The following is a 128598-nucleotide window of genomic DNA, read 5'->3' on the forward strand; positions in this document are numbered from 1 at the left end:
CTTTATGTGATCCCATTTATACAAGGAAATTTCTCCACACATTCAGAGTAATACAATATTGGGCTGAATGAACACTTCTACAGTGTTCATTATTTTGCTAATTTACATAGTAATAACCCTATCTGACGTGCCAGAACAGTACTAAAGATGGTATAGAGTACTAGAGATAATATAGAGACTAGAGCTTAAATATGACATAACTGTATTATGGAAGATTATATGTTATATTGATCTTGGACATTCTGTGAGGCTTTTAATGATTTAGTTATTTAAAATGCAGAACTTTGCAAAAAAAATAGAAGTAAAGAAGGCAGCAAATCATATTCTCTTTGTTTATAATGAGAGACAGAAGTTTAGTGTGTGCTGAAAAATAAGAGAAAAAACAGGTTGTTGAGTCTTATTCAATAACACAACACATGGGATAATAGATTAGTTTTATGCTGAATATATATATAAATACATATGTATATATAAAAATCCTTTTCTTTGGAAATTTTATTTTGGTAACACTATTCCTTTGCATATACCAGAAAAGAAATGTCACTACTCTATGACAAGAACTGTGATGGAAAGCCAAATCAGGTAGAGTGGGTAGACCAAGACCTTTATCTTACACCAAGTGATCAAAAAAAGGATAGCAAATTACTTTCAAATACAGGAAAAGTAGATTTTATTAGCCTTTAAAGTAGAAGACTTGACTTCATGGTGACTAGGTAAGACAGAAAACAAATAAAAAGAGTTCATAAAAGAACTAAGAACTAGTTTTCTCTCTCTGCCCACTGTGCCCTTGCAGGAGAGGTTCTTGTTTCACATGCTGGATTAAGTTCAGTTGGATGAGTAATGTTTTGTTAAGTAAAGAATTGCCCCCTAGTACTCATGAAGCCATTATTGTTTCCATGACCCCTGACAGATAATTCTGTATCCTTCTGATAAACTGTCCTTTAAGCAGAGACTCTCATTTCCTTGCTATGACACTGTGCTTGAACTAGGCAGCTAAAAGGAAAGGGGACTTGTCATGCTGAGCACTTTTTGTTTGTTACTTGGGTATTCAGGTACTTGCAAGATCCAACAGGTATTCGTTGAACTCAGATTCTTTTCATTGATTTGGGTTGTATTTTGATTAATAACATAGAGAAGAACACCATGAAAGCAACGGAAGAAAGGATTTTTCCACATATGTACTCTTTCTGGATCTGACAACTCAGTTTACAGTAGATATCATTTGGGATGGGAATGTGTAGTCAGGAGAGTCCTCTCTTCCACTAGATAAGATAATATTCACAAATATATTGAACTCTAGAAGCTGGCCGTGTGTACACAAAGTTTAATCAGAAATTAATCCTAATATTAGTAAAATGGGATAAAAACCACCAGTAAAGACAAAGAATCTTCATCTTGATGAAATCCAAGGGCTCCGAGGCCACAATAAAAGAGGATATAATATTTCACACACAAGAGACACTAAATCTTTATGAGCTCTACAGCACAGAGACAAGCACTGGGTTCTCAATTATTTATTTTTTAGAAGCCCAAACTAAGCCATAAATCCAGTTAATTGCAGAAAAAGGACCAGGTATAATATTCCAAACTATGGATAAAATGTTGAACCTTAGTGATGATAGAAAACATCTTCCTTTCTATCTATCAGCTTTTCAAAATTCTGAAGTCATCTAGGTTTTTAACTATTTCGATTTGCATATCCTAATCCAAACAATAACCTAAGATTAACTAATTTTGGAGGAATAAGCTATACCTCTTAAACAAACATGAAGCTTATGACATTGTAGACACCAGCTCAAATAAAATCTCTTTGAGACACACAGTACACTGAAGTCAGTTGGATTCTAGACTTATTAGCTATATATATTTTAATGCTATAGAATTATAAGCTGTAAGTCTAAACCTAGTCTACATAAAAGGATCTATGACCAAGATAAAAGAGACATAATGACTTAGTAGAGACCTATGTCTTTCCTAGTTCTTTATGACCTGAAAATTTTGAAGACATTCAGAGTATTACATCCCAACATTAATCATCCTACAGTAAATTAAAACTGGTCTATCAACCTATGAACCCAGAGGCAAATCCACTGCTTTTGTAGAGACCAAACTTATTTCTGATGCTCATGAGTACCACAGTCACTGGGGCTCTCTACAATTCTCCACAGTTCTTCAAACCCTAATTCTAGATTTAGGACCACTTTTAGACTCAAAATGACCAGTACCTTATTACAAAACAGAACACAGTACTTGAATACCGGTCCTTCTTTTACTTCATTCAGCCCTATGTAATACTAATGTCACTTGAGCTCTTAAAACTTCAATTTTGTGATCTCACACCAGCTGTGGGATTAATGGAACCTGGACAACTAATTCAAACTACTCAGAACCAAAGAAGCCAAGTTGTCACTATCTTTTAGCACTACATCATATAAGCACCATCTAGACTCCAACATTTTTAGTTCTGAAAGCCTTAAAGGAGCTGAACATCCAGCTCAAGAAAACAGGAGGTTTAAGAATTAGTGGAGAGCAGATTTCTTTTACTTCTTTTTGTCCTAGTAAGTGCCAAAGTCATGCTGGTTTTGGAACTGCGAGTCTGAAAATCACATTCCTAACTCTAATGTTAAGCCTTGTGCTTGACAAAACCAAAATACCAGCCTACATAGCTTTTAAAAAAGCCGTTATAGCCTAGGCCCTTTTTGACTTTTTCAAACACTGTAATTGTCATATAATTACTTAAATCTAAACTCAATATTTACTCATGTTATAAGCATGAGACTGTGAACCAATGCATTTCTGCCTTGAGCTCTATGGATTTGAACTTGATAGTTCCAAGCAGTCCAAGCACGGTTCAGTAGGAAGATAACAACACCTAATGGAGATGCAGATTTATCCTACCTTGCTGAGCCAGACAACACAAAAATTCCTCCAGAACTCCATCATCATTCCATCCTAGGAAACACTGAAGATAGGTGGAATGTTTCACTTTTGTTTGGGATGCACTAGCATCCATAGCATAACCATTACCCTAACTTCAATCCAAACCTTTAATCAGAATACCAGTACTGTCTGTGAGAAATATCTCTCATTAAAATTTCAGAGATGGCCAAATAAAATGAAACAAAGAACTTTATTAACAGTGTGCTGGGTGCATCGAATTGTGACCAGATTCGGGCACACCTGAATGGGAGGGAGGAGCCTTTTTAAGGTCTCTTGATTTACATAGCTACTCCCTCGCACCTCCCATGCCAGGCCTCACTCTTTTCTTCCTTAAAATGTGATCTTTGCCTTTTGGTGCAGTTCATTTGGTTGTTCCCATCCACCTATCAGGTTGTTTCCCTGCCCCTGGCCACATGGTCCCTTGGCAGGGAGCCCAAATTGGTCTTACTGCCTTACATGCTTTCTGATCCGCCTCCATACTATAACAGTAAGCACAACAGTAAGCAAAACAGTAAGAACAAGGAGAACAGTAAGCAAAACAGTAAGCAGCAGTAGGTAACAACAAGAACAGTAAGCAAAACCGTGAACAGAACAACAAGCAATCCACCAGCTCCTGACCACAAAATGGCTCTTCAATCTCTCCAAACAAAATGACCTCCAGGTATCTCAACACGAGGTAACCATGGAAATCCCTGCTTGTAATAAAACCGCCTTATTTATTTCCCACACAGTCCATAACAGCTCTGTTTCTGTTCCAGGTGTCAGTATGGCAGAGTAGGATAAATGCCATAAAACAAACTTACGTTAAGTGATTTTTTTAATTATTTATGAAGATAGATTGGTAAAGAAAATTGTGATGTGGAAAAGTTTCTTGTTTCTGAAGTGATGTTAAAATGTTTCTCAAAAGTTGACATACACAGAGGTAATCTGTAAGATCAAAATATTGAAAATATGAGGCTGCCTAGCTCACACCTGTTTAGAGAATGTATTTCTCCTCCCTGCTGTTCAAAAAAAAAATATTTAAAAATCACTCTTCTCCAGTTGTCTTTACCAATTTAAAGGCTCAGAAAATAACTGCTCAGATGTTTGGATGTCCTCACTTCATTAGTACCTGAGGAACTAAGACCTAGAAACATAATCTTTTAAGTAAGTTTTAATTTTTTCCTCTCTAGCATTGCTCTAGGTTTTAACTATTGCATACGTGTGTATTTAACACATAACCACAAATAGCTGTAGCTCGTAGGTTTAATGATTCAGTTGCCTCAGTAAACTCCTTTTTAGGTTCACAGGGCACACAATAGATTGTCAAGTAGCTGAGATTGTTTAGCATTTCATTATAAGGAAGCTGATATATGACTATTATTTTGACATTGCTGCCTTGGAAGTCTTGAAAACCACTGTGAAAGAATACCTAAGCAAATAGTCAGTGATATTTTACACAGTAATAACTCTCTAGGGTAAAAGAAAGTGAATAAAAATAATTTTGCCCCCTGTTTCCCAGGGGGAAACCCTGTAAGGGGCAGAGGAGGGAAGGTAGGGGTGAGGGGAGGGAAGTGGACATTTGTGGTTCAACTCAAGCTTGTAGAGAGTAGGCAAGGACAGCCAGAAAAGCAGAATTGTTTTTTACTGCCCAAATCTGCATTTACCAGACAGGAAACAAACTAGAGTGCTAAAGGAATATACACACCTGACTGCAGGACAGGGACAGGATGATTACCAAGTTTTGAGGAGTTGCACTGTTTTGTTTTCCCTTCCAAAGGCTACAACTAATTGAGGTGCTGGGGAGTTCTTCCTAAGACCAGATAAAGAAAAGGAGGATGACCAGAGCAGAGCTGCTACTAAGCAGCCTCCTTTTCTCTGTGTAAATATGATTCAAATAGAGTACAGGTTTTGTGCTAGCTTTTTGTACTGTAGAGAATTTATTTCTTACTGTAAAACCAATGTCAAATCAGTTCATATTTAACTGACGGAGAACTCTCTTGAAATTGTATCTGACCCCATTACTGAGAAGATGTATTTGCCCTCTGCCACAGAGGCTCAATGTTTATAGGCCCTTGATTGCCTGAGTCACAGGCTGCTATTGTGTTCAAAAGTGCTTTTTTTGAAGCTGCACTTGGTGTAGCAATTGCGACTGGTTTACCCTCATAGACACCAAGCCATAATTATCCTCGCCTTTGCCATTTCTGAGCCAGTGCAATTCAAAGGGCTGGTTTTGATCTTTAAAGTTTTATGTAGCTAAGTCACAACAATTTGAAATTACCCTCTCTTTTACTAAATGGGAGCTGAGAAATCTGTCCAAAGTACTTGAGATATCATTCCCCAAGTGCATACCTAGGGCTGGGAGCAGGAAAATATCTCTGGAGGACACTTGACTTTGGTATTTACTTCCGATCTTAACCAGTTAACTATCAGCTCCTGTTTGTTAAATATATAGCAAACAAGTATGGAAATCTATGATGATAGCTTTGGAGGTAGATTAGTGAGAAGAGTGTTAGTGCCATAATGATTTTGTGGAAATATAATTTCCATTTCAATTTCTGGGAAATAATTCCAAAGTTGAAGGACCCATGCTTCTCTTAAAAGAAAACTGTCTAATCCAGATAATTTTTTTTTTTTTTTGGTATTGACAGCTGAGCTAAAACTTGTTTCATCTTAGGTAGTTTGATAAGGACAGAGATATGTCAATAGATGATAGGGAGAACTAAACATATTTTGCTACAATGGTTATAAGACTGGAAGATTTTCAGAGATGTGGATGGTGCCTTAGACACTCAAGTGTGATTACAAGTATTCTCCTTTGTACCTTTCCTGTATAGTAAAAGAATATATGAATTTTCTTTAGGATAACATATCAAAAATACCCTTGGGAGATTAATCTTTAAATGTGAAAGTAAACAATGATTATAACAGCTTTATTGACATTATTTCAAAGAAAAAAATTAAAGGTCAGAGAAAACACGGAACAAAAATGGAATGTTCAGTTACTATCAGAATGACTCTGTCAATATTATTTGTGATGTCAGAAACCTTTTTTAGAAGGTAAACCTATACATATTGAGAAGACTTATGGATACACTTGGCTGGAACTTTTGGCTCCAACACTTTATCTGAAGTGCTAATCACCATTACCCACTGTTGGAGAGTGATGGCATATCCCTTTATTCTTCATCTAAAGTACTTACTGTCCGTATAGCATGGGTGTAGCAGGAGATCCAAATCAGAACCCTCTATTTTTGTTATCTTTACCAGATACTTTTGAGAGATGTTCCTGTCCAACTTAAAAGAGGTTATTGCAATTAACTAGCACTACATTTCTCCAGGCATTAAAAATTAAAGTTTAGACAAAAGTTTAAGCAACCTGCTGCCCTTACCTTTTGTTACTAAACCCAGCAATCAACCACAATATGGTCATGAATCTGAAAGGTAGGAAATTTCGTACTTCAAAAATATCAAATATTTGCAACTGTACAAAGCAGAAGTGTAGTTTATTTTGTTTCTAGCCCTTAACTATAATGCCCTTAAAGTGTTCCCCTTTTAGCCCTATCCAGGAATGCTGTTTTTAATGCAATTTACTTTATGCAGCTCACTTTGAAGCATTTTTCACAGAAGGAAAGTTCATTTGGCCCAGTGGCACTTGGATAAGGACTCAGTATAATTCTATTTGGGGTTCAGAAAGAAGATGAGATGCTAACTAAATCAATCAGCTGTGTCTGTTGTGGAAATCCATAAGGTCAGAGAATTCTGACATTAAACTTTCCAGACAGGTTTGTTCAAAGTGAACATTCTCAGGCTGAAATGGCCTGTATGCACTATTTGGAAATGTACTTAGGATTTATATACTGAAATGTTTTATTTGCTCTTCCTAACATAGAACGCTGCACGCTCATGTGGCTGATAGATTTTAGTGGTGTATCTTACAGGAAATAATGATCCAATGTCTTCAGAAGTCGATTTGACTTTTGGAGGAAGGCCATGACTTTAACTTCCTTAGAGATAAATTGTTTAGTAAAAGAATATTTTACCTTCTGAGAATCTCAGAGTGCTTTAAAAATTTACTGTTATACTATCTCTCTCAGGCAAATAACTTTTTTCTGTAGTTTTCCCAAAATTTTATAAACCTCACCATTCAGGACCTACACAGGCCCCTGCTTTCAGCTGATCCCTGCTACTTAGCAGTGCCACATCTCCTGGACTTTGTTAAGCAGGAATGATTGGTTGCGGCTTACTTTGAATGAGGGAGAACCACATTATAAGTATGTCTTGGTTGGTTATGGTTTACTATTTTTGAGAAGGAACTGCCATTTTTGTTGGGTGGGTTTTTTAGGGGTTTTTTTGGCTGTGCTCTGAAAAATACACCTCCCCCGAAGAAAAGAAGAAAGCAAAGAAAAAGAAAAATAAAAGGAAGAAGAAAATGAAGGAAAAAAAAAAAAGAAAAAGAAAACATGGAAAAAAAAAAGGAAAGAGAAAAAGTGAAAAGAACACAAAAAGGAGAGGAGAGGAAGGGAAAACTATTCTAGTCTTAACGTAGCCGAGAGAGAGTGAAAGATTCCCGTGCTCAGCCCCCTTGGAGCCACCCGGTTCTCCCAGCGGTTGTGCCCTGCCGCCCAGGAGCCGAGAGGCGCTGCTGTGGGGCGCCCGCAGCCGTGCGGGCGGCGGGGAAGCGCCGTCCCGCCGAGCCGAGCGCCTTGCGGCGGCGGAGCCAGCGGGGCCTCCAAGCGCCGGCGCGGCAGGGGAGAGTCGGCTCGGCGCGGAGCGGGGCTGGGCGGCGGGGCTGTGCCGGGCTCCTCGCCCTCGCCTGCGGGCTGGCGGTGGCCCCGGTGCGATGCGAAGCCGTGGCGGCGCGGAGAGGTGCGCGCTGCTCTCGCCCGCGCTCGACTGCAGCAGCCAAGGGAGGGAGGAGGTGGTGCTGCTGCGAGCAGGGTCTAGGGGACAGACAGAGTGCGAGAGAAGATGAGAGAGAGAGGGGGGGGGAGGGAAAGAGAGAAGGAGGGAGGGAGGCGGGGGAAGGAAAGAGGGAGGGAAGGAATCGGCGATCCGGTGCAGCGTCCCCACTCTCTCTCCGCTGCTGCAACTCCTCAACTCTGCCCGTTCTTTGCCTGGACATGTCTTAAGAAAGTTGGATCTCTCCCTCCTTTTCGCCTTCTTTGTTTCTTCCCCTTTTTGTGTGTGAGGGGTTTTTTTATTTTTATTTTTCTTCTTCTTTTCCTTCTCCCCGTTTATTTTTCCTTCCCAGCCTGGAAGTTTGGAGAGGCGGATGGGTCGGAGCCGACATGCCGCGCTGTGGCGGTGGGGCCGGGCGCCGCGCTGGCTGCGCGCCGGGCCGGCCGCTGAGCGCCAGGGCCGCCGCGGGGCTCACGCTCTAGAGGCGTGTGGGCATCGGGGGCTCGCGACGTCTCCAAAGGACAAAAAGGAAAAGGGGGGAGGAAGAGTGCAGAGATGAACTGAGCTGGAGCAGACTTTGTGAGAAGAGTGCCGAGTCCAGCTGGTCTGGTGAGTTCTTTGTTTAATGAGTTTATTATCAGCAGGGTGCTGAGAGGGATGATTCCCGTGAGAGTTCTGGTGCTCTATTTCGTTGCGTTACGGAAAACAGTCGTGTTCTTCGATTCAACCTGTAGTTCGTAACTGTATAGAGTGTGTATGTTTATGTATATATCAATATGTATATATACCCACATACCGACTGTATTCAAAGCTACGTGTACCTGGAGCTGAGAGCACCCCGAGCTTATACCCGCCCTTTCACGGGTTCGAGAGCGACGCGTCAGGTTTCCGGACCGAAGCCTTGCAGCCGGAACAGGGCTCATCGCCGCGGGGCTACGGGCTCGGCTCTGCTCTGCTCCGTCGGACGGAGCCGGAGCCGCTGCGCGTCTTGAGATCCGGGACCGGAGCCGCGCGTGCCCGGCCGGCCCGAGCGCTGTGACGCGGCGACCCCCTGGCCCGCCGTCGCAAACTGCGCTGCCGGCCGCCCGCCGGGGGGCCGCTTGCCCCGTAGCCGGCCGGGGGCTGCCACCGCCGCCTGGAGCTACGGGGGGGGGAGCTACGGTGCGGGCTAGTGACCCTGAGAGCCCGCGCTTTTCGACGGGGTCGGTTCCGCTCTGACTGCAGCCCCGAGATGAGGCTGTGGCTCAAGGGGCCCTTGCGCCGCTGGTTGTATTTATTTATGTGGCTAGTAAAAGACGTGGCGGGGCTAATGCGCGGCAAATGCGCCCCCGCCGGCGTCACCTGTCTGCAACCCGAATTCGCCGTGAGCCCGTTGGGACGGGATTTCCCAGGCAAACGTTTGATCATTATTAAGTGTGATCACTTATTAATGAGCGGGGAATCCTTCGAGGACTGTTTCGGTATTAATCTTTAACGCGGGGCTGGCAGGTTGACAGACATCCCTTCAGCATGACTCCGGCAGGGCACTTTTCCGCCTGAGGTAGCCTGTACCCCCTCCGCGGGCCGGGGAGCAGTCGCCGCCGCGCTCCCCCAGCTGTACCGGCCCCGCACTCGCTCTCCTCGCCGCTGTTTTTCCCGACGCCAGAGCAGGGCGCCGCTCTTTATAGCGGTGCCGGGGTGCCGCCACTCGCTTTTGGCTTCTGCTGAGAGACCTCCTTCCCTCCGCCCAGCCCTTTAGCGGCGGCTCGCCCAGCCCGGCCCCAGGGTCCGAGGCGCGTGAGCGTTTGAGTCCAAACCCGCCGGCGCACCCCGGGCGGCAGCCCGGACTGCTTGAGCGGAAAGGGGAGCGGCCGCCGAGGCGTTGCGGTCGCTGCTGGGCGCTCCTTGCTGCCATCGGTGCGGGCGGGGACCGCGGGACTGTCCCGGGCACTCGCTGCTCCTCGGACGGCAGAGGACAGCGTGTCCCGCGGGCTCTGACGGCCTCCCTCGCCATCCCCGTAAGACATCCCCGGCAGCAGCTTTCCGAAGTTTCTGAGTAGCCTCTCCAGGGTAAATTTCGCCCCCACAAAGGCGCTGGCGTCCCTGGACCGGCACCCGCCTCCCTGCCGCCCCGTCGGGCTGAAGCGAGGCGAGCGCAGCTGAGGTTTAGGAGTTCCCCCCAACCCCGGGCCACCAGGAGGAACAGCTTGGGCTGTGGTTCGCCCTTCCCCCGCTCTCCTTCGCGTTTGGTCCGTCCACGGCGGGGTCTGGCCGGGGTGCGGAGGCTGCTGTCGCGGAGCGCCGCAGAAACGAGTTCCGGAGAGGCGGCCGTCCAGCGCCGCGGAGGAATCTGGCGGCGGGGGGCGCCGCGGCCCGCTGGGGGGCGGGGAGGCACCGGCGGGCGCTGGGGTGGCCGCGAAGGACGGGGGGAGTGCGCGGCGGGCACGGTGCGGGGCTGGCCCCGTCCGCGCCCCCGCCCCGCAGGCAGCGAGCCGCGGAGAGGTGAGGCCTGGGAAATGGGAGAAGTTTTGCGGGGAAGGAACGGGCGGGCAGCGCTGGCGCGGAGAGCGGCGACCGTGCGCTACGACCCTTCGGAAGTGCGGCGTCGGAGGCGAGGGGAGCGGGACGGCAGCGGGCCGCCCGGACGGTTGCTTGCGAGCGCCGCCCGTTTGCTGCTGGGGCCGGCTGGAGGCGGCTGCGGAGCGGCGCCGCCCCCTCCCCCTGCCCCCGCCGGGCCGGGTGGCCGCCGGGGGTCCTGGGCCGCCGCCGCCTAGTTGCCCCCGCGGCTGCGGCGGCCGGCCGGCTGGAGCGGGGCCACGCTCCTCTGAGAGCCAGCAGGAGTGTAGCGGGCAGGTTGCGCTTAAGTTGGGCAGAGGAAAACGGTGCTTTCCCCTGAGGCAAGGTGTCTGCGAATGCGTCTGATGGGCCATTGCAAACTTCATACCCGGCTGAGCCGGCAGGGGCGGTTCGCGGCGGGCGAGAAGTACCTTGGGGTGAGTTTCTTCCTTTGTTCACACTTCCACACCGCGTTCCTCGCCGGAATTCTCCGAAAGGTAAAGGGCAGCGCCCGCTGGGACGCGGCGTTTGGCAGCGGCTCCCCGGGAGGTCCTGGCTCGACCCTTCATTCGGCTTCTGCTACTTTTCTTCCTCTTTAGGGCAGTTGAAACAGAACAAAGCTATGTTTGAAAGATGCGCTTTTTAGTCTCTTGTGTCAATAAGTGACGCCGTGCCTTACTGCTGGTAGTATCCCCCTGTTGTAAAGTTTTTTTTTTGGAAACGCATTAATGAGTTAAAAAAAGTGCTGCCTTCTAGCAGCAGCTTTTCCTACAGTTTAAATACTTGCATACAAGTTGTTCTAAGCAGTTGCATAGGAAATATACCTTTACTATTTTACCACTTCTGCTGTCTCTTTGTAAAAGAAAAGAATGCTGTGTATTTCCCGTTTGCTTTTCTAACCATGCGGAAATACTCAGCTATATAGTGAGTAAAATACCTTACTTTAACGCTGTAAACTATTTAATTTTTAAGTTTTTGATTTGTTCTGTGTGAAATCCGAAAATCTTGCTTTTAGGAGACTGGAAGGTGAACTTTAGTAGTCACACCAGTGGTAGGATAGTCGGTTTTTTTAACTCGGCATGCTAAAGAACTTTATATGGCTAAGTTAACCCTGCTGTCAGTGCAAGTAAACAAGTGTAAATGCCTTTAAACTCTCAAAGATTTAGATTAATTTTAGATTTAGATTAATTTTTTTAAGTTTAAAAATGAATTCAAGATCAGTAAAACTATTTTTGTCATCACAAATTTTAAGGTGTCATGCTAAATTTCGATCAAACTCTCATTCACAGAGATTGGAGGTCTGCTTTTCCTTGCATAGCTAGTGAGTTCAGTATTAGATGCACTACTAAGTAACTGACTACAGATAAATAGTCGAAATTCTCTGTGTGAATCTTTGTTTCATTCTGGTTTCAGAATCTTTACCTGCTGTCTGAATACAGCTGCTGCATTTTCCTTTTAACAACAAAGATCTGGAAAGCATAAATCAAAGTATCTTGTGAGATTAACTCACAATGTGGGGAATACAAACATAAAACTTACTGGACTTCAGTCACAAGTTGAAATTGTTATGTTAATCTCTGCGACAATGTACATTTTTTGAATTACTTACCAGCTTTGCTAAAGTAATGTTACCATACACTCTCATCATGTGTTAATTTTCTGAATACCAAAACAGACAGACACCCTCCCTCTCAGAAATGCAAAATACACTGTTGATTCTTTTGATTGGAAAGTTAATCATGTTGAAACAGCTAAACCTGGTGATTTGTCTTTTTTTTTTTTTTTTGGTCAGACTACATAAAGAATAGCTTTTAAACAATTAAAAAAGTAGTGTAACCACAGTTAGTGCAGCTCACAGAGTCACCCGATCTCTTATAGACTGCTACGGCAGGAATCCTGTCATGATGGTTTAGTTACTGCCAAAATAACTTTTCATAATGCATTTCTGTCAAATGGCATTAGTTGGGTATGCCGATTAAAAATGACTGTTAAAGTAAATAGTTGATGTTTTGCTTAGTGGAGACAGTGTCAATAACTTTACAAATCAAAGAAGCTAATGCATGTATGGGGTGAAACCCCCACTACATTTGTTAAAAGTTACTAAAAGATTTCAGTAAATAAGTGCAGTGGAAACAGCACTAAAGAACCTCTTTTAGTCCTCAGAATGTCCTCGAGTGTCCCTAGAGTGGTGTAATAGGCCATACTCACAGAGTCTCATTCTTATAATGAAAATTACGTAGCTTAGTCTTACAGTAGGTTCTTCTGGACTGAACTAGTAATCTTGCATGTAGAAAAATGATAGCAAAGGGACTAAGACTCATTGGGGTGTGTGGTCTGATTTAGGTTCTTTTTCTACTTTTGTTTAATTGCTGGGGAATAAATCTCTCAATGTATGCCCCACTTGACACATTATGTAGAAGAGAAGCTTGGTTTGGTCTTTTTTTTTTTGCTTGCTTGGCATTGAAATTGCTGTTTACTAAATTCTGTATTTTATGCCTAAAACTTTCAAATCTCAAACTATAAACTTTTAAGTCTAGATACTGTAATGTTCTTGCTAGGATAAGCAGTCTTTTAGATGACTGCTATCTTATCCAGTCATCTTAATTTGTAAGTTATCAGTTGGAGCTCTGCTAGGCCCAAGATTATATTTATTCTTATCCCTTTAATGTGAAGATATGTTGTACTTGTAAGCTGTATTAGTATTTTTCCTAGGTACAAATATGTTAATGTTTTGATTTGTTAATAATTATGTTAACGTTGTAACGAAGTATTAAAACTGTCTTATGTATCCCAGTGTCAAATATGCATATAAATAAAAATGACCTACATATGTATATACATAAAAATAGCTGAATAATAATTTCCAAATAGGAAATCAAAGTTTGTCTGAAAGTAGGTTTTCAGAATAATAGTGTGCACTTTGTATAACTTAGAGCTATGATGTTTTGTTAAGCAAACGGTTACCTTTTGTGTTGAAAATGGAATCAGAAAATCCTAAACTGGTCATACTCCAAATTTAGGAGTTTAAAGTGTAGCCTTTGACTAAAATGTTTCTGAAATTCAGTCATTCTGGCACCCTGTAATGAGCAATCTGAGTTTATATCTAACACATTATCACTTTATCTTAACACTTTCAAACTTTCTTCTAGTAGTTAGCTGTCCTTACAACTGGCATTGTTTAATACTTTAGATATTTACCAAGACTATATCATGTTGACTTTTGGGTAATCCTAGATCAACATTGTTTAGTTTCTAGTAGCTTTGTAAATTATGACAAGATGGAAACAGTGTCACATAAATGACTAAGTTGTTTTTACCTACCATGGTTAACTGTTCAGTTGAGAGATGCTTTTAAGCATTGATTGTGATTCAGCAAGTCTTGGGAGTTGCTGCTGAGGAATGGATTCTCTTACTGGTTGTTGCGTCATTGTTTGTAATAAACTGCATGTTGCCAGTTCTGAGCAGACTCCACTTGAAGCTGTTACAGAAGAGCAGCAAAAAGTGCTCAAGGTATTATTGCACAAAAAAATATTTACAATCATAGTAAAACCTACACGTGTTCAACTTTGAATATTAATGAAAAGTTTGGATACCTTAAAGAAGTCTTAATGCATCTTCGTATGGTACACCTGTGTCTAATGTGCCTGAGATGTGAGGAGCAGATGATAAAAGGTACAAATGGATACAATGTTTCACATAATAAATATACCACTTCAGACAGCCTGTTGCCAAACATAAGTATAGGCAATGACTTAGCAGGTGCCATAACATCAGAAAGAAAGGGGTTTTGGACTTCAGCATAACTCATTATAATTATTAGTTGTAGTAGTAGTAGTGATAATAATAAGTGCTAGTGTAGAAAAGAGGGAAAGATCTGATCAGATCAGCATAAGGGCTGATCATTGAGTAGACTTTGATAATAGACAACTTCAAAAATTCCAGCAAGATGGAGGAAGAAAACCTGGTTTTGTTTATTGCTTAAAAATGATGTAATAATTTCTTAACATGGCCAGTTAGACTTTTAGCCTAGTCTAAAGACAGCTTAAATTACTCAGAGTTTGTGTATGAGAGTTTGTTTGTTTTGTTTGGGGTTATTTTGGTTTTAAGCAAATATTTGTTAACTTGGCAGTATGTTAGGGGATGAAGCCCTGGAGAACCAAGTGTCTCTGTATTCCCAGGACATATCATAGCCTGGGAAGAAAAGTAGATAGGGGAGGAATAATATTGTTAACCCATTGAAGTGGTTATTGTTCCAACCTCACGCTCATTTGCCCTCTAAACCTTTCCTTCATCTAGTGTTAAGACCTTGTAAATATTGGTTCCAACTAGTGACTTGCTTTTAAAAGCTTTTATGCTTTTTATTATTTGCTTATTCGCTTTTATTGTTTTCTATATTTATAGATTAAATCCTGTGACTTCATTGCTAGATTTGGAAAACAGACACTTTTTTTTTTCTCTTTCCAAAAGGATCCTCCTTTTCATTACTCCTCTCCAATACTTTCTATAGTTTGTGTGGATCTGAGTCTTAAATTGTTCTCAAAATCATTTACTTAGTAATGGCTGTGACTGAATTCCTTCTTCTGAGGTTTTGGAGTGAATGGTTGACATAAGTAGATTAATTTGCTTTAATGTTTTCTAGTGGGCGGAAGCAGTCCAAAGAATGTCAGCCAATGTGATCTTTCATGTATCTACCTGAGTAGGTAGGAAGTAGGGAAAGGAGAAATTCCTCTAAGAGAAAATGTGAGTGGAGGAAGGAAACAACATAATGTGATACTATTTTAGCTGAGATGAACAGAATTAGTGTGAGGATAGGCACTGAGGAGAGGTTGACAGGCAAAGAATAGAGTAAGGGCAAACAAGGGCTAAAGTGTGGGGGAAAGAAATGTCAGGAACAAAGAAAGAAAGGGTAAAGTGAGTAATTAGTATGATTTGTATAGCAGACTGGCCAGGGAAGAAAATGTAAAAAGAGAGATAAGGGAAAAATATTTAGGATAAATAGGGAAAGGTGAAAAAAATGAATTTGTACTACTTAATCAAAGTAGTCAAGCCAATGTTAGATTGCTTTCTATTTGCTGGAAAGAAATTTTGCCCCTAGGATCTTGTTGAAAGCTTGGGCTTATTGAGGGCTTACTGATTTGTTATCTTGAGAGACTTTGGGGAGTGAATCACAGAATATGCTGAGTTGGAAGGGACCCACAAAGATCATCAAGCCTGACTTCTGGCCCCACATAGGACCATCCCCAGAAGTCACACCATGTGCCTGAGAGTATCATCCAAACGCCTCTTGACTAAGATGAGAAAAGTGGTTCCAGATGTTTTGTTCCTGAGGCTTCTGCCTTTCTTCCTGCGGCAATCTTGCCTGGATTTAGGTAGTGGAAGTGTTACACTGACTTTGTCAAAAGGGAAAGCCAATGAGGGTATGCCTCCCAGTCTGTCTTGCTGTTCTAGGCTCTTTCCCTGTCATTTCCGGGGTGTGTTGGAGAAACATGATTTAAATGTTCCTCTAGTTATTTTGATAGTTTCCTGTTCTCATAGCTCTTGATACTAATTTGTTTCAGATCTGTTCTGAACAGAGGAAGATAAAGGAATATGTCTCATTCTTTATCGGCTTTGCAACTTTGTGGTGCTTGATAAAATTTTTTTTTCAATTATAGACACCGGTCTTACAAGGGTGCTCAGAGCTGGAGGGAATACAATATAGAATTATTCTCTGTTTACAATTTTTATAATTCTTGGAACAGGTGCACATAGGATATCGTAAAGAATTCATGGTAATTTCAAGCCAACTTTTGCAGTTTACTTCCACATAGTTGGACATCAGCAATTTTACAGTCTAAGTGAAAGGAGGGAGGAGAATTTTCTATTAGAAGTCAATGTCATGTAGGAAGTAGAGAACCAGAGTGAATGTTCTCCACTCCAGATTAGTTCATATCTAGTTTGCTCGCTTATAGCTGACTGCACTGGCGTATTTCTAGCATGTTACTTCGTGGAATTGTTTATTTGAACTTAACTCTTAACCCTTGTGTTATGTTAGACTTTTGATCTCATGGATTCTTGATATTTTTTTAGGAGTTTTAATTTATCTGCATTTCTATTACTGTAAATAATTTTGAAACTTTCTGTATATTATCTAGATGTGTAGCTTCTAGTTTTCTTTCAAGCATGAATTCTGAACTAAGCATCATTTATTTGATAAATATTTGAACAGTCATAAGTCTTACCACATCTCTTTCTTGTTTCAGGGTTTCTTTTTAATTGCTGCCATGGGAAGATACTTGACTATGCTGTTGCTGCTGATGCTGCTGGTGCAGCATTTTGAAAACTGTGAAGGAAATCAAAGGCCGCATCATGCTTCACCAATGCAATTTACCCAAGTAGAGTATAATGCCACTGTGTATGAGAATTCTGCAGCCAAGACTTATGTTGGGCATCCAGTAAAAATGGGCATTTACATTACAAATCCATTATGGGACCTAAGATACAAAATTATTTCTGGTGACAATGAGAACTTGTTCAAAGCTGAAGAATATGTTCTTGGAAACTTTTGTTTTTTGAGAATACGGACCAAGGGAGGAAACACAGGTATCCTTAACAGAGAGGTGAGAGACCATTATATGCTGACTGTTAAAGCAGTTGAAAAAAATACAAATGCTGAAACGCGCACGAAGGTCAGGATACAGGTACTGGATACAAATGACTTGCGGCCTTTGTTTTCTCCAACGTCTTACAGTGTTTCGTTGCCTGAAAACACAGCAATAAGGACCAGCATCGCAAGAGTCAGTGCAACAGATGCAGATATAGGAACGAATGGAGAGTTCTACTATAGCTTTAAAGAAAGAACAGATGTGTTTGCTATACATCCAACTAGTGGAGTGGTAGTTCTAACTGGTAGACTTGACTACTCGGACACTAAGCGCTATGAGATGGAAATTCTTGCAGTGGACCGTGGGCTGAAGCTGTATGGTAGCAGTGGCATAAGCAGTATGGCAAAGCTAACTGTTCATGTGGAGCAAGCAAACGAATACGCCCCTGTTATTACAGCTGTTACACTGACTCCATCAGAATCGGACAAAGATCCAACGTATGCAATTGTAACTGTAGAGGACAATGATCAGGGCTCAAATGGGGAAATAGCATCATTAAATATTGTTGCAGGAGATGCACTCCAACAGTTCAGAACAGTGAGGTCTGTTCCAGGAGGTAAAGAATACAAAATAAAAGCCATTGGTCACATTGACTGGGAGAGTCACCCTTTTGGATATAACCTTACCCTTCAAGCTAAAGATAAAGGGAATCCCCCACAGTTTTCTTCTGTAAAAGTTGTTCATGTGACATCACCACAATTTAAGTCTGGTCCTGTCAGATTTGAAAAAGAGATATATAGAGCTGAAATAAGTGAATTTGCCCCTCCAAACACGCCTGTGATAATGGTGAAAGCTGTGCCTAGTTACCCACACTTAAGATATGTGTTTAAAAACACACTGGGAAAAGTAAAATTCAATTTAAACACTCACACTGGTCTCATTACCACTTTAGAACCCATAAAAGCACAATATGCATCCCATTTTGAACTTGAAGTTGTGACAAGTGACAGAAGAGCTTCTGCAAAAGTATTGATTAAGGTACTAGGCATGAATAGCAATCCTCCCGAATTTACTCAGACATCCTATAAAGCCTCCTTTGATGAAAATGTACCAATAGGTACAAGTGTCATGAGAGTAAGTGCAAAAGACCCTGATGAGGGGGAAAATGGTTATGTGACCTATAGCATTGCAAACCTAAATCCGTTGCCATTTGTGATTAACCATTTCAGCGGGATTATTAGTACTTCGGAAGACTTGGATTATGAATTGATGCCAAGGGTTTACAGTTTAAGGATTCGAGCTTCCGACTGGGGTATACCATATCGTCGAGAAGTTGAAGTTCCTGTTACTATTATTTTAAATAACTTGAATGACAATATACCTCTCTTTGAGAAAATAAATTGTGAGGGAGTAATCCCCAGGGATCTTGGTGTTGGAGAACAAATAACAACTGTATCTGCTATTGATGCTGATGAGCTCCAGTTGGTGAGATACCAAATTGAATCTGGAAATGAACTGGATATATTTAGCCTAAATCCAAATTCTGGAGTACTTTCACTCAAACAGTCACTAATAGATGGCATAGGTGCTAAAATGTCTTTTTACAGTTTGAAAATTACAGCTACAGATGGAGAGAACTTTGCAAAACCATTGTATATCAACATAACTGTAGCTAATAGCCGCAAACCGGTCAACTTGCAATGTGAAGAAACTGGTGTTGCCAAAATGCTTGCAGAGAAGCTCTTACAAGCAAATAAATTGCATAGTCGTGGAGAAGTTGAGGATGTTTTCTTTGATACTCACTCTGTCAATCTGCATGCACCTCAGTTTAGAAGTACTCTCCCTAGTAGCATTGAGATAAGAGAAGACCAACCTGTGGGCTCCAGCTTAATACTTATGAATGCTACTGATCTTGATACTGGCTTCAATGGAAAGCTAGTGTATGTTATTTCTGGAGGTAATGAAGACAGTAGTTTCATTGTTGACATGGAAAGAGGAGTGCTGAAAATTTTATCTCCCCTTGATCGAGAAGTAAAAAATCAATATACTCTCAATATTACTGTCTATGATCTTGGAATACCACAGAAGTCTGCCTGGGCCCTTTTAAATATAAAAATTTTGGATGCTAATGACAACCCACCGGAGTTCCTTCAAGACAGTTATTTTGTTGAAGTAAGTGAAAACAAAGAGCTAAACAGTGAAATAATTCAAATCGAAGCTACTGATAAAGATTTGGGGGCTAATGGAGAAGTGAAATATTCTCTTCTTACAGATACAGACAAGTTTACTATTAATGCTGTGACAGGAGTTGTGAAAGTTGTAGGTGTTCTGGATCGTGAGGAACAGCACGTCTATTTCTTGAAAATAGAGGCCAGGGACCAACCTACTGAAGAACCTCAATTATTTTCAACAGTTATTTTGAAAGTGTCTGTAGAAGATGTTAATGACAATCCTCCTAAGTTTATTCCTTCAAATTATCACGTTAAAATTCGAGAAGATCTTCCTGAGGGAACTATTATTACATGGCTAGAAGCCTACGATCCTGATTTAGGCCAGTCAAGTCAAGTACGATACAGTCTTTTGGACAGTGGAGATGGCACCTTTGATGTTGACAAACTAAGTGGAGCAATACGTATTGTACAAAGACTGGATTATGAAAAGACACAACTGTATAATTTGACTGTGCGGGCCAAGGACAAAGGAAAACCCATTTCATTGTCCTCTACCTGTTACGTTGAGGTTGAGATAGTTGATGTGAATGAAAACTTGCACCCTCCACAGTTCTCTATATTTGCAGATAAAGGCTTTATAAAAGAAGATGCCCCTATTGGCTCCTCAGTAATGACCGTATCTGCTTATGATGAAGATGCAGGACGAGATGGGGAGATAAGATATTCCATCAGAGATGGATCTGGTTTAGGAGTTTTTCGAATAAATGAAGAAAAAGGTAAGATGACTGTTATTTTATGTGCTAAATAAAATTGTATGCTAGGAAAGAGATAAGAAAAGCAGCATTGTCACAGTTGACATATGTGTTCTTGTTAGGACAAAAAGATGTCACCAAAACTGTGTATAGTTCTGTCTGCTACTTTAGTGAAATTATATTTATACATTTGATAGGTGATTTTTCCACTGTCCTCATTTCCATCCAGCCTACCTAAAGCCACGCTTAGGTCTTAAAATGTATGCTACCCAGCAAAAGTAAGAATACTATTGATATAAAATGAAGGTTTGCCTTGTTGCGGACGCTATTGTCTTGTGGATCATATGACTGCTTTTTAATCTTAAGTGACATATCTTTTGCTTCATTTACCGGAGGGTGTGATATTGCCATGCATACTGGTTTTGTTAGGTATCTTTCAGAGTTGTTATAGGTGCCCAGCTAGAAGTTAGTAAGCAGTGCCTTCTTCACCAAAAGGCTTCTGCCAAAGAAAGCATAGATGCAGCCTCAAAAACACCTCATATAAGTGAAGCAGACTGAACTGTTGGTTTAATTCAGTAATAATGCATAAATTGATGAGCAACTGCAAGAATTTTTCCAGTGTCATGTATTCAGAAAATCATAATTTCGTTTTCAATAAAATTCTAGTGCTGACTTTCAACATTTTGGTTAGACATCTATGTAGCTACCCATTCATTTATATCTTTTATAAAGATAGAACATTGATATTGTGCTGTTATCTAAGATTCTTGAAATAAATTGAGGAGGAATTTGGTGCAAAATTTGGCTACAGGTTACATGTAGGTAAATGATGACATATGTGATTGATGTCTTACAGAAAAAAAGACTTGTAACTGAGAATAAAAGATGGCAATCATATAGGATTCATCCAATAGCCATTCTGTGTGTTCCGTATGCTTCCCATAATTGTGAATGTGGGTAATACAAATTCAGGAAGTCACTTTACTCTTCAGAATTTAGGTGAACAAACTTGTTACTGACAAGACTTTTTCTTCTTTTTTGTATGGCTAAAAACCCAGTTCCAGAGGTTGAAATGTAGCACTGCTTCTCTTAGCTTTGCTTTTAACAAAGCTCATAGTTAAGATTGTGGAATGAATTTTCTAAAACTGGAGAATTTAAAATTTTCCAGGACTTAGTCGTTTCACTTTTAGGCATCTAGTATGTGTGCAGAATATTAATTTGTGTATCATTGTGCTTTTCTTTTGACATAAGTATATTCAAGTTCACTGGGTGTTATAGTATCTTAGAAGTGACTAGTTGTCCTGTAGAGTGAGTCAGAGTTTGGCAATTTATTGTCCAAGTGATAGACAATAGTACTGAGAATGAAAAAGTAAAGAAATATTTTTATTTTTACTCTAATCTGATTTGTACCTATTTTTGGGTATGTGGACAGGTATGTGTGTTTTTGTGATGCTACTACCATGGCAGAATTAGTTGTCTGCGTGTGTGCCTCTACTCTTTTGGCACAAGGCTAGTTTGCTTGACTGACGAATTGGTGTGAGTTTAAGTTGCTTTTTATCTGCTGGGTTGCTAGTTTTTAATCTTAGTGAACAAATTCCATTTATGACATTGGAGTGGGGAAGAGTGTGTATTTATATTTGGTACATGTGTCTTTTCCATCAAATGGTGATCTAAAGGAGCATAGGAAAGAACATAGAGTATCGACGTTGTAACAGTGTAACTTGAATTTTGTACTGACACTTTTTTTTTTTTTTAAAGCCACCAAAATTTTTACTGAAAGCACTCTTTATACTGCAGTGTCTGAGTATTTGTCATGTTTTTCAAAATGGATTGGCATTGATACAGGGAGCAGACTGATAATTAGCCAAGAAAGCGCATTAAAGAATTTGTGAAAGAGGAGATCTGTCAAGCAACTTGCTGACTTTTTCAACTTGCTGTAGGCCTCTTCTGACTTTAACCTTGAGCTATGTCTCATCCTACTCTCTTTGAAAAGCATCATACTACACTTTCAGTTCAAAGATGGATAAACTAGATTTAAGAAGTTATTTTGAGTCAACACTGAAGTATTCAGTTCAAAAGGTAGGAAATTATATTAGTGTTTGATATTTGTACTTATAATTCTGGAATTTTCACAAGAGAATTTAAGGTACCTTTGCCTCTAAGTCTCGAGTACTGTTTTCTGAGACTTACCTGTGTTTTAGGTCAGTGGCTTTTCATAAGTTCTGTTTTCTGCAGTTGTGTCCAAACTATTCAAAGTAAATCTCTTAACAAGGAGCCCAAAACACTAATACTTCCAAAGTCAGGAGTTGCTTTGATTACTTAGTTTCCTGTCTGCTCTGATGCTTTTCAAGAAGACACAGAAAAAAGTGTATTGGGGTGAGTTTGGTAGTCAGTTTTATTTTAGCTTTCATGTAAGTATTCTTTAGATTGAAAAGGCAATAATGGTCAGGAAAGGAGGAGAGCAGGATGATAGAAGTCTATAAAGTGGCAGTAGTTTCTTTACCACCTATATCACTGTCTGTTTTTTGCAATGCAAGAAATAGGGCACCCACGGCTACCAGGTTTTAAGGGAAGTATTTTTCCTTTACTGAGCTAAAAGTGTAATAAAGTCATGAAACTAATTTCCTCAGGACGTTATAGAGACTGAAAGTGTGACTAAAGAAAATAAATGGTACTAATGAGATTATTTTGAAGTTCAGCCTCATGCTATCTCCAGCTTATAAATTGTTAACTGGAACCCAAGTGGGTAAGGGAGAGAAGATCAGAGGTCAGCACTCAATATATGATTCAGAAGTATAACAGCGCATTGTGACTGTTACTGTACGGAGATAAAATTAAAATTACATAATAAATGGAGATTTTGGGAGTATTATAACAGTATGAGGGGAAAAATGTTAAAATGAGGTTTCTGTGTTGTGAATTTATACAACAAAGCAATTGTTTATCCTTTAGTATGTGTTCAGGAGAACTTGGAATTTAATATAGCTTTTATGTGTGAGCTAGACTGAAGTCTGTACATTGAGATGATCTCTTGGCTATATAAATTGCCTACTAAAGCAGCTGTAAAATATTTTCTCAAAGAATTTGATAAGGAGTTGAGCAGATTGGTATGTATTAATAATATAATGCATTATATTGATGCAGATCCCAGTGTGCCACAAAAAACCCTCATGCACCATCTAAATCCCATTACTACTGAGCAATAAAAGTGAGATAAATCACGTCAATACCATACTGCTACTTCCATTTAGAAAAACTCCAAGGAATGAGAAGCAATTGATGGAGGAGAACCTGAAGGAGAACCTAAAGGAGAAGCTTTGTGCGACTAAGGCAGTATTGAAACTTCCTTCCTTGTCCTAGTTTTCATTCCAGAGGGCAAGAAGGGAAAAAAAGAATGTCTTCCTGTTTAAGTTTTGATTGACAAATGAGGATGGAGTATTTCCATTAAATATTTAACTCCTCAAAGGTTGAAAGAAAGATGGAAGCTCTAGTCTGTAAAAACGGTATTGGAAAGAACTCATAATACTTCTTCCAGTTGTGTAGGTAGGCTGAACAGTGTCGCTGGCTGGATGTGACACTATCATGGGAGCGTGTGTTGTTAGCAAATTTCCATGCTAATTTTCAGCTGTACAAATAAGAACTGCTACTAGTTTTGCTCAGTATCTGGCCTTCTCTGAAGAATTTTTGCCAAGCAGATTGTTCTATTCCTTGAGGTGTCAGGACTTCTAGCTTATTATTGAGAGGTCATTTTTATCTTTTTTCAAGGTTGTTTTCTTCTGGTTTTGGTTTTCTTTCTAATGCTCAAAATTTAGATAGCTGAGGGAGACAGCAGACAGCAGACTCTGGGTGTGTAGATGCCATGCGTCATTTAGCCTAAGAAAGGCCTTGTTGATTGAAGATGGGGGTCCATCCTGGAAACTGATGTTCATAAATGAAGGAAAGTTTAAGTAATGAATTCCATGGTGTCCTGTTGTGTCTAGCCAACTGGGTACTAGAGCAGTTACATTTAAAACCCTTGTACATGCAGATGCTGGGTGTTACATGTGGGCCAGGCCCAATAAGGTTTCAAAGCACAGTGAATTTTATAAATGTATTGTTATCAGAGACTTAACAGCTAGTTCAACTTGGAAGGCTACCAGCAGGTGTTTTCTAAAATTCTGCAATTGAGGATATTTCCCAGCACATAAACTAGTTCCAGAATGGTGTTAAGAATGATGTGGCAGTCTGAACCTCATGCATGGTAACCTTTTTACTTGTGTTTAATTCAGTAATATAGTTATCTGTTACCAGGAACCTTACTGTTTGTTCATTAACCTTAGTTAAAGTTATTAGGCCATAAGTGTTACAGAATAACACTAATTCTGCTTTAATAATAAGAACAAAGTTTAAGGTAATTAAATTTGCTGATTTAAAAAATCTAAATATGACTATACTTTTATTACAACAAAAGATCTGTCTAAACTGATATGCTGTCTCCAGTAGCATAGGCAGGGCACACACATACTTCCTTCTAACACTTTCTCAGTTTCTGTTTATTTTTTGTTTGAGGAATTTTTGAGTCACATGAGGTTTATAACATTTAGCACATTTATCTTTCTTGTGTAGTCTCCCCTTGAAACGTAATTTTCAAGTGTAACCTTGCTACTGTGATAAGGAAAGATGATTTGTTTTGGTAAAGAATGTTAAAGGAGCATGTAAAAAAAAGTTAATGGAGGCATGTGGAAGAAAATTAATTTTATTGCACTATCTCTGTGTGCATAAAATACTGTCAATAAAACTTAATGGCTATAAGGTGCTATTTTTAATGTTATCAGAACTATTTCCAACTGGGAAGATAGTAATTCATTAAGGAGAATGAATAGGATTTTAACTATATAAAGCAAAGTACTGAATTATACTCTTAAGAGGAACAGAGCATGGCTAACATAAAATAAGTATGTTAACATTTCTTTGTAGTGTTTGTGTAATTACATTAATTTAAACGCAGGATATGATTAACATATGAGTGATAGCTTCAGGTTCTGTTTCTTCAGTGACCTTTGGCTTTTGAGCTTTTCAAATCATTCCACCACTCGGAGTTCTTGAGTTTTAGTATGAAGACAGGCATTAGCAAAGTTTAAATACTATGATTGTCAGTGGAGTAGAACATTTAACTGGATATCTATAAAACCAGCACCGTTGTCTGGAACAGAAACTAACTGGCCTGCATCTCTGCCAAAAAGCCTCATACCTTTAGGCAGGGTGGCAGCACCAAGATTGTTGGGAATGTTGTCTGCTGCAATTTGACTCCTACCTGTGCCCCGGTGTTCTTTGAAAAAGTGGTTGCTGGCATGAGCCAAAAGCAGTTTAACAGTATACAGAATCAAGTTCCAATGCCCGGGAACGTTTTCTGTCTGTCTGTTGTACAGATACGGTCATAAACCACTTGAAGATAGGGGAGGCATTTTTAATCAAAATTGAAATGAGTATGATTTGGTTTTAAGTTAATTGTAGTTAAGCAGCCTACAAACATGGGACTTTCTTTACACTTTTTCAGTGAATGATGCATCTTGAAGTTGCTCCTTCCATATACTTTGTTAGCCTTTTTATATAAGTCATGGATATAAACACTAGAATATAAAAAAACTTAGTTTCTCTCAGTTTAAAATAAAAAAAAAACGAAAAAACCACCAAGAAGTTCTTAATAATTTCCATTTTACTCCTATACAGTGTCCATGTTACATGTTGACTTAGTGCTGTGTATATTCTGAGTCCTTGCAGATCCATCAGATAGGTTATAAGTCACTGAAAACTATTAACAGAAAGAAAATGTTGAGCAAATCTTTTTGTAAGAAAGCTATTAAACATTAAATTAAAAACTGTAATCAGGTAGTCAGGAAAGAATATTCCAGGTGGGTTTAATATGATTGGTTAAATCTTAGAGTATCTTCATGTCAGCATCTAAGGTTGTTTACACAAGTTGTGACAATGACATTTCCTGCTTGGCTTCTGTCTAGAGATGCAGTCACATTGCCATGTCGGTTTTGCAATTAAAATTCTTTATTTGGGTATTTTGACCAGTTGAAAATGAGAAGTAAATAGGAAGAAGACCTTCATAGAACAGGGTCTTCTCATAGGATTTTCTTCTTGCAAAACACAGTAGTCCTTCCCACTACTTTTGAAAAGAGAGAGATGGATTAGTAGGTTCTCTGTTTCTGCAGAATACTAAATGGTTGCTGCTTTTTGCACAATAATTTTTTTCCCTAGCTAGTTCAGGTACAGTCATGAGTGAAGATCAGAGCACAGACTGATCTTCCAGGTGTCTAATTAGCTTTTCAGGCAAGATTTTTTTTCATCCTACCCTGAATTCTGTACTGCTGCATTACATTGTACTGAAGTTAATGATTTGCCATATAGCTATAGCAGCTAACTTCTTTCAGTGGCTGAAGCATAAAAGTGCTAGAGTAAGAATTTAAGATTATTCTGATATGGTTTGAAAAAAGAAAAAACCAAACCAAAAACCCCAACCCAAACTAAAAAACAAAACAAAACAAAACAAAACACCCCCATAAAAACAACAACAAAAAAAACAAACCAAAAATTAGCAATCTCAAAACAAAAAAAAGAACCTGAGCAAAAAATCCAAAATGAAAATAAAAGCCCTCACAAGGATTGTTAGGTTCTATAAATTCCAAGTTGGAGTTAAATTCTTAAGCCTGTAAATGTTAATTTGGAAGGTTAATCGTTTAAATGAGGGATTGTGTCAGTAGTTCAGTTAGCAGTTGAGAGCTAAAACCTGATTCTAATATATGCTGGAGATTTGAATGACATTCTAGTCAGCAGACAGTTTTTTCTTAACCAAAGGACTTATGCAGATTATTTTGGGATTCTGGAACTGTCTAGTTGGTTGTCACACTGATACACAGACATCTGGAATAGAATTTCAGGTCAAAACCTGGAATTCAAACACAAACTGTTAAACTCACTATTTCTTTGGGAAATAATACAGGGGCTATTTGTTTGCATGTTGTATAATTCAAGCTCTTGAAAAAATTGAAGTAATGCTTTCCAAGTTTGAGAGGCATTTTTTGTGTGTATCAGGATAAAAGTGTATGTTGGGGTGGGGTTTTTTGTGTATTTTAAGAAATGCTGGAAACATATCTGTTCAAGAAATTTTAGTTATCTGGGCTAAATAATAGCAAAAAATACAGCTGTTTTTATTCTGGAAACATGAAGTATTTTAGGTCAGAGATGCAGAAATATTATTCCCGTAGCTTTTTCTGTGAGAAGAGCTTAGTAAAAATAATACAGTATTTAAAAAAAGGGGGGGGGAGGGACAAGTAAAGATTACTTAGGTAGTTAGGTGCTCTGGAAAGATATTTTAATGCTGATATATGTTAAGTATTTTTTCTAGTGGTATATTTATTTTGTACTTTGCCTGGGCGTTCCCTCCTTTGGGTGTTGAATTGAGAAAGGTGAGCAGCATGAGAACAACTTCACTTGACTGGGAGATAAGATCTACACATTTCAACTCTCCCACTGACACTCTTGTGAATCCTTTGGGGAAGAGTCCTTATCAAGCTTCTCCAGTGCCACCAGAAGAAAGGTTTTGTTGAGACAATAAATAGTAAAGCCACTTACAGTACCATGTCCAACCAAACACAGTAACCTGTTTTTTAAAGCATTTATCCCATGTTTTTATGACTTCTCTTCCCAACCATAATTTTCAGTGATAGTCAAGCATGCAATACGTGAAGCACAGCTGAAATACTAGCTTAGTCTGCAAGATGGAAAAGAAAGCTGTATCTGTGTGGGACACTTAAATTGAGTGTGATATATAAATAACTGTGATTCGTGAAACAAATGGGTGATTACATCAAAATAAAACAAACGGATTGTAAAACTTAATTACACCCCCATAAAGAAATAAAACAGACCCTTACAAGGCCTAAAACCTCTTTACTATCCTAAGAATAAAATATAGTAGAACTTTAAATCTTTAGGCGCCTGTTCGTCCAAGAATACATGAATTATAACTAGTTGTAGAGATAACCCTTTTAGCTTTAGCTGTAAGAAAACCCATATATTAAATACTTAGCAAAAACCTGTAGAATGTATATGTATATGATAAAATTAATATGCATGAAGTAGCTAAGATAAATACCCCCCTGTAGTAGGGGTGTGCAGATCTGGGAAACTGGTCCCATTTCTGTCACCCAGCCGGCTGCTTTCTTTTACCAAAACTTATAGAAACTCGAGACTTTGTTTATCACATTGAGGAGGCATATTTGTGGTTGTTAATTACAGATATTAAAAAACTTGAGTAGACTATTTGTAAAATAGGATATTATTTTCTGCTTTCTAGTTAAGGGTATCCAGTGGGTTTCCATGTGTTCAGTATGACATTGAAAAGCAGAGTGAAATTGCCTGAGATGATGATCTGTATGTATGGTTTCATTCTGCTTTTATGGTGTTTTTCTTCAGTGGCATAAAGGCAGACTCATGCCATTGTGCAATAAAAAATTAGTTATGTTTAAAAAAAAGTAACTGTGCCTAAATGGAGTAGTATTTTGAGTTTAAAAAACATTTGTGTAAAATTTCATGCAACTAAAATATATTTTCCACCAATTTGTTATGGTTTTAAAAATGAGGCATTTGGCACATAGGCTCTCTTTTAGGAGACAGTACAAATAGTTGTAATAGCAGCATACTAATAATGACTCTTATTTTCCTAGATCTTCTGTAGTATTAGGAGAGGTTTAAAAACTTTTTTTTTTTAAGCATTATAGACCCAGTTTAGCACAAGTTGTGTCTGTTTAAAGAAATGAAGGTAGAGCCGGGCACCCACTATCCATCTGACTGAGGACAAGTCCTAAATTTGCTGCTATCCACAGAAAGCAATCCAGAAAGCATTTTCCTAGGAGATAACTAACTTTTGGGTGTGAGTTATTTTGCTTGATTGCTGATACCATAGACTGGCTGCCTGACGCCTGAATTTAGTCAAGTGCATGTGAGTCCTCGAGTTCAGAAGAGGTTACGTCCTTAACCTGGCAGGGACCATCTGGTCTTGACTGCAGTTTGCAGCTTTGTACTACTGTACTGAGGGCGTGATTATATTCAGTCCGAGGTCTGGAATTAATGGTGCCACTGGCTTAACCTGTGGTATGATGCTGTTACATTCATGTTTCTTTTCGGGTGCATCAAACTAAGCCTGGCATTTAGAACTAATGTTGGGTTTCAGTTTGGCAGAGGTTAAGGAGGCCTGGGTTTGGACCAAGGTCCTGAGTAGCCTGGAGCTAGGGAATTATTTTTCTTTCTCAGGCTAGAAGGAAACTATGTAATTTGCATTTGTGATGGTGGTAACTTCCAAAGTGCTATTAGGTTGTTAATGTAGCTTTTAGAATGTGTCTTTTGAAAAAAGGTGAATTAGTTTTAGACAAACATCATCTTATGTTTTCTGTTGGCAGGGGGATCTTCCAAAGTAGTTTTAGAGTTTTCTTAGGTATCCTGCTGAGTAAAGCATCACCTTAGCTGCCAATAGAGATGCCATTCAAAAGCTGGGGCTCCTCTCCTCTGTTGCAGGCATGCTGAAAGTAAGGGATTGTTTTGTTGTGAAAGGTGTTGATTGGGTTACAACTTGGTTTGATGAAAACGGAGCTGCCTGGGGGCTGTGTCTCTGTAGGAAATGAGCTGAGCTGAGCCACATGCGGTCTGAAAGATTACCTTATAAACAGCAATCAGTTCAGGCAATGGAATAGGTATTAAGTGACTATTAACTTGCTTGGGTCTCTCTTTGACTTGAAAAGTACTTGTGAGCAGAGGAATAATAAAAGGGAAGGGTTGCCAAAAGCTTTGGAAGGTGCATCTTGCTATATCACTGTTGGTACATCTGTTGAATTGGGGATTTATTTCCTACTAAGCATCTGCTGAGCTTTTGAAGTACATATTAAGGTCAAAGGAGGGGCGCTTGAAATGATTGCGTAATGTTTATTCTTTTCTTTGAAGATTTTAGACTTTATTCATACAGCGTTTGGACATATTTAACAGAGGACAAGCCTACATGAGTATTTGGCAAACTTCCACAATTTATTACATGCAGTAGTTGCAACTTTAGAACTTGGATTTAAAAATACTTTGGGCTTTGCTGAAACTATGTTTTGCAGGTCCATTTTATAATCTGTGTATCATTCTTATTACATCTGTGACTTTATTATGCTGGACATCTGAACGTGACCAAAAATGAATTTTCAATTCATCACTCTCCATGTGGCTCAAAAAAAGAAAATCTCTAGCATTCTGGTACCATCAGAGAGGAATTTTTTGGAAAACAGAACTGTCTGAAGAATCTAGCAACATGACTGCAACAGATAATTTCTTTATTCAGAAATGAGGTTTCCCCAAATTTCTTGTGTTCTATCCATGCTTCTAATAGCTACTTCTATTTAATTTTAAAGTATTTGTAGTAAAGGACAATAACTATCTTCTTGGTTCTTATAAGTGGTCGTTAATAGCTCTTTCAGCTCAGAGTTCTGTGTCTTTGCAGACTTGTCTGTGGTGGTATCACTGATACCAGAACTGAATGTCTGCCTATATGATGGGACAGGTTACACACAGAAAATTCAGTAATTGCATTTCTTCTACCTGTTGCCTAATCTTCTACCTAGAAGAATCCCCACTGACATGATTTGCTTCCAAAATCTGCATGTTTCTTAAATCAATCATTTTGGGTGTTTATACAAAAGGCAATTTTTTGTTTTGCTGATGCAAAGAGCTTGAAACGACCTCTATACACAAGAAAGTGATCCTGCATTTTGGTTTTGAAGTTGCTGATCATAGCGCGCTTATTCGTATTTTGTACGGGACTTAAGGATGAAAAGATTATTATGTTAAAATTTCAAAATGCAAGAAGCATAATTACAGAATAGCCTTCTGATTTTAATGGTACTGGTAATGTACATGAGCATTACAGAACCACTTGAGTCATGTAGTTAAAAAAAATGAAGATATGTAACATACTGTGCTAAAAATGAATACAGAGGGAACGAATAATGTGATAAAAATGAATACAGACTTCTCATACATGTTGCCTGTAGTCCTCGTTGTATTTATGAGGGAGAGGGAGTTTGGTAGTTCAGCTTGAAAGACTTTCAGTGCAAAGAAGTTTATAATGGAATTATGGATTATGGAATTATGTATGGGATCTTTCATGTTGGTTGATACTTGTCCCCTCCATTTCTCCAAAGCTGTGAGAGTGACACCCGTAGCTCTTTCCTAGGGAAAACATCTTCATTCTACAGGGGTTTTATATTTATATTTTTTAATCCCTCTCCCCCCTTTGCCTGTAGATTTGCCATGACAGGGTATATCCTGTCTTTATGAAAATTAGAGATTGCTGTCTAATGATAAGGGTTTAATCTGCAACGAATCAGACATGTGGAAACTTCTGTCTGTGGAATTTTCTGTTTGATCTGAGAGGAGTGCCCTTGCTGTGCCCTTCCTGTAATGAAAGCAAGGTAGAGGGAATCAAAGTGATTCTAGATAAGATTGGAATGTGTGCGTTGGTTATGCCTCTATTATATTTGCTGTTGCGATTCTGGTTGTATGTGTTATTTTACTATCCAAGAGATTAACAGCATAGTTCATCATCTTAAAAGATACCTCCTTCCTTCTGTTTTGGTTGAAAGTGCTCGTTTTTTAGTGCTTAAATTCCTGAGTTAATTACTTAGGTTTGAATGTGGAAAGTCTTACTTACAAAAACAAATATTGTCAGCAACATATTGATTGTGCTATGATAATACAACAGCTTTTTGTTAATGTAAAGAATTTTACAGTATTCACTGTATCTTCTTTCTAACAGAATTTCTTTGTGTACCCTTGTGAGGAATGGATGAGAGTTTCTCTCCCTGTCTTTATTTCACAAACAGTTAATGATTAACAAATGTCCAGCTGCCTGTGCAAGGAATGTTAATTACTTTGGGAGGGGGGAAGGAAAGATGACTATGCCTTTGCATAAGAAGTCTGGTATGATAGTTCACTTTGAAGGTAGTTTGAATATTACAGTACCAATTTTAGCAGATTTATCAGAAATGGAAAAATGGCCTGTGCCTTTCTTTGATGTTTGATTATATGAATGTGCTTTTTACCTGTGCTCCTGGCTAGTACAGTAATATTTAGGTTGCCTATGTTTGTCCAGAGCATTTTAATGTAAAAAAAGATGCAAGAGGAGATAGTAATTTGTTAATAAATGGATCATTTTGTATATGGATATAGGCAAAACATAACTCAGGAAAAAAGGGATAAAAATCTAAGCAGTTCATAATACCAACTATTTCACACCATTCCTGGTCAGACTTCTGAATGGAGGCTTGTCTTTAAAGTACAGAAGCCCACAGATGAGGAACTGTGCTTGCAAATATTAAAAAAAAAATAATCTTTCAATTACCTTTTTACTTGCTTAAAAATGTTCATACCGCATGATGAAATTTTGTGGTGAAATTTTGGACTGACTTTAGTCTTTCCAGATACAGATCAGGTAGAGCAGGTAAGCGTGAGAAGGTTCAAAACTGTTAGTGAAATATGAGTTGTCAAGTTGTCATTGACTCAAGTGACACATCAGTTTTGATGTGCATTGTTTAATAAAAAGGTAAGGGAGTGATGATTACAGTGACAGCAAGATTACTGCAGATTATGTGGATTAAATGTTTCAGTGAATATTGATCCAGCATGTGATGATAGGAGGAAACGGAGTAAGAAATACATGCCATGCCAAGTCTGTAATTCAAGAGGTGAAAAAAATCCTTTGGAAACTGAGTCGTTCAGTCTAGTCAAACACAAGAATGGCCAGCATTTGAAAATATTTTGTTGACAACAGTTGTGCACAGATATGGAGATGTGAGAAGGTCACCTGATGCAACTCCATCTGGTCACTGCAGATTCTGTGAATTTCTTAAACAAGGGAAAAATCTTAAGTGGTTTGGGAGCAATTTGCATTTTGTGCCTAAATGGTCTACTACTTACCTACAATATAGTATTGTTCTTTCATTTACACTAAGTGTACTAGTGTAGACAGAGTTCATCTACATTTATTATGGCTCTATAACAAATGATTGTTGTATGGAGAGTTATTTCATCACTCATTCTCCTTGGTATTGTTACAAAGGGTGCAGTTATCTTCAGCAAAAAATGTTTCTGTGGAGAATAATTAAGAGCTTTTCCAATGGAAATTCTATCAGAGAGACTCCGTGGTCTGTTTATCCAAATGCTTGCAGGTTCTACTAGTAAGGAATAAATATAAAATGAATTAAATTTACAGAGTTTTATATTTTTTTAACTGTTAACTTGCATTCATTTCTGCTACCTTCAGTAATTTTTTTTTTCTGGAGAGTGTTGATTAAAACTGTGCAGGCAGTTATCCATTATTTATGTGACAAAGACTGAACATATTTCCCAACAAGCATCCAAGGCCCTTACAAATAAATATACTTTGGCATCTGGTAAGTCATTTCCAGTTTTCTAGTTACAAGTTTCCTTTTTAGATGTTGGGTATGGATTCTTCAGTGTGCATGCAAGAATTTGGTTACAAATGGAGGATTTCTCATTTACTTGATACAATAATCATAACTAAAGAGAATGCACATAATTTTATAATACCAAAATTATTTGACTTCATGATTCCCCTATCTTAAAATTTTTACTCAAAACCAGAGAGGTTCAGAAATATTTCTGTGTATGGCCTTGTGTTTAATTTGATTCATATGTAAAGGCAAATAAGGCTAATAAAAAAATTAATATGATAGGTACTGATCAGTGTAGAATCCCCTCTGGATATGTGAGTAGAAGTAAAGTCTGAATAAATAAATGAATACTTTGTAAGTTAATAAATCTTTGTCAGAACAAGGATGAAAATGCCTTTTGATGCCACTGGATCCCAGATGCTTTATCTCATGACTTTGTTGATTTGCTTGCATGCCCACAGGTATACCATCTCCTCTTTGTACACAAAAATCTGCTTGGAAGCAGCATTTCTGTTGACAGGAATTAAGTACCACTGTGTATATAGCTACCTGGTGTAGTAACATGAACGGCAGTGATAGCTTGATTTCCACTATTGCTCAACACGCTACCTGCCTTTTGATAAGTATCAGTATCTTTTCTTGCTTAGAGCTGGTCTGGAAATTCTCATTGTTAACCAGCAGTTTCTGCGGCTGAAAATTGTTTGGAGACTGAAAGCTGGAAGCAAAATTGCAGCACTGCAAAGCACAAACACGAGTAAATAACACACCTGTGCTAAATGATAATTTTTTGCATGTTGGTTAGTCGTGAGCCAGTGTTGCTGTGGAACACAGCTGTAACTGCTTCTTACTGCAGGGTAGGACTGCTATGTTGGACTTGTTGGGCCTTCAGTGCCACTTTTGTGGCAGTAATTCAAGGTAAGCTGCAGTTATTCAAATTGCCATCGAAAAGGGAATCTGAGAGACATCTTGTGAATGCAGGAAAAAGATTCTTGGGGTACATGGAGCAATTTTCCTTATTTAAGATGGTTATTAAACCTTGAAACTTACAGACAAAACCTATGAACTGTAAGGTTTAAAAAGTATACTTGTTGCAGAACTGTCCAGCTTTTAATAGTTTGCAGAGGTCTAAACAGCTTGATCCTTCTGGATCAACAAACCAGTTTCTGAACAATTAAATGTGTTGCTCTTGTGCATAATTGGCTTCCCATGCGTCTCATTATTTTCCTTGTAACCTCTTCTTCTGCCTAAGGGGTTCCTAGGTTAATCTGTCAACTCCAGTTAGTTTTGAAATTCCTGGGGCCATTTGCAGAGGAATTTCCCCTTCAGGGGCTCCTCATTTCCCAGTTAAATTGTTGGAGTGGTAATATTACCACATTCATTGTCAACAGTTACTCAGTGTTAAGAAGACTGATAGTGAAGGGATTTTGCAGGGTGAAACCAGAGTTCCGAAGAGCATATATGTGTATGTTTGTGTATTTATGTAAGAAATGCTTATAAACTTTACCAAAGAACATAGAAATTGATCCTTTGCATTTCTTATGCAGAAGCAAGTACGCATTCATTCTAAAAATTTGATTAAATACATTTTTCTTGGTCTTTGATGTTCATAAGTAAACAAACAGTAGACCTGTAGAATTCACTTGTTGCTGAATTACTTACATTTCAGTAGTAATTCTCTGTTGGTCATGAAAGTAACTGAATAGCATAACATTATTATCCCAAAGTATTTTCCTTAAACATGGTTTCATATTTTGATTTTATAATACTGTGTAATTGTGTTTCTTGGGACATAGTAACCCATTTTGTCTTTACCTGAAGACAAAAAACTGTCCTGAATAAGGGAGATGAGTGACCAGAGCAATGACTTGCATCAGATCCTGCAAACCTTGCTCATGTAACGCAGTAAGAGAAGCTTTTGTGGGTACTGAGAGCCCACATGCTTAGCTGAGAACCTGCTGGAAGTTTGTTCCATTTTCACTAATATTTTATAAACCTGCTGTAATGTTGATGTAGTAGTTCAGTCATGTTTTTTTAGCAAGCTTTCTCTCAAATCATGGCTGCTCATGTTAACAGCAAAACTTGCTTTACTTGCTCTCTTCAAAGAAACACAGATCATATGTGGTTGTATTACAATAATTTTTCATATTGACATAGGAGTTAACATTTCATTTCCCTAATGTGTACTCATCAGGGGGTTTTTATGTCTCTCCATACTGAGTTTTAGCAACATGGTACTGTTCCTCTGTATAGCAATTATATTGCCTGTCCAAAAGCTTGACATACAAGCAGCCTAGCTGACAAAAATAAGCTGGAGCGATTAAAATAACCATAAATGAGGCTGACAATGGGAGCTCTCTGCCATTGTCCCAAAAGATTTTTTGAACTGGAAGTAATCAGTTGCATTCTAAGGTAACCCCATCAGGGATCTTCTAATTGGGAAAATTCCCCCTCGCCAACCCCTCAGCTTCCTGAAAGGAAGTTAACAATGTTTGTGGACCTTAGCAGATTTATTGCTTGTAACCTAGACTATCTAGTACTGAATCATAGTTTCTGGACATAATATTTTATGTAGACAATTTTAAGAACATATTTTCAGAACTTTTTCATTTTATATATGGTCTAAATATTGTGTTTTCTATTCACTTGACTTTTTTTTTTTTACAAATGTGCAGAAAGCAATGTGGTAGCAACCGGAAGTTGAAGTGTTACTGCATCTAATTATTTACAATTCTTTTTTTCCCCTCATTTTTATTCTACTTCACCCATTTAACTAAGATGTGAAGAACATGTTTTCTCAGTTTTTAAAATACAGTCTTTGTTTGGTGTCTTTGTGTATGCATGTCTTTGCTTCTAAGTCTTTGTGCTATCTCTAGAGGTTTATTTAAGGCAGAGTTACTCTTAACTGTTGAATATTCTGTATTTCTTCAAATCTCTCTGTACCTACCTGGCGTATAAACTGCATGTAGCAGAGATCAATAGTGACCCTCTCTCCCTCCACTTGAACATAATTCAAATTACTACCGTATGTTCATAGCACGGAAGTGATGCATGTCAAAGTTTGGATTTGAACACATGCTGGGCTCTCTGGATGCCAAGTTTTTGTCCCCAAAAAGTGTTTTACAGAAAATGCATCAATAACTTTCTGTGCATTTACAGAAGTGAGACAGATTTGACTGGACACTGATAGTATCTGATTGTTTCACTAACTACTTGTGTGGTTGTTCCATTGGTGTCATATACAGAAATTGTTTAAATTGAAGTACAGTAGGTTTTTAAATGGAATTTGGGAAGTTTTGAAAGCTTGTGCTAATATCAGATTTACTTAGATATTGCTGCAAAACTGGATTTGGCTATATACTTCACTACATCCAGACACTTCAGTGAAGTTAAATTTGACAAATAAAACACATAATTATTTTATTATTATTGAGGTTTTACTTTGTTCAGTTTGGTTTTGTTTAGTTAAAATTTCAAATCTGTTTTGCTGATGATGGTTCCTATACTCTGTTAAGGGTGGTTTCTACATGCTCTAGAAACCAGATATGGTCTGCAGTGACGTTCTTTCCCTTCCCTCTCCCAGAACTGGTCCCTGAAAAGAGGGCAAGCAATGATGGACTCGACATGTTTGAAGGTCTTGCAACTGCTACAGTTTCATCAACTTGCTGATACTGATAATGATTTTACTTGAAACTTTCTAAGCCTTGACTTGTTAGAAAAGGAGCAATTTGTCCTTGAAATAGCAACAAGAGTTGCTTTCTATTTAACAGTCGCAGCTAAGCAAGATTTCTCAGCTGGTAGTACAAGACACAACTTGAAATGTGTGTAGCTTTCTATTTCAAAGTGCTATAAATAAAATTTAATTAAATTTTCCAGAATCTGGCTTTTGACTTATTCTAAGTATTTTTTTTATAGCTTTTCCTGAGTTAAATTTTTCCTGTGCTTTCTCTGAACCCAAAATTGTAAAGATTAAGCTTTTCATTGCCTTTCTTATAAAGAAAAAAACATTATGTGCATATATATATATATATGTGTATATATATATGTGCATTAAAAGCACCGTGTAGAAACTTACTGAATGTTAAATGTGTAAAAGCTGTAAAATATATGTGACTTGCTGTAACTATTAGAAGGAACATTTATATTGATGACATATTTTAGATGATATTACTGAAAGATTCTTGGGGTGTATATGAAAATTGTAACTCTGTAGCCGCAAATATAATTTGCTACTGACTCTTTCAAGGCTTGTATGGGGTGTGGTTTAGTTTATTTTTGTTTGTTTGGTTGGTTGGTTTGTTTCTAATATTAAAGTACAGTTAACCAGGATGCATGTAAAAGGTAAAACCACCAAATTATTTAAAAAATAAATCAGAATGTGTTAATTTAAGATTCAGATTAGGCAAAATAGAAGAATCACTGAATGGTTAAAAAGAAAAAATGAAACTATTTCAAACTAAATTGTGCATAACTGATTAATTCATATTCCTCAGACATGTTTGCAAACAAGTCACCCGAATTCTTTGAGGTATGCAAAACACAATATCAATGGTTTGTTGCCAGGTTACAGTCTTTCTAGCTGTGCCTAATTAATGCTCCTGGAGAAGAGGAGAGAGAGAAAAGCAGTGAACACCTCTTGTTCATGTATGATTAAGTGCCAAGCAATAGTTGCTAGAACTTTCTGCTCTCCTTCGGGGCTGCAACCAAGGATTATTTATATTCTGAAACAGTATAGTTTAGTCTGTGAATCTTGAGATATAAGAAGTCTGATATGTGAGTAGCTTGCATTGTCAGTGATAAGCTTTAAGTTGCTATGCAGCTGAAGAGCAAATCATATTTCTCTGGGTGACTTTTTCACTTTGTTCCATAGAGTCATAATCACATAATGCTTCCTGTTCAAAGTGCACATGTGATAAAAGTCAGGCTAGCACTTTTCCAGCTCAGTTTATTTGTCAAAAATATTGCTTCTCTTAAAAAAGAGATTGTAACTGCTTTTTAAAAGTTCACACTGCCTGCCACATGTCTTTAGTATTTTAAGAGTGCAGTGCTTCTCTTGGCATTCTGACATGTTTATAGAATGGACAAGCTGACATATCGCTTCTGCAAAAGGAATTCCATTCCTTCTTTAGGAGATTGTTTCAAGGAGTTCACAGGATGGAGATTTTGGTCTTTTCTGCCAATAATTTAAGTACTGAATAGTTCATTGTCTCTGTGGCAGGACATAAATGAAATTTTCAGTGTTTAAGAATAGTTGGTTTGTGTAGAATTAAGTCTGATGTGATATTGTGCTGTCTTCATTTTGGTTTTACTAAGTGCTTGTTACCTGACTGATCAAACAATATTAAATTTTGTTGACATTAGCATGGGATGCTACTTTAGAAGAACAGTGGGTTTGAGGCTTAGTTATCTTGTACACGCTGGTGTTTGGTAGAGGCCTGAGTTACAGTAGCTCAGCAGCCTCAGGGGAAAAGTAATTTTTTTCTTCAAAGTTCCATAGAGTTACATGTTTCAAAACCTTCAATTTATAAAATGGCATGTAGGATTGTAACTGTACTTGGCTGCTGCTTCAAGACTATAGTGATAGCTAGAAGTTATCAGAAAGTTGAGAAGTTAACAGAAACACAGAAATATTTTTTTTCAATTGCTGTAAAAGTAGAAGAAATCTGAGCTGTGATACCAACCACAATTAGTACTAGAATCACAGTTTTTACTAGTACTACAGATCGGTGTAGTACTTGTAAATAGTGCACTCCAGTCTGCTGTAGTCTGATTTATGTTGTGAGTCTGGATGCCATAATTATTAATAAATTAACTCTTTTTTTTCAAGTTACACTGCTTTTTCTTAGCATTTCTGACAAGAAAAAACGCGGAGAAAAAACACCCCGAAACCCCATGCGTAACACACAGGAACACAGTGTGTTGCACTTGCCAACTGTCCTGATTTGACTGTGCCTCTAGAAGTTACTCAGGGGGAAAAGGAGGACAAAAGAGTATGGATATGTTTGTGTTTAAGGCCTTTGAGGACTGCTGAGAAGCAGACAAGCACTGCATCTTCTCCTATGCTAGATGCTCTTTCCTGGTTTGTTGGGGTTTTTTGGGTGGTGTTTTTGGTTTTTTTAATCCTGTCAGCTCCACTATAGCCTCTGTATTCATACAGCTCAGAAAAATACTTATCGTGTCATGGTAGGTAGTAATCTAAGAAAAAAATCTAAGAAAAACAAAGCATATAAGAAGAGATGAATAGGAACAAGAAGTCTGCTAAGGAAGTCCTCTGTGTTCATCTGTGTTTGATCTGGATAGTGCTGAAGAAATGCACTGTCACTAACTTGCACTAAGAGGCAAAGTATTGGTTAGAATAGATACTATTTTAAATAAATGAGCAGAAGTAAAAATGAAGCGGAAAACACTAGCTTTGTAAATAGTCTTTGTTTTTCTGGCCTAATCTGGCTGTGCAAGTGTGGAGATTTTAGTAACAACCTGAAAACTGTCTGTTCTGACTTGTTTAACATTAGAAGCCAAAGCATGACAGTATTATATTAAATAAGAATTTACTTAAAAAAACAAACAGGCAAACCTCTAATCAACAAGGCTGATGTGATTCTTTCCTTGTTTTAACAACAACTAAGGAAAGTTTCACAAAATGTAAAGCAGAAATTTGTCTAGAAGAACTGTAAACTTCTGGGAGCTGGGGTTCTTTGGCCCTTGTTCACATAAAAAGATAATTTCATAAATATTAAGAACTTTATGGAAAATACATGCTGCTTATCTAGAGGTAGCAGAGATTCTAGTAGTAAACTGCAGTGTGTGCCGAGCATTTCCCCCAATTTTATCTTTAATTCAAAAGGTTGGGGAGGCCTTAGTGATAGTTTACCCTGCAGAGACTTACTGTTTGTTTAGAATTCAGGACAAAGTTGCAGTCTGGATTGGCGTGTTGGCAGACTTATGCCATTGAGGGACAGCAGGCCTCTCTGTTTATAACAGGTTTAATCCACTGGCTTTTAGAACTTTGATTTGAATTGGTTGTTCATTGAAGGTCATATTTGATCAAAACTTTTGTTCATGACATTCTTAAAATACTGCCTTTCCTTCTCCCCCAATTGCTTTTAAAGCAGCTGAAGAAGCTTTTTGATTTGCCGAGCTTATTAAAAGTTAGATTAATTGACTTTGTAATCAGATTTCAAGCATCGTGTTCCAGACCAGGGATTTCTTTTAGTATGTTTCAAATGTCACTCTCAGGGCAAATTCTGCTAAAGTGCATTTTCATGCTTTGCTGAGAAATGATTGCTGATTTTGATTTCCATTACAGAATCATTAATATTGTTAATTAGAGTTCCCATGGATAATCACACTTAAGGAGGATCATCCCTGGGAATTGGGAGTATTATAGTTTGAGCATTTGTTAATTAGATAGAATTGGCATACGTAAGACTGTCAGATTTGAGGTGGATTTTTGTGTTTTATTTCTGTTTTTAAGAGTGATTTTGGTTGTAGTGACTTGGGTTGTCAATTTAAATTGGAATAAATGTTGATTCTTGTTGACAGTGGGGTTAATGTGTTGATTTTTCCTCATTTTCTGTATTCAAAAACCATCCTGTTCCTCCACATTAAGTTCTGTCCAAATTCTATTCTATAGTGTTCACCTAGAAATTTTACCTTCTTTTAATGAGATTGGTAGAAAAGTCTTATTGCATCAAGAGGAAACAATATGTAGCCTAAAATTTCAGACATGAATATTATGAAATCAGCTCTGATGACCCCTTGCAGATGACTCAGAAACATTGCAACTTTTGCACTCCCCTCTGGCGGTTAGCGACTGAATTTGAATTTCTTTTTATCCTGACTACCTGAAGGGCTTCAAGATTGCATATCCAGTCAAGTGAAAAATGTTTTTGAAATCCTCTCTTCACTGTATTTTTTGAACAATAATTTTTACAAGTCTTTGGGATTACCATACATGCTAAAGATTCTCTGGTATAAGATTTCTCTACTTATCTTGCCACATAAAAAGCAAATGGTTTGTAAAAGTTAAAATTACCAGATTGCTTCAGTGTTAGGGCATGGATGGGAAATTGGATGATTAAAGATTTTCTGTGAATGGGTGAAGAATTGGAGCAGAAACTGAGCTTTTACAGCATAGAAGATCTAATAGAGGCATTTGAGCTGTACTCCCTGAATGTGCTTTGCACCACTGGAAGAAAAACAAGAAAATATTTTCTAGGAGCCAAAATATGTTGTTGAAACTGATGATATGGATCACCATTTTAATGGATCTAGATGACTGCAAGATTAAAACAAATTAACTCTTACTTAAAACTGTTCTGTTATTTGTCTTCGAATTTATAAACTCCTTGAGCGCTGAGTGCTGGCTTTCAGACAGCGCATACATGTAAAATAGGCCACTCTAGTCAGCATTTGCAAAAGCAGAAAATTGACACACCAAGCAATGACTGGTTCTAGACCTGTGGTTTGGTAGGAGAATGATCATTATCTTTGTTTAAAAAAAAAAGGAATCAGTTACATTCTGAGATTATGTTCTTTAGAAGGTATAGTAGACAACTGAAGTTTACACGCATTTATATTCATTACTGTTGCATAGAAATTAAAGATGAAGTTATTAGTGTTCTCATAAGCAAAATTAGGAAAAATTTAGCGTTAAACTTGCAGAAGCAGGAGCAATTTCAACCAGAGTAATGACAATAGGATTATGTTTTGTAATTACTGATGTAAGGTCAGGTTGTACAGTAGCACTAAAGGGGACAGTACTCCTAAGTACTCCATACAGTTATGTGCATTTAGTTTTGATTGTGTTTTGTAACATAAATGCTGATGTAGAACCAGAAGAAATTCAAGTTTTGGTAGTCAGAGCTTTCCCCCACCCCTAGATGCATGTACTGGATTGTTATCTATTCCATTTTATTGCTGGGTGGAAACAACAGGAAGAAAGCTGAGTCATATTAATAAACCATCCATGACTTCCCTCGCCATTCCTGCAGCTTTGAGCGATGAAGGAGAACTAGGTGTGGTGGCCTCTCCTCCACCCCCTCAGTGTGTGAGGGGTGAAGGCAAGCTTTTTCTCCCTATCTTCCCGTTCCCTTTTTGCATAGCTTTTATAATTCAGGAATGCTATTTTGAGTCTCCATTTTTGATATTGTCTAAGTAATCCACTTATCTATGATAGAATTGTAGAATGGTTTGAGTTGGAAGGAACCTTAATGATCATCTACTTCCACACCCCACCCATGGGCAGGGGCACCTTCTGCTACACCAGGTTGCTCAAAGAAAGCCAGACTTGAACGCTGCCAAGGAAGGGCCATCCACAAATATGAGTTTCCAAACTTGCATACACATACCTGTCTACTTCCATCTATTTTAAACTGGTTTTTTAAGTACCCTTTATGCCTCTAAAAAAAGTTCATTCGAGAATTAATCTGTTGATTAGTGTTAAACAGTTTGTTAGGCAGACATTTTTGCATAGCTGACTGATCATAAAATTGTTTGCCTGGATGCTTTCTATTTCAGTTTGGAATCATAAAGGGCACATCGAGTAAAAATTCTCATCCAACAGTTCAGGACCTGTTGGGTGAGAGACGTGAGAAAAATGAAAAAATAATGAGATTTCATGTTACTTTGACTAATGCATGCTTAAAGTGTGAATGACCCTGTAGAAAATCTGAGTCATTCTGAAAACCAGAGCTGCTGTGTTGGATAAAGAGTTGTGTTGCGTAATTTTTTCAGTGGTCAGCTGATCAGACCATTCATTGGTCCGTCAGACCATTTCATTGAACATTCCTGCAAAAGCCAATTTAAAATATACGGAAATAGCATTATATATGCAGATCTAATTTAAAATTAAAGAGTAACCAGAAGATAAAGTTGCTCATGTATGCTGTATCATACTGTTAGTCACTATCCCTATAGTCTTTTCACATATTTCTTTTTGAGATACCGTTATTTTTGGTATGGTACTTTTTTCCCCTTTATCCCTTTTGAAGTATGTGACTTAAGAGAATGGACACTTAAGAACTGACACTCTACAAAAGCAAAATAGCTTCAGACTTCTTTTTCCTTGAGGTAGGCTTTGATAACTAAGGAGGTAGAATTTGTAAATGTTAGGTGAGCCGATTGCAGGAGGAGAGCTTCATTTCCACAAGAGTCTCTTTTTATCTTTCTTTAAAATCAGTCAGGGCTATCTTAAAATTAATCTGCCACTTCTGATGCAGCTACTGTTAAGAAAGCAGGACATGTTAAATGAAAACAGTTGCTCTGTTTGGCACATAAGCCTGCCCACTCTTTTCTGCACGAATCACAAGCAATAGAGCAGCATTGCTGGCAGCCTTGCTAAAAGGTAATTACAGTCTAGTCTTGTGTTTGGTAGGACATGAAGGTTTTACAGAATTTTCCAAGGCATGCATGGAATCCACCCAGATTTAAGATGAACTACTTGTATGCCACATCCAGCATTTAGGTTTAGAAGTGAGGCCACAGTAAGTAACAAATTTATTTACTCTTAAGCAAGTCTCTTGGCTGAACTAGAAAGGTGCAAAAGGTGTAACAGGAGTTACAAAAGTAGAATCCAGGTAACTGGGTGCTCAAGGCTGTGTGTCCAGGTAACCACAGCACAAATCCAGTGACTACTGGATAGGATTTGTTTGTTTGTTTGTTTTAATAGTAAAACTGCCATCAAACAAAATATAGATACTGAGGCAGAGAGACTGGAAATGTAAAATATCAATATAAACCAGAGCTTAGTTGCTGCTGATGTTGTTCTGCAAAAAATAAAAATGGAAATTACAAAGCCGCTAGTTTGCTTTCAGGAAAACTTTTGTAGACTGCATGTAATGCGTGTATATTTGAAAATGCTTTGCCCCTCCTTTTTATTCCAGTTCTGTAGCCTTTGATACTATATTAAACCAATTTCCACACTGACATCTGGTGGTAGTTCTGTAATGCTATGTTGCTTGAAATGCTATATATGAGTATTTTGCAGGTCTAAACATTAGATTCTATTCCCTCCAGCCCTTCTAAAGTGATCTTATTGACATCTTAAAATTTTAAACTATCCTTATCAGATCTTTATGCAGCTTCCCACAAGGCAAAAAAGTAATGAATAAATGAGTAATTGCTTAATATTTTCCTCAGCCAGTATAATGCATTAAAAAAACATGTCTGTAGTGTGTGAAGAACACAATACTTAGTTAATTCCTCTCCTGAAGAACTCCTATGGAAACACAGTGGCATAGTTTTGTTGAGGTCCTATTATACTGATGGGGAATATACATATATATATATAGATAGATAGATAGATATCTGTGTGAAGTAAATGAGCTCAGAAGAAGTGCCACATCATGCATAGTCACTTTATGTGGCTTTATCCAGAGTCCAGAACTGGCTATCATGGTGATAGTTTGACTCATCTTGGCTACAATCCCGATCAGGCCTGTACGTCAGTGTAACAAACAGTAAGAGCCGTGACAAAGCCCTTCAAAATTTCCACTGAAGTGATTGCAAGGGCTTGCTCTGTTCCTCATCCTAGCATGTATCAGGTTGATTTTAAGTTCTGTTTAAAAAATGTCTTAAACCAAGACAAGCTGTAGAAGAGACTGGATGAGTTTTTTGTGCCATAGCTCAATGAATCCGTTTAATATTCTTCCCCCCCATCATAGCAATTACACCACGTTATGTACCTTTTTGACATGTGCATGTTACGGCTGTACCTGTAGAGTAAGCTGCTTATAAAAATAAAGTTGTATTTCCTCACAGTGGATAAATTCTTCAGTGAGTTCTGGCTTAGATAATCTCCTGTACTCAGCACTGGTGAGGCCACACCTGGAGTACTGTGTCCAGTTCTGGGCCCCTCAGTTCAGGAAGGATATTGAGGTCCTGGAGCAGGTCCAGAGGAGGGCAACTAGGCTGGTGAAGGGACTCAAGCACAAGTCCTATGAGGAGAGGCTGAGGGAGCTGGGGTTGTTTAGCCTGGAGAAGAGGAGGCTCAGGAGAGACCTCATCACTCTCTACAACTCCCTGAAAGGAGGTTGTAGCCAGGTGGGGGTTGGTCTCTTCTCCCAGGCAGCTATCAGCAAGACAAGAGGGCATGGTCTTAAACTGTGCTGGGGGAGGTTTAGGTTAGATATTAGAAAGAATTTCTTTACAGAGAGGATAATCAGACATTGGAATGGGCTACCCAGGGAAGTGGTGGATTCTCCGTCCCTGGAGATTTTTAAGATGAGACTGGATGTGGCACTTAGTGCCATGGTCTAGTAACCGCAGCAATGTTGGATCAAGGGTTGGACTTGATGATCTCAGAGGTCCCTTCCAACCCAGCTGATTCTATGATTCTGTGATTCTATAGGTTCAGCAGACAGATTGCTACAAAGGTTAATTTTTATTTTCTTTTCTGTGAAGTTTGAGTGAACGTAAATCAGCACACTAAGAAGGTTCATAATAATTTTTCACATTTAAGTATTTGCTCATTAATATGTATAATGGTAAACAGTTCAAGAATTTGGCATCTAAATCAGGTAGTTTAATATGATACAAAATTTACTATATTCACTGATGAGTAAAGAGGGTCATTCAGGTCCCAAAAGGTTGTGAATTACACATTAGATTTAATCTTTTAAGCAAAATAACTTTTATGAATAGTGTTAACTAGTCTGATAAATTTCAAAGTATTTTGGAAAGGAAATCAAGTAATTTATTGATTTAATATGTAATGCATAATTGCTGAGAATTGATGTTTTATTTCTTTTAGCTTTGGGTTAGCCTTAGTATTTTTGTCTGTGTATATTAACACATATTTTAGAATCAATGGTGGTTATTTTGAACTTGTATTCATTTTTATTTATTCATTTATTTAAAGTTGTTGCTTACTCTATTTTTATACATTTCTGCATATTTATTGGACATTTTCTACTTCTCTTTCTTCCTATTAAACAGGTATTATTGAGACTGCAGATCGCCTGGATCGTGAGACTACTTCACATTACTGGTTAACTGTTTATGCAACAGACCAAGGTGTTGTGCCTTTATCATCTTTCATTGAAATCTACATAGAAGTTGGGGATGTTAATGATAATGCTCCTCAGACCACAGAGCCAGTTTATTACCCAGAGGTCATGGAAAATTCCCCTAAAGATGTATCTGTTATTCAGATTGAAGCATTTGATCCAGATTCTAGCTCAAGTGAAAAATTAACCTACAAGATTACAAGTGGAAATCCACAAGGATTCTTCTCAATAAACCCCAAAACTGGTAAGTACAATACAGTGTTTTATTTTATGTATTGATAAATTAGTGTATTTGCATAAATACATAAATCAGATAAAATCAAGATCTTTGATTTAACATTGTAAACAAGCTTTCACAATAGTTAGAGTTAACCTAGTATCTTGGGCTGTGCCAATATTAGTAAGTTATACAAACATGTGGAAGAGGATTTGAGAGTGAAGCACTTGGTTCAAAGTACTTGACATCAACATCATGCGTGTTTTGTAAAGGCTTGGTTCCGAGTAGCTCCACTCTAGACTGGTCAACGTCCATTTGCTTTTGTAGTGCAGTAAATATACAGTAAAAATACATATTTTAGCTTAGTTTCATCCACATTGGTTTTAGCAGTCTCAGTCTTCAAAGCTTCATGTAGAGGTTTTTTGTCAGGCTTTTTTTCTTTTTTTTTGGTGGGGGTGAGGTAGACTTAGTCTAAGCAAAATAAGCCATTTATTAGCATCAAACTCACTTGTCCCACAGTCAAAAGGGACTTACTTCTTAAGAAACTGTTGCTGGTGTAAGAAAAACAAAATCTGGAAGATAATTTTCAGAAATGGTTGTTATGTAATGAAAAGAAAGAGTGGTTTAGTGGTTGTTTGGAAAGCTTCAGAAAAAACACACTGAGGTTTTAACAGGAGAGTACAAATATAAGAACCTGAATATAAGTACCTGAATTGTGAATACTGAAATGTGTGTAGCAGAGAGATACAGGAAACAAATAAAATAATCAGTCTTAACTGAAGCTACACAGCAATTTTGAAAACATTGTAAGAGTTGCCTACAATCCCTTGCTTCTGAATGAGCGTAGAAAAAGTAATACATATACTGGATGGTTTTCCCACAGATCCTTTTTAAGAGTAAGGAAAAGTTTTGTTTTATTTGAATAATATTTTGCTGATTTGGGCACAGCTTAGCTTTTTGTATGTTGTGTTTAGGTATTATTTCACAGAAAAAATTATGAGAGATGCTTTTGATTCACTCAGCCAGATTTTTTTTTCTCGCAATTCAGAGATTTTTAGATTAGAGGTGCTGTAAAGGTGTAGAGAGTGACTTTAATCTGTAATAAACCCAGTAAGTAAAAGGGAACCATATTAATTTAACTCTTGCTCATTCATGGAAGGAACTTAGGAGGATTCAAAGAAGCAAAAATGGAGTGAAAAGTATGTTTTGAAGGCTGGGTTGACATTATGGCCTTCATTCTGTTTCGTAGTAATGTTGGCTCAGGGTATGAGAGACTTATGTGCTCTATCAGCTGTAATTGCTGTGTCAGCAAAGCTCTGAGGGCAAACACAGGTATGTTGTTTGGGTTATTTCTGACAATAACTTCTTTGTCAGCATGTGCTGCATCTGCTTGTGAAGGTACTGCCAAGAGAGACATATGAAATGGCTATAGCAACAGAAGATCTTTAGCATAGTTAAAGCCTAAATACTAAATTGACAGAGTGTTGGTTTTATGAAAAAGGCAACCGGAGAAGTAAAACGATAAAAATTCAACTGCAGCCTAAACTGTGTGCTTTATTTTTTATTTGTTTTTCTCTGTGTCTCTGTTTTCTCTCATTTTACATGATGTAAAAGGAAAAAAAAAAAATCTTTTCTGTCCACTTCCTCACCATGTCTGATTTTGAAAGGATTTTGTAAAGATTTTTTGTCTGCTACGTTGATCTTTCTTGTTGTCTCCATTGCTAATACTGATAAAAATAGGAATAAAATTGCCTTTGAGTTGCCTGGGAAGAACTAAGTGACTGCAGTATTCAAATTGCAAGTGAACATAAACACTACCTACATTCATTTATTCTTTATTGTATATAATTGGCCAACTATTTTTGGTTGCTCTGTCCTTAATTTTCCTGTACCTTGTTTTATCTTCCTCTTTTTTTCTGGTTCTTTCCTATCCCTTTCAGCTTTCTGTATCATTATGCAGCATTTTCAAAAATGTGATTTGGAAAAAGGCACTTGCGTGCCTCCCTTGCTGAGGTTTTGAGATAAAGAAACATCTTTATTCCTATTTAATGGATGGAAGAATTAGGGCATTGGGAGATTGTGACTTGTCTTCAGACAGAGTTTGTAGTTTTCCACGTCAGTAGCTTACTGCCAATCTCATTTATGATAGAAAGGGACCTTGAGGGAACCCAACACACTAGAAGGTGATGTGAAAAGGAACACTTAATAGAAAAGTAATAAAGATTTTCTGTCAAGTTTCTTACCTGACTTTCTTGTGGCATGCATACTGTAGAAGCGAGCAGTCCTTCTCAGCTCAGTATTAAAACCAAAAAAGGATAACTGAAAATAATGAACTAATTATATTTCAGGACACAAGCACTGAGAAGAAAAGAATCTCCCTCTGATTTATATTCAGCTGTAGAATTTCCCCCACCCCCCAATATAATTAAAGTCACAGGGGCAGGTATTCACCTATCATGCGCCATTCATATTACCCTTCATTGCCCCCCTTCATTGGTGTCTACGACAGCTACAGTTGTAATGCTAGATAGAGATATTAAACATAGGCAGGAGGGAAAGAGAAAAGATGGGCAGGACAGAGAAGGGAATCCTCTTTGAGTGGCTTCTGTTGTATTCCCAGAGTGCAGTCAAATAAGTTCAATAGATATTAAATAGCTAACTCAAATATATAGTCTTCCCATTAAATAGGACCCGGGATTTTGTGCAGTCTAATGGGCTGTTTTTGCTGTACGTGCTCAGTTTGCAACTGTCAGTCTGCAGTGGGCACTAACATAGTGGTCAAGATGAGTTTTGACTGAAGTTATCAGGTTTGTAACTTCTCAAGTCTCTCTTCTGTCTATTGGAAATAAAATACATTTAACCTGAATAGGTTTTATTTGGAGTGAAAGTGCTTTCACTAGGACTGACATGTTAAGGAGTTGAAAAAAACACTTTAAAAGACACTAGTTATCACTGTTGTTATGTATTTTATCTCCCTTGATTAATTAAAATAGGGCTCAGCTGAAGAGTACATTTGACTAGAATTGGAGAGATCAAATTCCTTCTTGTTTGCTTATGTGAGTATGTTACCATTGTTGGGCCTTGTGAGGTTATTGTACTGTAAGGTGTTTGTTTGTAAAAGGAAGAGAAACCTTCACATGGCCCCAGATTTCCCTTCTAACCCCAGGGGAGATAGGGCTGGAATATGAATCAAGTCTTTCACTGTATCCCATTGTAACATTGAACGTGGCAGTAAGATTTAAAAGCATGCGTTGCTATGCATCCCCAAAGGCAAATTGCCACTGAAATGGCATCTGAGTCAAGTAAAAGCTAGCGTTAAAATATGTGGTGAATGTTAAAAATATATATTAGATGGTAATGTGTTATTGTCTCTTCTTCATCTCAAGGATCCATCATTTTCTTTCTCTTTATAAAATTTAAAGTAATGGTCCATGGCTGGAACCTACTCATAGTAGTAATACAGATTATAAATAGCAACAACATACATGTAACGTGTAACAGAACGCATTCTGTTCTCCTGAAGTAGCTAATTCATTCTAGAATTTTATAGTCTCCAAACTAAGATGTGTGTGTACAATAATACTTTGTACAATAATACTGAATTTTTAAGCTGAAGTAGTACTTAAGCTGAAGTAGTATCTGCGTGCTTCTTACAGCAATCAGTTTCCAAGTATCACCTTCAGTAAATCTTCACTGACACTTCAAAACATCTTTTATATTTTAAATAATTATAAAATAACTTAGTTCAAGAAACACTGCTAGTTTTTTTTTGCATGGTGTTTCACTTCTTCGAGCAGGATATATAACACAGTACATCACAGGACATTTTGTAATCTTTTCACATATACTGGACCTTTCATTAAAGCAAATGAAATACCATTTACTTTAGCTTTGGAGTTTCCATGTAGTGAAAAGAAATGGCTGTACATATGAGCTGTTCAGGTAGAATTAAAACAGTTATCATATTGTTTGCAGGAAAGAATTAGAACAAAGACTGATCACACAACTTTCATGCTCAATCTAAACCCAACTGTAGACAAACATTTAAATTATGGTAACTACTTTATATGTGTATAACTTCTTGCCAAATAGATTGTAATTAAATACAGAAGTAGTTGACAAAACAGAAAAGTTTCAATTCATGTTAATATGTTTAGGTGGAAGGAGATGAACACAATTTGACAGCTATTCTGAACATATCCTGGGACTCTGTGGTTAATCCCAGCACTTAACACTAGAGCTATTGCACTGAGGCTCAGAAAAGGATTGAAAATTTAGCAACACTCATGTAAAGCAAAGGTTTATATAATAGTAAACAAGTTCTGGGTTTTGTGATTCGGAGCTCACAGTGTACAGTGCTTTTTCTGGTACATGTAATAGAAAGTAGTAGTATTTCTGTTGCTTGTGGGTGTGGTTTATTTGCTTGTGAGCTATTATGGTATTTTTCTTTTGTAATTACCTTTTAATATGATCAAAGACACTGAATCTTAATTACCAAAATACTCATAGTTGCTGGTTTCCATAGTTCATTGGAAGCATTTGGATATGTTTTGTCTGAGAAAGCAATTAAATTAACAAAAAAAATGGATGCTTTAAGGAACAAGTAATGAACTGTTTCACTTAAAAGTTACTGATTCAACTCCAATCTAATTGTGGGACTGAAAAGTTTTACATATCACTGGTGTAAATTCCATGGTTGTCTTTACAAAATACAATTAAATATGATAATGTTTAGATTAAAGTACTGAATATTTCTGTTTTACATGTACACAGTCATACTAAGTGGACAAATTTATTTTTTTCCCACCTTTTATTCTTTCATGTTATATAATATCTTAATTTGCTTTTTTGCTTTTGAGGAGTATTGGAAACATGACAGTTGATAGCAGGATTGCAGTAATTCTTTGAGAAAGTATAACAGGTACTTACTGGTAATAGCTGATAATACCATTGTATATAAGCGTACATTTATGAGTTTATGAATTATAATTATATAATTTCTAATCTATTTGGATTAACCATTTAGAAATGGATCTGTTCGTGTCAATTTGAGAGGCAGTTATTGTATTCCTTTTACTAAAAGCTTTTAATCAAAACATGTAATCTCTCTGTCTGGGACAGGAGAGTGGGGTACACGTTAAATATGAGCTTTTTGTTCACCCAGTAAGAAGTAAGAGTAGTATGCAAACTAGCTCCCCAATTTAAAATGTATACTTAAAATTCTCCAGAATGACATTGTCAACCAAATTCTTTTCCTATCATTGTTTTCTGTTTTGTACTTTTCTTCTATCTTTATTCTATAAATCATGGTGAAAACATCATGTGAAATTAAAGGAAAGGTATTCACCTTTAACTGACCAACAATAACAACTCAACAAGTCATATAAAGTCATAAAACATGGAAATAGAACATCCTTAAATGCTGCAGAACTAGAGCCATTAGGCTGAACTCTCTCTAAGAAAAGGACAGCAATTCCCCAAGACTCTGTATCAGTGTCCATATGGATGTAATAGTTTTGCCATGCCATGTTTTTAAAGTATGGCTGCTACTTAAAGATACAGGCTTTGTATGATTAATATCTCAAAGATTGCTGAGTTAAGATGGCTGAAAGAAGCTTATACTGACTTGCAAATGGCAGTGTGAGCATTGGAATGGGAAAATCTGCACTTGCATAGGGCAGAGTTCCAGCTCTCCTTATTCTTACTGAGCAAGAAAATGGAATCCTAAACAGGTATTCGTACAGGGCCAGGGAAGACCCTTGTACTCTTTTTGGATTGCCTTGCCCATATATTTGGGCTAGAAATAATTTCATCTTTTTGCCCAATTGGTATGCTCCTTTCTACTTCCCCAGGACTTCTGTTATATTTATTGTACCAACCAGATATGGCTTGGCAAGGGAATCAGGGTTGGATACTAAAAAACACTTGCTCGAGAAGTCACACCTTATTTTAGAAATCTAAAACAATAATAGCAAGTGAGGAAGGGAGGTACTTGGTATTGCTCCATATAACAATTTTGAGTCAGCTTTGCAGAAATGCTTGTTGCATATGCTTTCTATGCTTTTAATGAAACTTGCAATGAAAATGATGTGTCCTTCTGAAAACTAGGCTTGAGTTCACAACCTGGACAGGAGAGCAGCAAAATTAATTTTGAGTCGTTAATTTTCCCATACTTAGGCTTTGCAGGTGTAAGCCAGAAATAATTGCATGATCTAATTGCTTGGGAGTGCTGTAAAGATGCATTAATTCGTATATGAAGCACTTTGGTATTATTATGAGAATGCTATGGACATTCCTTTGACAAAAGTAGTAATCCTGTGGTATAGGAGTTAGATAAGGATGTTAGAATAGGGCATTTCAGCAGAAGATTTGAGTGATAGCCCATGTCAGTACATAACTCTATCTTGTGCGTTTTACCCAGTAACCTTTAAAGCATCATCTGTGTGTGTGTATCTGTCTGATTTGGAGACTGAAGTGAAATAGGAAATGGGCACAGCTGCAAACAACTTCCATGGGTTTCCGATAACACTGGAGAATTACTTAGTAAGGAAATGAAGGGCCAGTGACCGCACAGTAGTATTGGCTTCCTTTTAACAAAGGAAATCTTTGTTGTTTAACTACTTGTGGGTTTTAATCCCAACTGACGTAATATTTTGGAACTTGAATAAAACCAGTATTACTACATGGCAAGCTTATGTGATTTAAAGTTAAATAAAGTTCCAAATGCTGAAATTGTTCTTGTAACTTCTGTAGCTGGCAAACAATCCCAGGCTCAATTATTGTTCACTCATGTCACACAGCTCAAAGCATATGTAGCAGCTTCCATGTACCCAGCTGTTTACCTCTCACATGCAGAGAAAGTGAAGTATTTGATTACACTGTCTCTAAAACAGATTTTTTTTTCTTTAGCTTTACCGAAAATGTGACCAAAATTAATCCAAATGTTTTTTAAACTCCTGCAGCCACAGAGGGCTACCTGAGTAGATGAAAGTTTATATATACATACAATTGGAGAGTTTAATTCTGCAAAAAGCTACTTTTATTTTTATTTTTAAATATTGTTTAAAGCACTGAAGTGCTACTAGAGTAGTGGTTTTCAACCTGGTCTTTTTTTGTAACTGGTAAAACAAGTTCGTATCTGTGAAATTTCTAGCAATATCTTTGTATCCACTCACTACAATATTTAGGGATCTAGCATTTGAAAAGACAGAAATTGTCCTATAATAGAAGCAACTATTTTAAAAGTTACTTGCAAGCATTTATGTAGAGATCACTTTTAAATTTTAGGTGGTGGAATTGGAGATTTTAAAAATTTATTTTATTTGTTCTTTTACATCTTTTTGGAAAAAGAGAAATGGTAGGAGCTGGGAAAATAAGTGAGAAGCACAGCCATCTTTTCCTTCTGCTTTACTTGTCCCTAGAAATACATAAAAACTGCAGGTCATGCTCAGCATGATCTGTGTTGTAAACCAAGAGTTTGAAAGAAAGTGAGGTTTTCTTTCAATTTTACCATATTCTGATGCAGCACTCATGAAATCATAGAAAACCTTGAGTTGAAAGAAACCTTAAAGCTCATCTGGATCCAACCCCCCTGCCATGGGCAGGGATGCCACCCACTAGATCAGATTGCTCAGGGCCCCATTCAATGTGGCCTTGAACACTTCCAGGCATGGGGCATCCACAGCTTCTGTGGGCAGCCTGTGCCAGTGCCTCACCACCCTCTGACAGAATTTCTTCTTAACATCTAATCTAAATCTCTCCTCTTTTAGTTTAAAACCATTTCCCTTTGTCCTGTCACTACCTGCCTGTGTAAAAAGTCGCTCTCCTCTTTTATAATCCCCCTTTAGGTACTGGAAGGCTCTGCCTTCTCCTTCTTCATGCTGAGCAATCCAACTCTCTCAGTTTGTCTTCCTATAAGATGCTCCAGCTCTCTGATTGATTCTTTTGGCCTTCCTCTGGACCAGCTCTAACAGGTCCATGTCTTTCTTGTGCTGTTGACCATCCCTAGAGCTGAACAAAGTACTCCAGATGGGGTAGAGCAGAGTAGAGGGGTAGAATCAGAATCCCTTGATGTGCTGGCCATGCTGCTTTTGATGCAGTCCAGGATGTGGCTGGCCTTTTGGGCTGCAGGTGGACAGTGTTGGCTCATGTCCAGGCTTCATCCATAAGAACACGCAAGTCTTTCTCTGCAGGGCTGCTCCCAATGAGTTCATCTCAGTCTGGATGTGCCCCAATCCAGGTGTAGCACCTTGCACTTGGACTTGCTGAACTTCATGAGGTTCTTGTGGGTCTACCTCTCAGGTTTGTCCAGGTCCCTGTGGATGGGACCCCATCTTTCTCTTGTGTCATCTACGCCACTCAGCTTCATGTCATCTGCAAGCTTGCCGAGGGTGGAGCCAGACTGCCTCTATATCATATGTTCTTTTGAGCTGGAGTATATAATGTGCAAAATTATAATTCTAGCCATGGAAGAGACAGTGATCAGATACTGTTATGAGCCAAGTACCACCTTCACACATTCTTTCAAGAATATCAGTCTTTCCTTGGTAGGCTCTCGGAATAGCGTGACTTAAAGGAGTTTGTATATATAACAACACTGTAACATTAGTATTGATTAATTTCTTATTAAGAGAAGATTACTCAGAAGTAATGCCCTGATTCACATCTAGCTTGACATGATTTTTTTATTTTTTTAAATCAATGAAAACAAAAGCTCAACCCCAGCAAAAATTTAGTTCTATATGAAGTAATATTATTTTTCTATCTGAAAAATTAACAGTGGAGTCACAGTTCAAAGGCTAACTAGAAGTGAGCTGTAAAATTGTTCCTCAGTTTTGCTGAGAGCTGAGGCAAGACCTTTGACAGCACTTTACATTATCATCTCTGTTACGAGTGTTGCATGGACTTCTTTATGTATATAGGTCAGTTACAAAAGCAGTTCACTTTAAATCAGTAGCTAGGCCTGCTATTCCAGACTTATTTTAGTACATTCTGTATTGTAAATGTAGGAAATAACATGCAATTAAAGCCAAATCTCCACATTTTTACTTAGAAACTAATATTTTAGGGTTTAGATGTATAGGGAGCTTGGGGGCCTCTAAAGAAAGCCTGTAATGGTGCTGGAACACCATTTGAACAACTTTCTCTGTTCTTAATTACTTCTCTCAACTGATAATGATTTAAAAAAAAAATTCGATTCCTCAGTACTGACTACTATAAGCTGGAAAATGCATTTTCTTTCTTTTGTTTAGGGGGAAAAAAGCCCAGACAAACAAAAGCCAAGTTTGGAAAGGAGTGTGGTGTTTGTTTCTCTGTTGAAGCACTATAAATACAGTACGATTATGTCAGGTTTGAAAAGATGTTTCAAGATGATGTGTGATTTTATGGTAATAATTCTGTCCTTAAGTATCAAAGATAGTGTATCTCAAAATGAGATTATAAAAATGAAGATCAGGTAGCTTAGAGTTAATTACTGAAGGCATTCGAACTTTGAATTGATGTGGTTTTTGAAGGCAAGAGTATTTTCACAAAGTAAGCAAAGAGAAAAATTTATAGTGTTCTGTTGTTAGTAAGATCAAAGTTCATTTTAGAGGAAATTTATTGTCACTTCCTGCTTTCTTTTCAATAATCATGCTTGGATTTTGTTTTATTTTTCATTCAAAATTATTTTAGCCACTTTTTATTATTTATTAAGTATAATTTTTTGTGATTTCATCTTATTCTGCTTATGACATACACTTCCAGTTTTTATCTTTTGTATAAGAGAAACGAACTACCAAAAGAATATGATTGACAATGAAACTAGACACATCCAAAATGTTTTCATGCACTCAGAATGCAGGATCATAGATTTAGTTTTCTAATATAGCTATTTGGGTGTTTGTGATTATTTATATCGTTATTTTCATTATTTCCCAAATTAATTCTACTCGTAAAAAAATTACTGCAGAAGTTAATGCTGCTGTCTTAGTAAATCCAGACTAAAAATAAGGTACTCAGTGACTAATTAGAGTATACAAAACTACATGGTTTGCTTTTGTTGGATACAGTTTTCTGTCATTATATGATCACTAAACACAGATTTTATACTTCATTTGAAATCTAGGTGAAATTGAAGCTCTACAATGTTTGTTGAATTGGATGACTTAGTATGTAAAGTATATTTTCCTCCTTATGCTATACATTAATAATCCTTGGTGGGTTGCTTGTCGGCTCCATTCTAAAATCACAGAAATTACTAATGATCAGCAAATTCCAGGGTGCTGTTGAAATAGTTTAGGAAAGTGACTCAGCTTCAGATATGCACCTTGCACTTTTATTGGGTAGTAGTAAGACTGAGCAGTTAAATTGCCTGGTTAAAGATAAACCTGGTGCCTGTTGGTATGAAATATTAGCCATAAGAATAAGTAACCTCCTTTTTGATCCTCGATACAAGGCTTACAGTCTGTCTTGGTAACAAGAAACAAACTAATAAACACTGATATTACCATACCTCAATAAATATGCTACACAAATATGCCCTTATGGACAGGGTGTTATCCCTTGTTTGATGCAATCCTGACTTGGGTAGGACTGAGATCTCAATTATTGCTTGACTTTTCATGGAGTACCATTCAAAGGGCAAGACGTATTCATTTGGAACAAATGTGCCAACAGAGTTTTTCGTAGATGAAATCTAAAGCATATGCACCAGCATCTGAAAGACAAATTAGGAAGTGCCTAAGAAAAGATGATCTGAAGAGCAAATAGAGTGTGTAGTTCTTAAATGTATTTTAGACCTTTCAACCTGGAGTTTATTGTACACTATGGGAATGTTCTATTCGCTTTTGCTTGAACTGCTGCATATGGGAATTGAAGGGGGAAAGACACCAAAACTGTGAAAGCGTGCACTAGTTGAGTACAATCATGCTATACTAAAAAAAAGGGGACAATGATTTCAACACAGTGTGCTGCAGTAGGTCTCCATTTAAATTTTTCTAAAACTATCTAAAGGGTAGTGTATCTCATTTTTGTAAATTACCCTGATCATTAAGTTTATATATGAAGTGGAAAATTACTCCTTTAGCCCCAAATGTAGATTTAAACTACCCAGAAAAGTCTGTTAAGCCACAGACTATGAGCTGTGCTAGGCAGAATCAGTCTTTGTTCTACCTAAACAACTGTATAGCGAAAAAAAAGTGAAATTCAAGAGACCAGAGAGAACAAGTAAGCAACAGCATAACCAATGGAGAGAGTATATGGATAGGAGAGTTGAAAGAGGAACCTGGGCACTCAATCCATACTTCCTTCAACTCTTAGACTGGTTTATATATTAAGACCTTGTAAACAGATCTTAATATATAACAATATGTTAAAAAAACCCCTTAAAAATTCATTAGTAATTTTTCAGTTTCGAGATTGCAGTGGGGGAACAAGAGCTTAAATAATAATTGACTGAGTTGCAGTAATCATGACTGATGAGAGCTGAAATGGTAGTTGACTGATGCAGTCCAGAAAAACCATTTCTGCTGACTGGTTATGGTTTGCATTTAACACAGAGGACAAAAACCTCAGTGACCAAATACGGCCTCCCTTATATTTAGTTTATGTCTTGTGTCTGTTGAAGTTACTGATAAAAAGTGTTGTAGTTGCTCTGAGTCAGTTTTGCTTCAAAATTGAATGGTTTGTCACAGTGACAGGTTTCTCACACATGCTGTCATTTCATTCAGCAATAAACAAATTCTCCCCATCTCATAATGAGGATTTCAAAACTGATTGTTTTAGAGATTTCTTCAGAGCTTAAGTGAAATCATCTTTTACTTGCCACTTCTGTGGGGATGTGCTGTATGCAAAAGTGTGGTCATGCATTTATTTGTCTAGAGGGAGGGGCATAGCAAGGAGATCTCCAAAGTGTCACAGAAAAGAGAAGGAGCTCAATCTAAAAAACTTGAAAACTTTTGTTTTCAGTGGAAAGAGCAGAGTGGTGGCTCTTTTTGCAAAGCTGGCATATTAGATCCAAAGATTCTCCCCAACCCTCTTAACAGGGAGTCCTAAAAGCCACACTGCATAGGAATACTCAACATTATTATCATGGCCATAGTTCAGAAAAGCTGTTCAACAATGGATGAAATCTGTCGGTGCAGCATTAAACATTTTATAATATAAAAAAACTGGGAAAAAGGGAAAACTGTAGTGATTACCATAACCAAACCTTTTACGGTCTTAAGCTGAAGTAAAACACTTCTCTGAAGCTAAATTTGCACTTAGGAAAGTGTCTAGCAGTAAAGAGTTAAATAAAAAGAATGTCATGCATGTGTATGTGATTCTAAATCCAGAAGTGTTACATTTCCTTTGTTGGCATTAGTTTCTGCTGAACATACAGGATATATATGGTGAAGACTAAGCCCTTCTGTTAGTGGTCTGAAGTGTTTTAACAGAAGTGTGGCATGCTTGGTTGAAAAGAGTGGAGGTTTTAACAGATCAAAGCATATATATTTTGTTCTTACTGGATATTTTTCTGCTTACCTATTTGAGTTGTATTGACCAACTTCATTAATAGGAATTTTATCTGGAATTAGACTTTCTTTAACAAACTTATGTAGAGTAGTGGTATATGATAGAATTTTGTCTTGACTACTTGCAGCAAAAGCTTTTGAGTTGTTTTCTTTTTGTTTTCTTTTTTCTCCAGTGTTAATTGTCATTTACTAGTGGTGGCTCCAGTCTTAATGGCTCTTCATGAGGAAAAAGTGGATAGGAAACTGTTGAAAGGTGCAGTCTTCCTGCTCTTACATGTAATTGATGCTACTGTGAGAGATGGACTCTTGTCAGAGGATGCAGACTATTCAGAAAAGTGAATATGAGATATTTCTGCTAAGATTACTGTATTTTTCCTATGCTTTTTGAGATTTTCCCCATCCTCAACCCAACCATTCAACAGCCAACTCCTTTAGTGACTATGCTAAAATCTACCCTTTTTCCTTGCAACTCTGGTGAGTCTTGAGATTAAATGCTTCAGAGGAGGGCTAGTGCTGGCTTTCTCTGGAGGTATGCAATAGAAAGTGGTATTTAGGAGAACTTTTGTTTCTTGAAGGCGCTACAAGGCCCTTTGCTGGAGGGAAGCAGATGAGGCATCAACTCTGCCACTTATTCACGTCCAGTTAATAGTCCTGTGCTGTTTCCAATAGAGCCTGTGAAAAGAAAATGTGTGGCTTGACCAGACTTAGCCGGGAAATTAAAGCTTTGTTTAGAATATGTGACAGTAAATATTTTCAATTGTCATTGTTCACAGCTCTGTAATCTCCATGCAAAGAAGGTTAATAGAGAATTGTCACATCCTTTTTTTCTCTCTCTTCCCCCCCTTCCTAAATTCACAGTAATAATGTGACTTTTTTTCCTTGCTATTTGTTTTCGGTTTGGGGTTTTTTTTGTTTTAATTTTCATCCCTCCATTCTTTCTAACTTACAAAATGATGTATCCTAACAATAGTATACATATCTTCTATGGCCTGTAAAAGCATAAAATTATAAAGCAGGATAAGATGATACATCTGTGTCTAGAATACTAGATGTATAATGGATTTGATACGATGGAAAACCAAATTGCTGGAAAAACAAGGGAAGATTTGACCATAATTGAAACAACCGTTATTTACACAATCTGTGCTTTTGGAGAATAGTTGCTTGAACATTTGACAGCTTTAATATTTCCTTATATAGGTTTTGTTCATATTATTTAGTACAGGCTGTCTATTTTGTTGGTATATGTAGACTACAGCTGTATTTTGACAGAAGCATTGAGTAGGTATGCATCTGTGGTACACAATTCTGTTTCTGTTGGCCTTTCTCTTTTAAGTGAAATTGAAATCTTTATTGCTTTTCTTACATGCTCTGCTTTTTACCAGCTGTGAGACAAAATTGAAGGCTTTTTTTATTGGAGCAGACCAATGTTGAAAACTTTATAAGTTTCTATAAAACTTTTAATTTTGCTTATATGAGGTCTTGTTAATAAAAAGTTTACACTACATTTGGAAAAAGGAATATGAAGTATACTGCCTGTGTCTTGATCTCTTATTTTATCCTTAATTGGGTAATTGCTTCCCTGTTTTTCAGTTTGACAATTAAGAATCAAGATGGCAATGCTTCCCTGTCACTGTAAAAAGCTGGGATAGTTGGATAAAATATTTCACGACGTTGCAGTATTCTCTATAGTTAATGTATGCTGGATTCCTGCTTCAGAGAGTATGGGATGCTAGTGGCTTAAGCCAGGCAAATACAAGTCTTGGTGTTTGGTTCATGAAAAGCCAAGTTGAATCTAGCAGGATTTACTAGCATAGGTTCAGTGCAATGTGAACAAAGCAGTGGTGTTTGTAGGACCAGGTTGTACCTGCGAACAGATTTATGGCTTTCATGCAGCAAAGAAACTGAGTTATCTCTTGCATCTGCATCCGTGACACACCATAGCAAGCCATTCCACTCTAATTGAGAGTTGACCAAGTTGACTTTTCATTAAACTCAATAGTTAAAATTTTGAACTCACTGTTAGGAAGAATTAATTCAAATAAGATTCTTTTGTATTTAATTTTCACTGTCTTTTTTCACCTCTGACTGTTCGACTTTCATCAGTTAAAGCAAAACCCATCACACCTTTCTAATCTTGCGTCAGGGGCATATCACATTCTTGTGACAAAATGTAACATCATGAATCAAAAACTTGTGGTTATTCTCTGCTATTGTCAACAGCAACCGTTTGACTCCTTGTCATTGCCAAATCAAGCCAACACAGACAGATTGCTCTGGTTTCCACCACTACTGCATCTCTTCAAGTCATCCTTTTTTGGTCATTATCAGTAAAAATACAAATAGATGTTTCTCTTGAAGAGATTAGAAATTATTCAGCAAATATCTGTAAGCACCCTTTGAAAAAGGCATATGAACACCCTCTGAAAACAAGACTTCGTGAAGAGAATTACATACATTACTTGTGTCAGAAACATAACATGCACGGATGTGCTGGAACACTGAAATGTGTTTGTTGTCAGGGTTATAACAGTTTAGTTTTCAGATTGCAAAGAATATTTTCATGGCTTTTAAGGATCGGAAACCCCTCATCCCTTCCCTTAATGAAAGCGTAAATTCTGTAAAAATAGGAGACCACCTAAGAAGAAATTGAGATTGAGGATATCAGTAACTGCTGATTAAACCTAACTTTCATTCAATTATTTTCTTGAAGGATTTGATTAATTATTCTCTTATATTTACAGGGCTAATTACAACCACATCCAGAAAACTAGATCGAGAGCAGCAGGGAGAACACATACTGGAGGTAAATAATTTCTTTAGTTCTCTGAAAAACAGTGACTATAAGTTCATTGGTCTTTTACAGAGTTAAGTTTACCAGGCTTGATTATTATATGAAGAATTTAAAGAACTGGATTTTAGAAGCAACTTCCTTCTATGTTCATTATTTTACAATGCAGAGAACTACCATAAAACTACCTATAAAAACAGTGTCTTGGGGTTTACTCATAAGAAAAGAGTAAAGGTACAAATTGAATGCAATTTTTTGGCTTTATATCTGTAAACCAGGATTTTCTTTCAAACAATACAAAGGCACAGTTGTTAAAACGAGTGTGATTCCTTTTTAAATTTTCCTGTGTAATTATTGGAATAGCTATTTTAGCCTAACTTTCGCTGAATATAGGCTTCTGGAAAAGAAGTGCAGAATGTTTTTTCTAACACTGTGGATACAAACTGATTGTATGTGAGTAACCCTATTTTCTGTGTAACATGATTACCAATCGCATGAGTTGCAAAACATGCATTATAAAACCAGAGTCCAAGAGCACGACATTTGTGACATAATGCTTTTATTTAGCTACATTTAATTGATTGTCTTGAATTTATGTAATAGCTTTTTCATTCTCTGTCAAACAACATGAAAAGAAGACAGATTTAAGTCATCCAGTTTCACAATGTCGTCAAGCAGTGTAACAGCATGGTACTTCACTTGTAATGAAGAATTAATATTCACAGTGATCCTTATGTACTAAGATTTTTCTGGAACCTTTATCATGCCTTTCCTCCTGGATGATAGATAAAAGGAGTTGGCTGCAACTGGAGTTGGCAAACTAACATTAAAGCCAGAGAAGCAAGTCTAGACTTATTCAAAACTTGTGAAATCCTTAGAAAGCTGTTCTAGTAGGAATGCAATGACTGCATAGACTTGGAGATGAATGTATTCCCTGTTAGCACAAACTATCCTTTTGCCCAATTGCAGTATACATGCAGTCTTCCTGGACCATTTCTATCCCTTTGGTGCATTGCAAGCTGGATTAATGCAGCTGTTGGACCAATTTTTTATCATTATTTTTGTTTCTATATCAGCTTTGAAAAGAACTCTTTACACCTAAGTAGCAATAAGGCAGAATATGCTCTGCAGTGAGTTTGTAGTAGTAATAGTAACAAAGTTAATTGCAAATCTGATTTAGTACTAGACACATTATTTCTGTAAATTGTAAAGTCATTATATTATTCTCTTTTCAAATTGTCTCATTAAATCTGGTTGTATCAGTTTCCCAAAGCACTTCATGTCAGTTTTATCTTATTTCTTGACCACTGCTATGTATATTGGTTGTAAAATTGGTATATCGTGACTTTTACCTCTACACATATTATACTGACTTTTGTATTAGATTTATACAGTAAATAAAATGAGCTGTGGATTATTTTCTGACCCTGAAGCCACCTGGCTTTGATTGCTTATATCTTATCCCTGGAACAGGTTGGCCATGTTCAAGTTGCCTGTTGAGAATGGTGTCTGAATTGTGTGAATTCTCAGGCTGCAGCCAGGCAGTGTGTTTTTGTGCTACTTGTTCTGGGCCAAAACTGGTGCCAGAGATCCCACTCACAGTATAATGTTATGGGCAGTTGTCTGATAGCAGTCATGCTGATTTAACCTTAAGTTTGTAACCTTAAGGGAACATGTACAGAACTCAGAAAGTTTAAGATTGCAATGTCATGTAATGTTACATAGATCCTCTTGGTTTCATCATTCCCTATAAAATAGCAATTTAAGCTGGTTGCTCTTTAGTTTGGAACATGGGTTATTGCCTGTTGGTGTAACTTATAATCCTTCATTCTTTCTGCATTTTGAATTCCAGCTGGTTGTTAAGTTTTAACTAAAAGTATGTGAAATATCTGATGGAAGAACTCTTGAGTACAGAGCAATACTGACAGATAGCATGGCCCAAAGTAGCAGTTTTCCCATGTGTTAGTTTTATGCTTACAACTTTGAAAATAGGTTGAAAAGAAACCTAGAAATGCGCAGAATGGTGGGCAGTATTATGAGCCAAGTGCTGAGCATCTGGCTAATTAATTGAGCATTGAAATGTTGACCAGATGGATTGGTGGGTTTATTCCTTGTTTGCTATTGAATTTGATCCTTGACTGCAGTTCTGCTTACATAATAGTAACTAATATGCCCCATTTTTTTATTCCCAATTTGAACTATTTTCTGAGTGCCAATTGGCACTTTCTTATGCAGTTATTTTAGACTACCTTCAAGTTGTTTTCTCATGTCTTAGTGTTCTCTTTGTTAATGTCAGTAATGCCTTCAAAACTGATGTTGCCTTCAATTCAAAGAGATTTTTCTCAATTTGCATTTGTCTTCTGCTTGGCTCAGGGCAGTGCTAATTTTACGTTAACGGACATGTTATTGCATACCCCTTTTGATTTCCTTATTTGGAATGTGCTTTGTTTTTTTGGTTGAGCTTGGTTGGGTTTTTTTGTGAACTGAAAGGTATGTACTGGTGTTCCATTACAAGCACTAAAGGGAAAAGATACTCATTTATGTGGAAATCATGCCATCTGTTAGAGATGAGCATGAATATTTGCATTTCATGTGTCAAAATATTAAGATAGTAGCTGAATAAGCTTTTTTAGTGCCTTTTGTAAATATTCAACTAATAGCTTTATGCAACTGTCTTTAACTGAAGTTAAGGGAGAACTTTACAGTTGTCATAGGCAGTTGTAGGAAAATCTGATTTAGGAAGAGCATTGTTGGAAGGACTATGTTTGAATTGAGCACTAACTGTATCCTTTTTAATAAAAACAGGTAACAGTGACAGACAATGGTACTCCTGCAAAATCAACAATTGCACGAGTGATTGTGAAGGTCTTAGATGAGAATGACAATAAGCCTCAATTCTTGCAAAAGTTCTACAAAATTCAGCTTCCAGTGCGTGGTAAGCCAGAGCGAGAGAGAACTGCTAGGAGAGAGCCAATCTATCGAGTTATTGCTGCAGATAAAGATGAAGGCCCCAATGCAGAGATCTCCTACAGCATCGAAGATGGTGATGAACATGGCAAGTTCTTTATTGAACCAAAAACTGGAGTGGTTTCATCAAAGAAAGTTTCTGCAGCAAGGGACTACGATATCCTTTCAGTGAGTCAAAGTCTCGTATATCATGAATATGTAAAGTGTTCTTTTATCTGTTCATTTCTTATTCAGCAGCTGGCAGATGAGTGCAGTATCTGAAGGAAGAAAGCTTCAACAAATCCAGAAGCATTGTTTTGTAGGTTTCTTTGGTTTTTTGGTTTGGTTTGGTTTTTGTTAAAGGATGATTTCATATGTTTGTATTGTTAATCAAGAAACTTCTGTTCTTTTCCAGAACTTGACAGGTAATGTATGTGATGAGGGAACATGAACAATCAGTTTGACTCACCTTCAGGAAGAAAGCAAAATAAAAGTGAATTTATGGTAATAGTTTGTGCTGCTATCAGGTGCTGCACACTTTTTCTCCATTTGCTGCCCAGATAATGAAGGGCAAGTGGCACTTTGAGAGACACTTAACCTTTTTGGATATGTCTCACACAAGCAAATATGCTTGGAGCTTATTACTACTTTCTGTTTATGTGACATAATGATTTATGTGATCCTGTGTGTCTGTTTCACAGATTAAAGCTGTAGATAATGGTCGTCCACAAAAATCTTCAACTACACGGCTTCACATAGAATGGATTCCAAAGCCCGACCCACCCACAGAGCCTATTTATTTTGAGGAGTCATTTTTTTCTTTTACGGTGATGGAAAGTGACCCAGTTGCTCACATGATTGGTGTAATAGCTGTTGAACCTCCTAGAACACCACTTTGGTTTGACATAACGGGTAAGGATGCCTTAAGGGCCTTTATTATTAGAAACAAGTGCATGGAGTCTGAGATACTGGAGGGCTCATTGCAGCTTGGTTTTAATCGCTCTTCTAAGTAATGCAAGGGTTTGGAATTTTTTAGCTGCAGATGTGGATTTTCCCCCTTATTTTCTTGTAAATCAAAATTATTTAATTTTTATCAATGACACTCTATAAGATTAAAATTAAGTTGCAAAATATCTGTTGTATTGCAGTTTTGAAAATGACTTAATATTGTGTCACTGAAAACTAATCAAATAATAATTAATCTCACAGAGTGTAGGATAGGAAAAGAAATAAAATGCTAGTTTTCTGCAAATCTGGATAGTACACTCAAAGAGAGATTGTACTATTCATGTTGATTTTTTCTCCTGGGCTGCTTCTCAGTTTGCTGTCCCTTGATTCAGTATTAAAAGGAAAGCATGCAATGTTCCTAACCCCAGCAAACTTCTTCCTGTACATATTCTTTCTACTATATCATAACTTAGCTTCTACCATTGAAAGGGGAATTCTAACTAGTAATATGACATAATATGTTGATGTCATGGTGACAAAATGAACAGTACTTTTAAAGTTTAGATTTAGTCATTAGACCTATGAGCACCAGTAATACACAGAGTATTCACTGTATGGCTGGTAGTAAAACCAAGTTCTGTTGTGTGTTAAGTGCTTTGGAATCGAGGAGAATGGCATAGCCTTATTTCAGGAGAGATGCTGAACTGTAACAAACTGTCTCTGGTCTTAAGGTAACCCTATCAGACTGCTTTTTCCACCACATTCATAAGAGAGAGAGAAGGATCTTTTTCACCTTGGTCACTACTGAAAATTTGAGCCATGATTATGGTGTTAAGTTGTTCAGGAGAGCATATTTTTAATTCTTTCTTAAAAGTTTAAGTATTTTGAACGTCTGTTTTGCTGGTATGTATTTCCTAAGGAATGCTGAAAACAGCATTGGTTAAAAGTCAAGTTTCTGAAATAGACGCATATAGCAGGAATATATAAATGCCAAATACTTGAGGGTGTCCTCAAAAAATTTTCAAGCACATGAGAATGTACACAATTCGCCCCTAAAATCATGCTTCGTGTGTGAACAACCTGTGATCATACTGATAATCATTGCTAATTCATTAAATATTTACATAGACTTTTTTAAATAATTCTTTTAAATGTGTTCTTGGGAGGAGGGGGGCAAAGTTCCTGTCCAAATAGCTCATAGTTGAATAAAAAATGTTTGCATTTAGACAAAACAAGGGCTTATGGATCTGTACAACTGTGTAGAGGTAGTAAAGAGTTCAGGATGCTTGCTTGCATTCTCATAGGGGAAAAGCTCTCTGCATTAGAGGTATTTTTGGGACTGAGGTGGCTCTTTCACATTTCTCCCAAACACAAACAAGCACATAGACATGGGAGTAGAAAAGCAAGCAGAAAATATGAAAATAAGTGAGCAGGAAAGATGAGAAGGTTTTGTGTATTCAAATTAGGGTTATCCAGTCAACAGCAAACAGAAACGTCTATTGACCAAAGAGCATCCATTAAAGGAAGGGTTAAGAAAGTGACATTCCCAGAAAAAAGTGAGCAGTTCATGGGGGTGAGAGTAGATAGAAGAGGCCTCAGAGGTTTTGGGAGTTTCAGTTTAGTACAGCAGTGATGTTTTCTGGTGTCTTTTATTAGCAAAATTTGTTAATTAGGTTGGGGATGTACTTTTCTATTGTTGTTCTTTGTGTGCATTAACTGCTATGGCCTCTGAACAGTGTGTACGTCTGAATGGAATTCTGATGATAGCACTGTTTTGATTTGCTCCTTCTAAGCATGCAGCACAGTTTGGACATTTACATATTTTTTATTGTATGCTTAATGCAGAAAATAGATGATTTTTTCCTGCTCTTTTTAGAAAGATATATACAGAAAACTTCAAGAGGAAAGAGCAGAACTTGTCCGAATGTTGCAAAATAAACCCTTTTATTTTGACTATGTTCTTAGTAAAAGTGTACTGGAAAGTCTGATATGTGATTATGTTGTGAAGTTATCAGCTGCTCTTACAGGTGGTCACTTTACTGCCCTCTTTTACTGTTTCTAATAGCATGAATGAATTTGATTGACAGCTTTCCTTTGTGTTCTGTGCTTGCTTTCCATGCTTTCTTTCTTTTTGGCTGAGCCAGGAGACAAGCTTGCTAGTGAAGTATTTTACATCTTTCAGATGGCTTGTGACCTGAACTGTACAGCAGAAGGTATCTGCTGAGATCACATAATTTATTACCAGATTATGAGATCTGAAATGAAAGCGTACATTTATAAACTATTTATTTTATTAACCCTTCGGAAATCAAAGTGCTCACGGTTGCATTTGTGACAGGTTCGTTTTTGTTTTGTTTTGTCATCATTACATTTATACAGCGTCAGTTCTGAGCATCCAGTTTTGGCTTTGGCTAAAACTGTTGCTGTTACACGTTCAGTGTACCAGGTGCAGAAGTTTGGGTTGGGTTCTGCTTCAGCGGATCACCAAATATCACCACTACTACAAAAGTTAGGCAAGGCCTTTGTGGTTCTCTTGATAAGGAAGGAAAAAAACTTGATTAGAGACCCTGTCTTTTTGTCAGGAAAAGTGGTTAAGCAAACTCATACCCATTCGCTCTATTCTTCCCTTAAAATGTAGATGACTTCATTGAGACATCCGAGAAAATGGTTTTGCCTGCCAATTATAAAAGGAAAAGCTAGATTCACTTTCTAAAGCTGACATATAGCAAGCCCATTAAAAAGATAATGTACACCTGTTAAGAAAAGAAAAAGCTGCTGCCTTTCATGCTGTCCAGTTTCTGTCTATTTGAGTGATTCAGAAACTGCTGCTGGGCCAGTAAGAGGAGCTGTCTTTCAGTTAAACTTGAAAAATTACATAATGTTGGTCATTATCAAATATCTCAAATCCGGTGAAGCAGAATCCAGCCCATCTTTCCTAAACTGGTATGTTTGTCATACAATGGAACCTTCTAAAGGCGAAATCCTTTTTACATGTGAATGGGGGCTCATTTCAGTATTTCCTGTTTTTTTCTTGGATTAAGTACAAATTTGCAATCTTTGAAACTTTACCCTCTCACTTCTAGCCTTGGCTTTTTATAAAAGGCATTTAGTGATCTACAAAGCTTAGCATGTAAAAACTTGTTAAAGGAAAAAAAAAGGCACTCAGATGATATCTGAATGCTATCTGCTATCTTTGTAAAATATAATTAGAAAAACACATGCACATAATTAGGAGAAATTGGTTCACCATATTCCACACTTGCTTGACCAAAATAAAAATTGATTCTTCTGTTTTAGGCAGTTCATTGAGAGGGCCAAAGCAATTGTAGTTAAATGGCAGTATTTATTATTGCTAACAATATTTAGACCTAATGGACATTGTACTCTCAGGACAGTCTGCTCTGGGTGGCATGATGATGATGATCAATTAAATGTTTAAATGACTGAGTGTAGCTATTGATCTACACAGTCATTTAACTACAGCTCGAAGAGTAATCTGAATGTTTCACAAGGGAAATCAGGATAATGTGCTTCAGAGAAGGAACTTGGCCATATTTAAACATTGGGCATTTAAACATTTAACACTCATCTGAATCCTGCCTATCTCAGAATGCGTGAGATAGTGAATTCTTTAGATAGTCAACATTGAGATGAGGACTCTTCAGAGGTACCGGTGCTTTTTCTACCTTATCTATAGTTGTACTGTATTACGAATACAGTAATTTGTACTCTGCTTCAAAAGACACAAATTTGACTTATGTCTGATTAAGAATTTTATTGTATTTTGATACAAAGTATCTTTTTTCACTAATTAGCCCAATCTGCACAAAATTAACTGTCACATTTTATCCAGTAATTCTCAATTTCCTCCTATCTGGAATCATTAAATTCCTTAAAAAAAAAAAAAAAGAGTAGAGAATCCTGCAAATAAGAATTTACCTGCAGACTTTCCATGAGCCAGACAAATCAGCTTTGTCCAAAACTACTCAGTTTTAAATATGTACAAGTAGCAGTATATCACACTGCCAGGAAAAAAACCCAAATTGTTTAAAATAAATGTATGTATCAGTCTGTGTATATACAGTTTCACCTTCATTAAGCATCTGAAGACAGAACATGATCATACATGAAAATAATGAAACAATAATGCATTTTATTAATTTATCCCTCTCCTAATTTCCTGAACAAGGTGGCAACTATGACAGTCGCTTTGATGTGGATAAGGGCACTGGAACTATCATTGTCGCAAGGCCTCTTGATGCAGAACAGAAATCAAATTACAACTTGACAGTAGAGGCAACAGATGGAAACAGATCTATCAGCACTCAGGTAATGGACTTTCTAATTAAGCATTTATAGAAGAAGGAATGTGTAGCTGGAGGGTGGGGAGACTGTTGTGTTTTACCCTTTTTTTCATCCTGGACAATGTCCATGGTTTATCTAAATTAGGGACTCTGTCTAAAATAGAAGTGGATCCTGATATTCATATAGCCATGTTGTTTGGTGGTTTAGGTGGAAGGTTGTGTTTTATGCTGCTGTAGTTTGAACCAACAACTTTTAAGTTATATCATGTTCCTACAGCTAAATAAATGAAAACAGAAACTAAGCTCTTGCATGCATAATCTTCTCTCAAGAAAAGGATTAATACTACTTATATGAATTACTACTCCAGCTCCCCCAAAATCACTAATTTGATTACTGTACTTGAAATTTAGAAACGACCATTGTAAAGTTTTGTGATTACACTCCCCCTGCAAGATGTGGATGACCAGTTGTACAGCATCCAAGTAATGTTTTATGAAACTGAACTGCTCCTTCTGCGTAGTGTACATATAGAAACAAGGTTTAGATGATAACATCTCTTCGTATCTTCCTAAGTACTTTATTTTAGCTTTGGTGGAGGTAGAGATTGCTGCTTTTTGGAGATTGTTTGGCAATCTCAGACAAACCATTTTTTTAAAATTACCTCTCTACTAAGGCTCTATGGTGGTGGCATTTCTTTGCAGTTGGACTACTAAGTTCACTTTAAGGTACAGAAGCCTTTTGTGGCACTACTGGAAATAACTCATAGTAAAGTAGGTTATAATGTATATCCCTTCTGTTTTTCCCATCTAGTTTCTTTCCCCAGCCCAGAACCTGAATATATTTGAAAGTAAAGTTTAGCTGAGGTTGCTGTGAATAGAGCCATTAACATAGAGGAGCTCCACTTTTCTTCCAAATAGAAGGGAAAGGATTTATTTACAAGATAAAGATTGTTGGATTGGGACAGTAATGTGTCTGTGTTACATATCCCTATCATTGACCTACCCCTCAGGAGCTCAAAGAGCAATAAGTGGGTTGCTGCTGTCTTTTCTGTAAATAGAAATCTGTCTCACAAATGCAATTTTTTGTTGTTCACCTTCTATGCAGCACATATGTTTTTCTGTTATCTTTTCTAATGTCTTAAATGTTGTCTTCCCGCTTTTAGCCAGAGGAAAAGATGTTTCTTGTCAATGTTTTGGATTTTAAACACAATCTTTATTGAGCAGACCGCATGTCTGGAGGCTCAATAGTTCAAATAGACTAAATTCAATAGGAGAAAATTGGAAGTTTAGCAGTTTCCTATGAGAACTGCCTTTTCCTTTAATGATGACAATTGTGAGTGATTCTAGAGTGATTCTAGACAATGAATCTTCAAACACAGCAACATGTTCCCCAGTAGGAACTTGCTGCTATCATAGCTATGGTGCCGCTGCTTCTGGTGCTGATGAACACCATAAGAGGTTTGAAGAATCCTGCTATAAATTTATTGCTCTACTTGTAGTATAAATATTGAGCAAATTCACTTGTGATTACAGAATGCTGGATAGAAGGCATGAATTACTTTGGAAAAAAAAATAGAAGAAACACAAATCCAGCTAAAAGATAATTCCTTTTGCCAGAAAAGTCAAAAAGACAGCAAGAGGCTTTCCACACACTCTTCCCCCTCTACCAAAAATGCAGTCAAAAATGCTGCTATGCAATGTGTTGGGGTAGTCTGGGGACTACTAAAGGCTTACTATGTGGTCTCGATGACTGCAGATATTCTCTCCACTGCTGATGCTTATGTAGCTGAATTTATGCAGACATCCTCAGCTGTCACAGTTGAACCATAATCTGCTTTGTCTTTTAGAACAACCAAGGATTGGAAGGTCATAAAAGTACTTTAACCCTCACCCCTTCTCTTCCTCTGGGTTATGCGATTCATTCAGTTCTTCTTGGAAATGCACAGTGTAACTTTTGTCCAATTTCTTTAAATTCATTTGTTATTTTAGCATTTTGTAAAGCTGAGTGAGCATAATGAAAATTTACCACAGCACTCTTCTTCAGAAGAACTGGAGTAGTAGTCTTAAATTTGTCATCTCTGTGAAGGCTTTTTCTATGATTTTCTTTCATATCTTTCCTCTCTGTTAGAGTTGGCAGGATCAGAGATTGTGGTTTCTCTTACAAACAAGCACAAAGGCTTCCTTTGCATTGTCTTGCATTTGTCCTGCTTGTGGGATAAGCACAAGCTATGCTGTTGCTGCTAGAGTCTCACATTACTGTGGTGTACAGATTGACGAGTGCAGACTAGTTCAAACTCTGAAACTGTTGCTGCATGAACAGATTCCTGATTTTAACTGATTCTCTTATCTCCCCCATAACTCCTGGCCCACCCAAATGGACTAATCTGTTAAGATAACCCTCAGGACTATCATTCAAAGGATACATTTCAGATATGAAATGTTGATATGAAATCAAAGTTGAAGGTATGATTTATGGCTGCCAGTGTGTAAATTCCCTTACTCATTGCTGAAATAATGATGATTAAAGGTTGAGTGTTGACATGCTGTTGGATTCTTCTAAGAGCTGATTAACAGTTAAAATGGAGTGACAGGCAAAAGAAGTTCTGAATTCTGAGTGCATACATGAGGAATGACAATATGCTGCACACAGCTTTTAGCTTACAAAGTAATTGCTGTAAACACTGCATATACAGTAAACAATTTAACAGACCTTGATTAACAGCAGATTAAGTCATTTTACATTTGATTTGAAAATGACATTTGCAAGAAATTGAAGAGTGGCACAAGAAATGAAAATCTTATTGTGTAAAAGCAGTGTACTGTATCTGACTTTAAACTGGAAGGCATTTGCTGGCCTCAGGCCATTAACATCTGTAGCGCATTTGACTCTTTCAGGACTTGAGTTAAATAGCTTTTGCGAAAAATCAGTAGTAGGCGGGGAGGCTATTAGAATTTTACATGCATCTAAAATGCCAAATGCATGATGCAAAACAAGGACAAACAAATTCCAGGCCTACAACACTTAGTGGCGTTAGAGATGACTAGTGTCACACTAGGAAGAAATATCATTAAAAATAAAACAATAATTAAAAAATACAAAAATTAAATCATTAAAAAACACAACGTACTTACGTACTGAAATAGAACAGGTTATTCACAAGCTGTAAGTAGCAATATATGAACTACTGAATTTGTTTGGGGGGAAAAGAGAAAGAAAAAAATCCTATTTCTAGCTATTGCCACTTGTAGTCATTGCTGTCTATCAGGTTTTTTTCACTGAAAGTAATACTTCAGATAGTTTAAAGCCAATTGGAGCATTTTACCTATTGCTGTGCTATTTCAGAATATTGATCTTGCTTTATGCAAAATTTATATTGATATTATACTTTGGGAATGAAGTATAGAATATTCTTCATTTATTAAATATGCATTTTTTGCTTGCAATCACCATTCTGCTCCACAGAGACATTTGAGAACTGGAATGCAGTTATATTATCTCTGGATAATAAAACTTTTTGTTTATAAATTTATTATAAACATGTCAGTGTAACTATAATGTAATTATGGGAGAGGAGTAGAATTTAAACTCTATATAGAATCAGTACATAAAAAATATTAAAACGATCCAAAGGAACATTGTGTTTAAATATCGCTGAGTATGTTTTGTCAATGGCACATAACTCCTCTGCAAATTACTAGTAATAAATGCATTTCTTTGCAGATTTAGGTTTCACCTGCCAAATTGTTAATAGATTTGAAGTCCTTCCTCAAAGTAATCCTGGGCTGCTTTGTTCTCTGTATGACCAGTGTGCGTTGCTCTCAGTGAGAACTGTGAGCAGAGGGGCAGTTGTGCAACGCAGCCCTTGTATATCCTTGCAAAATGAGTGAAGTTTCTTTAGTTCCAGAGCATTTTATTTCAACGATCACATTATGGTCTGTTAATGTCTATTTTTTTCTATACTGTGCATCTTAAATGAGCAACACTTTCTAAAGAGATAATATTAGCATATTTCATTTGAATTTAATCTTATAATTTCATTGAGAAATATCCCATAGGTGCTTTTATTATGCATGTTATTATAAGAATAACACAAGTTATTAATGTGTTTTGTTCTCAGGCACCCTAAACCATATTTTTCTGTGTAGGTCTTTAAAATTGCACTCCCAATTATTACTTCAATTGCTTTTCATTTAATTTGAAGGCCTTAACAGTTTACATGAAAATTTTGTCCTTTTACATTTAAAAGGAAACTGCACATCCAGTACCTGTCACTTAGCCTCAGTAAAAATTCCTGACTTGAAAGTAGGGTTTCCTTAGTAATTTATTCAGTAGTTTAGACTGGAAGGAGCCGCTGGAGTTCATGTAGTTAGAAGTCCTGCTCAAAGCAGAGCAAGCTGTAAAGTTGATCAAGTTGTTCAGGGACTCATCAGATTCTAAGTGCCTGAGATGACAGGGTGTAAGACCCTAGGCTCCAAGCTACAAGCTCACTAAAGGGCTTATACTTTAAAAATATACAAGGCTTCACAAAATTTTATTAGAAGAGCCTTCAGCTCTTTTAAAACCATAAGAGAGAGTGCAAAGGAGAAAAGCTGCACGTTTTCTTGGGAGGTACTTTTACTGGTAAACTTTTAGTAAATAAGGGAACTCGGCGAAAGTTTGAAGGGCAACATTCAACCAAATTGAAGCATTCAACAAAGCATTGATTTAGCACATGCTAGCCTATACAATTTAGCAAAATCCAACCCATCTAGTCTCAAGCTACCCAAAAGAAAGGAGATTAGGGGAAGAAGGAGTGAAGAAAGAGAGAGAAAAAGAGGGAATTATAGCTACCGCCCCTAGATCCGGCATGCAACCACCTACTGGAGTCCAGAAAGATGGCAGGGTCAACAAACATGGAGAGCACATGTTGCTTTTATTTGCTTTGGCCCCCCAGGGCCACACCCACAACCCCTGGGAGGGACTTCTGGTGTGCCAGCCAATTTGGGACTGAGTCAGGGGCTCCAAGGTGTGGTGTGGGGCAGTGCTCCCAGGCTACTTTTGACTGACAGTGCCCCGTGGTTGCCCAGGGAGACTCACAGAGGGTGGGGTATGGGACAGGACATTACCTCACCTGGGTGAAATTCGACCTGTCCCATTCTCTCCACATACACCACTGAATTGGTCCAAGCCAATAATTAATATAACAATCCAGTGTCTCACTTCTTTGGACTTGCTTTTATATTGGTGTTTAACAACTCTGCTTGAAAAATTTTTTCTTATATCTAATCATAGTTCCTCTTATTGGAACTTGCGAGGGTCAGCTCCTGTCCTTTCACTATACCTCTCTGAGAAGAGTCTTGCTCTCTTTCCTGCAGCTTTCCCTTTACACAGGGAACTGAGAGCTTTTTGATCCCCATGATTTTAATGGCCTTTCAGTGGATTAGTTTCATTTTGTCAAGATCTCTCTTGAATTGCAGGGCCTAAAACTCTAGTGGATCTACATTCCCACCAGTGAGTGTCAAATAGAAGGGAGTACTTTCTTTTCCCCTATCTGCTGCTCCCCTTATTAAAGCAGTCCAGTGTGCAGTTAGAGAAGTTACCCAAAGGTTGCCCATCAGCTCACATTATGCTTGTCCACTGGAATCTGTGCGGCAGCATAAAGTAACATTAGTGAGTGAGAAATCAATTGTAAAGTTAACTTAAACACCTTTCACTTGAATCTAAGGTTTTGGGTATATTTAAAATTATTGCATTTATTTAACAAATTGCATATTTCTAGTTGTGTTTACCAGTGTGGAGAAAAACTGCATGCCTCAGCAAGTAATTTGACAAGTGATAGAATACCTGAGCAAACCATTTGTAGTGACTGAGTCATGTTTATTCCTTAGCAAAAATATTTTTGTTAATCATTCATATTTAATAGTGCTGTACATTTTGAGGAACTATCTCCTTATCTGTTCAGTCCAACAGTGCCTTTTTGGAGAATGTCTCGTTATGGGTCATTTTAACTGCTTCACTAGCTAATATCAGAGAGAGTTGATGCTAAATCGTGATGTTATGATCAACAGATCTCTTTTCAGTTAAGCTATTTCATTGGATATGTGGTTAGTCCCACAGGTACTAATGCTGGTTTCACAGTCACTACATTCCTGGCATTTAACTTAGTACTTTGAACGTTTTTTGTGGCGCTCCATTCTAGAAATGCTGTTTTACTGTTTTCAATTTGTGTAGTGCCAGCAGCACAGGTGGACATGTCTTCAGAGCAGAAGATTGATCTAACGCAGTTGCTCTGGAGTTACATACCCTCTCACCTCCAATTTTGACCTAAGTTTCTGTATTTCCTAATCTGGGGGTGAAAATAGACATGAATTTAAATAGAAATTTTAATTTAAATTCATAAATTTGATACTCTTGTCTTTTCACTTGCTGTTTTTCTGAGTCTGAACTTAATCACTTGGGGGTGGTAGTTTAATAAAAAAATTGCTTTGAGTTCATTTTGAAAACATAATATCCATTAATGAAGTGTTGTAATTGTATATGGCCTTTAAACCTTTTACTTATAAAAAAATACGTTTATAGTTTGATTTGTATTTAGTGTCGGGTTTTTCTGCTGTTTGTTTGTTTTTTAATTTGTTGGTCATCTTCATTTTTCATTTTCCTGAGCCACCAATGTTCAGTGAGCAGGTGCTTTTACTCAAATGCTTTGTAAGTGACTGTGTTGGACCCTTCTGTCTTTCTTCTTCCAAGAGGCATTAAAATCTATTTTATTTATACAAAACTTAAAAATAAACCAACAATTGTGCTTGTGTTGCTTTATTGCTCCTCTCTAATCATGACAATATAAAAAGATCACATTTTAAAGATAATATTCATTCTTACTTTTCATTTTTCCAGTTGAATTTGGTAGTAAATGTATTTAAAAACTTGTCCTAATATGCATCCTGGGTCACCTACCATTATTTTTTTTCCCCCACTGAAAGTCAATATCTATTCCAGCTCTTTGTTTCCTTTCTTTAATTGATTTCTATTCCATGACAAAACCAAACTCCTTAGTCTCCATAGCAACATCTTGCAAGGGATTTTATCACTCTGCCAAATGATTTGTTTTTTTCGTACTTCTTCAGTTTTCTGAGAAATCTAGTAGATTGTGGGAGGCATTATTTTCCTGTGTGGTGATAGTCTGTATTTATCCTAATAGGCTGCTTAAAACACTGAAAAACTACCTATGTTTATGAATGTTTCCCTAAATGTACTGTTTTGTGGATTATGCATAGCAACCTTACGCTACATCTACTAAAAGGCTTTTAAAGGCTATGGGCACACGTACACGCGCATGCGTGCCCCCTTCTCCACCCTGACTGGTGGTCTGGAGGTGGAGCCCTGTGTTATTAACAGCAAGTCTCACATTAGCAGTATTATCACCTCTCTCTCTCTTTCAAGCAGAACATGAGCGTGATTTCCATCTTGTCTTGGTGACTTGTTTCTATTTAGTAGCTTATTGCAGCACCACTACTTTGCCAGAGTCTCATTTTTTATTTTATTTCATGCAGTGTCATACACCCTATTGTTCTTGATGAATAAGACTGAGGCAAAAATGTAGTCTGGAACAGGCTCTCCTCCTCCTTCATTGTTCTTTATATTTCCTTATGGTCTTGCTTACCCACAGATTGTTTGACAGTTTCAAATAAATTTAAAGCTCTTTTTATTCCTTACCTGCCTTATTCCATATCTGTGTTCTGACTCTTGAGATTCCACCTTTACCATCTTCATTTCTATTCCCTTCTATATGCTTGTTTGTTCTTTTTTTATTATCCAAGTGAAATTCTCAGTGAAAACAGTCTTTCTGGTGACATTTTCTTCAGCTATCAGAGTTGGCAAATCCCAGTTTTTGGAAGGACTTTCCTATCTTATAATACAAAGTTATCTGAAGAATTTCACACCCCGTTGTGTTTCTTGACTCTCACTTCCATTAATCAGTCTGCCTGGTGATACAGGACTTCATTACTTAGTTGCAGAAGTCTTTTTGTTGTTACTTAGAATTAAATCCTTCCTACAGTTTCCTCTACTGTTGGTAGGATTTGTAGGATATATTCAAGGACTGCCTATGCCTCTCTGGAAGTTATTTAAATGTTTTCAGCCTGTATTTAAATTCACCATTAGGACAAATTTGTTGTTTTGGAGTTTAGAGTAGTAGTTGCAACCTGGGCTAATAGCCCCACATCTGAAATAAATATTTTAGGAATTTGTATGACTCCTGTTGGTAATCTTAACACCTGTTTTTTTTAGTACAAGTTTTAATATAAGACACCGGTTTTATAAGGGTAAAGTTTCCTCTTCCTATAGCAAGAGGTATGGCTTTTCCTAATTATTTACCACCATCAGGATTCATCTCATCTAGTTTTCTACTGCATGCAGTTTGGTACCTTGTCTAAATTACATCTGTAGACTCCACCAGTTACCAATGGAAAGCAATAAGTATCTTCAAAGACAAATTTAACCCACTTATGATATCATAAATACCTGTTGATAGTCCTTAATAAATTTATACAAGACACCTAATTTCTGGATGGTTAAAAGTATGGCTGTATGTGCAGCACATAAAGAACTGGGATTTCGCTGTGTATTGTTGGAGCTTTGCTGTCTACTTTCCCACTCCTGTGCATTACAGTTATTCATCTGATGTTATCACTGTTAAAGGAAAGGATGATGGCTGTCTTACCCTTTTTATACAAAAATTTGATGCTGTGAAAGGCAAATGGGCGTGCAGGCATCTTGTGTTTGTTGAACATTATTATTCAGACAAAGAAAGCATTGCCAGCATTGCACATAGGTGAAGCCAGCTAAACTTCTGCAGAAAAAAAACAATTTAAAGCATCCAAGCTAATTTAACTGTACCTTCAGGGAAATTTTGTTGGTGATCAGTGAGCTATGCTGAGATTGTGCTCCATTGCTGGAGAAGAGTAAGGAATACCTGCAGTTCTTTGAAATAAGATACTTTTGTGGGAATTTCACCACTTTTCTGTTCTTACCTAGGCTTGGAAATGTAAGGAGCTGAAAGAGGATTGGTTTTGCATGAGGGCAAGGGGGAGTATTATGCATCCACTGCCTTGAAAATATGTTGCTTAAAATTCTAAATTTGCACCAAAAAAGGGATTTTTACCCACTCTAGGATTTATATTGAGAATTTTTAACTTTTTTTAGTTCCAAAATTACCAAGGAATTGCTTTTTGTCTTGCTTTAGATAAAAATCATTCCCTTTAACGTATCTAACCTAGGACATTTCTGGTCGTAGAGTTTTCTGGTTTGGCTTTGGGGAACGTGAGGCAGATTTGGATTTAGTAAGAGTCTTCTCTATACCTCTTGGATCTTTCCTGCTCCCAGAAAAATAAAATTGTCTTGTGGTAGAATTATTTCATAATTATGGTCTGATTTTTAATGAAGTATCCTCCTTTCATCTCTGTTTACCATATATGTTTTCCCCTTCCCATTATATCATTTCAGGTGTACATTAAAGTTATAGACACAAATAATCACAGGCCTCAGTTTTCTGCTTCAAAATATGAAGTTGTTATACCTGAAGATACCATACCGGAGACAGAAATTCTGCAAGTCAGTGCCACAGACAGAGATGAGAAGAATAAACTGATTTATACGATGCAGGGCAGCACTGATCCCATCAGTCTTAAAAAGTTTCGTCTGGACCCTGCAACTGGCTCTCTTTATACATCAGAAAAACTGGATCATGAGACCATGAACCAGCATATTCTTACAATAATGGTAAATAAACACAAGATTTCTTCTGTTGTCAATGGCAAAGAGATACTTTTTAATGTCTTTTGTCCCCATAATTCAAACATTTATTGGTATGTTTAATTTGTATGCAACCTTTGACCCTGTGACTGGAACAGATCGAACCTTGAATTGTTACTCATATTTAATGAACTATTGAAATAACAGTACCAATTACTAGTAATATGCTAACTGTTGCAGGTTCGAGATCAAGATGTTCCTGTGAAGCGCAACTACGCCAGGATCGTCGTTAATGTTAGTGATACAAATGATCACGCTCCGTGGTTCACCAGCTCTGCCTATGAAGGACGGGTGTATGAGTCAGCAGCTGTTGGATCAGCAGTACTCCAGGTTACGGCATTAGATAAGGACAAAGGGAAAAATGCAGAAATTATGTACTCTATTGAATCAGGTATATTGACTTTCTTACATCTTCAGTTTATTTTGAAACAGTGCCTGCTGATACTTTGTTTCAACGGCAGACACCTAAAAACATGGCTGTAAAAAAAAAAGGGTTAGTGCAGGTTTAAGTGTCATATTCTGAGAGGTTTATTGAAAATACAACCTCAGAGCATTTAAAAGAAAACTACAAATATTCATCTCAATCCCTTAGCTATTTATGTTATGTAGGTGTATTTGGAACATTGTAGTAGTAGGAGAAGAAAAGGTATCTTTTAACCCTTAAAAGGGGTGTGGTCTTTAGAAATGACAGAAGCATTAAATTCAGGTCTAAAAAATGCATTCTATTTTGCTAATGTTAAGTCATATTCTTTGTGACATAGGCAAAGCAAGGATTTGATGAAAAGAGTAAGAACCTGAGACAAGTGCTTTTATGTTTAGTATAATGTGTAAGTAAGGAGCTCAAAAATAACTTTAAAATATCCATATACTTAATCCCTAGATAATCCCAGTTTTTAAATTAATCTTTCTGGTACATGTATCAAGGAAGGGGTTGCTTTCCATGGTTCCCACAGGTTGATTTTAGGTAATGGGACAACTATTCTGGTCAATTTGGCATTAAGACTCCTTTCAGATTGCAGGCCAGAAAAGAGGATTAGGTATGGCTGCTTATTTTTAACCTCAGAATATCTTCCTGAACTTGTCTAGAACAATGTGATTCAAATGATGGCAATTTTGAATAATATGAAAACAGGATTGACATTGAGTTCACTTACCAGAGGGAAGTGTGTTTTGGTTCAGTCCATTAAATCTGGTTACAAGTTTGCCATTGCCAAGGTCCTGAGCTATGTAGACACTATGACTGGGAAAAAATTTATATTTCATTACGTGTGTGTGTGTGGTACTACTTTAAAGGTAAAAAGTAATTTAAAATAAAAATCCCAGTAACAAGCATAAGAAACTGTATATAAAAGAGAATAGGTAAAAAGTTATTCAGTTACTGTTGCATGCAAAGTGATATGCACAAATGCTTTGTAAACGATAGGAATTGTTTACTGTAAATATTTTCCTTTTCTTCCCCAAAGTGTTGTTTTGATATGAAAACATACTTTAACATTGTATTAAAACAAAGCTCTGTTAAATGTATTTAAGTGTCTCATAAGTTGCTTAAAATTCATGTTTGTTTTCTGTTATTTCTAGAAATATGACATTTACTATGTTCTAAGCATATGGAAGGAGCATTCCTTAAATGCTTGTAATAGCTGCCTAGATTTGTAATGGGATATTCTAAGAATGCCACTGTGTTTAAGAGTCTCCACTAAAAAAAAAACCCACAAAAATCCCTCTTGCCTACTCATGTGCATAACTCAGAAGTTCTTAATGAATTTTTTCTATGCTGAGAAAGTGGCTTTAGTAATGTGATTTTTTTAGGAAAGTAAAATGTTAAATCTTGTCATATTTAGTACATGAACCAAATATTATATGCAGTTCATCTATATATTTGAAAATATGAAGCAAACAAGTGTATATCAAATGGCAGCTAGTTATTCTCAGCAGGTATTATTTTTGTTCTAATACTATCACAGCGAATAAATTGACTGTGTATCAATAGGAAGTTGAGAGATAACTATCGGTCCAATTCAAAAAGATTATTTTTGAAGTAGTGATTTAAACAATACTTGCATAAACAATTAAGATTCACAAGTGTTTATTCATTAAAACCCTTTTTTTTTTTTTCAAAACAGTATAGTTTTAGATTATAAAATGTAACTTCTATTGCACTGATGTTAACTTCTGAATGGAAGTTTCTTTCAGCTACGGCAGATACTTAAGTAAGCTAAACCAAAATTTTAGCATTTATTTTCAAGGCTTTGCTAACTATATTTTATGCAATATTTCCACAAGTAAACTTAGAATTACTGCTAACTCTCAATTACAGAAAACTTTCCAGAGAGGCTAACAAATGTTTGTTCAAAAAACTCTGTGTTCTATCTATGTCTCTTTGAGCTATAGAGCTAAATAAACAGTCATCCTTTAAATTCTGTACACCTCTTTCTTAATTACTTTTCTCTTTCTTCACAGGGAATATTGGAAATTCCTTCCTTATTGATCCCGTTTTCGGTATGATTAAAATTGCAAAGGAATTAGATCGTAGTAACCAGGAAGAATACAACCTGATGGTAAAAGCTACAGACAGAGGAGATCCTCCAATGAGTGAAGTAACCTCTGTGCACATCTTTGTTACGGTTTCTGATAACGCCTCTCCAAAATTTACAGCCAAAGAATATTCTACAGAAATCAGTGAAAGTGCCAGCATTGGTAGTTTTGTTGGAATGGTTACAGCATACAGTCAGTCTTCTGTAGTTTATGAAATAAAAGATGGTAATACAGATGATGCCTTTGCTATCAACCCGAACTCAGGTGTCATTGTTTCTCAGAAGATACTTGATTTTGAAACTTTACCTTTTTACACTCTAACTGTGCAAGGAACAAACATGGCTGGCTTGTCCACTAATGCAACAGTTTTGATACATCTTCAGGATGAGAATGACAATGCACCAATTTTTATGCAAGTTGAATATACAGGACTCATCAGTGAATCAGCTTCAATTAACAGTGTAGTTCTGACTGACAAGAATATCCCATTAGTAATTCAAGCTACAGATGCTGATAAAGAATCTAATGCTTTGCTTGTTTATCAAATTGTTGAACCATCTGTCCGCAAGTATTTTGCCATTGACTCCAGCACTGGTGCCATTCGGACAGTAATGAGTCTGGACTATGAGGAGACAAATATTTTCCACTTCTCAGTGCAAGTACATGATATGGGGACACCACGTCTATATGCAGAATATGCAGCTAATGTTACTATTTATGTAATTGACATCAATGATTGCCCTCCTGTGTTTTCGAGAGAATTATATGAGACATCCATTCTGGTTCCAACCTATAAAGGCGTGAAAGTCATCAGTGTAAATGCCACTGATGCTGATTCAGGCATTTTTTCACAATTAATTTATTCCATTATTGAAGGCAACATTGGAGAAAAATTTTCAATAAACCCTAAGACTGGAGATATAACAGTACAAAATACAACTCAGTTAAGAAGCAGATACGAATTAACAGTGAGAGCATCTGATGGCAGATTTGCAAGCACTGCATCTGTAAAAATTAATGTGAAAGAAAGCAAAGCAAGCCAGCTGAAGTTCACACAGAGTTCTTACTCTGCAACAGTGCAGGAGAATTCCACAGAGGCAAAAACAATAGCTGTTGTTACTGCTATAGGGAATCAAATAAATGAGCCTTTGTTTTACCATATTCTAAATCCAGACAGCAGATTTAAAGTAAGCCAAACTTCAGGAGTCCTTTCAACAACAGGAATACCATTTGATCGTGAACAGCAAGAATCTTTTGATGTGGTCATAGAAGTGACAGGGGAAAATAAACCATCAGTTGTTGCACACATTGTAGTTAAAGTCACAGTGGAAGATGTAAATGATAACGCTCCATTTTTTGTCAATCTTCCGTATTATGCTGTTGTTAAAGTAGATTCTGAAGCAGGCCATGTTATTCAACGTGTCACTGCAGTAGATAAAGATACAGGCAGAAATGGAGAGGTGCATTACTATCTCAAAGAACATCATGAACATTTCCAAATCGATCCTGCTGGTGAAATCTCACTGAAGAAGAAGTTTGAACCAGACACACTAAATAAAGAGTATCTGGTCACAGTAGTGGCAAAAGATGGAGGAGAGCCTGCTTTCTCTGCTGAAGTTATAGTCCCAATTACAGTTATGAGTAAAGCTATGCCAGTGTTTGAAAAGCCTTTCTACAGTGCAGAGATACCAGAAAACATTCAGCTCCATAGTCCTGTGGTACATGTACAAGCGAACAGCCCAGAAGGACTTAAGGTGTTTTACAGCATCACAGGTGGAGATCCTTTCAGTCAGTTCACTATCAACTTCAACACTGGAGTTATAAATGTTGTTGCCCCACTTGATTTTGAGTCTCATCCAGCCTATAAACTGAGTGTTCGAGCAACAGACTCCCTAACTGGGGCACATGCTGATGTGTTTGTAGACATAATACTGGAAGACATCAATGATAACCCTCCTGTGTTTACGGAGCAGTCTTACACTGCAGCACTTTCTGAAGCATCTGTTGTTGGAACATCTGTTGTAAAAGTGAGCGCTACGGACGCCGATTCTGGAAACAATAGGGGGATTACCTATCACTTGGTTGAGGATAACAGTGAAAGTCATGACTACTTTCACATAGACAGCAGCACTGGACTCATTCTTACAGCAAGAACTTTGGACTATGAACAACTCAAACAACACAAGTTACTAATAAGGGCCATAGATGGTGGCATGCTGCCCTTGAGTACTGATGTCATTGTAACTGTTGATGTAATCGATCTCAATGATAACCCCCCTCTTTTTAGCCAATTGGTTTATGAAGCTAAAATTAGTGAACTGGCTCCTCGAGGGCACTTTGTGACATGTGTGCAAGCCTCAGATGCAGATAGTTCAGATGTTGACAAGCTGGAGTACTCCATTCTGACAGGCAACGATGAGAAGAATTTTGTAATTAATAGTAAAACTGGCATTATCACCATCTCAAACCTACGCAGACAGACACTAAAGTCACATTATAATCTTAATACGTCTGTTTCTGATGGGGTCTTCAGAAGCTCAGCCCAAGTCCATATAACTGTAACCAGTGCCAATATGCACAGTCCTGTTTTCAGCCAGAATGAATATGAGGTTGAACTAGCTGAAAATGCTCCGTTGCATACTTTGGTGACTGAAGTTAAAGCAACAGATGAAGATTCTGGTACACATGGCCACATCACTTACCACATTGTGAATGACTTTGCCAAAGACAGATTTTATACAAATGAGAGAGGGCAGATATTTACCTCTGAAAAGCTTGACCGTGAAACACAAGCGGAAAAAGTAATTGCCATTAGTTTAATGGCCAAAGATTCAGGAGGAAAAGTTGCTTTCTGTACTGTTAACGTAATACTTACAGATGACAATGATAATGCTCCTCAATTCCGAGCCACAGAATATAAAGTAAATATTGGATCTGATGTTCCACGAGGTACTTCTGTCATTAAAGTCTGGGCATCTGATGCTGATGAGGGTACAAATGCAGACATCACATACGGTATTGAAGCAGAGTCTGAAAATGTAAGGGAGAATTTAGAAATTGATTCATTGTCTGGTATAATTACTACAAAAGAAAGCTTAATTGGTTTGGAAAATGAGTTTCTTACTTTCCTTGTTAGAGCAATTGATGGTGGATCCCCCCAGAGAGAGTCAGTTGTTCCTGTCTATGCTAGAATACTCCCACCAGAAGTGCCTCCTCCAAAATTTTCAGAACCATTTTATTCTTATGCAGTTTCTGAAGACATTCCAATTGGGACTGTGATAGATGTTATCAAAGCAGAGCATAATCAGACTTTAGTATATAGTCTGATTAAAGGGAACACTCCTGAAAGCAACAGAGATGACTTTTTTGTGATTGACCGACAGACTGGAGAGTTGAAACTTGAGAAGAATCTTGATCATGAAACAACTAAATGGTACCAGTTCTCAGTTCGAGCACAGTATCCAAATGAAGATTATAATGTTGTTTCCTCAGTAGAGGTAAGCATTCAGATAAAAGATGCAAATGATAACAAACCCATTTTGGAGTCAAATCCATATGAAGCATTCATCGTAGAAAACGCACCAGCGGGAACAAGAGTCATACAGGTTAAAGGAACTGACTTAGATTCAGGACTCAATGGGCAGGTTACTTACAGTTTGGATCCTTCTCAAGAGGTAGACATTATAGAGTCTTTTGCCATAAACGTGGAGACTGGCTGGATTACCACTCTTAAAGAACTTGATCACGAGATACGAGACAAATACAAAATCACAGTGGTTGCATCTGACCGGGGTGAAAAAATTCAACTGTCTTCTATGGCTGTAGTTGAAGTTACTGTTACAGATGTGAATGACAATCCTCCACGATTTACTGCAGAGATATATAAAGGAACAGTCAGTGAGGATGACCCTCCTGGTGGGGTAATTGCCATACTGAGTACAACTGACGCTGACACAGAAGAAACCAATAGACAAGTCTTTTATTACATTACAGGTAAATCTTTTGGGGTAATGTCAGAGTAATCATTTGAGTGGTCTTGGAATGATGTACGATATAACTTAGTCTTTGAAATGATTTGCAAGTGTTTGAAACCATAGAGCTGCAAAGGGAGAATCTGTGTCTTAGTACGCATATTAAAAACTTCAGTGGAAAAATTAGGTTTAGAAAGCAGGTCTCAGCTTTGTTTCATGTATGCCTTGCTTAAAATGCTTTCCTATGTTTATTGTTTGCTTATGTCTCAAATTTTATTTTAAAAATATACTTAGACTAGTGATGTAGTTAAAGAACAAATGAAAGAATTTTCACAAAATAATAGGCTATTAATTTCCAATGGAGTATTTTATTGTTTTTACTTAGCATATGTCTTGATATAATGTTTTCTATAATGCTACATGAATTTCTGTATTGATTTTTATGGATTCTGTTGACCATAGTTAAATTTGCTGTATGAGCATCTACTGACAATTTTTATCTGGGAAATGAAGCTATTTCTCTTGTAAAGCCATAGAGAGTGGGTGCTTATTTGCATTTACTTTTTTTTCTTTTTGACTATACCTTAATTTTGATAATGTTACAGTAGCAATAATTATTTCTTTTCATATTTCAGGAGGTGATCCTTTGGGACAGTTTGCTATTGAAAATATACAGAATGAATGGAAGGTCTATGTCAAAAAGCCTCTAGACAGGGAAGAAAAGGATAATTATCTTCTAAATATTACAGCTACTGATGGGACCTTTGCAACAAAAGCTGTGGTGGAGGTTAAAGTCCTTGATGCTAATGATAATAGCCCTGTTTGTGAAAAGGTAGGCAGTCTTGCTTTCTGTGTCCAACTGTTTTCATACATAAAATCTACATTTCCACTGAAATTGCTTCTCAGGAGACTGACAAATAGCTATTCCTTTTAAACCAGTAACAAAAAGTTTAACTATTAAGATAGAATGCCATCAAAAAAAAGATACTTCATGGACACGGTTTTTAAATATCCAAAGACAATTCATTGATGGAATTTTGACACTCAATGGGTTTTTGAAGAATATAAAGATAATTGTAGTACATTTCTTCTGTGTTAATGCATGCTTTTCCAAAAGGAATTGTTTTAAGCTGCAACCATGATAGTTTATATGCTTTATTTTATGAAAGAAGCAAGGTCTCAAAGAAGGCTGTATAAAATCACTTAGTTGATACATGTGTGTATTTCCTATGATAAGAGTTGAAAAAACTGGAAGATTATCTTGCAGTTGCATTCAGCAGCACCAAAAATCTGTAATCCATAAATATTTTCTTGTTTCAAAGCTGTCTATCTTACCAGATTTGATAGTCTGGAAAAACGGACATGAAAAATTAGAAATGGAAAAATCCAGAAAGGTAGCCCTTGCAAGATGTGTAATTGCCTTATGAGAAAACCTAGCTTTTTGGTTTGTTTTTTTTGTGTGTGTTTGTTTGTTTGTTTGCTTTAGCACAAACAAACTTTGGACTTTTCATAGTTGAACACATATTTGATATTACCAGGTGGAAATCTTACCTTGGACTAGGAAGGGCAAGTATAGAACGAACATTATGTTTCTTTTCTTAGTTGATGTTTATGTTGGTTATATACAGACTGCCAAGTCAGGGTTTTTATCTTTTTTTATTTCTTTTTCCCTGTGTTAATATTGGTGTTATAAGATTCAGTACTTCTAATTTAACATACATTCATGAGATGGTTGAGCTGCAGGGGTGCTTAGTGCCTTTAAATTCTAAATCCTTTTCCCTATTTTTTTATTTTATCCAGAAGCTTTTGTGTCACTATAAGAAAGGTAGATATCAATTTCTTGCAGATTGAGACAGACCTAGAAAAGATGATCCACCAAAAGAGGAAAAAATGAAATTAAGAAAAATTTATAACTCCTATTTTGGGAATGCATTTGATTATTAGTTAATCATTTACAAGTGTTTAGAGTTCTTAGCAATGCAGTGATGTTCAAGAGTCCCTCTAGTTGCAGTATTAAATACCTTTCTGAATAATCTAATAAATGGGAATTAATTAATTAGAAAATCATAAGTTCTTTTAATTTTCAGCTATTTCATCCTCTGGTTCACTTCATATGTTACCAAACATTTTAACAGAATATTATTTCCTCTGTCATTCCTTCTTCCCCTCACCTTTACAAGCTCTGCTTGCTGCATGTGTTTAGTCTTTCAATGTAACTTTAAATCTTGCAGACTTTATACACTGATTCCGTTCCTGAGGATGCCCTTCCTGGCAAACTGATAATGCAGGTATCTGCTACAGATGCAGATATTCGTTCCAATGCAGAAATTACTTACACACTGCATGGCACAGGAGCAGAAAAATTCAGACTCACTCCAGACACAGGTAATAATACTTTATACACTATACAAGATGCCAGTCATCACCTCATTTTATAAAATGTTTTACTATTACAGTAAGACATACATAAATGTCAGTACTTAAACTTTCTTCTAAGAGTTGCTTTATTGTACAACTGTTTAAAATGTGAGTTTCTACTACACAAATACTAATAACATATTGAATAGAAGTCAAGCAAAAGGCAAGTATTTTAATAGATGAGAAACTAAAGAGTAAACAGGGTAATTGCCTCCAAGCCAGAAATTTCCATGCTGAAGTGACTGGAGTAAAAGTAGGCTATAAAATTTGTTCTTTTTATATTCATCGTAGCAGTAGTAGTAATAATGGTTTATTACTGAAAATATCTTTACCATCAATTGTTTTGGTATATTAAATGGGATGAGATATATTAAATTTGAGGAGCAACAAATTTTCTTTTCATAGTAAACATCAAAAGCACCTCCAGTTTTATTGGAAGCATTATATAAGTAAAATTAACTTTTAACTTGCTTGATTTTGGTTTTCATGGCATTTGTGTGTTCTGGATTATAGTATAGGTCACAGCTAATGCCAAAATCCTGTGCTGTGCAGGCTGCAGGAGACAAGCAGTAAGAAGGGAGTAGTAAACAATATAGAAAAAATGAAATAAGATAAATACAAACATGTAATGGAAATACAGAGATTAGAATACTTCAGTGACAAAATAAAGAGAAGGACCTTACTTTGTGGGTTTGGTATTTTTTTTTACTTTAAATGTCACTTGTGTGATGTGCTAGTATATTGTTACATAAATTCAGAATTAATAGGGCTAGAATACTCTTAAACAGTATTTCGTAATACTTTTTTGAATTGGTTAAAAGGAGACAATGACTACACATAGTGCTTCTCATTTTTTTCTGTCACTTTGGAAAGAAAGTATGAGTTAAGACTTCTACATGTTTGTCTGTAGTAGCAGGTTATATCTGATAGTGTGAATAGCTCTGTTTATTCAGTGAATGTCAGAGGAGGAAACATCAATAGCTGTGGAAGGAATACAACTAAATAACCCAGAAAAACCAGGCATGGATTTAGCCTTGCACTTTTTTAAAGACAGAGTTTTAATATTTTCATTGTCATTGCACAAATACATATGGATTTGTGCGTGCATACACATTTTTCTCTTTCTGCACCGTCAGATAGTTTTACTTTAGCTAATTTTTGTTTCAAGAGCAGCATTGGGGATAAAGAAAAAAGAGAATTTTAGTGTTTAATCTTTTCAAGTTGAAAAACTCTTACATGCTTTGGCCAAAGTGGAGCTCATTAGTGCAGTACAGCTATTGACTTAGGCACTGATGAAATTACTGTAAAGAAGAAAATTGTTGTTTCGTTTTTCTGATTGTAGGGAAAAACATGTTAGAGATACTTGAAGTCTTGCAACTTACTTCAACTTACATGTGTTTTTCTGTTTATAGGTGAACTGAAAACATTAATGGCACTTGATCGTGAGCAGCAAGAGGTTTATCATCTTCTAGTTAAAGCTACAGATGGAGGAGGAAGATTCTGCCAAGCTAATATTATTCTGACTCTGGAAGATGTGAATGATAATGCCCCAGAGTTTACAACTGATACATACTCCATTACAGTATTTGAAAACACAGAGCCTAAAACCCTTTTGACAAGAGTGCAGGCAACAGATGCAGATGCAGGTATGCATTCTTTGACTGATACTTTTGTCATGGTCTCAAAGTTATAGTAATGTTTATTTAGTCTTATTCTGAGATGTGTCAAGTATTTCAGTAGAACTGACAGATGTTCAATACCACTCAGAATTAGACTCCTGAAAGATATATTTAGGTCTACTAAATCATGTGACACCTGACTTCCATGTGTGAGTAGCTTGGAAGTCATCCCTTTTGTGTGTCTGCAAAAAAGAGGAGAGGGGAGAGAGACAAAATTTAAGATATTTTTAGCGTGGTAATATATTAATATTATGATGGATTAGGTTCATCCGTTTTCCCCTGATGTAAGTAAAAGGACTATCAAGTCTGTTCATGTAAATATGCATTCATAGATTTTTCAATGTGTGCTTCTCTGGCTAGCCATTGACAATCATACCATAAAGAGAACCCTGGTCAGTTGTAGCTTTCTGTGTATGACACTGTGTTAAGATTTTTGCTGTCTCTTTATCTTCATTGTTCAGTTACAAGTATTTAAGTGAACATGAACTGAAAACGACATTTTATAAAGAGTTTGTTCATAGGCTTTCTTGTAAGGAATACAACAGCATAAAATATTTTTACCACTGTATGACTTCCATATATCATCAGTTTATTAATCAAGTGATATTAATGAATAGTTGCCTCATCCTATGAAACAACTGACTTGCTTTGAGCTATGATAAAGCTACGTTACTCATTTGGAAGGTAACAGGCAGATGTTTTCACACTTTACTAGTCTTTGGGGCTTTCAGGAGGACTGAAATACTTTGTCCCAAAACCTATAATTTGCTTATTTGTTTTATACAGAAAGGTTGCCAGAAATTATGTTCCTGGTAATTTTGGGGCATGGTTCTTAGATAAACTTACTGGTATTGAGTCTAGTTATTTGATGCAACCTAACTCTCCCATATCCTCCTCTGTTATTTCAAGCCTGCTAAGCAGATGCTGTTGTTCTAAGTTATAATTAGATTTATATTAGTAATTGTTTCATAGTAGCTAGTACTGTGACTGAAGCATAACCATGCTTCATGTTTTCTCCATGACAGAAAATCAGTGCAATGAAGTATTAGCTTAATTTTTTGGGAGGGGAATTATTCTGCCCTTCACAGGAGCCTTTAACTCTTGCTAAAATTTATTTTTAACATGAATGATAATATTTAGCACTCATGTTTTTATTTCTATAGCTATCAGAACAATTATTATGCTGGTATATTTTAACAGCTGTTTTGTACTTGAAAATTGTTTTCAAAATGCAGGGTTGAACCGTAAAATCCTTTATTCACTGGTGAACTCTGCAGAGGGACAGTTCTCTATTGATGAATTCTCTGGAATCATTCATTTGGAGAAACCTTTGGATCGGGAATTACAGGCTGTGTACACGCTGACTTTAAAGGCTACAGATGAAGGTTTACCTAGAAGACTATCTTCAACAAGTAGTCTTATAGTTTCTGTTTTGGATATAAATGATAATCCACCCGTATTTGAGCATAGGGAATATAGTGCAAGTGTATCAGAGGACATTTTGGTTGGAACTGAAGTTCTCCAGATTTACGCTGCAAGCAGGGACATTGAAGCCAATGCTGAAATCACATACTCAATAGTCAGTGGGAATGAACATGGAAAATTCAGCATCGATTCAACAACAGGTAACAGATTACAACTGTGAATATACTTTAGGCTAATCAAGCACAATACTGTGTTCTGCATTAGTTCAACCAAATAGGTTATGAATAATTTGTGTGCATCATCCTGGCTGTAAAGTCACTGCTACTGTCTTTTCACCATTTTGCCAGTATGCTTACTAGAGGAGTACCATAGAATGGAGAATAGGAACTTGATTTTTTGCTGCTTGGATAAGATTCATTTATCTGGCAAGAGTAAGGGTTTCCTAACTGGAATACCCCCCCACCCTGAGGGCAGAGGGGGTGAAAAGACATAGATCTGTAGTGATAGAAGTATAATAGTCTTTTCACAAAAGAAAATATAATCATATAATCAGAATGAATGGCCAGACTTGGTGAAAGGGCGATCAGAAATTTAATTGATTGGGAAAACTAGTCATTGGTCCACAAAGACAGTAATCTTAAAGAAGTTTGAAACAAAATTAAAGAGGTTGGAATATTCTGTTCAACCATATACCCATACTCTATGACAGTAGAGATTTTAGGCTTGCATGATAGTTAGATTTAATCTCAGAAACTATTTAGGTTCTGTAGAGAATTTTTTCTTATTAATGACAATTCTTTGTTAAAAATCAATATACACCTCAGTTCTAGTTTTGTTTTCTTATACAGTTATCTTTCTACAGCTAATTTCTGGTAAAGTTTGTTGGGTTTGTTTGTTTGTTTTTAATAAGATTTTTACCCAGAAGTTCTTAGTAGTTAATTGTATTACTGTAATTGAAATTATAATTCTTCCAGCTGCTTTTTTCAGTGTGCATGCTGGTACTATAGTATAGAAGTACTTTGCCAGATAAACTTCATATATTTGAAAGTAGGAAAAAAGTTCCAGAAAAACTCTTCCAGAAGCAAATCAATGTGTATGTTAGGGACTGCACTATCTTAGCTAGTCAGTTAAAAACTCACATTACAAAATGTAAGCCAGGTGTTTTTAAAGTGTGAGTCTTTTGTGGTAATGGCAGGAACTTCTTATCTTTTTACTTACACATGTAAAGTGTGATCATTTCACTGTGTAGCTCCAGCTTTACAGTGACAAATCCAAGCCCTGAAAAAACGGAGTATTTGTCAGGTCAAAATAAAAAGTTGCAATACATAATACTACAGCAATAGCAGAGTTTGTGTGAGGCTTTCTTTGTCTTCTTCTTCCCTAGGAGCTATTTTTATCATTGAGAGCTTGGATTATGAAAGTTCTCATGAGTACTACTTGACAGTGGAAGCTACAGATGGAGGCACGCCTTCATTGAGTGATGTTGTAACAGTGAATATTAATGTCACAGATATCAATGACAACACTCCAGTGTTTAGCCAAGACACTTACACTGCAGTAATCAGTGAAGACGCTGTGCTTGAACAATCAGTTATTACAGTACGTATTGTTTTTTTGAAAAATACTCTGTCATGATGATCATGCTTCCATCTTAAAGGAATAAGTGTTGATTTGAAGGTGAACGTAAATGAACAGATGTTTGCCACTGAGTGAATTGAAAATTTACTTTGAAAAAGTTTCAGAACCAGGGACTTCAGATGCTGTGGGAAAGTAGATGATGTTTTGTGATATATTTATGTTCTCCTCATGAGAATATGACTTCATTTTCAGAAGAAATTCAGGAAATTAAGTGATGTTGGTATGTTCTATTTGGATGATATTTCTCTTAAAACCATGAAATGTGTTAGACCAAAACAGCTCACCTTCAGGATGAGTTCACCTGAAAGATGCTAGAGTCTATTTCAACCTCTTTTAAATGAAACTGTAATGTCCCTTAGGTTATGGCAGATGATGCTGATGGATCTTCTAACAACCGCATTCACTACACAATTATAGATGGCAATCGAGGAAATCCTTTTACAATTGACCCTACCAGGGGTGAAATAAAAGTGACTAAGCTTCTAGACAGAGAAAAGGTAAATTGTCCGTGCTTTTTGAGCTGTTGAGATTAATTTAACGATATAAAACAAAAGCTGAGTTTGTTATGTTCTTCTCTTTGGTGAATGTTTGAAATTTTTTTAATTGTTTTTTAGATATCAGGATATACCTTGACAGTTCAAGCTTCAGATAATGGAAGTCCACCTAGACTTAATACAACCACAGTTAATATTGATGTTTCTGATGTAAATGATAATCCTCCAGTATTCTCAAAAGGAAACTATAGTGTTATCATCCAGGTAAATACAGATAATGAAGTAGTCAAATCAATAATATTATTGAACTATTGTGACTTGAAAAATGTTGCAAGATACAATGAATCTAATGCTTCAGTTCTATTTTTCTGTATTTTTAATTATTTAAGGTCGCCAGTGAGACTGCTTACCAAATAAGTGTTAAGGGTTACAAAGTTCCTATTGTGCAGATTATTTAGAAACTTGCATTGCAAGTTCACAGAATCACAGAGTGGGTCAGGTTGGAAGGGACCAGTGGGTCAAGTGGTCCAACCTCCCTGCTCAGTCAGGGCCATCCTAGAGCACACTGCAGAGAATTGCATCCAGATGTTCTTGAACATCCCCATTGAGGGAGACTACAACCTTTCTGGGTTCTTTTTCATATTCCTTGTATATGTACATATTATACATAGCATTTATGTTTATAACATTCTTAGCGTCATACAGGGACGTTAAAATACGTAATTATTTCACTATTTCTTTTTAATCTTAAGAGTTACTTCTTGCAAAAAGATCTTTTAGGTACCTATTACTGTGAAGCTAATGTTGTGCACCATGGCACATAGGTTAAGACAATTTCTGTTGGCCTTCTCTGGGATCAGAAGCATTTAGAACAGGAGTAGTATTGCATAATGCTGCATACCAATCCTTTGACTAATTTTGCATCTTAGGAGGGTAGCAGTGGGCCAGATTCTCAAGTGTCTGGCGTGTACTTGTCTGATTCAAAAAACTCTACTAAAGCAAAGACAGCGAGGGGCAGTGTCTGTACTTCTTGTTTTCCTGAATTCAATAGAGAATAAATGAAAGGCAACAATGTATTAAGACCTTTATCTCCTGTAAATGAGCTCAGTCCCTTGGGTCCTTTTGCTGTTGCTGGTGCCTGGTCTAGTACAATAGATCAGTGAGGATCAGGCAATGTTATCTGGTGCACTGTGTCATCCTAACATACCAGTTCTGTTTGAGATGATGTACATGATCTGTAAAGGTAGCTTTCTGAAATAAAACAAAGTGATTAATTTCTATCCAATGTACATAGAGTAGCAAGTAAGATGTCCTGGATCTTGCTTTAAAAAACAAACTAACAACAACAACAACAAAAAACCAACCAACCAACCAAAAAACCCAAAACAAAACAAAAGAAAACCAACCCAAAACAACATAAACCCCTCAAGATTTGTGTGTTTATGTGCTGTCAAAGGGATTTTTTTTCCCCAGTTAGTCTTCCTTGAAATAAATGTTAATTAATGTATCTCCTAAAACTGCAGATTATGTAGCCACTCTTCGTAATATTTCCCTTACTCAATTTAAAAGGACGACCTCTTGTTTTATAGTTCAGTCATAAAAGCCTGTCCTAGTATGAAGGTAGCATGGAAGAAGCTGAAGGAGTTGCCCAAGAATGCTGGTGTGCATTTCCTAATCTATCGAAGATGGATATATTTGGACACAGTTAGAAATGTGCTTAGCTATTAATAAAATCAAATTGCTTTAGATGTCCAAATGTAAATATTTGTATTTTAAAATGGTAGTCCTTGTCTGTTTTGATGAAAGGGAAAAAAAGCTTCAGCTGCAATGTCTGATAACTAAATTGACTTATTCTTTCAGGAACAAAGAGTGTGCTTGTCATTAGAAGTTTTAACAACTGTGAAAGGATAGCATTTTGTTATTGTTATACTTCAAAATAATGTCTCTACTTTTTTTACTTTTAAAATATGTATTATATTTAAAAATCTAGTCAATACTGTATAACATGAGTATTCTGGAAGAGGTGTTAAAAGTGTTAGATAAGGTTGTATGTGTGTGTAAGATATATGATAAGCCTGTGATAAGTGTCTGTGAAACCTCAGGCCTCCACATGATGAAAACTTGAAGGGGTTTTATGATGCAAATTTTAAAGCCAGGATTTCATATTTTAGTTGGACTGTGGCTGTAGCAGCCTCAATTATAGTCAGAACACTAATTAGGGGCACAAGGGGTCAGATGGAGGAGTGCATTTTTTTAATCCTCTCAGCAAAGGCATTGGATTATTCTTAACAGGTGTTTTAGCTAAATTTGAAATCTTTGATGACTTGATAATTAGGCTACAGTAATATTAATTCAGACCAGAAGTGGGAAATGTAAAGTATCAAGGCTGAACTACCTTTAAAAATATAATATGAAGTTTAAAAATGTATTACCTTTCTCCTTTTACTGTTTTTTATTTTTATTCTCAGAGGGTAGTAGTTTTTCTTAAACAATGTGGTCATTCTGATTTCTCGTAATACCAATTAACTGGTTTGACAATAATTTGGGTTTTTTTTCTGTTATGAAGAAGAAATCAGCATCAGACTATATCCTCAATTTAACAAAAGCAATGTGTATTATGTATTTATAGGAAAATAAGCCTATTGGATTTAGTGTGCTGCAACTAGTGGTGACAGACAAGGATTCTTCTCACAATGGCCCTCCGTTTCTCTTTACCATCCTGAGTGGAAATGAAGAGAACACTTTTCAGATTAACCAGCAGGGAATTCTGACCACAAGTGCTACACTGAATCGCAAAGTGAGGGATCACTATTTACTTCATGTTAAGGTAGGATGTGCCTCCTCTAGCTGTTTTGCATTGTAAGCGTTTAGTAAACTTTTCCCACTCGTTCCCAGTCCACTACTTGTCTTTCTGTTACAAGATGCTGACATGCCAAGTAGTCATTTGAGGCATATCCCTTGAGGTAACTTCTTCAGAGACAAAGTTTGTTGGTTTAAATGGAAATCTACACAGGAAGTTTAATTAAACTAACAGTAGGAGTAAGTTGTAAGTAAAATATTAACTGGGTAAGTGATCTTGATAAGCCCTCTGCCTTCCGGGATTCAGATGCTGGAAAAGCCAGCAGGGAACAGATCCCTACAGCCACCCACTATTGACTGCAGAATTCCTCTTGCCACTGTCGCTTTGACCCTGGAAACTGTGTGCTGGACTACACTCATATGACAGAAACAGGGATATTGAAAGTTGCACAATATAACAGTACTGAAAAACTTTTCTGTAGTGCCACATTCTTTTTCCAATGGCAATTGAAAACATGTTTTTTTAAGTTTGGAAAAACAATTTGTTGGTTGAGTCACTAAAATATGTTACCTGGAGACATCGGTATAAGAACTGATATAGTTTCATTTAAAGTTTAAGAGTTGAGATGGAAAAGGGGGCAGGTGTATCATTCCTCTGTTAGCCATTTTTTCCTTGGTAGTGATATGCCTATTCCCTCAAAGGCACCTTTTTGTTTATGGAAGAAGAACCAGCAATGTTTTTCCTATATGTGGAATTAGTGTAGAACAAGATTCATATGTTTCATTTTTAATCTTCTCTAAGCAGTAACTAATTTCTATTTATTTCGCCTCTAAAACATATCCTTATAAATGCACTCATAGGTAGTTATGCCTGTTCTATGTAGACTGTTTTACTGACTTTGTCCCTTTTCATGATTTAACTGCACCTTTGACCCTTCCGAATGTTCCTGACTTTTCTTAAATGTGAGATGCCTATCTAACATCTTCCTATGGGTGGAATCATGCAATTCTTTCATTTCTAAGCTACTTCCTGGACTCTAGGCTGCTTGCAAACAGCCTGTCAGTACTTCAGCTATCTTGTCTTTAGCACAGCACTTAAAAAGTGCCTTTTTATTAAGGAATGAATAAGGGCTATTTTAATGGCATCCAGTAGCTAAAAAAGTGTCTTAAAACAAGTGTACTCATTTAGAACAAAGACTTCTCAGAGACTGTAAATCATTAGAGCAGACTGTACTAATGTGCCTTTTTTGTGTGCTGTACTATTCCATCTCAGTATTTTGGACTTGTCTAATCTGTTGATTTACAAGTTTCCTGACTGGATTCTGGAAGGATGTCACCATCTTTTAATTGCCATTTGTCATTTCACACTATGCTACCTTTTTTTTAAAGGAAACGCTGCTATTATTTGCTATTATCTTATGAAACATGAGTATGAAGGTATCTAAGACTAGAACTAGCATTTCCATATCACAAGACTTCAGTTCCAATGATACACACAAAACAAGAGTCATGACTTTTGTGGGAAAATATTCTTCCCCTGTTCATTTAAAACAAAGATTTTTCAAATGTTGTAGGAAGCATTTTCTCAAATTTGCACTCTATTTAATTTCTGCACTTTCATCTTACAGATCACAAGTTAATAGCTGTTTATGATCTCTTGATACCCTTTTTTCATTTTTTAGCTGACCTTCACTGCTTTCCAGTATTGACATCTATCACCTTAGTTGCTTTCTGAATGGATTGTTGAGGCAGTGATGGTCTTAAGTTACAGGCATGTAATTAATTAGAAAAAAACTCCAAACAAATGAAAAAAAAAACAATAAACCCACAAACAACTCCTCCCATATGCACTCTACACACCCAGTACCTTCAGAAGACTTTACTTAATATGAGCATTACTTTACTTTTGTGGTTTTAATAGAAATAAGGTTGGGGTTTTTTTTCCCCAAAGGTCAACTTACATGTGCATGCCACTCACATTTGCCTGCCCTCTCTCCAAAGGAAATAGATTATCCATTAACAAATGTCTCACAGCACTAGTGTGCGAAATCTTCAGCTATGAGTCATGCAGTCCTTTGTGCCACACTCTGAAGTCTTTAGTTTACAATCAAAACAGTTTTTTAAATATCTACACTGTTGAAAAATCGTTTCTCCTGGGGTTCTTCTTTCCTATTTACTGTCCATTTGTTATAATTTTGCTTGTCTGTTTGTTTTGAGCCTTTACTTGTTTCCCTTGGGCATTTCTCCTGTAGCTAAACTGCCTGCCTTGTCTTGTTTCCAGGCAGAAATCTAGGCAGAACAAAACTTTGCCAACTTGAGTACTCTCTCTCTCTCTCTCTCTCTCTCTCTCCCTCTCTTTCTCTTGTTATTTATGTTTCAGTAACTAAGAGAGCAAGTTTCTAGCCATGCCTGTCTTTTGGAGTTAACAGATGAAAACGTGTAGTTTTCTGATATATGCATTACCTTTTAGAAATACCATGATTATGTACACATCCACAGATAATCTTGTGCCTGGAGTTACTCCTTTTTTGCTTAAATCTGTATGAAAAATCAAAAGCAGCTTCTCTGCATAGATCTTCAAAGTGTACATGTAGTCTCCATAAAATTATTGCAAAATCTTTTGAACAATGCAGAATATCTTCTACCTTCTGAGCCCTGTGTATCCCCACTGTACTTTCACATCTCTCCAGTTCTTCTTTACCTATTTCTTCTGTGTCGCTTTCAATAACTGGGAAAAAGCTCTGGGAAAAAAGGTAGATTGGAAACAAGAGCTGAGAAACAGAAAGCAAGTCAACCTAAAGAAATGCTCTTTTCTCACTTTTCTACTCTTTTTTTGTCTCATCTTCGTAAAACAACAGTGTATATTTTTGTCCAAAAGGGGTGGAGAACAGGGTGTTCAAAAAGGCTTTAAAATTGAATTAGGCTGATTCTGTTAAAGATAATTACTTTAATTGTCTGAACCAAAAAGCACTACAGGTGGGTTTTTCCCTCTCCATGATCAAAAATCATGAAAGACAACATAATTAGTTGTAACTTTCTGCATGTATTGTTTTCCTTTTGAAGTACTGTTTGGCATACCACATTTAGTTTGTCTTCCAGACCACCTCCTAACTGTGATGAAGCATGCTGTACATTTCTAGTGCATGACTCATTTCAAGTTTGTAGTGTTTCCGTGCTTGATATAAAAAAGCTTCAAGCACCATCTGCTGTCTGAAATCAGCTACTGTACATTTCCTCTGTATTTGCTACTAGCGTTAGTAGCTTCTTGGTGTTTTCAGGTAATAAGAGCACTGTAGCCTTTTAATCTTCAGAGAAGTGAAAACATGTTTGTCTGTGCCTGTTTATATAAGCTTTTTAAATATGCAGGTTTTTTTTTTTATAGAAAAATACAGCTCTAATATCTACAGTAGAATTTGAGATAAAGCAAAAATGTCAATCTGTCCTCATTTTTCCTTTAGGTGGCAGATAATGGAAAACCACCATTGTCATCATTGACTTACATTGATATTAGAGTTATTGAGGAAAGCATTTACTCTCCAGCAATTCTACCTCTAGAAATCTTTATCACAGCCTTTGGGGAAGAGTATTCAGGTGGTGTCATTGGAAAAATTCATGCAACCGACCAAGATGTTTACGATACTTTGACATACAGTCTGGACCCCAAAATGGAATCCTTGTTCTCCGTCTCCAGTACTGGTGGCAAACTAATAGCACATAAAAGGTTAGATGTAGGACAGTACCTCCTAAATGTCACTGTTACAGATGGAAAATTTACAACTGCAGCTGATATTACTGTACACATCAGACAAATCACACAAGATTTACTAAATCACAGTATTGCAATACGCTTTGCAAACCTGTCCCCTGAAGAATTTATTGGCGATTACTGGCGCAATTTCCAGAGAGCATTAAGAAACATCTTGGGCGTGAGGAGAAATGACATCCAGATTGTTAGTTTGCAGCCTTCTGATCCTCCTTCAAATCTTGATGTCCTCCTGAATATTGAAAAATCTGGTAGCTCTCACCACCCAACGAGAATTTTGCTCCACAAGATAAACTCCTCTGTGCCTGACCTAGAGGAGATTTTAGGTGTCCGGATAATTGATGTGTTTCATAAGCTCTGCGCAGGCCTAGATTGTCCTTTGAAATTTTGTGAAGAAAAAGTAACAGTGGATGAGAACATCATGTCAACGCACAGCACAGCCAGGTTGAGTTTTGTCACTCCCCGACATCACAGAACAGCAGTTTGTCTTTGTAAAGGTAAGGAGAACCATATCCTTGAAAAGATTATTCTGATTTTAAAAAGCTATAATCCACGGGTGGAAATTTACATTACAGGACAAGATTAAAAATGTTCTGTAATCCTTGCTGCAACATTTGCCTAATTTTTTTCAGAGTAAAGAGTAATTCTTATTTCATTACCTCATTTTAAGAGCTTACATAATATAAGCTTATGGGAGTGGATTTTTATTTTTTTTATGACTACACCTTTGTTTTCCATTTTATGATAGAAGTTAATTTTTTTCGTTGTTCCCTATTCTATATTGATGGCCATTTTCAGTCTTGTGTGCACAAAGGTAAGTTCTTGAAAAGTTCCTTGAATACTTCCTTGTTTCTGCTTAGGGAAGTGACCCACACAGCTTCCAAACTTGGCTGGGAATGACAGGGTGATGTGGGAAATCAATATTTACTAAAATACATATAAGCATACAGATTTATAGCCGAATAATCATTTGTCTTTAGCTAAGATGAAAACAACATTGCTTTTTAAAATCAAGACTTAACGTTGCTGGGTGAACTTGCACATATGAAGTAAATATTTAAAGCCCGTTCCTCTTCTGTCTCAAATACAGACGTACTTTTCTCCTGCTCCCCCCAACTCACTCTGTCCATGTTTAATATCGACATGTTGGGTTTTATGGTGAATGATGGTAATGGTAAACCTTAAACCACAACGCCAGTTTCCCACTTTTACCAATTAAATCGAGTAGTCAAGATAAGGATGAACATCAGCCACTCTATATGCCATTTGTCTAATCTGTGCCAGTCGTGTCCTGTAACTGTTACTTCACTTTCACGTCTGATAGTTAATAATATTATTTGGGTTACTTTCAGCTACTGTACTTAAGAGTCCCTTTTCACAAAACAGTATTACTACCAACAGAAAAGAAATAATGGATTTTGTTTTGCAGAAGGGAAGTGCCCCCTGGTGAATAGTGTATGTGAAGGAAACCCATGCCCTGAAGGTACCGAATGTTTAGGAGATGCAAAGGAAGGAAAATACACCTGTGTTTGCCAAGACAGCAAAGCTAGACAGTGTCCTGGTAAGGAATTAACTCTAAAAAACCTGTATTATTTTCCAAATATAAATTTGATTCCAGTCAAGTGCTAATACATTTTACACTTTTCTGTATTGCTAAGCACCAGCTGGCTCTGCTGTGACATTTACTGGGAGCAGCTATGTAAAATACCGTCTCATGGAAACTGAGAACAAAGAGGAAATGAAGCTGACAATGAGACTTAGAACTTACTCTGCTCATGCAGTTGTTATGTATGCTCGAGGAACAGACTACAGTATCTTAGAGGTATGCTAAAATCTCCTACTGCATATTTCCTCTTTTCTTCTTACCATTTTTTGTGCTAGATTAAAAGATTGAGTCATAGCATCTCTGTAGAATTGTTATAATTGGTAATTGTCTTGAAGGTAGGGTGTTTTATACATCTGGGTGATAAACTTGTACAGAATTTGGTAAATGAGTAAAAGGAATTTGTTTTCTTTAATGTTTTAAAAGTAAAACAAACAAAAAATCTTCACTAATCACCTTTTTTAAGCAACAACTTTAAACTTTTTGCTTATAATACTGAAGTCCATACAAAATAAGTCACTTAAGGCATAAGATGAAAGATATTGAAGTATTGTAATTTTTTCATTATGATCTGTGACTTCTCTACTAGACGAAAAAAATGTACCAAGTGTAGGTTTTAATTAAAAACTGTATTGAATGAATCACAGTTGCTGTGACTGTTTGGAAAACAATGTTATTAAGCTGCCTTTTTTGAATACCACCATCATCCTGTCTTTTCAGCAAACATAAACTTTTATAGGCATCAATATTCTATACTCTTTAAGTATGCAGACCATTTATTGATGTTGTGGCTTTCCTCTGTAGATTCACCATGGAAGACTGCAATATAAATTTGATTGTGGCAGTGGACCTGGGATTGTCTCTGTTCAGAGCATTCAGATAAATGATGGCCAATGGCATTCAGTATCTCTTGAAGTGGACGGAAACTATGCACGACTTGTTCTGGATAGGGTGCATACTGCATCTGGTACTGCTCCTGGTACGCTTAGGACTCTAAACCTAGATAATCATGTGTTTTTTGGTGGTCATATTCGTCAGCAAGGTACAAGACATGGTAGAAGTCCTCAGGTTAGCAATGGTTTCAGAGGCTGTATGGACTCTGTTGTACTTAATGGACAAGAGCTGCCCCTAAACAGCAAGCCACGAAATTATGCACACATGGAAGAATCTGTAGATGTCACTCCTGGATGCTTACTGACTACCACAGATGGTTGTTCAAGCAGCCCATGTCAGAACGGAGGCATCTGCAACGCACTGTCAAATGGAGGTAAGCTGTGCTATATTCTTCTGCTTTTAGTTTTCAAAACTGCTTTTCAGCTTCCCTGCTTTGAAGGACAAAACAACTTTATGCGTAATTCATGCTTTCCCAAGAGCCGTAGAAAGTTGGTTGTTGAGCAGCTAGGAAGGCTCTTGTCTGCCTGTGTTCTAAATTCAATTCCTTGGGATATGAAGTAAACAAAGTCCATCTGGTAAAGTGGGGATTTAATCTTCAGTATCATGACCTGAGGTCCGTCCTCTTAACTGCCTACTTTAGAGTCTTCCTTTAAAAATTCTGAAATAATTGTGACAACTTGAGTTTTGTGAGAGAAATGAAAATTGTCCATCCATCATGTTCAAGATAAACCTCTATTTCTTTGAACAGGTAGGTGGGCAGGGAGGATTTTATCTCAAATTCAGTAAAGCCATGTGCGTCTTTCAAAAAGACTGTATTTGATTTCAGGTTACTACTGCAAGTGTTTACCTTTGTTTATGGGAACTCACTGCGATGTAAGTGTCAACCCATGTTCTTCCAACCCCTGCCTTTATGGTGGGACTTGCATCCCGGTCAGTGATGATTTTATCTGCCAGTGCCGAGGACAATACACAGGTCAAAGGTATGTTTGTATGTTTTTTTTGTATCAATGAACCCCTTAGAGAACAGGCTACAAATGTAACACTGTTTCTGTTTCCTTTTTTGTCTGTTTCCTACTTAAAGCTGAGATGTTGAGACCCCCTGGAGTTAGTTGAAGTTAATGATAGCTCGTATATTACAGCCTGAATCCCACACTATATACTCACTTGCAGTAAGGTAATGGTTCATTCATGCACTTTTGTTTGTTTGTTTTGGCTTTGCAGGTGCCAGCTGGGTCCATATTGCAAAGACAATCCATGTAAAAACAGTGGCAAATGTATTGACAGTTTGGATGGACCTGTTTGTGAGTGTGAAGCAGGCTTTCGTGGAGAAAGGTAGGTAGTGTTCCACATTCTGAGTTTTAATAGCATTACATAACAGTTCAAACTGGTTGAAATCTCAGATGTTGCCTTATAGTGCACAGTACTCTATATTACATATATCCAGAATTGTTGAGAACAAGGAGATTACAACAAAGACTGCTGATGTAAACCAAACATCATTGTTCTTCTCTGTTTCTGATAGGTGCCTGACTGATGTTGATGAATGCATAGAAAACCCATGTCTTAATGGTGCCCTTTGTGAGAATACTTATGGTTCATATCACTGCAACTGTAGTCATGGATTTGGAGGAAAACACTGCACAGACATTGTTCTTAATAAATACGTTTCAACATCTTGGAACATTAGCTTAGCTGAAGTGATTGGGATTATTGTTTTCATCGCAGGAATCTTCTTGTTAGTTGTGATTTTTGTTGTTTGCCGCAAAGTAGTTAGTAGAAAGAAGAAGCACCAGCCAGAACCTGAAGACAAGCAACTGGGAGCTACAACAGCCTTCCTGCAAAGACCATATTTTGATGCAAAATTGAATAAGAACATCTATTCTGACATCCCACCACAGGTTCCTGTTCGTCCCATTTCATACACTCCAAGCATTCCAAGCGACTCCAGGAACAACCTTGACAGGAATTCTTTTGAGGGCTCTGCTATCCCTGAGCACCCAGAGTTTAGTACTTTTAACCCAGATTCTGTGCATGGTCACCGAAAAGCTGTAGCTGTTTGCAGTGTAGCACCAAATTTGCCACCTCCACCTCCCTCCAACTCGCCTTCAGACAGTGATTCAATACAGAAACCCAGCTGGGATTTTGACTATGATAGTAAGAAATGTTTTTATTTTTTCTTTTCTGCTAAATGCATGTGCTGGTATAATTTTAATATTAGTGCCAACACTGTCTGTGTCTGTTAGGGTATGAAAACATTATGACTTTACTGGGTTATGAATGTGATCAAGCTTCATGCTCTATTAAGTTTTCTAAAAATGCGTAGATCTCAGCCTTAAATTTTATTGACTCTTTAGTCTACAATCTATTAATCGTCTCACTTGAAACTTTTTTCTTTCAGCTAAAGTAGTAGATCTTGACCCCTGCCTTTCTAAAAAGCCTCTGGATGAAAAGAACTCCCATCCTTATAGTGCTAGAGAAAGCATGTCTGAGGTCCAGTCTCTCAGCTCCTTCCAGTCTGAATCGTGTGATGACAATGGTACGTAAAATGCAATCATTCTATACTGCCACTTAAGTTCATTTGTTCTGTCTTTGCATCTATATCTCTTAGTGTCAATAAGACTTACATATATTGAATATATATTAAATAGTAGCTTATTTAATATATATCTGTATTTACTTATGTTAATACCCAGATTTGTTAATTTTTTTGAAGTATTTTACCTCTCTTACACTTTGTGTTAAGTATTTTACCTTAAAATTATATATAATCATTCTGTTGTTGGAATATTACAGTGAAAATGCAGCCCAGGGTGTTCAGAGCCTTGTCTTTAAAAGGTGGTAAAATTTGAGAAACTCTTCTAGGTTATCATTAGTTATCACCTTATGCAAGAATACAGTGAATTTAAACAATGGCCTCTGCACAAATATAACTTTCGCTTTGCCGTTCAGCTCTCAGTAAAAAGCTTTCTGGTGTTACAGTTTCATTTGTTTCCTTCTCTTTTTCTTGCTGCGACCTCAGCTCCCATATGGATCAGATCAGTTCTGAGTGAGAGCAGAGTTTAAGGGACTACTTGTAAGTTTGATTACTTTAGTAATGAAGGAAGCTGCACAAAAAGGAATTTTGTTATAATAGAACAGTATATTTGGCTTTCACCATGATTAAAATGAATGAACAAAAACATTTCATACAATAAATAAGCCAATATAAAAATAAAAATATAATTATTTTGATCACAACTCCAGTCCATCAAAATATAATCAACATACATATTTGTGGGTTTGATTATTATTAATTGGAAGTCTTTTATTTTTCTATTGTGATGACAGATGCTTTTACAGTTGATATGAATGCATCTATGTATTCAGAAACACTTCATGCTGATTGGACAAAGCCACTGTTGTCTCATAACTTAATTCACTAAGTTAAGGCGTTTTGACTCTTTATTCCAATTTCTGCTTTTGTCTCTGCGTGGTAAAAAGAACTTGAAATTCTTTTAGCTTAGGAATAAAGAACATTCTGCTTCTCAGTGAAGTAGAGTGATTTGTTATTTACAGCATAAAAAAAATCTGTGTTAATGATTGGTGAAAGTAAAATGGTATGCTTACAGTCCTCATCATTTTATCAATAGACCTGATACCAACTTTCAACCTTTTTCCTGTGGTTTTAAGTGTTGTATTGTACATGTTGTTTTCCACTCCTCTCCATCACATATATTTCATATATTCTTACTCCCATTTCTTGTCATGTATTGATTACTCATTAATACATCATTTTAAGAGAAATAGCTGTAGCATCATAGATACTGTTGCTTCCTTCTGTTTTGGTAGATTCAGAATTTATTAGCTTCAAATTTAATTCCTGAGCCATGCAAACAAATTGCATGTGCTTACTTCATCCTACCCTGTAACAGTAAATCCTTTTCCCTGCCAAAAATATCTTGGGAAAGGGAAGACATAAAAATACATTCATTTTTGTTGTGTTTAAATAACAATGTAACACCCTGAATTTGGTATTCCTACTGTGATATCACAGTTCACTCACAACTTAAGGTCAGCAACAGAAATTTTGAGTAGGTATTTTTCATATTCTCAACTTTTAATTCCTTTCAGTGAAAATTTCTTTCCTTTAACTTTCATTGTGGGGGAAGGGAATGTAATTTTAATTTTTAAAGGGGAAGTCTAACGCAATACTCCTTAATTTACCCAACTGAAGCCTTTAGAAAAGTCTAGTTTGTTGCTATGTAGATGAAGTATTACGCAAACAAATATGTTTAGGCAACATTTCAGAAATTCTAACACAACTAAAGCAACTTTGCAAAGCAGCTTTGCCTATGCAAAGTTTGCTTCAGAAGTAGTTACAAGTGCTTCTGCATGTTTAGCAAGAACAAAATGGAGATTTAGAGATGTATTTTATTTATTATATGCAACTGCTTTCTAGATAATCTTGCTTTCTAAAATAGTAATGGACTGCAATTTTCAGTGTGTTTTTTGTGTATCTGTATGCTGTTTAAAGTGATATTAACTCTAGGTTTGTTTTAATTTGCTCCTTTTATACCTTTTACAAGCTTCCATAGTGACTGTAATACACCTTGTCAATGCTGTTGTTGACTCGGTGGAAAAAGAAGGTATATACATGTTTTCATATTTATTTACTGCTTTGGCAGAATAATGCACGTTTGTCTTCTAGTAAAGTACCCCTAGCAGATGTGAATTATAAATACTTAGACTTTCTGATAAGTTTTAGCAAATAATATATTTATATTGTATATCTGTTAGTATTTTCTTGTGTATGCTGCAGCTGCCCTGTGAAATGGTTTCAAGGTGTGATTTCTTGCAAAAAAAAGTATTGACATAAAAAGATCTTGGTGCTTACTCTCTTTTGAAAATAGTCACACTAAGTCTCCCAGCAGAATTGAGACAGCATCGAAGGCAAATACATACAGTACTGTAGATGAAAAAGCAGCAGCCTTCTCTTCCTTTTCTTCTCCCACTCACATCTGTTGTTACCTTGTCCAGCTGAGCAGAATTGGAGTAGTCTGGCATCAGTACTTACTTCCCTGGTCTTCAGATCAATCTGTCTCTTAAGCAGAAAATGTTGATTTCTAGTATGCAGCTGGTGTATATAGGTATGCATATCCCTGTCAGTTTAAGTAGTTTGTTACTATCCAGCCTTACAACAGTACCTAAAAGGTGTGTTTGGGTGTATGTATGTACACATGCATTTATTTGTGTGTAGTATGTATTTCGAAGTTAGAAAGAGGCAAAGCAGACATTTTCAATGGACTTTTATTTCATTTCTGCTGAGAACTAACCATTCTGGAAAGCACAAACTCTTCACAAAATAATAGTGGTAATAGAAGTACCAGTGAGTCTGTACAAATGCTAACTATTGACTTAATTGACATCATAATACTTTAGGTTCCAGTGATAGGCAAGTAATTCACTCCGTGACCATGAGTTTGCTGAGGTTACTTCTGAATAACATCTACAGTGTGTGCTTCCTATTTCTTGATACAGACTAGGAAATCTAACATTTGTTACTAAGTCCTACTTAAAATGAAGCCATTTTAAGAACATAAAATTGATTATAGTAGCTAAAGATTCTCTTTGGTTTGTTATCTGAAGTACATCCTACATTTAATTTATGCAGAAACACAAAAAAGTAGACAAATGCAAAGACTTCTAATAACATGAGAGTATTTCATTACTGTTTACCTATAGGCTGTAGTCCTCAGTGCTAAAAAATTGCAATGCACAGTACTTGGGAAAGGAAAAATTCCAAGACTAGAAGAGGCAAAATCTATCAGTGGAAATATTTAATAATTTATTCAGATTTTCTTCGAGATTTTAATTGGTAAAAATTAAAAATTATGGATTTTCAAGTCAAAGTTGAAAGTATTACTTGGTGGTTTAGCATCACTGTAAGGTAAATACGAAGACTTTATGCATTGTAGTCATAGAGACATTAAATATATCCTGCTCAGCTGCTTCTTAACACTTTAAAGTTTCTACTTTTAATAAGCATTTCTTCTTTTAAAGTATCTTAGGTAAAGAGTTCTGCTTTTGAGCACCCTCAGGAGGGTGCTGGTTCAAGCAGCAAAGATCCTTGCTCAAGCCTTCAGCAAGGTCAAGTTCTGGGGCAGATGGTCTTTACCTTTAGTCTCCCCGAGTGTTTCTGTCCAAGAGGTATCCTGGAAGCATGAATCTCATCCTAGAATAGTTTTAGGCTGGCATTCTCTGCACTGCTCCTCAGACTGTAGCTCAATGCAAATTAGCAATACAGAGTGCAAGAGGAAATATAGCTCTAGTCTAGCAGATTGTCACCTAGAAAGATGGGCACGTCAAGATCTTGTTTATGTTAAAGAGTCTTTGCCTCAGAAGAAGAGGAAAACCAAGAGCTCCCCATTCTTGGTAAAAGTGCTTTAAATCCTAAGACCAAAGTGTGCCTATTGGGTTGTGGTGGTTTGGAAAAAAAAAATTTCAAAAAGCTAATTTCAAAAGTTTTTCTACAATTTGTTCTAATGTGTGTAGAGAAGTTTTCAGACAGGCACAACTCAATGTGGGGGAAGGGAATTATATTACAATTTATTACTTACACAATAAATACTATAATACATATATATACATATATATAACAATTTTAACTATCTCTTCTATGGTGAAACAATATATATACATAGACCTTCTCTCCTTTCCTTCAAAAAAAGTCCAGAAAGAAAGAAGAAGAGGTCTTCTTTTCACTTTCAGGCCACGGCTCTTCTAAATTAATTTCTGTGGCGCTTGGAAGTGTCTCTTTTCTTTAAGGCAGCAGTTTTGATTTGTCATAGCTAGAATTCTTCTTTCTTCTAAGGGGGGGGGGGGTGTCTGCCCCCACTTCTCACTCCTCGGCCACCTTGTCCGAGGGTATTACTGTGGATTTCAAGGGAACACCCGTGTCATCACGTCTGCAGCACAAAGTGCAAGGGCTTAAAGTTTAAAGTCTTTATCCCCTGCTCTTGCTCCATGAAGGTTCTGGCCCCTGGGGGACGAGCTCTCAGGAGACTTCTTTGGGGAATTCCACCCCTCCTCCCTGGGGTCAAAGAGTTCTAAGGGCTTTTAGTTTAGTCCTTACCCTAGAACTGATTCCAACCGACTCACTCTCTCTGTCTTTCCGTCGGACGTCCCTGCATCTCTCGGTCTGGTCCCTGCCATATTTGCTGCTCGTCTGCTACTTTCTCTTGCTCTTGTAATTCCTTTGCACAGTCTTTTGGCCAGGAGCTCATCTTGGCTCACGGCCACAGCTCTCTGTTGTGCTACTTTTGCCGCTGCTTTTCTTTCCCCCCACTCTGATGTGGGGAAGAAAATGCAACCCAGGGGGTCTTCCCAATTTTTCGGGGTCCTCCTTGGTCACCAGCTTCAGGGAGAGGGGGCTTCACTCAGTGGCTGTGCTGCTCCTGCTCCCCCTGGCCAGGAGCCAGGGGCAAAGGCCCCCCAGCCCCCCTATAACACGTGGCATTTCAAGGCATGGCTGCTTCTGCTTCTAGCTACGCAATTAAAATTAACCTCTTCTCTTCCCGTTCTGTGAGTATGTAATTTCCACAGGGCGCACTAAGTTTTTAATTGGTTCAGTATCAAAAACACCACTTCTGGGGCAGACTATCACCAGCCCCAGGGGGAAAGGTTTTTTCCAAGCCACCACATGGGTTTAGTTTTGCAGTCAGTTTTCCTGGAAAAATAAAGGAGTCTTCTAGTCTTCTAAGGAGACTAGTGGTCAGAACCTTCTCCTGGAGATGAGGCTGAAGATGCTTTAAGAGTCTCAGATTTCAGACTGATATCTCCATTAGCCTGGGCTAGGCAAGCTTAAAAAAAGAGGAACTCCCCGCTGAAGAGTCAACCTCTGTCCAAGAATAGATGTCTTCCAAGAATAGATGAAAGTATGAATTCTTAGGAGAAGATTCTGCTATTAGGATAGGCATTGCTCATCCTTACAGGTTTGAATAGGGAATATAGATTCCTGAAGAAAGAAAGGTTTAAAATTCGTCAGATAACACAGGACAGTTCTCTGCTGAGCATGAATTGTTGGAATTGTTGTACAAAGGGAGACAGGTTTCCCAGTGCTTTGTGTATGGAAGCTAGACACTAATGGGAGAGTTACTTTCTTTGCATGAGATACTTGCAAGTATAAGTCCTAATAGATGCAGCCCTGTATCAAAAAACAAGGGGTGATACAAGGGAAGAAAAAAATCAGATCGAGGCTTGTTACCCTTTGTAGTAGGAGTCCTAATTCTACTGATATGAGGATTTCAGCAAACTACAGACTGCACATTTTGCCACCACACAGCCGTGTCCCAGCTGGGCTGTACGTGAACTCAGTAGCTGTCCTGCAGTTCAAGTCTTAAATAAGGAGTCCAGGAGGAAAAAACAAAAGCCAACTTTAGTTTTGCTAAGTAAACTGGACAAAACCAGCATGAACATTATAGTGACAGTCATTGTTTGTCATTCATATTGGTTCTACTATTTGATTCCTAACTACAGATGTTTTCTCCTTTTCTTCTCATTCTAAAGAATCTTTTGCTGTTCCTGACCTCAGCAATTCAAGAGGTGACTTCTGCATGCAGTTCATTGATGTTCACCAAAATATTTCTTTTAATATTTGACTTTAACACAGACTTACTATCAGTTGCTTGCTGTGCATTTGTCCGCAGTGATTACTCTTTACTAGATTTGCACTATATTACAATTGCGTATTATTTTCTTTGTTGGTGTTCAGATGAGAGAAATGATTGGGTTTTAATGAGATTAGGCTTACATCTAGTTTCCAGTAGACGAATACAAACTTATTCAAGGGCAGTTTGCAAGAGAGGATCAAGTTCAGTCATTTATGCATGATTAAGCTTGATTTTCCTATTTTGTTCTTGTATTTGAATGTGGAATGTCTTTACTAATAGTCAGAGATTTTTATCAGAGGTGTAACAGTTGCTGTAGAGCTAACAGCATTTTGTAAAATTAACTATATAATTCACTTAAGAGGTAAAGTCAGTTTTAATGGTCTGAATAGTTTACTAATTAGAAATTACTTCTTTTATTTAAAAAGGTCATGGGTTATATATACCAAATATATTCTTAAGAAAAACAGGCTGTTGTTTTCACCCTAACTAATTACTCAACAACAATTGATAAAGAATTTAGCTGCAGTAGGGAGGCTGTTGATTCTTTGCTATCCAGTGAACCATTGTGACAGCACATTCCATAGATGACTGCAGCTCTTCCCATGTTAGGTGCAATGTCTGAGAAAATGTAAAAGTTCAAGTGTGAATGATGCACTGTCTAATGCATGGCATAATATAAAGTTGTGTTGTGTTGAATGTTTTTTGTGGAACCAGGGCAAACTGCTCTCTGATTAACAAGTAGTGTCCTAATAACACTGGTTGCCTTGTCTTAATACATGTATTCAGTGTATTCTCAGTTCAGACTGACTGGAATACAAGATAGTAATACTAGTTTTCTTTTTTCTAAATTAACTTTTCAGGTTACCACTGGGATACATCAGACTGGATGCCAAGTGTTCAGTTGCCAGGTATCCAAGAGTATCCAAATTATGAAGTGGTTGAGGAGTCAGCTCCCCTCTACACAGATCCAAATGCCATCGATACAGACTATTACCCTGGCGGTTATGACATAGAAAGTGATTTTCCACCTCCACCTGATGACTTCCCTGCACCTGATGAGCTTCCACCGTTACCACCTGAATACAGCGACCAATTTGAGTCAATACAGCCACCCAGAGACATGCCAGCCGTAGGTAGCTCGGGTTCTTCTACGAGAAGCAGGCAGAGGTTTAACCTTAATCAGTACCTTCCCCATCACTACCCTGCAGACATGTCAGAACCTCAGACCACAACCAATGGCATCAGTGGCAGTTACAGAGAACCTTACGCTCCTTACACATTAGGGTACAATCGAGACTTTGAAGCACCCACTGTAGACAACATGTCCATGTCTGTGTATGCTTCCACAGCTTCCTGCTCGGATGTGTCGGCATGCTGTGAAATGGAGTCTGAAGTCATGATGAGTGACTATGAGAGTGGAGATGACAGTCATTTTGAAGATGTGAAAATTCCTCCACTTGATTCCCAGCAACATACAGAAGTCTGACACACCCAACAAAAGTGCCTGGACTCTAACAGACTTTATCAAATCCAGAACAATTTTCAAGAGCTTTTTTATTTTTCTGGTTTTTTCCCAGCCACAGTGAATGCTTTTGTTTCAGTGAGCTAAACTGGCATGGCAGCATTGGATCATGCAATTCATTTCACTAAATCAGCCTCTTTCAATTTCCTAACCTATTATAATTGGACAGTTCCAAGATTTCCATTGGCTGTGCCATTTCTGAACATCCTTTTTGTACTTCAATTGTGTATGTTTAAAAAAATCACATACCATTTCTCCATGTTAGCATGATGCATATATTTATATAGTTCTAATGCAATTAATTTTCTCCTACTTTTTGTAAATTTTATGTACAGTTTTGATTTTAATAGTTTTAACTAGATTTTGTAGATATTTTGTGAATTTGTTTTCCACTGAAACTAGTGGTGTTAGTGTGCCATTAAAAATGAGCACCCTGACTTATAATCAGGGCATCACTCTATGTATTCCCCCAAAACACAAGGTTTGACATTTCATTCTAAAGCATTCAACATATTCACACAATTTCATTTGTACATATGTTAGGTCTGATATTTTTCTGGGTCAGCTATATGGAAATGTCTTAAATGGGTTGCTGTATTTTAGAACTGTAAACATTTTTTTCCCTTCTTGGAAAGTGTGTTGGGGACCCTCTACATACCAGTTTAGAACCAAAACCACCATGACACAGTTTTTATAGTGTCTGTATATTTGTGATCCAATGGTCTTGTAAAGGTTTTTACTGAAAATTACCATTAGCCAGTCTTTCTTACTGACAATAAATTATTAATGAAATACTTTAGCTTTTCTCTGTGTATCTCTGTTATATAATATACCATTGACAAAGCATTCAGTGCAGCATTTTTTAAATCTGTATATGTTTTGTACTGTATTAAGTTACTTGCTCCAAGCAACTCGCTTTCCTTTCCTCTGAAATCAGCCTGCAGCTGTGTTAGAGATGCTCACGAGATGGCAGTGTGTGTCTGCTTAATGGTGTTTTTAAAAGTAATCGGGCCAGTCTGAATAAAGATTGATGGGTATCAACCTGCAGTAGCCTTCTCGGTAGTTTGCATTTTTCTTTAAATACATAATATCAACTATGTAAATTACTGAGTATTTTTTATGAAGTCCCAAACATTTACAAAAAATTCCGGAAGCTCTTTAAATCAGTTTCTCCCCTGCTTTATCACCTGAATAGTTATTGTCATGACTAGTTGTCCCTTGACTGAGCACCTGCATGCTGAAATGTCTGTGCCAATGTCTTTTGTTCTAAATACATTGGTATTTTTATGCAATTATATTTCAATTGCAGTTTCTTACATGAAGCTAGAAATTTACCTTGAAGAAGTCAAGACAGGATATGGTTTGCCTGTATCCTGCTGCTTTTCTGACTAGAAAAGAACAAAGCCTTTAATAGAGTTCTCTGGCATAAATTTGCCCTGATGGTAAGCTAAAGTAATAATAGCTGTGTCCTCTGCCTCTTGCTTGAGGGATGCTTTTTAAGTTCAAATAGATTTCCTGGCACATTAGTACATTTTTAATATAGCCTGGAATCCTTTCAGCTCCATCTCCATTTTATCATAACATTCTGTAGCCTGAAAGGTACAATATTAGATTCTCTCAGTCCTGAGAGCTAAGCCTCAGCCTTCCACCATCTAGCAGAACAGGGTACTGGATTTGTATTTGGAATGCTATTTATGTACAAAATGGAACAACTCTCAGCTTGGCAGCTATATAATGGAAATGGATGGATTATAGGACAGAGCCAAAGAGCCAGGCACAGACGTTCCTCAGTGGTAACTTGCCCCTATGCAGATATCAATCTCATTATTTATGTAAAAAGGCTAAAAAATCAACGGGTTTAAAATTGAAAACACATTCTGGCTTTGTGCTGCAATATTCATCCTGATAAGATCTCTTTGTACATCGGTTTGAATGTTAGTATTTTCTTGTTGAATAGCTTTAGGAGAATCTTACAGAACTGTGAATAGAGGGTATCACACACTAGTAATTCAGATCACTTCTTAAGCTATGAAGGTTAAGCTTAGTGGCAGTTTTGCTCAAGATTCCTTAATACCTACTTCTCAGTAGGAATGAGCCTTAGGAAGTCAGCAAGAGGAAAATACTGCAGAGATTTTCGTCATTTCTCAATTGATAAGGTTTCCCAGTAAAGATGAAAGCCTGCCTTACATATACATTTTCTAAAGTTACTCATTTACAGAAGAAAAGCCTGAAAACAGATTTTTATAAGTGTGAAGGATAGCAATATCAATACTTAAATGTACTTTTATTCATAGTACTGTGAACTGAAGGCTAACATAGATCATGCTGAAAAAGAACAATGTCTCATTACTGTATAATGAAATTCCAAGTCAGCATAAGGAAACATTTTGTTGAAAGTATCAGAATGTCCTTTTTTTTTTTTCATCTTCACAAGAACTGTGCTGCTAGGCAACATGCAACACCCAGGTTATACTCCACAGCAGAAGACAAAGCGGCATCATAACAGTTGCTTACAGAAATAGCAGGTATTTTCAACTCCAGAACAGCTTTGCAGTTGGTGAGTAAAGCAAGACCATGTTAGACAAATGCACCCTTTGTAGGGAGATTTTATCACCTAATTCAGGTCCAGTAAGTGTGATTAAACCTGTTTTCCCACACAGACCTACAGCAATACACCAAACCAAGCTGGTGACATTTTAAACCCGATTAAAATTGATACAGCAGAGCATTGCTGTTTGACTCTAGTAATCCAAGACATTCAAAAGCAGTGGCCAGGTGATTTAATTTATAAGTCAAACATTTTAACATAGGGAATTTCAGTGAATTTACACATCCACTGTTCCAGAGTTCACCTCTCCTCACAGCAAGATGTTTCAGATGTAGTTTCATGTGTTTCAACTTGTGCCCATTGCTTCTTATCCTGCCATAGGGCACCACTGACAAGAGCCCATCTCTCTCTACATCCTCACATCAGGTATTTATAAATGTAATAAGTTCCCCACTGAGGCTTCTTTTATGCCCAGACTGAACAGTCAGTTCTCTCAGCCTCTCATATGAAAGAGGCTCCAGTCTCTTTATCATCCTACTGGCCCTTTGCTGTAGTTAACTGTCCTGTTGAAGTCATTTTTTCTATTTTAAAATACTTGTGAGCTAGTAGAATTTAAAGTTTTATTGAACAGATTTGAGTCAAGTTCATTGCTGGGTTGCCCATTCTGTATTTTATTTGGAGTGTATGAAATGTCACTTTGCCTTGAAGCAGAGAAAAAAACTGCAATTCCACCTGATTAGGAGTAATTGAGGCAGAAACAACAACAGACAATCCTATAAAATTTCATTCAGTCAATATTTAACACCCACGCCTGGGCTGAGAACTCTGAGATTGAGGTATATACACTTAGAAGAAGGAACATGACTAGGCTACCAGGTTTTGACTTCTCCTCCAAGGATATTTACTTAGAATGTTTTTCCATTGTTCCCTGTTCTACCCATTGCCTCCCTGAAACAAGTACTGTCCCAAGCAACCACACCTAAGGAGAGTTCCTGCAGTGCCCAAAAGATAAAAATCTGAATCCACTCAAGCCAAAGAAGGTATGAAATAAGTCGCTTAACCACAAGACACAAGATCCACTTTTTGTTGGAGTAAAAGGGTAAGAAGGAATACACTACTCCCACCTTGTATCTGTCTGTAAAACTCTTGAAGGAAGACAGCTGCAGTCTGTGTTCTGTCAGGGGTCATGGCCGACACCTGTCTGCAGAAGAGACCAGTGCTGAATAAGTGCAGTTCACCAAAGTGCCTCAGACAACTCCCAGCTCAGCCTTCCCTTGGAGAAGCCATGCTAAATGTCTTGAATCACTTTCCTGTCCTCCCTGTGCCTTAAGCATAGCTTCCAGGAGGACCTGTTCTATGACACTCCCAGGCACAGAGGTGAGGCTGACAGGTCGGTAGTTCTCACGGTCCTCCCTCCTACCCTTTTCAAAGGGTTTCCCTTTTTCCAGTCACCTGAGACTTCATCTGACTGCCATGACATTGGGGGTGCTCGAGTACAAGAGGCTGGACATGAGCCAGCAATGTGCACTCACAGCCCAAAAAACCAATTGTGTCCTGGGCTCCCTCAAAAGCAGTACAGCCAGCAGGCTGGGGGAGGCAATTCTGCTGCTCTACTCCTCTCTTCTGAGACCCCACCTGGAGTACTGCATCCAGCTCTGGCACCCTCAGCATAGGAAGGACATCATCAGCCTGTTAGAGGGAGTCCAGAGGAGGGTCACCAAGATGATTAATTACAGGGATGCAGCACCTCTCCTATGAGGAAAAACTGAGAGAATTGGGATTGTTCAGCCTGGAAAAGAGAAGGCTTTAGGGTGAGCTAACTGTGGCTTTCAGTACCTGAGAGGAGCCTACTAGACAGATGGAGAGAGACTATTTTCAAGAACATGTAGCAACAGGTCAAGGGGGAATGGCTTCAAAATGAAAGAGAGTAGGTTTAGATTGAATATTAGGAAAAAATCCTTTACTGTCAGGGTGGTGAGGCACTGGAATGGGTTGGCCAGAGAAGTTGTGGATGCCTGTCCTTAAAACCATTACAATGCCCCTCTGGAAGTGTTCAAGGCCAGGCTCAATGGAGCTCTGAGCAACCTGGTCTGGCGAAAGGTGCCCCTGCCCAGGGCAGTAGGATTGCAACTAGATGATCTTTAAGGTCCCTTCCAGCTCAAACCATATGATTCATAAGTTCTGTCTAGTTCACAGCTCTGCACACCAACAGTAGCTGTGAACTGCCACACCAAGGTACCTGCAGCCTCCACACAAGGAGTCTTCTCATTTCACTGAAAGCCCTGCACACATTCCCTACACAAAAGTCAGACAACGAAGAGGAGAGTGTCTTGATTTCTTTTCATAGCTCTTGACAATTTTTATCATTAAACAGCTTTCAAGCCTACACAAGCCTCCATAAAAATAGTAAAAAGATGAAGGCCCCATTAAACCAAGCATGCTGAAGCAGACATAAATTTTGACAGCATAACTCATTCTTCCACAGCTGCCGTGGGGGAGAATAAAAATCAGAGAAGCACAGTGCAATATCCAGTACAGCTGCAAAGCAGTAAAATGAGATCTTTGCTTTGATCTTAGGGGAAAAGCTTAAGAGAAAGATAATTAGAATTATTTCTTTTCATGTAAAGGGGAAGATTGATGATAATCAAAAGTTATTAATTACCAATGCCCAACATCCATTGCTAAATCTGACCCACAGAAGCATTCTGATCATAACACACATCTAAAATTTCACACACAAACAAGTTAGACATTGGAAGCAGTCACCCAGGAGTCAAGACTATCAGCAAGAACATGACATTGTTACCATTAGAACAAGAGCAAATAGTCTCATTTAGCATTATCAAAGTTGAGCCACATGCCTTTCTAGACTTTTTACTGCAGATGGTCATTTCTCAGTTTCTTATTTTCTTATATGGAGTTGAAACTTTCAATGTGAGGAAAAGCACTGAGAAGCCCAATTATGTGAATGAGTCATTCTATCGTTAATCCCCTGGGTCCCAATTGGAAAACATGCTAAGCGAGATGAATTGCTTTCAGAGGTTGCATTTAACTTTGAAGAAATACATAGAGAAAGATTGTGGTGCTGCTGCATCAAAAAGTTCATTTTCTAATTTCATCTTTTTCTAGAGAACTTGAAGCACTGACAGTAATTTATAACATGAAAATTGAAAGGCCTCCTGTTTAAACAACCAATACCTCACAATGGCCATATAGGTAACCAGAACTTCTGCTTTGAGTTTCAATGGGGGAAAAAATACCTCAACTCACAGAGAAAAAGGCTAACAACATAATTAACCTGACAACTGGAGCCTGTGTATGTATTGAGCTTTTTTTGTTTTAAAGCCAAACACTGTTCTGCCCCCTAAAATTTCAGAGAACTCACCTCCAAAAATTCAGTTTAGGTGTTCATAAACACTGAGAAATCAGGAGAACAAAGTTCACTTTGTCCGAGTCATATTAGACACTTAAAGTGTTTAAATCCACATCTTTCACTGATTGCCCACCTCAAGAGCTGGAGAAGGCTCTTGAAGAGCTGGAGGAAGCCAGAAAGCCATCTAACCTGGGCAACAGGAAAAGATAAAGACAAAAGATGCACCTGGTGTCCCATGAAAACAAAAGCAACAAAACAACTACAGAGAAAAAGAAACCAAAACCACACTGAAACCACAGAAACACACAACCCACAACAACAGCAACTTATCAGCTCAGAGCCAGACATGTATAGAAGCAAACTATGCAAAAAGTGAGGAATTTCAAAAAGCAGAGGAAGATGGCTACTAAAAGTAGAGAGTGGCTGAGGCAGAGAGGTTTTGCTTTAAGCTCAAGAAATTATATCCTAATAACAGTATCAAAGTCTTTTAGTAGGCTGTGTCATCAGTATTTTAGACACTTAAATTCATAGCCTAGAGGCTTCCTTTGATTTAGTTGGGCTTATTCTTACTCAATGTGGAAGCTTTTCTGAGAGCTAGATGTGGAGCTGTGTTCCTCAAGTTGAAGTCCCATCTCATTTGGAAGATAGTGAGCCTTTATAGACTATCCTCAATAGCCTTCCTAAGAGGAAAATATTTCCCTTCTTAACAGGGCTACTAGAATCCACATGCATCATTATTGCTGCCATGACTTTTCTATTGGCCACCCTAAAAATACCACAATCAATATTTTAACACTATGAAGGGGTGAGGCAGACTCAAAATCAAGCCTCCTCAGTCTCATGGGGGCAGCAGATCATTACTCTATCACTTCTTCAGTTCCAGTTGAGGTTAATAAATCCCATTGCCAAAGTCCTGTTGAACAGTCTAGAGCCACATTGCCCTGCAGCATAATCACACGGGAGGGAGGGCTGGATTTATATCTCCGGAAGGCAATAGTACTCACACTTACCATTAAAACAAGTGGAGAAAAAGTCTTTCATTAAGGGACTGACATTCAGCTCTGACTGTATCTGAAGTCAGATATTATTGAGCCACCTCTCAAACAGGAAAATGTACAGTTATGCTATACTTTAAATGCCAGAGATTATTTCCCTGTATCTGGAGCGAAGAGTGTTATTTTAAGTACCCCAGATCTTTAGGGTGTTTGTTTGGGATTTTTTGTTGGCTTTTTTGGTGGTTTTGTTTGAGGGTTTTTTTTTGGCTATAACTAGTCCATTTTCTTGAGAAGAGGTAGAAATATCTTCCACCATATTCATTTTGATTTAACCACTCTGCCAAAAACTTGTTCAACTCAAACCATTTTAGGATCCTATACCGAAAAGAATGGTCTTCAAGTAAAAGATTCAGGAGTGTCCAGCTTGGCTAACCTCTCACAACAGAGTTAAAGTCTTAAGGAAAGTTTGTTACAAACAATTTTTTCTATCTCTCTACAGAGTTAGTAGAAAAAGATGCTTTAAGTATGGAGCGTATATTGAACAGTTCCATCCATGTCCAGGGACTAGAGTACAAGGTTGAAAAACATTTAATTCCTATACTATGTTTAAGTAGGCTTTGCCATTAAGAATAGTTAGATACATTGACATCCACTGATAGCAAATACCTGCAAAGTCTCAAAGAAAGTGAGAAAGTTTAAGAAGGAATCCTCTGAACAGAGCATTTCAGGGTAATTCATAATTAATGATTAAATTTCTCCGTGTTTCCCATGTAGTGTTCATTTACCACAAGCAAGGTACTACAGTACCTTGCCTCAAGATCAGTGAGGTAATTATCTTCTCTCCAGTTCCCACTTCCGTGGGTATTTCATGCACACCCATCATGTACAACATCTTTCAGCCTCGGCCCTGTCAGTGACTCCTTCACTGCATAAAACATGCCATGAGTCCCTAAGAGCCAAATCAGCTCTTCTACTTGTCCTTTGCTGTACACAGTACCCAATGAGTACCAATCCTGCTGAAGGCATAGCATTTAACAAAAGAGTTTGAAAATGAAGCTTTGTAGGAGCATCAAAAGCCAAAACTACTGACTGCCATGATCAAAACCATCCAAACAACACAGAAGTGAACAGCTTTTTAAAGAGAGCAAAGAAAGGCAGCTCAAAAGGCAATTCTTAGAATGGAGCACAGATTGTACAAAGATATCATATTGGCAAGCTTGTAGCATTTATTTCAGCAAGATTTGAAAGACAAAAAGAAGAATGGCTCACTATAACAGGAAAGCAAGGAAGGCTATGAACTCCAGGAGGTTGAAATCATACAAATGTGAGAAAAAGAAGGAACAAACTCTGGCAAGTACAGTGCAGAGTAAGTTTATCCAGAAGTGTTTGAGGACCAATTTGCAGACATCAAAAATGAAAGTTTATTTTAAAATACATTAAAGGCAGAAAGTTCTGCCAGAGAAGCTATAAATATAAAACTAGTGGAAGATCAAGGTCTAACAGGAACTTCAGGGAATTCCAGACTAATAGATGTTTTTCCCGCTGCATCCGTGTCCTCTGTGAGAAAAGTTGAGATGTTTCACTGCTTTTCAATGCTTGAACATGAAAATCATACAATAATAGGATGTAAGTGAATGAGAATAAAGAGTATCAAAGACAATATGGTATTGGCTCAACAATTCTGGATCACTAAAGAGTCAGAGGCCCAGGTCTTCTGGGGCATAGCCGACTAAAACCACTGATGAAGACAGGATACCAGCAAGATGAACCAGGCACCAGCTTCTCACGGGTGCAGCATTTAAGAAAGAATGCAAACACTAACAGCAGAAGCAGCAGAAAATGGACAAATTTAGATTTGATGTTTAACAATCTGGTCCACTGCTTGTAAAATGAGAACTGAATCAAATCACATGGCACCAGTTTGGGCATTCATGGATTCTCCGTACAATCTTTTCATGTTTTCTTTATTCCCACACATAAAAGGCAGAAGAGCATCCACCAACATGACCATTATCAAACACATTCATCCAAACAGCTTGGTCTTATCTAACAAAAACAGATCTCCTGTGACATTAGGGATATAATCAACAAAGGACAAAAGCTGCACATTTCTGCTGTCAACCAGACAGCTATGGAACAGGGAAAGAAATTCAGGTTCAGGTAAAAATATTAGGTTTAAATTACTACCTGAACATAACCAGTAGAGTATTTTCTGAAAGACAGGTTTACATAGGAGTCAGCTCTGACTTTGAAAGTGAAAAACTGGAAAAAAAAAGGAAAGGAAAAAAAAAGGTCTCTTTTATGTAAAGCAGAGTTTTTACCAAAGTTTCTCACAAAAAGAAAAACTGGTTTAGCAGTTTGGAGCACTAAATAAAGGTGTAGAGGAGTTGTACTAGTGCCTTCTCCCAATTTTTGTGATTTATTTCTATTCCTTCACTGTTTTGTTAAATAAACTAAACAAGATGCTTTCAAGAGGGACTAAAAGTTCACTTGACCCAATGGTGTTTTGGGTTGGTTTTTTTCAGTGTTCATTTCAGCAAGATACAGGCACTTTCATACAGCTGTACTGAATCAAGTTTTCAGTTTGGTGTCTGAAAAAAGAAGTTATTTTTACTGCCCTGTTTCTGAAATTGCTTTTCATCTCTGTTACTGTATGGCAATGCTGTCAGCTGTGTCATACAATGAAGTTCCTTCTACACATTTCTAAGGCAATACAACACAGAAGAAACGTTATTTAATCCAGAAGAAGCAAACTTTGCAGAAATAACTGCTACAGGAGCAGTCTTGCATTGTTTTGTCAATATGTTGATTTGCAGTGTCAAACCCTAAAAGGAAGTCGCAAGCAGCAAAGTATTAGTTGTAATTTAAAACCTCTGCTACTACTTCAGGTATTAGTTCTAATCATCCTTTCTGCTATCCCTCTTTCATCTAACTTTAAATACAAAACATTAAGAAGGCCAATAAAACAGGTAAAGTTGATATCAAACTCCACAGCCTGAAGTTAGTAATGCAGTCTCTCAAAAGCAGATAGACACAGGGCAATGCAGCAGTACTGACACTACAGGACTGGAAACCACTGGCAACCCTGACATTGGCACTCAAGCTCAAAGACCCTCCCAACTTTCCAAATTCCAGTTATTTCATGATTATTGATACTGCTTCCTCCTGAAAATTTCAGAAGCATCTCACACAGCACAAAACACACAGGTTGCGGAGTTGAAAACATTCACAGTATTATTACACTTGGTAAGATGCAACACTTCCCCAGTATCATCTTCCTTTGATAAGAAAGCACTACAATGTGGCCCTCCTTCAAAGTACACTACTGGACCAGTAAAACTACCAACAAAAAAACCCCACAACAAACCCAAGAGGAGTCTTGGAGATTTTTCAAGGGTTCAGTTCTAGTTGTGACACTAACTGTGCACACTCTTGGAAGGGTCAGAGCCCCAAAGCAGCACTTGCTGCTGGCCAGTCACTGTATTCCAAAACATTTCTCTTTATGAGACTAGATAACATTAGGAGGTGAATCTGAAGGACGGTCAGTTTAGATTAGATATTAGGAAGAAAGTCTTTACTGTAAGTGTGGTGAGGCACCGGAACATGTTGCCCAGAGCGTTCTCTGGAGATGTTCAAGAACAGGCTGGGTGGGGCTCTGTGGAAACTGGTCTAGTGGAAGGTGTTCCTGCCTATGGCAGGGAGGTTAAAAGTAGATGATCTTTAAGGTCACTTCCAAAACAAACGTTCTATGATACTTCTGCTCACATTTCTTCCTTCCCGAACTCCAGTTCTGTTTCTTATTTAGGTGCTTTACTTCCCTAACTCTACCTCAAGGCTCTTGCCCAGACTAGGTCTTGGCAGGAGCTCAGCTCGGCAGGAGCAGTCAGTGGTCTGGCATTGCAGCCAGACATATTTCTGAGATTCCCTCTATGGTTCTTTCTTTCTGTATGCTGTTCCCTCTGACTCACGCTGCTGCCCCTAACGCAGCTGTGGACCTTGAAGGTAGCAAGAAGAGCCATCTCCCAGAGTTTATCCTGCTTTCCATTCAGCTGCAGCTGGGGAGCCTGTTTAGCCAGCGTTGCCTATAGGGAGACCCTGAGTGCCAAAAACTCTTCTTACAGTCACAAGGGGCCGCTGTTAGTTGTTAACTGTTCTCAGAGCAATTAAATTGAGTGTTCAGAAATGCATGAGCCTCTCCTGAGCTAGAAGACATAGAGGTTTCTTCCAGGCAGAGATGATATTTTTTTTTTTGTTTGGCTTGGTTTTTTTTTTGTTTGTTTGTTTTTGTTTTTGTTCGTGGTTTTGTTTGTTTGTTGTTACAGGATTTGGATTATTGCTACTGTTTTCAGGGAATAGAACCAGTATCACTACTGTGCTGCTTATTAAGAAGCCATAGAATTACAAGTAACACTTGAACTGCCCCTTAGTGTAGATAGTGTAGATGGCATACCAGCCTGAATTAGTGAAACTGGATATTGTCATGGTAGCCCAGTATACAAATTAGCAGGGAAAACTATTCCCTGGGGAAAACAAGCGCATTAAGACTTAAAGGTAATGTGTGCGCGAGCTGCAGTTATAGCCAAAACACAGGATCTGATGCTGAATGACACTGGACAGATGAAAGACACCCAGGGAACAACTGTACTTCAGATCTTAGCATGGCACCAGACTGTACAGCTGAGAGCTCATCATCTGGTCTGACACACCTAGAGCAATGCTAAAGGTTGCTTCATGTTTATTTTTATTATCAAAACAGCAAGACAGTAAGTGAATTGCAGTCAGAAGCATCTAAAAAGTATTTTTTCCTAGTAAGAATTTAAAATATAAATGAATTTCAAAATTACCACAATTTCTTTTTAACTTGTGATCACAACACTAGCCTAGTTCTTTGTACTTAAAGGATCAGTTCAAAGACATCTCTACTAATTCTGGTTTTATGATCAGCTTCGGAACTTCCCCAAATGAATTGTCAGCTTCTCAGGCTGAAGGAGCCTGCACCCAGCCTTTTGGTCTACATGCCTGGTGCTCAGTGTTACTCGGGTAGAAGAAATACTCAAGAAAGTACTCACAAGAACTAGGATTACAGAACATTGTTCAGTTTGAACTTCAATGCATGTTGCTGTTCACATACCAATAAATTCTGGTACAGCTGCAGAGAGGGGTCCCTCCTCCCGTTTTAGAGAATCAGGCATCAGTAAGGCTGAAAAAAGTGACCACATTATTCCTCCAAGGTAACAAGGATCTAAACTGAAAAGCAAATTAATAAAGACTTGTCATAAAATTGCCCCACAGAGTCCTGACTGCTGCTCAAACTGACTGGAGGTGGGCATTAGAAGGAGAAATAGTCAGTCCAGATTCTGCTTCATCGAACAATATTGAAAAACTTGATGACATAACTTCTCCAGGACGGTAATAAAACCAACATAAGGAAATCACAGAGAGATGTGGACTAATATTCATTCCTTCATCATGCTTACACACATCTTCTCCATTTCCATTTCAGAAAACTCAATTAGAACATAGAGATTTTACTCCTTGGTCAGTCTGGCCTCTCATTCAGGCTCACCTCCATTCGAGTCAGCCCCCAAAGCAGCTCAGTTCTTTGCAGGATTCCCTCTTCCCACACAGCTCCAGCCAGACAAGCAGCCCTTTTGCAGCTCACTTCTGCTGGAGGCATTACTCCCAGCAAACATTCTCCCCTCTGCCTGTTCCCAAATGAAGGCTGTGCCAACCTTCCCATCTCCCAGCCTTAATCCTACCCATACCTCAGGTGGAATGCAGGGCAAGGAGGACATACACTCTTATTAACCCCTTCATATTAACACACAGTATTTAATGCAGAGCTTCATAAGAGTAAGTTTTCAGTAAGGATCTGAAGAAAATCCGCATGACAATCTGGATGGGGGGTGGGGAGTGCCAGGAAAGGCAAACAGGATTTCAGGGGGTTGTGGTTTCAATTACAAAGGAAAGAAATAACAGGCCAATCCTAAACCATTAAGATTGTACACAAGCAGCTCAGAAGCAACTGTAAGCTAAAAGTGTAGCCTTTTGCTTTATAAGTCATCTAAACAGAGAGAAGCTGATGTCAGAATGAGACAAACTAATTCCCTTCCAAATATATATGCTGCAGCTTGCATAAAGCCTCCATGCATTTCCTTCAACCACAACTCCACTGTTCAAATTCACACCCTGGCTAATCTCCAGCTTGAACACTTCCTTCTTGCCACTGTATTTGCAGTCTTCAGAGGACAATAAGCAAAACCACATTATCCTTGAAGATTTCCCCCCCCCTCCCCCAGGTAAATCTCCTTCATCTAGCTTGTTAAAGAAATTCTCTTCCTATATTTACTTCAGATAAATTTGTGTCAGCAATAACAACATTTTTAAATGAACATATTTTTTTGTTTAGAGTTCCCTTTCTTAAATTGTTCACTTTTGTCTTTGTTTACTCATCACCATATATACTAACTCTTACAATCAGGTTGAAAGTTCTCAATTTTCCAATTCTTTCAGCCAGTAAATAAACCTCTAAAATCTTAACATCAATTCTCTTGTGACTGATTCAGCTTCTAAAACATACAGTTCATTGGTTTTAACAGGACATTTTCTTTCACACCAGATATGTTGTACAGTTGCACATGATGCCAAATGCAGAACAGTTTTCCTGAAATAGCAAACTGATATAGTTGTAAACAACATAGTATTTGTATAGTGTGTTCTGAAGTTGTTCCTTTATTTAGAAGACAAAATACTACACAAAAAATATTTCTAGAAGTTTTTTCTTCCCCTTGCATATTTTTGGGGGGCTGTATGATGATATTTCTTTGGTCTGTAAATTGTTTGCCTATATTATTTTTTAAACATGCTGCATTGCTCGGTGAGAGGTACCTCAGGTTTTCTTTGGCTCTTTACTGTAATTGCTGTAATTGCTAATACTCTATTCCACATGAAAGGCATCTGTTTACTGTATTGTAACAGCACCCTTAAGGGTGCACCGTGAATACATATTTAGAGAGAGAGAGAAAATTACTTTGAAAAGCAAATACAAATACGGAGGTGGAGGAAAGGCTACAGTAATAAAAGACAGTCCACTAAAAAGAAAGTTAAATCAATAGAGAAGGACAGAAAAATGGGTCAAGTTTCTCGAGTACCAACACTTGATAACATGTAGTTGCAAGGGACAACTACATCATACAGGGAAAAACATAAGATTTTTCAAGCTTTTGGCTATTATGTAACTTTACATACATGTGCCCAACTGGCTTACTCTATAAGAAAGGATACAGAGCTATGCTAGGAGACAGTCTTGCAAAATTCATGGATGCTACATTTTCAGGGATACCTCAAAGCTAAAAAAATCCTATAACTGACAAAACAAAAAACCAAACAAACAAGCAAACCCACAAGAACCACACAGAAATAAAACCCCAAATCAAACAAACAAAAAATCCCCAACAAACAAAAGAAAAATACAGCTCTGGATGTGGCCAGACAATGTAATCAAGAACATGAGAGACCTCCTGCCACCAAATATACTCAGTGCACTATGCTGGAGTACCACAGTCAGTCTCAGCAAGCACTGGCTTGCCCGTTCCCCCACCTCCCACTGATGAATCCAGCTCCCCACCACTCCGCTGCCTTGGGCTTGTACAGCCTTCAGAATTGCAATGAACCAAACTAAGGAGTCCATGTGAGATAGTGATTAACTTACTGACCAAAAGCAAGTCTCCATTTCCCAAGACAGTTTGCTACTTATCTGTGGAAGAACAGACAGGGCTAAAAGAACAAGGGTGATTAGACGGCAAAAAGTTAATTCCCATTTTTCCTTATGAGGAACAATATTGTGTTTGTAGCACTCTCTACTAAAGCAGTGAAGCATTTTGTGTTTTCCTACCTTTCACAAGTATCTGATCAGAAAAGATATATTCTCTTCTCCACCCCACATCTATCTTATTTCAAGCGCTCATTTCTCCTTCTAACTTTTAACTCGTGAGAGGTCACATTCTTCTACTGTGGAGGAAGATATCCCCTTTCTCCTTAAACACGCCTGCAAACAACTTGCTTCACCATAGTCAAATCAGACTGTACCTGCCCTTTGCAAGCTAATAGGTGCCTGTCCTATAACAGGAGGCCCCATTAACACAGAAATTTAACTATAGTAAGACATTATGCCACTCTGGACGTAACCTGTATACAATAACAGCATCAACCCAAGATGATTCTGGTGTGTATTTACTGCATTTGACACTCCTCACAGAGAGGCACTTAACCTGGATACCCTTCCCAATTAAGTCTCACTACCACTTGCTATCTGTACATTAACACCTCTCATTGAGAATTCACATTGGTTTACATTTGCTTTGCAGTGAGCTACAAGTTCTGAAAGGCATCAGAAGAAAATTTGTGTTTTACAAGATAAATTAAATATTTTATAATGTTCTAT

At 37.4% G+C, this 128598-nt stretch overlaps 1 protein-coding gene across 5 annotated transcripts; it reads left to right on the forward strand.

The window, feature by feature from the left end:
* Positions 1-8343: 8343 nt before the first annotated feature.
* Positions 8344-114290, forward strand: FAT1 (FAT atypical cadherin 1). Of its 5 annotated transcripts, XR_001920293.2 has the most exons (31): positions 8344-8430; positions 16599-19887; positions 46290-46604; positions 61816-61877; positions 64668-64997; positions 65510-65720; positions 67901-67969; positions 69946-70085; positions 79542-79817; positions 80031-80241; positions 82311-86378; positions 86992-87188; positions 88588-88741; positions 90187-90420; positions 91689-92078; positions 93263-93477; positions 93876-94013; positions 94131-94274; positions 96640-96837; positions 100268-101069; positions 102002-102133; positions 102231-102394; positions 102980-103442; positions 103896-104049; positions 104291-104401; positions 104592-105223; positions 105468-105605; positions 106089-106142; positions 107635-107694; positions 111614-111649; positions 112578-112589. XR_001920293.2 is itself a non-coding variant. In XM_018069914.2 (30 exons), exons 2-30 carry the CDS (start codon positions 16620-16622, stop codon positions 113201-113203), a joined length of 13938 nt encoding a protein of 4645 aa, XP_017925403.1. In that variant the 5' UTR covers positions 8344-8430; positions 16599-16619; the 3' UTR covers positions 113204-114290. The 5 variants fall into 5 exon arrangements, 4 of the variants coding, with proteins under 4 accessions (XP_017925403.1, XP_017925407.1, XP_017925412.1 ...); XM_018069914.2 differs by lacking the exon at positions 106089-106142 and having other exon boundaries at positions 112578-114290; XM_018069918.2 differs by lacking the exons at positions 67901-67969; positions 106089-106142 and having other exon boundaries at positions 112578-114290.
* Positions 114291-128598: the final 14308 nt, after the last annotated feature.

This window comes from Manacus vitellinus, unplaced genomic scaffold (assembly GCF_001715985.3).
Source record: "Manacus vitellinus isolate BGI_N305 unplaced genomic scaffold, ASM171598v3 scaffold_0_pilon, whole genome shotgun sequence".
Lineage (NCBI taxonomy): Eukaryota > Metazoa > Chordata > Aves > Passeriformes > Pipridae > Manacus > Manacus vitellinus.

Coding starts and splice junctions, on each gene's coding strand:
- FAT1 (XM_018069914.2), top strand. CDS start 16,620: ATGGGAAGATACTTGACTATGCTGTTGCTGCTGATGCTGCTGGTGCAG. Junction 92,079..93,262: donor CAGCATCGATTCAACAACAG/GTAACAGATTAC, acceptor CTTCTTCCCTAG/GAGCTATTTTTATCATTGAG. Junction 94,014..94,130: donor AGCTTCTAGACAGAGAAAAG/GTAAATTGTCCG, acceptor ATTGTTTTTTAG/ATATCAGGATATACCTTGAC.